Below are 116605 nucleotides of genomic sequence, written 5' to 3' on the forward strand. Positions count from 1 at the left end.
ATAAAGTTTGTGTACAGGTAGGAGGACAACATGTTCTTCTGTATGTAGCATGAATCTGTTTTCTTACAGTAAATATATTTCAGCTTTGTCATGTTACAGGTAGTCTCATAGGTTTGTCTAAGGCCTACTGCCAAGCGTGTGTAGAGCTATTCCAGTGGAAATCTAGAGGACTTGTAAAGCCAGAAAGGTCTGAGCAATTTGAAGGTGTCTTACCCCATGATGGAATGAAGCTATATTTCTGATGTTGCAGCAAGTCTCCAGGTTTATATTGCACTGGACATACAACATTTTATTCATGTATTAGTTCATTTCTTTACTTGGTCATTAATGTTGCCTGCATTTGCTTTTGCTGATGCTTTGTGGTGACTGTAAATTCTCTGCACTTCAGAAAATGTTGCCTGTAATAAATCCAAAAATGTGTTTACAATAGGTAGAATGTACAACATTACATTCTGCAGTATTTTAAATCAGTGATAGACAAGAAGACCTGGAATAATGAGGACTCCACTTCCAAAAGAATGATTCCTTCAGATCTTTTGCAGATTGCATGTGGACTTCAATATCTTCCATGTATCCAGAAGGCAAATGAGTTTTCCAGCAAGTGGATGGAAAATGGTGCAAAGATAAAATAAATTATTTATTTTTTCTTTTTACATTTGCTTATGTTTCTTTTACTTTACCCTGAGATTTAATTTTTAGAACTGGGAAGGAAAAGTAATTTCCTGTAAGATGTATGGAAAATCTTTTGCTACTGGAAATGAAGCAGTTTTGGAAAGCCATGTATTCTTGAGTATACATTTACACATACATTTATTCAGTATAGTTCCCCATTCTTCACTTTGAGGCTTTCTTTCCCATTTTGAGATGCCCACTTGAGGTGTGCCATGTTAGTAACACATCGTAGATTTTAAATTCAAGTATCAGAGACAAACCCTTTATTTTTAGGTCCAGAATTTCTGGGTTTGGTTTTATAATAACTGACAACACACTAAGAGGTGTTATACAACAGCAACACCATACAGATATGTTTCAATTGATTCCTCTTACTCCATTATTTTCATTATGTGAATGCTTGGCTTGTTCTTGAACTTGTGCATTGTCCTTCTTGAAAGATGGAGACTTACTGAGTAAATCAATAAGCCTTTGTTGAAATATGCTGCGTACCTACGAAGTTCTATTGCCCCAACTATTGGAAAAATATAACAAGAGGCTTCGTTTTATCACCATTCCAGAAATAACATAAAATGATAGTTTCATAACTATCTTCCCATGCAGATAATTAATTGTTCCCACTAAATGGAACTGCCATCTTCTAAAATGGTAGATGATATTTTTACTTCCTTCAGCTTTAAGAAGATTTAACCTAACCTTTGAAACTCCTTTCTAATTCTGGTATGACTCACTGTGTGAAAAGTATTCAGCAAACACAGATAAGACATAAGTTTATGTACTGAAAAACTTGCCCAGGATGAGTGCAATGCTGCACTGGGATGGCAGGCTCTTGTGTCCATATGCTTCTGCTGATTTCAGGTGAATGACAGAGAAGAAGAGTTTTACTTGGACTGCTAGATCAGGATTTGTTATTTCTGTGCAGTTTTTTCTTTTCCCCATTATTTCTGAATATATGTGACAGATGATTGTTGATCTTTCATCACTGATCTTACCAAATTCTCTCATATATCAATGGGAAGAGAAAACCAGCTGAATCTTTTACATTATTCCATGACATAATGTGGTTGACATGCATCAACAGATGTCTCATGTGGTCCTTACCACATTTGTTGGTATCTTAGTCCTTTTTTTCACTTGCGTTGCATGCAATGGGAATTATAACTGAGTTGAAAAGTGTGTCAGATTGGGCAAAATCATGAATTTTTGCAGAATCATGGCCATTCACTGTGTAATTTCAGGATATAAATTCATCTGTGAAATACTAATGTACATTTATGTCATGACATGCATATTAATAACAAGACTATTTTAAAACTAGAACATCAATGACATTTGAGAATGCACAAATTTCCCCTATATTACAATTATATAATCACTGCAGAAGATTTAGTCCCTTACGTTTAACATTTTTGCACTGTTTTTCAGCAGTCAAAAACACTATTGCAACTCCAAATGAAAATTTCCTTTTTTTTTCTTTTCTGCTAAGTAACATTGCCTCTGATGTCCTTGAAGTGTGTACTCAGCTGCTGGCTGGAGTTTTCTTTTGAATTCATATAAATTGTCCATATCTGTTGCTGAACAGAGAAAGACCTACTCAGCTCTGGCAAACAGCAAAGATGATACTGAATTAACAAGGTAGGAATTTTTCCATATGAATTGTTACTTAATTTGTCTCTTTAACTACATGACATGCTCTTTTGTGTGAATACAACCTGACTACTGAGCATGAAATGAAAAATTCTGAAACCTTGAATATTTATAAAAGATAATATCTGCTTTTTCTCCTTAGGTGAATTCTTCATTTAAAAAAAAAAAAAAAAAAAAGAGAGAGAGAGAGAGAGAAAAAAAAGAAAGAAAAAAAGAAAGTGTCTTGAATTTACTTGTACTTTTACTACCAGATTTACAGCATGATAATATGAAAATTTAGGTATTAGGAGGCTGTGAATAAGTTTGATAAATGTGCCCATCAGCAAATCATTCTGTTACAGGGAAATAAATTTGATGTAAGACTATGGGAAAACAGTATACCACCGATATACTTTATACCAGTACATGTGTTTCCACACATGAATTGACAGTTTCAACCTTTCCTGCTTCTTATAGTGTGTTTTGGTGCTCTACCTTGCTGGAACTTCAAATGGAAAGAAAACACTTAGGAATTTTTGGAACTTCAAATGGAAGGAAAACACTTAAGATTCAAGACATGCCTCCAGTTATCCATTCAGTCAGCACAGATCCAGCTGGACAATTCCTTGAATGTTGTGCTGAGCTGCTATTGTCCTCCCCACCCTCATTTTGCATCGTCCTGTATATTATATTGTGATCTTATGTCAGTTCTGCCAATAAAAAGTTTGGAAAATAATCCTATCTCTGTCTCTGTTTTGTTTTTTTTTTTTTTTCTTTTGTGAAGCTTGAGAAGTGAGACAGTCTCAACTGGCAGACTGGCAGCATGCGATCCTAGAATCATAAACTAGCAGTGAAACTACCACTTACAAAATTCCAATTATTCTGATGTTGTCTTTAGAGCCTAGTCTGTCCTGCTTTGCTTGTGAGGTGACAGATAGATACCAATGAAACAATAGATTATAGTGGTCATACTGTAAATTCTTCATACCATAAACCAACTTATATTGATTCTTTGCAATAAATACTACTATTGTTAGTCACAAGAGAAAGTTATGATGAAAATTCTATCCAAGTGGCAAAGTAAAAATGTAAATATTGCAATGGAAATTTCTTTGAGAAGACAAAGTTGAAATGAAATTCCTGGTATAGGCTATCGACTGGTTACTTTACTTTCCATTTGGTTTGTCTTTCTTCTCTACTTTAGAACACAATTTAAATTTTCAGAATTTCTCCTCACTGTTTGCAGGCTTCTTTCCAAAAATTTTTACCATCTACAACAATTTCAGGCAACTTTGATAGGCTTGAACTCTCCTTCCTTTTAGGTTATGTTGTACTCTTTTTCCTAGTCACATAAGAATGAGCTTACAGAAGTCCAGCTTCAAAGTGAATTACTCTAATATGAAGAAATGCAATCCCCTGTTATTTGCCCATTCTGAGAATTCCTGCAAGCTAGTAGATTGATTCCATGCTTCACATACGAAAAACTAAGCGATGGCAACAAGTCAAAAGAACCATTGTTTGTTTGTAGATGACATAGACCGTGAAGTAAGTTCCTCAAATCAACATAGACTGCCACCCCTTTCAAGGTGGGGGAAAAGGGAAAGGGGCGTAAGATTGCCTCTGAAACAGTAAAAGGCTGATAATTTTAAAATGAAGCATGGTGGGATAAAAAATTCCCTCAAGGATCTAGAGAACCATTGTCCCATTATGGGTCACACGGATTATGATGAGATCAGATGCTGTATCTAATGGATGCTCTATTAAAAGCCCAAATCCTGGGTGGCAGTGAGGGAGTGGTGTGGGCACCCTGCTGGGAAGAGGCAATCTAGGGAAATATGAACAGTGTAGGGATAGTCAGCTGCTGGAAGGAACTGTTGTGCTCTGCTTCTACCTGAATTTAATTAAGTCATCAAATCAAGGACATAAAGCTGATCAAAAGGTATTTCAATGCATTGGAAGTTTCTACATAAATAGTCTGTATCTTTTCAGTGAGTATCTTTCATCAGAGAGCTGAAAACTCTTAGATATTTTCAGCACTAAGTGCCAACAGATTTTTTTTTTCTGTAAAATTTTTTTGAAGATACCAAATTCATCATTTGTTGTAAAACAGTATCACATTGTACAAGAGCAGAATCAGAAAAAAAAAAAAAAAAAGCATTTGGAACCTGTTTCATATTACTTTATTTATTTATTTATTTATTTATTTTTAATGCAGTTAAAGTTTGGCTATGTCAGACAGTGCTGCTGTTGGACACCATATTCTTTCTCTTGGCCTGGTCTTGACTGAGATAAAGTTAATTTTCTTCATGGTAGCTGTCATGGTGCTGCGCTTTGGATTTGAGGCCACAACAGTGCTGATAACACACTGAGGTTTAGCTGTTGCAGAGCAGTGCTCCCGCAGAGCCTGAGGTTCTCCAGCTCCTGATGCTGCCCTGCAGTGGGAGCTGGGAGGGGACACAGCCAGGACAGGTGGCCTAGACTGGCCAGAGGGATGTCCCATGCCATGTGGGGTCACGGTCAGCAATAGCAGCTGGGATAGAGAAGGAGGAAGGGGGGACATTTGGGGTGACGGTGTTTGTCTTCCCAACAAACCATTGTATGTGACGAGCCCTGCCTTGCTGGGAGCGGCTGACACCCACCTGCCGATGGGAAGCAGAGAATGGGTTCCTTGTTCTGCTTTGCTTGTGTGTGTGGCTTTTGGCTTACTAGTGAGCTGTCCTTATCTCAGCTTTTCTCACTTTCACCTCTCAGATTCTCTCCCCCATACCACCTGCGCAGAGAGAACGAGCAGCTGTCTGGGGCTCAGCTGCCTGCCAGGGTGAAACCACAGCAGTACCTCGGTGCTCACTGTGGAGCCTGAAGGGTTGGAGTTGATGAGAAATTTGATTGGAGTGTTGGAGCTTACTAGACAAAATGTATAGACATTATCACTGTTTAGCTGCTAATTGGCAGGCTCCCACGCTTGCCGCAGGGCTTGCTTGCTGCCTAGTGCATGCTTTCAGTGTCTTAAGGCTTTTGCCAGCTTTGTTCCAGCATTACCTGAAATCTATACTGAATGATCAGCTTTGGTCCCTCTAGCAAGTGGCATACAGCAGAGAATTCTGCCCACTGGAATTATTATTCTGTTCTAAATTCTAAATTCATGAAAACCTTCGGGGAAAAACTTTTGAAAAAAAAGGCCGGTACTACATGGTCCATAACATCAAGAAGAGACATTTTGACCTTACATCAGTCTGCCTGCTATACCTAAAATAGCTGAGTATCTTGCAGAAAACAATAGGATTTCAACTGTTCTTAATATTTCGGTCTGTACCTCATTCAAACTGTTAGATTGGATGCCTCATTTCCTCACATTTGTTCTGACCCTAACACTTAGAATTAGACTATTAATTTTAATTTAATGTATCTGTACTATAAATCTTTAATGTTAACATATTGTTCTCTCTTTGAACCTTTCATACTTCAGAGTGCATTAGAGTTCATCTTTTCACACAAAGTAGAAACTTTATTTAATGTAAGACTGAGGTTTTCACATAAGCACACTTTTAAGTATTTACTAGATTTGAGTTAACTGATGTTAATTCCTTAATCCTATACTTTATTCCCAAGCCTTATTTCCTTCACTTTCTTTGACAGCCTAGAAGGGTCAAGGATTCTGTGGAAGACTTATTCACTTGTTTCACTTTAAAGGTCTAAAGTAAGAATAAAAGTTGTAAAATTATATATTTTTAAAGTTTAAAACATAGTTTTGACAGCTCTTTTTTTTTCTTTTTACAAACTTATGTAGAATTTCATCTTTTTCTCTGTCAATGAGAACATTGAGTCCAAATTTGACTTTTAAGCAGAAAAATTATACTGAAATAAAATAAATGAAGGACTGATCTTAATCATAATTCCTATAAGCATGGGACCTGAAATTACAATAGATAGAGCTTAGAATGAGCTTTGCCCTACATCCTTTTCAAATGTGGAGACAAAATTTTACTGTGCAGCAAAGCTCAAAGAGAGTGCAAGAGGCAGCACAGAGATTGAGCAGACCCTAAGAACAGGGACAGGCTTTATTCAGTTTTTTACTTGGAATAATGTCAGATGAAGTGCTTCATTCCAATGGCCCCTTTTAATGCACAAGCCAGATATGGAGCCAGCCTGCAAATGGGATCATAAATATTAAAACTGATGATGCATGGCACTAGCTTGATGAGAAATAAATCTTCTACCCCTGGCAAATTATATTTCTTCCACAGAAGATACCTTTCCTATAATGTTTGAATTTCATTTCATTTTTGGAATCCTCAAAACATCTGAAAAAAAAATGTTTATTCTATGTTTTATAAGTAAATCACTCAAATTCATGCAAAATGAGATGTCATGTTAAAAACTTTCTGTGTTACATTTTCCAAAGCTGCTTCTCAGTATATTCATAGGGCTGAGAGTGAAAGACTAACCAGATTTCTCTGAAGGTGAGGATTGTCACGGAATAAAGTTAAAGAGGTGAGAAGAGGAATATAATTTGATTTTATTGTGGTATGTACCTTCTTTTAGGATGATGTACCATAATGTTGTTAGGACTAAACCATTAGAATCATGGACATGTAGAACAATTCAGGTTGGAATAGACTTCAGGGGGTCACAAATCTTGTTTGAAGCTCTGTTCAAAGCATTGCTCAGGCTGCTCACGACTTCAGCCATTCTGGCCTTGAAACTCACCAGTGTTGAATATTTGTCAGAGTCCAATACTCTGACCAAGTTATTTTCCATATTTCATGCATATGGTGTGTAATGTTTAATACCAATTTTATTTATTTGATGACAGTTGATGTTCTACAGGATTCTTAATTTAGCAGTGATACAAAATACACTGAAACCATAATACAAATGTAAGTACACTTAGCAAAATACAGTGATTGCAATGCACAGTTCAGTCACAATACGAATGTGCACGTTACTGTTGCCCATCTTTGCTGAGCCTTCTTCCATTTTAAGGGTTTATTGATCAGTCAGAAGACAGTACAGCCCCTCTGGACAAGCTGCAATTGACTGTCTTAATAGTGAAAAAGGTTTTCCTTATTAGTATATTAGTATTGATATTATTTATATAAACCTAAGGAAAAGGACCAACATGCTTTTGTTGTTTTGGATTAAAACTGAATACTTCAGAAACCGTAAAAAAGTGAGAGCAAATCCTTCTATCAATTTCAGATATCTGATAGTAACTAATAGTTATTTATATTTGAGTTATCAAGCACCTCCTTTTCTATTAAAAAATTACATAACAGTTCTTTCAGTTCATCTAAACTGGGACAAGAGATGTAGTTAACTGAGGTCATTATTTCCTTTCAACGTTGACATAGTTTTCAAGACAACTGGATCCTTTCTTATCAATACCTGACAACCATTGAATGTTGCTAGATTACTGAAGTATATTTGTGTGAGAAAATATTGCATTTATTACCATCTTTAAAATCTGTGTTAGCAATCTTACCAATATGCGTGGCTGTTGGCACAAAAATTATTAATTAGTAGCTACAAAATATTCTTGCATTCTCAAATGAAGCTTCCCACATGCAAAGTTTTAGTGTCAATTATTTTTGTAGTGCTGTCTTAACTGTATAGCATTCATCACAGTACAATTCCAAAGAAATATGAAAGAAGTAATTTTAGTGCTCTGTGTTATGAATGACTGTACTTTTGGGTAAAATAATAAGCAGCTTGTAACAAAGGCATTGAGAATGATAGTACTAAATTATTACTTTTAATACCTTGAGCTGTATATACTCGTTTTTCATATGTACTGTAAAGCACAAAATTATATCATAGAACTGTAGCATATAGTAGTAATTTCTATCTGTTTGCAAAGTTCTGGAACAGCTTCACATAATGTAGCATTATGTAGTAGTAATGTAAAATGTAATTAAATTTAGAAATAATTATTGCAACTTTTTTTTTTTTTCCAGAATTAAATATGCAGCTAAATAATGCCAGTTACCTATGTTTTAGTCTACCAGGTCTAAATTCCAGAAAAGCTCTGCAAAGCCCAACAAAATTGAGAGTAATTATGCCTCAAACACCCTTTTCTTCTGCAAAATATTAAAAAAATATATATTATTTTTCAATCTATGTGTATGCTTTTGTGCTTAAGGCTTTTCATATAATTCTGACTAGCTGAACAACACATACATTTGATGTGCAATTTAAATTAATTTACTTGATTATTTCATGCTTTTCTGTTTTAGGAAGCTTGTAATTTGAAAATGCTCCAGAATTTCCTGTGAAAGGAGGTAGAAAACATTACACAGCAGAACTTTTCACTACCTGAGGAAGTTCAGCTACAGAAATGCAGTGATGACTTCTGAAACAGCCTAGCCAAGACAGACTTGTTTGTTGAAACAAACCAGGAATAAGATTTTCCTCTTTGCTTTCATTTCCTTTTATTAATTAATAAGCATTCTTGTTCTGTTACATGATTTCTCTGTATCAAGTTTTTCTTTAACTTACTGTTTTATTTTAGTGCTGAGCTTGCTGCATTGAACAAACTGAAACTCTAAGCTAATGTGATTTTGGATTGATAAATTTCTGTGGAGTATATTTATATTATCAAAAATCAAACTACAGATTAACTGCTATGAAAAGCAGAAGATGTACAACATGAGCTGAACTGTTACATCTAGGAGTCAAATTCTTCTCACAGTTTTACTCTGAGATGTATCATGAATCTACTGGTGAGACACTGGAATGTTACAGTGGCAGTTGTCCAAGTTATACCAGATGTGCCATTTATGTAAGTGCTGACAATGTGGATTCTTCTGTATCCTTCTAGAATGTTAGAATAAATATGCAGTTACTTTCCTCTTTCAGTCTCCAGCAAATGTTAAGCTGCAGATGTGTATTTTAATTGGTACATGCATCTGCATCCAAACATATCCAGTAATTATGTTCAGATGACAGGTTTTAGAGAAGGTTATTGAGAATCTGTAGTCAATTTGTTCCTAGTAAGCAGATTTTTCATGCTCAGATATATCAACTGGTTTGATTTGCTTATCCCTCTATCTAATTTTAATTGATCTCTTAAGAAATTACATCGAGTATATTGGAATTCACTTTCCTGTTGTATTTTATAGACTCTGACTTCCCACTTGCTTGTGTTTGCTATGTAGCTTCCAGGCCTGCAAGCAGTGCAGTAAGTTACATTATTAGAAGACAAAACACAGCCCTGTGGAGATAATGATACAAGAGGTTGTTCCAATTTTGGCTATGGGAACTGAGCTTGGAAAGCAGATCTTGTATTCCAGACTTTCAGACTGCCAGCCACTTGGCTTGTCCTTCAGTGGATGCTCGCAGGCTCCAGGGAAAGTGCAGATACTCTGTGCTTAGAAGTTGTACATCCTGAACCCAACTGTTGTGGTTTACCCCACCAGGCAGCTGACCACCACACTGCCCTGCAGTGGGATGGGGGAGAGAGACAGAAAGAAGGTAAAACTCATGCGTTGAGATAAAGACAGTTTAATAGGACACAAAAAGAAGAGAGATTAATACTAATAATAATGTTAAAAGAATATATAAAGTGAGTGATGCACAATGCAGTTGCTCAGCACCTGCTGACCGATGCCCAGCCAGACCATTAGCAGGGGCAACCTCCCCATATGAATCCCACATTTTATTGCTGACCATGACACCACATGGCATGGGACATCCCTCTGGCCAGCCTGGGCCAGCTGTCCTGGGCCTGTCCCCTTCCAGCTCCTGGTGCACCCCCAGCCTCCTCACTGGCAGGGCAGCAACAGGAGCTGAATAGTCCTGGGCTCTGTGCAAGCACTGCTCTGCAACAACTGAAACATTGGTGTGTAATCAGCGTTATTCTCATCCTAAATCCAAACCACAGCACCACACCAGCTACTAGGGAGAAAATTAACTCTATCTCAGCTGAAACCAGAACTCTAATGTATGGAACACCAGAACCAGTTGTTTGTTTGTTTGTTTGTTTCACTGGAGGTAAGTTTAACCTGACAAAGAGAGAAAAATAACAATCTGCATTTAAGGGAAACAGTGTACCTTCAAGAGTAAAGAAAACCCACCATACATTGCATACTGACCTCATCAATGAAGTGAATCCCTTTTCAGAGAACCACAACAGCCATGATGTATTTCTGATACAGAAATACAGTAATGTATCAGTGCACACTGGCCACAGTCAGTGCCATATTATACAAATATCTCTGAAAACTGAGCTTTATTGTCTTTAAAAATTGTGTCTTTTGGTCATGACCCTCCTTCAGCCAATGGTTTCTAGTCTTTGCCCACTCACAAGAGATATCTGTGACATAGGTATGAGCATCAGAGAAGACATTTTTCAGAATAGGATAGGATAGGATAGGATAGGATAGGATAGGATAGGATAGAACAGAACAGAACAGAACAGAACAGAACAGAACAGAACAGAATAGTTCAGTTGGAAGGGACCTCCAAGTATCACCAAGTCCAGTCGCCTGACCTTTTCAGAGCTAGCAAAAAGTTAAAGCATGGTGGCACCAAGCACCTCAATAGAAAGCCTGTTCCAGTGTTTGCCCACCCCCACAGTACATAATTTCTTCCTACTGCCCAGTCTGAACCTCCCTTGGACAATTTTGTGCCGTTCCTTCGTGTCCTGACATCAGTGACCAGGCAGCAGAGACTGGCTCCTGCCTCTGTGCTTCTCCTCCTCAGAATCACAGAGAGCCATGAGGTTGCCTTTTGGCCTCTTGTGCAGACAGGACAGACCAGGTGTCCTCAGCCTCTCCTCACAGGACATGTCTGCCAGCCCTTTTACCAGCTTTGTTCCTCTCCTCTGGACACATTCAAGTATCTTAATGTTCTTTTTATATAACGTGGAGCCCAAAATTTCTCAATGTATATGAATCTTCACATAAACACTCTTACAGAAATAACTGCATCCCTTGGGTAAAAGTAGGGTCATTTCAGTAGGATGGCTAACCAAATTGTTTGTCTGAAAAGCTCCTGTCTTCCTTAGGAGAAGATTACTGTTTCTCCTGAGGCACACTCTTGATGATCACTAAGTCACAGTTTGCTCCTAGACCAAAACACTGTCTGAGAGCCTAACTGGTGCTGAGATTCTGGTCAGGCCAGATGAAAACACTGCCTTCCTCTTCATGTTGTGGTGAGGTCTCAGACTGTGTTTTGTCTATGTTTTTTTTCAGTGCAGTCTTGCAAGTTCAGCTGTGGAGATCAAAGGGATGACAAATATGGACACACTTCAGACAGGAATTCCTCTGCTTCTTGTTAGAAGTGAAGGGAAAACTTTAACATTGCAGGAGGTACATTTTTAAAATAATATTTTTGAAGGACATAGGTATTTTTGGCTTGTCTTACTGATCTGTGGCAGAGCTCCAATACTCTACTGAAAACTAAAACAAGTATTGAAAGTATTGATTGGTGTCATGCAAGTGAGCTGGTGGTTCTCAGGACATACCGAACTGTTGCTTATTAGGCAAAAAATTAATAAGATTATTATTAATAGTAATAGAGATAAAAGTAATAATAGTAATAAGGCAAGCTTTTTGAGTGTTTTGTGTGCGTGTTGTCCCTTATCCTCAGGTTATTCCTTTCTTAAAATTTTTGTTACCCTCTTGGAGGTCAGAAACTGAAGATAGATAGATGCAAATCTGGCCAGAGAAACTTTTAAGTCTTTTTCATTACATATAACTCTAAAAGTCAATGTAAGAAAGAGAATATCATGCTGAACTTCCTGCTTGCAGTATAAAGTAATAAATATGGATATGCCCAATGTGATCCATTTACAGATAAAATAAATTTATTTATTTTTAAAAAGAAATGCAGAAATATTTGATTTCACTGGCAAAATCAGGTAATAATTCCAGGCCTGGAAACACAACAGCATCCTGGCTTGTATCAGGAATAGTGTAGCCAGAAGGACCAGGGAGGTGATCATTGCCCTGTACTCTGCTCTGGTGAGGCTGCACCCCGAGTACTGTGTTCAGTTTTGGGCCACTCACTACAAGAAGGACATCGAGGCCCTGGAGCGTGCCCAGAGCAGGGCTACGAAGCTGGTGAAGGGCCTGGAGCACAAGTCCTGTGAGGAGCGGCTGAGGGACCTGGGGGTGTTTAGTCTGGAGAAGAGGAGGCTCAGGGGAGACCTCATTGCTCTCTACAGCTACCTGAAAGGAAGGTGTGGGGAGCTGGGGGTCAGCCTCTTCTCGCAGGTAACTAGTGATAGGACTAGAGGGAATGGCCTCACGCTGCGCCAGGGGAGGTTCAGGTTGGAAATGAGGGGACATTTCTTCTCAGAAAGAGCAGTCAGGCACTGGGACGGGTTGCCCAGGGAGGTGGTGGAGTCACCGTCCCTGGGGGTGTTCAAGGAAAGGTTGGACGTGGTGCTTAGGGACATGGTTTAGTGTGTGACATTGGTGGTAGGGGGACGGTTGGACCAGATGATCTTGGAGGGCTTTTCCAACCTTAATGATCCTTTTTCTTGGCATTTCTAAGCAGGTGGTTTGAAATGTATATATAACAGGCAAAGGTAGTTGACCTTCTTGGCCTCATGAGCTGGACCGTGGAAACTTCATGCAGCCAAGAATTCCCCAAAAGGTACCACGAACCTTTCAGAATGAAAGGCAGAAGTTCTGGGAGTGGTTCCCAGCAGCTTCCCAGAGATCCTGATGCTACACTGCAGATAGAGCTTAGTAAACAGCTAAGTCCTGGCATAACCTCTCATTTATGAGCATGATTACCCTGTTGGCTCCATTTCTCACACAGTTAGAGGTTTGCATGTCTAGTTGCCTCCCACCAACACAAGTCCATCACTACGCATGTTACGAGAATCAGATATGACTGATTAGGGCCCCTCATGCAGCTAATCACCTAACATTTGGGCTTTTCATGCCTATCATCCTGGTAGGCTGGGTACACTGGAGGGTTTGGGATGGGATGGGACGAGATGGGACGGGACGGGACAGGACGGGACGGGACGGGATGGGATGGGACTGGGTGGGATGGTGTGAAGCAGTTGGTGGCAGGGTTACCTGGTTACCCATTCAAAGAAGACAAGATTTTGTAAATATCAGGAATGAGCAGACCAGGAACGAGAAAGTCTTCTTCCAGCAGAATACTTTCTTCTGAACTCTTAATACTCACCTGTGACTTGCAATACACTCTTGTGTCCAGCATGAAAGTAGCCTTTTCAGCAATTGGATTGGACGTGGTAGGAAATTAAAGTAAGTGGCTTAGATACTTGCCTTCATTTAAGACCCATTGACTAGATGGTTAACTTCTCAAGAAAAGCCTTGAAGTTTTGTAAATAGGAAATTAATTAACAGATTTTTTGGTGTGTGTATGTGTCAAGTGCAGTTAGGTCAAAACATTAGTTGCTATTATTAAATGCTTTTTAACACTTTTCTTCTTTGCGTTCATAATGTCTTTTCTCGTGCTTTTCCAGTGTGCTGGAATTTTCCAGATGATTTATGGAATGTAACTCAAAAGAGACTATATATGGAGAATTTACAAGTGACTCTTTGGGACTAAACCATGATCTGCTACCTGAGCCTTACATCCGTAAATTGGAGATACATCTTAGGAGTCATGTGGCCTTGTATTTTTCCTTCTAAGTAGTCTTGTGCTTTTTATTTTTTTTTCTTTTCCATTAAAAAACAAGGTAAAGTACATGATTTTAATCTTAGTATTACTCTGCTAGTGAATACATTGCTAATGGTGTAATAAATGCCTGACAAGATTATCATGAAATTTCCAATGCAAAGCAAGTAGAAAAATACTTTCCTGCCTCTCTCTATCCTATGCTAGGAAGAAATGAAACAGAGAGCTATTCCAAATTGTGCTCAGCTACCCAAAGAAATGACTGTCCCTGTGCTACGGGGTAAACAGAAGTTTGCTGGAGTGGTTACAGCATGATGAACTGATATTTTGGTTAATATTTAATGTCAGCATGTTCTTGGGGATAGTCTTGTCCCAGCTGCTGTTCATCAGCTGTAATAATGTCACGTAAGGCCAATTTTGATGTAACACTACTCTCTGATTTGCAGTTCTTCCACTTGCCATGCAATAAGGAACCCAGTGCCTTCGCTGACCTTTTTTATTCCCTGGTTCTGTCAGTTGGTACACGCAGAACAGCACAGAAGTTCTGCTCCTTGTTGAAATGATCAGTGTTTCTCAGATGTTTATTTCTGTTCTCCACTCTGTTTATGGTCTGGAATACTGTTCCTTCCCTCTGTGATCTAATGTGCCTGAGTTTTAATACAAGCTACTCCAGCTCAGATGTGAGTGCCATAGCTGGCTATGAATTAGTTTTCCCAGGAAGGAGAGATTGCCAAAAGTCAGAGTGATAAGTAGCTGGTGCTATTATGCTGTATTACTTGTTGTGCTACTTACTGAAATCTTCACTGACTTTCAAATATTGGGCAGATTGCCAGATCCTTGATAAAATGCAGCATGCATATAGACTTAGCTAATCACTTGAGCTGTGCCCATTAGCTTCTAAAACAAAAACTGGACTGTCCTGTGTCTTGATTGGATGTAAATTCAGAGGATTAAAAGTGAGTGAAAATATGATTTTCACCCATATATGGGTGAAAAATTTACATTACAGATTTAAAATTCTGCCTGTTTCTTTAGCTTTTTATAAAACCCATATTATTCTCATTTTCATGAAAAAAAACTGCAAATTCATAGAAAGTATCTAATTCCAAGATATTTTCAGAATGGAGACATGAAGTTTTATGATGTTTTACCCCTAAGTCAATATGAGAGAGAAGTGTCAACCATATTAAATGAGTCAAGCAAAATTGCAGGAAATATTATGTAAGTTAGGCATTGATCTTGTCATGTTCTTTAATGTAGCCTTTAAGTGAAGAGAAGATCAAATAAACAAACAAAAAAACACAAACAGAAAATGTCTCATATAGATGTGACTTGTATCATACTTTTGTGCTGACATCAGGCAGAAAAATCTGCGGCCTATGAAGTCTACGTAAAAACAGTTAGAACCTGACCTCTTATCTTGTTCCAGTGTATAAAAGAATAAAAACCTCTATGCTTTGACAAGCAGCAGCCATCTCGAAAAGGAAGGAACCTTCTTTGTTGAATTATATATACATAAAAGATAGTACTATGATATTTTAGCAGGAAAGCATAATGATCTCCATAGCAGTTCTGCAGAACATGAAAAATGTAGATGCATATTTTACTTTATGTAATCACTTTCCTGCACAGTTTGTTAAGAACAGTTTTCAAAGCAAGATTTCTTGTGTAGTCTTTTCAGGTTTGGCAACTACCGCACTGTAGAAACATTTACATCACTACATTAAAGAAAACTCTAGACACTGAAATCAGTTTAAAACCTACAATCCAGATAACATAGGGAAGATTCAGATAATACAGATAACACAGGAAAATTAAACTGCATACTTGAAAACAAAAAAAAAGTCCCTTTATTTTAAATAGATTCTAAAGCCTTTAAAACACATTCTAATAAATAACTATTTAAGACTTAATTTTACTTGTCAGACTCATCATGTTTGATTCTAACAATACATCTTGATGAATGAGCAGTCTTAACTGCACAAGCTGATCACAAATTGGATAAAAGCTGTAATGAACTACTTACATTTCATTTCTCTAGGCTAATGAAGATGGATGTGGAAGGTGATACAATCAAGACCCATGATCTGTCAGCTCTTCTTCATGCTATAGACTGGAACCCAAGGTGTCAAGATATTACTTGGACAATTGAACTGAACTTAAAATGTTGGTATTTGCCTGCCTGCAAAATATTGCTATTAGCCATGGTTGGCAGGACATACTGAAAAATAAGATAAAGGTTAATTATGTGATTATTTGTGATTATTAAAAATACTTATAAAAGTAAGGAGGTTTCTGGAGAGCATGGAAGATAGCTTCCTGATGCAGCTGGTTAGAGAGCCTACCAGGGGAGGTGCCCCGCTAGACCTTCTGTTCACAAACAGTGATGGACTGGTGGGAGATGTGGTGGTCGAGAGCTGTCTCGGGCAGAGTGACCACAAAATGTTTCAGTTCTCTATTCTTGGCGAAGTCAGGAAGGGGACCAGTAAAACCGCTGTCTTGGACTTCCAGAGGGCTGACTTTGAGCTGTTCAGGACACTGGTTGGCAGAGTCCCTTGGGAGGAGGTTCTGAAGGGCAAAGGAGTCCAGGAAGGCTGGGCACTCCTCAAGAAGGAAATCTTAATGGCTCAGGAGCAGTCTGTCCCCACGTGTCCAAAGACGAGCCGACGCGGAACTAGACCGGCCTGACTGAGCAGAGAGTTGTGGCTCGAGCTTAGAAGAAAAAGGAGGGTTTATAATCTTTGGAAAAGAGGGTGGGCTACTCAGGAGGACTATAAGGATATTGCGAGGCTGTGCAGGGACAAAATTAGAAAGGCCAAAACTCATCCGGAGCTCAATCTGGCTACTGCCGTTAAAGATAACAAAAAACGTTTTTACAAATACATCAACGCAAAAAGGAGGACTAAGGAGAATCTCCATCCTTTACTGGATGCGGGGGGAAACTTAGTTACAAAAGATGAGGAAAAGGCTGAGGTGCTCAATGCTTTCTTTGCCTCAGTCTTTAGCGGCAAGACCGGTTGTTCTCTGGATACCTGGTACCCTGAGCTGGTGGAAGGGGATGGGGAGCAGGATGTGGCCCTTGCTATCCATGAGGAAATAGTTGGCGACCTGCTATGACACTTGGATGTACGCAAGTCGATGGGGCCGGATGGGATCCACCCGAGGGTACTGAGCGAACTGGCGGAGGAGCTGGCCAAGCCGCTTTCAATAATTTATCGGCAGTCCTGGCTATCAGGGGAGGTTCCAGTCGACTGGCAGCTAGCAAACATGGCGCCCATCTACAAGAGGGGCCGGAGGGTAGACCCGGGGAACTATAGGCCTGTTAGTTTGACCTCAGTGCCAGGGAAGCTCATGGAGCAGATTATCTTGAGTGTCATCACGCGGCACTTGTAGGGCAACCAGGCGATCAGGCCCAGTCAGCATGGGTTTATGAAAGGTAGGTCCTGCTTGACGAACCTGATCTCCTTCTATGACCAAGTGACGTGCTTGGTGGATGAGGGGAAGGCTGTGGATGTGGTCTACCTTGACTTCAGTAAGGCTTTTGACACCGTTTCCCACAACATTCTCCTCAAGAAACTGGCTGCTCGTGGCTTGGACTGGTGTACGCTTTGTTGGGTTAAAAACTGGCTGGATGGCTGGGCCCAAAGAGTTGTGGTGAATGGAGCCAAATCCAGTTGGAGGCCGGTCACTAGTGGAGTCCCCCAGGGCTCAGTGCTGGGGCCAGTCATCTTTAATATCTTTATCGATGACCTGGATGAGGGGATCGAGTGCACCCTCAGTAAGTTTGCAGATGACACCAAGTTAGGTGCGTGTGTCGATCTGCTCGAGGGAAGGAAGGCTCTGCAGGAGGATCTGGATAGGCTGGACCGATGGGCTGAGGTCAACTGCATGAAGTTCAACAAGGCCAAGTGCCGGGTCCTGCATCTGGGGTGTAACAACCCCAAGCAGCGCTACAGGCTGGGAGATGAGTGGCTGGAAAACTGCCTGGCCGAGAAGGACCTGGGAGTACTGGTTGATAGTCGGCTGAATATGAGCCAGCAGTGTGCTCAGGTGGCCAAGAAGGCCAACAGCATCCTGGCTTGCACAAGAAGCAGTGTGGCCAGCAGGTCTAGGGAAGTGATTGTCCCCCTGTACTCGGCTCTGGTGAGGCCGCACCTCAAGTACTGTGTTCAGTTTTGGGCCCCTCGCTACAAGAAGGACATGGAGGTGCTCGAGAGAGACCAGAGAAGGGCAACGAAGCTGGTGAGGGGTCTGGAGAACAAGTCTTATGAGGAGCGGCTGAGGGAGCTGGGATTGTTCAGCCTGGAGAAGAGGAGGCTCAGGGGCGACCTCATCGCTCTCTATAGGTACCTTAAAGGAGGCTGTAGCGAGGTGGGGGTTGGTCTATTCTCCCACGTACCTGGTGACAGGACGAGGGGGAATGGGCTAAAGTTGCGCCAGGGGAGGTTTAGGTTGGATGTTAGGAAGAACTTCTTTACTGAAAGGGTTGTTAGGCATTGGAATGGGCTGCCCAGGGAGGTGGTTGAGTCGCCATCCCTGGAGGTCTTTAAAAACGTTTAGATGTAGCCCTTAGTGATATGGTTTAGTGGAGGACTTGTTAGTGTTAGGGCAGAGGTTGGACTAGATGATCTTGGAGGTCTCTTCCAACCTAGACGATTCTGTGATTCTGTGATTCTGTGATTCTGTAATCAACTTCCTTTCATTAGATCAGATATTTTTTAAAAAGAGATTAAAAAAACCCTAACATATGAGCCATGATTTGGAGAATTAAGCTCCAGGAGCTCTGGGGTAGTGTTTTAATGTGATGTGAATTCCAACCAAAGTCTTAATAATAATTAGGAAATAGAAGTTATTCAATTTGTGTAAACAAGTTTGCAGATTATATTTTTCAGAATTGAAAATCTGAATTTATTCACTGCAGAATAATACAAGTCTTGCCAGGGTAGACTTCTACTGTTTCAAAGGTAAATAACAGAACAGCAGTCTACTGAGGTATATTTCTGGCTAGTAAAAACAATTTAAATTTATTGACTTTTTGACTTGTCATATGTCACTGACAATAACATTTCAGAAGAATATTTGCACTGCCAAAAATTTAACTGAAGTAGTCTGAATTATAGCTAGTCTGAACGGTGATCAGAGTAAGAAAGTGCTTTTATTTTGCTTATTTTATATTTGCTTTTATTTTAGTGAAAGAAAACATTTTTTGCTTCCTGACAGATGTTCCCCTGTAGTACTGTATACTTTTTGTTCCTTTTGTTCATGAGAGATTAAAGTGCTGGAACTGACTAGTACCAACAAGTAGTCTGTATCCTGAACTGTTCAGTGAATTGTCTTTAGTGACATATATTCTCTTCTGATTTAAGTGATTTGCAGCTCCTAAAGTATGCCATGAACCTTCAAAATGAAAATGTAAATACTTATAGGTGTCTAAATTGATGTCAAATCTCTAAAATCCTATTAACATGAAAATGGTCTGATTATCACAGGTGGTATTCATCTCCCCCACTAACTTCAAGGAAGCTGTAGGTGGTTGTCTTCTCTTTAGATGACTTCTGATAGGCAACTCAGTGTTATTTGAGGTATATCTTTTCCTCTGAGTATGAGTAAGATGTTTGTGACTTCCTATTAATACTTTTTGATAGTTTATATGCTTTTAGACATACTAACAAACAACCAGAAAGATAAAATATTTCAAATACTCTCACTAAAATTTTATCTTTCAGTACTGGGCCGTGACTATCTATACTGCATGATATAAGCTAGTATCCTCACAAAGTACTGCTGTAGACAATGGTTCTTACAGTAGTATGTGTATCCCCTTTTTATTTATACAGAGGGATATCTAATATTCCTAACTGTCTTTATTTTTTTGTCTTTGCTTTGAAAAATATCTGCAGTTCACAACATAGACATTCAATTGGCTAACGGGCAGGGCCCAAAGGGTTATGGTAAATGGGGCTGCGTCAGGCTGGCGGGCGGTCACCAGTGGGGTCCCTCAAGGCTCCATTTTAGGGCCGGTACTTTTCAATATTTTTATAAACGATCTGGATGTAGGAATAGAAGGTATTTTGAGCAAGTTTGCTGATGACACCAAACTTGGAGGAGTTGTGGACTCGAATGAGGGTGGAAAGGCCTTGCAGAGGGATCTGGATAGGTTGGAGAGCTGGGCGATCACCAACCGCATGAAGTTCAATAAGAGCAAGTGCCAGGTCCTGCACCTGGGACGGGGAAACCCTGGCTGCACGTACAGACTGGGCGATGAGACGCTGGAGAGCAGCCTAGAAGAGAGGGATCTGGGGGTCGTGGTAGACAGCAAGTTGAATATGAGCCAGCAGTGTGCCCTGGCGGCCAGGAGGGCCAACCGTGTCCTGGGGTGCATCAAGCACGGCATCGCTAGTAGGTCAAGGGAGGTGATTGTCCCGCTCTACTCTGCGCTGGTGCGGCCTCACCTCGAGTACTGTGTGCAGTTCTGGGCACCACAGTATAAAAAGGACATGAAACTGTTGGAGAGTGTACAGAGGAGGGCTACGAAGATGGTGAAAGGCCTGGAGGGGAAGACGTACGAGGAACGGCTGAGGTCACTGGGCCTGTTCAGCCTGGAGAAGAGGAGGCTGAGGGGAGACCTCATCACAGTCTACAACTTCCTCGTGAGGGGGTGTCGAGAGGCAGGAGACCTTTTCTCCATTAACACCAGTGACAGGACCCGCGGGAACGGGGTTAAGCTGAGGCAGGGGAGATTTAGGCTTGACATCAGGAGGGGGTTCTTCACAGAGAGGGTGGTTGCACACTGGAACAGGCTCCCCAGGGAAGTGGTCACTGCACCGAGCCTGTCTGAATTTAAGAAGAGATTGGACTGTGCACTTAGTCACATGGTCTGAACTTTTGGGTAGACCTGTGCGGTGTCAAGAGTTGGACTTGATGATCCTTAAGGGTCCCTTCCAACTCAGGATATTCTATGATTCTATGATTCTATGCATCTGACAAATAATTACTGTGTCACACAGAAGTTTTCTGGAAGCTGAAAATGTATGTTTCTTATCTGTATCTATTGCTCCTGTTTCTTAAACGTATTCATTAAGCATTGGCAACAGGTACTGTCATAGATCATATATTGGGACAGAGAATTTTATACGAAATGTAGTTCTTACACTATTAAATTCTAATTAAAATCAATGTGAATTTCTTACTAAGAAAACTGCCAAAATCACGTTTATTTCAATCATGATTAAAGTCATGTGCAAAATTTAGTGGGTGCTGAAAACTGTCAAGTATATCTGTAAGGAGGATCTGCTGAAAAAAAAAATGCTGTGAACTGCTTCAGAAGTCTTGTCAAAACATAATGCTGTAACTACCTGCCTGGGGATATACTTTGTTAACTACTTAGCTGGAGGAAATTGAGTACATATATTTTTTCCTATTTCCTTTTGCTCTATTGTTAAATGTTATTTTATTTATTTATTTATTTTGGTGTGTTTTATGGTGTTGTTAAGAGAATGTATTGAGTTTATATGGCAAGGTTTTGGTAGCAGGGGGACTGCAGGGGTGGCCTCTGTGAACGGAGACTAGGAGCTGCCCCATGTTAGAGCACAACCAGCTCCAGAAAGCTCCAAAAGGGACCTGCTGCTGGCCAGAGCTGAGCCAGGGAGAGACGCTGGTTGGGCTTCTGGGAGAGCAGAGTTACAGAAGGGGAAAAAAAACTGCTGTGCAACAGTAGCTGGGAGAGCAAGGAGTGAGAACAGCCCTGCAGCCCCCCAGGTGAGTGCAGCAGGAGGGCAGGAGGTGCTCCAGGCAGGCAGCAGCAGTTCCCCTGTGGCCTGTGCAGGGAGAGGCCCCTGGTGGAGCAGGCTGTCCCCCTGCAGCCCATGGGTCCCACACGGAGCAGATCTCCACGCTGCAGCCCGTGGAGGAGCCCCCGGTGGAGCAGGTGGATGTGGCCTGGAGGAGGCTGCGGCCCATGGAGAGCCCCCGCAGGAGCAGGCCCCGGGCCGGAGCTGCAGCCCGTGGACAGGAGCCCACGCAGGAGCAGGGGGTCTGGGGGGAGCTGCCGCCCACCCGTGGGGGACCCGTGCTGGAGCAGTTTGCTCCTGGGGGATGGATGGACCGCGTGGTACGAAACCATGGAGCTCAGCTGCCCAGCAGGGTAAAACCACCACAGACAAGGAAGTGAATGTGACATTGCTAAAAGTTTTTGGATGCAGACTGAAAGGGTGAGGAACTGTTATAAATGACTGGGTCCCAAATAGGATTACAATCAAAGTTTACAATTTATTAAATGAATAGAGGCAAGCAAACAGCGCTGGGTGCGCCGGGAGTCTCTGCTCCACCAGGACGCACACCTGTTACGTAAGGCGGCTGGTTTTTATGCTCCTAGGCTAATACATATTCATTACTACTTCTAGAAGAGGCAGGGTTATTATAATTGGTTTCCCGAATCCGAAGTCCTCCCAGGTGCGCCTGCTTATCAGTCTCTGTTAGTTTCTCGGGGGCCGCTCGGACAGGGAGACAGGGAGGCTCATATTCTTCCTCCTTATCTAGTGGTCTCTTGGCCGGCTGCCAGAAGTTACTGCATGTCCGTGCAAAGTCAGCAGTTTTTCTCTGAAGAAATCCCTTTGTTCTCTTCTCGCCTAAACCCAGGCCTCAATGTTAACCCTTCACACCCCTTAGTGGCACGAATTGCTGGACTATTCCTTACAGGAACATAGAGACTTTATTAAAAAAAAGTGTTCCCATAAAGAAATGATTTGCTAAAGAGAAGCAGTCCTACAGAAAACACATGACCATCTGTCGCTGTCCTGCTATATGAATTTAGGTCATATCATTTCTGCATTTTGCTATCCCCAAATCCTCCCTTCCCCTTCTGTTCAGACTTCACAGTCTATTTAAACTTCCCCTTGAAATTTTTCTCTACAACAGTGCTCTGAAGTGGACTCTTCTCACTGAGTTAGCCTGCTAATCTCACTTGAACTAATAATGTCAGAAACTGGGGAAGACGAGCATACTGTTTTTCCTCTTTTGCTACGCAGCAGGTTCTCAGTTTGGCTCTTTCCTCTAGACAGAAGTACATAGTGTTTTTTTGTTTTTTTTTTCTTTTTAATTTTAAAAAGGTGAATTTCAAAATAGGTGACATAGGTAGTATGCAATATTACACCATGCTTCCTCCCACTCTTTTGCCCCCCAGATCAGTGAGTAATTGGTAAAAGCTCAGAAGGATAGCTGACTTATTCAAAAACCCATAGCACAGCATTTTAGAGAGCTTCCATTGGTATGTTGCTTTAAAGATGTTTAGCCAACAAAGTATCCTGTATACTCTATTCAATTTAGTTAGGAATTAGAGTGTCCTTTGAGTCTTACTTTTAAGATTGCTAAAAATTAATATGTTGAGGCTTTCAATGGAAATAAATTGATTTATTCCTGTGAAATGCTCATGAGGTATACAGCTGCCTCACACAATGAAATGCTGAGATCTTGCAGCTAGTTTTTCAAACATGTCTAAGGATTTTACATGCTTCAATATGGATGCCCAACTTGAAAGATCCTTTTGGCCCTACACGTACAACTCACTCTGGAAGGTGTGAGATGCTCTGCCTATCACTTGACCACACAGTTGTCTCCAGCTGCTTTTCACATTGCTGTGTATGGCTGATCTTCCACATAAGGTTTGGCTGAAATGCTTTCATTAATGATCTTGTTTTTCATGCTTTCAACATAGAAACAGTGTTGCTTAAATCTTTTTGGACATGGTGCTTAGGGACATGGTTTTGCAAGTGCATCTGCTTTTAGCTCATTTATCATTGAGCAGTATATAGGCTGCAAAGAGGTGAGAATCAGCTATAGTTCATTGTCTGCATGTCACTGCTGGAGAAGAGCTCTGCCACTAGCAAGTAAAGGTAGATAGCTAGTGCAGAAACTTACAGCCATTCATTATAGCCAGTTCTCATTTATACACCCTGGAGAAAGAAAACTGCTAACAAATAAGGAGAATGGAGGAGCTGCTCCTTGGTAGTCCCCAATATGCTGCATTCCCAAAGTAGTTTAGGGTCCCAGAGTTTGACAAATACTACCATATATAGCAATATTTTACTTCAGATTTAAGCAAAGATGAAAAATTTACAGCCAATTACACCTCCTAATAACCCTGCAGTACAAGGTAGGCAGGATTTAAAAATGTGTTACTCACTGTCAGTAAAAGTCTGCTTGTTGACAGTTGTTCCTTCCCCTTAGCCATTATCAATTTCTTTGATGTTCACTTACAACCAGAGGGTTTGCTACTGGCAAGAGCCAGTTATTGCTCAGTTAGTATTTCTCCATTTCTGTAGCTGATTTGTTCCATGGTACAGTCGATGTTTTCCCTATATCATTTTGCAGGAAATTACTGTAGAGTGATGTATTTAGTGGTGGTAAACTACTATCAAGGCTTTGACAAGAAATATTTTTTTTTTGAGAAATGTGTAGTTTACTGTAAAAACTCAAAACCAATTCTAGTAAGTGCATTAGTTTTCCTGTAAGTTTTTACTATTTATCAGTATCAGCCTTTCCACACTTGAATGTACAAGGCATATGTCAAGGTGGCTCCAATTTCCTAACAGGTGAAGCTTATACGTGTGCTGTAACTCAACTATATTGTTCTTAAGATGATGAAATTTACCAAACAGTGAGCGGATCTCTAAGATAGTTAGGCAAGTTAAAATATTTCAATATTGCCAGAACAAGACAGGTTAAGATTCTGTAGATACTGTGTTTCTGCCCCACAACTCACTGGTAGATTTCTAAGGGAAAGACTTAAAATAAAGCTCCTATGATGTCATCTCACCTTGCTGGTGTAAATAGAGTTTTTAGAGCTTTTTTTTTTTTTTTTCCTGCCATAAGTTACTGAATGGAAAAAAAGCTCTTCTATTCAGCCTGGCAACTATTTTTGGATGGTATTTTCTGATGCTTATGGAAACAGCAATTGATGAAAAGATAAAGTTAAGTGCATTCAAATCTCAAACCAATCTACGTTTTCTAAAACCATCACAACATACGTAGAGAGCTCAGAAGCTCCTTCGTGCCTAAATATTTTTCATCTTTTTCCCAGATTTCTCTTTTACACTCGGATCTGTAAGCAGCTAAACAATAGAGTTCGTGAGCCTTTTTAGAAGGGGAATTCCTTTGCAGAAACCTCTGTGCAATTTAGCCCACATTTCCGATGTGGCTCAGGTGCCCACTATAATGCCATTGAGCTGACTGTCTAGAGGAGGCAGCATGCTCCCACCGCTTCCCATACCCAGTCTGACTTGCTTATAGTCAGCTCATATTTCTGTGGGTGCAACTGCTGCTCCTCTCTGCTCTGCTCTGCGAGGGCATGCTCAGAAGCCTCTGGCACAGAAGGAGCTTGTGTGTGCCAATGCTGTTATTTAAATAGCAGTGTCCCTCTGGCACATGCTCATCTCACACAATTTTTTGTTAAAATATGGAAGTGACGTCTCGTCTGCTGGTATGGTGATTTTATTTTTCTTTTATTATCTTTCCCAAAGAAATGTGACACTATTGTAGTTTGTAGTTTGTCTTATATGGCAATATCTCTGCTTGAAACATACTGCTGTGTATCGGTGCTAAGCGATCCCAGGCAGTTGTTGCACAAGCAGCGGGCCACCCCTCACCTTGTTAAATGGTGATTACATTACATGTTCCTAGTGTTGTATCACCTCACAGCACACTGGTATTTCAAAGTACGTATTCTGCATTCCAGCTGGACACCCCACCAAGCGTTGCACTGTTCCAATACTATGAGCATCTGGTGGTATTCACTCAGTGTTTTGCAGTATTTCCTCCAGACATGAAAAGTGCTTTAGAAGTTTTAGTCACAGCATAGTCCTATCTGTCTTCTTTTATCACATTGTCCATTCTTTTGCTCCAAAGACATTTTTCAGTGCCCAGCCAAGGTAGCACCTGATGAGTGCTAAGGTTTCCATAACAGTGAGCACAAATAGGCTGCTGCACACACAGCTCAAGTCCTGTGAATTCCTCAGAAATAGGATGGTAAGACTCTTAGATGTTACTCTTGGATGTCACCCTCAACTTTGTATTTAATTTTTGGTAGATAAGAGACTGCCAGGGTAACCATAACATTCCTGGCAGTATGCCACTTACTGTTTGTTGCTGCTGATATGTCACTGAAGGCTAGAAACTACTGTGGCAAGTTCAAAGCTGGATGCTCTAGGAGAGCATTTTCTATTCACTGTTCCCAGAAGCTTGGTCCAGGGTTCCTGAACCATCACTTAGATTCTCTCCTATGTTTCTCACACTGGTAATGAGGGTGGAGGAAGCAGGATAGAAAGCATGGCCTTTTAATTATGGTGGGGACACAGTGCCAGATATGCTGCGGGTATTGCGGGAAGCTAGCTAGGATGTTGCAAGAGCAGACTAGTAATTGCATATGTGTACTTGCAGTTGGCCATTCCAAGGAATGTAAATCATGATTATTTATTTATCTATTTATTTTGCAGAAGACGGTGTTGGAAATGCAATGTTGCAGTGAGGTATCCCAGTTCACCAAACTGTGACAATTAAAATTACTGTGAAATGCAGAGCTCTTTTTCTCCTCTACCTAGATGGCAGCTGGCAGCTGTAGTGGCGAGATTTTATTGAATCATAAAGGTGATGATTTTACACTTGGACAGAAATCACCACTGTTGGAATGAGCATAGTCTTGCCATTAATGTGCAGGTATGTGTGTATGAATTCCATGGTTTCAGTTGCAGGGAAGATAGCAACCTGTTGATTTCTCCATAACAGGCTGTGGAAAAACTAGTCTTCAGCCTGAAAAGTATGGAGTTAGTTGCTGAGGTTTTGTAAATCACCGTAAAACTGCTAAAATCAAATAAAACTACACCAGTCTAGCCTTTTGTATCAGTAGTGTGGCCCCTTAACACAATCTAAAATATGCACAAAATCTTGAAAACTAGAGTCTAGCTAAAAAGTTTTCAAAAACTCATGCATTTAAAAACATTGCAGTGAAGGAATAAAAGCAGGCAGAACTTGTCTTAACTCCGAGAGACTGACATTTTACATTATTTGATTCTTGTATAAGTTATGCTTTCTTTGTCTTTGAGTCCCATGACAATATCTTGTTTCACTGTATGACTCAGTCTCAAAGGAACCACTAACATGAAAGGTGCCAAGTTAAAAAATGGAGCACCAGCCATTTTATATGAGCATGTGATCTTTGGATATATCTCCTGAGTAAAGCTGAACCACAACATGGCTTGTTTCTTAGTGCAAGGGCTTGTCAATACTTGAAAGCTGTTCCAGGTTAACTTATTCAGTACTAGAGTGTCTTAAGTCCACAAAAATATTTTATGCATTATTGGTCCTTTGCCAACTGGTAGTTATTCTCTGCCTTCAAAGACGGATGTGGAGGGATCATGCATTGTGAACCCATATAAAATTTTGGATACCTGACAGAACTATCCCTCTGGAAAACCATATGGATTCTTTAGCTATTTGGGTCAGTTTCTATCTATACTATCCACTGCTCTGAGCTTATCCTGACCAAGTGGCGTGCTGATTTTTAAAACAACATTATTTTGTACACTACGCATAATTATCTTTTCCAATTGTCACTACAAGGAGAGTTCACATACCTCTATGTGAAGGTATAGCTTATCTGTGACTATTTACTATTTGTAATTTAGATTGCATTGAATTTCTCTGTAGAAATCTTGTAATTATACTACTACTCTAATAACCAGAATCTCATAAAATCAGTGTTTTTTATGGATGTGGCTGTGAAACAAATGTATGGAGAGACTTCCCAATGAATGGGATGTGAAGTATAATGTTAAAGCAGTAACAGTTGTCTAATAAGTTTCTCGTGAAATGATAACTACCATCACAGTAGCACACAAGCCCCAACAGGCTTCTTGTGTAAATGGACTAAGTCCAATCTATTGCTTAGAGTGACTGTTAAGAATGAAAAAAAAAAAAAAAAAAAAAAAAAAGAGAGAGAGAGAGAAAAGCATTAAGTATTGCCTAAGATAGAGAAAATGAAAGGGGTTGTATTAACTCCTGAAATTGTTTTCACCTTTTATTGAAAAACCTAACAGAATACTTACACTCTAATTAGAAGTAATGTTATCTCTTTTCAACTTGGTGTTATCATATTACTTGTTATCTGCCTTCTTCAATGATTTGTTTGTAAAGGAACTTTGCCAACATATATATGGATTTCAGTGGAAGAAATAAAACACCAGCAAAACTCACCACAGGAAAGTGGAAGGAACTTTAGCTGCTGAATATATACTTAAATCAGAGCTGAAAAATACTGGTGTCACTTCATGCCTCCTTGTTCTCTTGAGCTGCTGCAACTTAGATTAGCATGGGTTAAAATGTACCACTGGCCTGTGCATCTTTTTTACAGTATTCTGTGATCTCTGTCCTTCAACCTATGTTGTCTGACTGAAAGCTACATTTGCAGTGCAAGTAAAAGCTCTACAGCTTACTACATAATTTAAGACTATGAGAGAGAACCACTAGGCAAAATTATTTTGCTACTGAAGTTTTATTCTCATTGTTTTCTTACAATTTTCTCTATTCTAAGAGATTCATTCTTCATCAGATTTTGCAACAGTTGCAACGTTTTTTACACTCATGAAAGCTTTGCACAACTACAAACAAAATAGTGATGTCAACATTGAACCTTCCAGAAAAGTATGTACCACAATATGCATGTGTTCTGTAGCAATACCCTGACTATCCTACTATCCTCTGTGCTTGTTCCTGCTGTATGGAAGATAAATAAAACATCAGCCAGATGCCACAGCCTTCTGTGCTCTATGGACATATCCATCATAAGACAAGTTTTCTATTTTGGGTGATGCAGCAGTCTCATATTTCCTATTTCAACACTTCCATGATTTACACCACTTTGTTTTGTGATACCAGCACAAATACAAATAAACATGTGACATCAAGAGCTACAGTGCTAGCTTTACTCTGCTTCTTATAAGTGGGTGATAATTTCACTTTCATTTCATCTTTCTTTTGCAGTTTCCCAGTTTGCAGAAGCAGAAAATAATACTAATCATTGCCCAATGGAGTGCTTCAAAGATGAGCTCTGAACATGGATCACTTTTTAATTCTGCAGTATTATTACGGCTATGAAAAACAGGATACTTAAGCATCCTTTTTATAATTTACTCTTTAAGCACCATAGTTAAAGTTCTCAAAATTCTTGACTGTTGCTGTGACTTGATTGCTGTACATGTCAGTCCGTGTTGACTTCAATAGGAAAAAAGTCTTGCCAATGTCGAGTGTTTTCAAAATTAGCATGGATTTATTCTGGCTACATTTCCTACTTTATAAAGCTTCTTTCTCGGGTTTATTATGGTTTCCCCCACTATTCAAAAACAGCTATTTTCAATACTATAAAATTTCAGTTAGTGATAGATAAGAGGAACTGACAGCCTCCTGAACTGAGCTGAGAAGTGAATTACTGGAAAGGAAGGGCTAAGGCCATACCTGTAGAAAGCTGCAAAACCGAGCTCCAAGGTGGGGATTGGCATAGAAAGCTGTGCAGGTTTGTCAGCTTACCCCCAGGAGAGGTGGAGAATCTCCCTTCTCTTCTTTGCCTTTCACTCTGAGCTGAGGTTGCTCATCTGCACGTTCCTAAGCCCTCCTTTTTACTAATGCTATCCAGATTCCTTGCAGGTTCCAATAAAAATCTGTAACTCAGAATTAAACTATCCACTGATTTGCTGAATTAGTTTTATGCCAAGTTATGGAGTTGGAAGAGCTGAAACAGCCTGCCAAGGGAAATGGCATGCATCAGAGCTGGTGCAAAGTAAGCAGGGAGAGCATCAGACAGGTATAGGCAGAGGGGAAGAGCTGAGCAGGGAGAAGGAGGACATTGCCATTTGGGTAAGTGGCAAGCTGTTAGATCGGCCTAAATTATCATGCATAACTGTATTCTAATATCATCTAAGAAGAGTCAGCTTTTCAATCATGCTATGTAGTATTTTGATCACAAAAGTTGGCAAGTCATTTCTGTGTTACTTGGTGTATGTATTAATAATACATGATAATTTCTTGTTAGAACACTTTTTAAAATCAAAAATAAGATGTGAGTCTTTACAGTCTAGAGGTAAGATACAAATGTTCTAGAAATATTTCATATGGAAGAGAAAAAACAATAGATTTAATTTTATGGCCTGGAAGTTTTTATAGTGTTTTGTTTCTTTTTATGACTTAACAAAAACAGCGAAGCATATAGACCATTTACAGGCAACCTGTCTGTACTACAATAAAATGGTCTAATGTGCTAACCCATGACTCTTCCTCCTGAGAACACACCTAAGATTGGCTCTTGGTCTGTTTTGTAGCACTGTAATCCATCAAGGGTCTTATGTGCCACTGTCATTTCTATGCGGCTGTCAAGAATGGAACTGCAAATGTCACTTTGACAAATCCTTCTTCTCGGCCACAGAAAATACAATATTTTCTAGGCTCTAAGAAAATATACACTTATGCAATTAAAGTAAATTTTTTTTGAGCAATGGAATTAATAAGATGTGGTTGTCTTTATATCTCTTGATTCATTTCAAGTTCTTGATTGAAGATGTTCTTGCAACTGGTTACTGAAATGCTCCCTGTCTCTTACGTACTTCTATATACAAAATTATAATTGTTCCTGTGCAAGGATTCTCTGGTGTTTAGTTCACGGTGGAATATTTTTTCTCACCAAGGCACTTACAGTAGTTTCCTCTCTTAGATTTATTTTCATGTAACTGTTAGAAATATCATTGCCTTTGAGATGTTTTCCCTATCATAAATGTGTTGTAGTCAATCAATGGTCTCAAAACTTCTGAAAGCGACACAGAAAGAGGCCAAACTATTCAAAAAGGTAGATCGAGGAAATATTGCCGATAAAACACAGCAGTGACGACTCTGTGGAAGGACCTGCTTATCTCATGTATGAAAACACCCACAGAAATAAATAAATGGATGGATGGATGGATAGATAGATAGATAGATAAAGCTATTGTCTATTTTGAAAACATAATGCTGTGAATTACTTGGGATAATACTCTGAGTAAACGCTGGCTACCAACAGCTGTACTGGCTGGAGGTGTGGGAGAGGGTGTCAGAGCTATGCAGTTGTGAGTACAGCAGTGAAACAATTTCAGCTTTAAACACAAAGCCTCACATTAGGGAGAAAATTAACACATTAACCTGTGATATCAACCACAAAAGTCAAGGAATAGAGAGAACTGCCCCCTTTCTGCTCAGGCTTTAGGCACAAAGATCTGTTGGGGCAATCTTTGCATTTCCTCCTAAGGTTGTTGGCCAGATGCTTCACCAGTCCCACATCTGAGTGTGAGCTACCTCTGACATATTTTAGCAAGGCTGGTGAAGTAACTTGCTTGCCTTTGAACCTCTGCAGTCCTGGTAACTTCTCAACTACAAACCTCTATGTCCCATTACAGCGTACAGATCTAGCTGTACACAACTGGAGACTTTCCACTGTATCAAAGGCACCCAACTGTCTACCTGATGCTTGTGCTGTTCATAGGGTCAGGTCTCTGTTTCTCTGACCAGAAAAATAAACCAGAACAAAGAAGGTCTGAGTCATGTTTCCTGGTGTTTAAAAGCTGAAATATCTCAAACATTGTTTAGGGAAAGCAGGTCTTCAAAGATGAGAAAAAGGCAGGCTTGCTAGCAATCCCATGGAAAAGACTCAGCTAAGATATTGCTGAATGCAGGCTGCCAAACAAGGGTGAAACATAAGCTGTTGCAGACATTTTAAGAGTGCGCTCAGGGCTTCAAGCATTTAAATAAATGTTTTGTTCTGTATTTTAGGAAAAGAAAGGAAAAAAGAGACAGCATGGTAATTGTTGGTTTAAAGACAGAAAAAAGAATTTAACATTCTTCACTTTTATAAATCACTTGTACCATTAGAACCATGACTAAAAACTGAATTTTACAGTGAAAAGGATCTCTAACTTTTGGACATAGATTTTTATCATACTTTTTGATTTTAACAGCTCCAGCAAAACTGGAGCTTCAGTTCTAATTCTGCTCTAAATGTGATTATATAAATTATATTGAAACTTATTCATCTAATACTGGATGGATATGAATAAGAACTATGAAATTACCTCTATACCTAACTTTATCTGTATGAATAGTTTTCACTGTATTCTTTTGAAAATTGATTTTAATAGGAACATCCAGATACGGAAATTTCTACTCAAGACCATGACCTTATTTTGGCTCTTCTACTTCACAGAGATGTATCGTGCTAATTAAGGATTTTGGATTGAGAAAATGAAGAATGGTGAAAGGAAGTGATTGAGAGCTCAGAAAAGTCACCCAGGCCTCTCTGCAGTCTCTGTGTGACACCGTGTAGGATACCAGTGCTGCAGAGTCAGCTGTGGTCTTATTAATGCTTTGTTAATGTATTTAAATACAGGTCAGGCAGGGTTAGTGCTTAGAAAAGCAGCCTCTCAGGACATTTAAAGCTGTTAAAAGAAATGCTTTGCTGTTTTAATAAGTTGGTAATGTAAAGTCTTTCTTACAAGGATGGGCTGTTGTGCTGTCTTATTAAAAGGAGTGTCATGCTGCAGCTGTGAGAAGATCGCAGCGAGCGGTCATTGAAATCATACAGCAGCCTGCCTAACGTTGGGGCTAGTATTTAATTTTAAATGTGAAACATAACCAACACCTAGTTTATGGTCAATGCAGGTAAGTCACTGTGGTGTGGAAAAGTGCCTGTTAAGGTTTATGAAGCAGTGACCACAGGAGTGGTAACAGGGGTCTAGCTCTTGTGTGCCTCAAGCCCTCTCAGAAAGCTGAGGAAGAAACATAGGGCCAGACTTTGTTTTCTTCTCTTTTTTTTTTTTTGGCAGAACAAACACGGGGCCTTTAAATCCCGAGCCATCTCGCCTGAGCCACCGGCCGAAATTCCCCGCCTTGAAGTGCACAAAATGGCACCTTACGCCGAAAACAGGAGCTGGGGGCAGGCAGGCACCCCCCACCCCCGAGGCCTCCCCACGGCCTGCGCCCCGCAACCCCGGCCTCCACAGACCGCCCAGCCGGCAGGAGGCGGCGGGGCCCCGGGGGAGCCGCTCGGCGGGGGGCCGCGGCCTGGGCCTGCCTTGCCCGCGGCCGGCGGAGGGGCGGTGCCGGGCGGGGACTGCAGCCGGCCCGGCCCGATCCGCGGCAGGGCAGCGCCCGGGGAGCGAGCATGCGGCGGCGGGGGGAGGACGGATGAAGAGCGGCGGCTGCGTCTCCTCCTCCTCCTCCCCCCTTGTTCTCCTCCTCCGCTCGTCTCGCCAGGGTTTCGCCGTCGGGGCTGCGGGAGGAGCCCGGCAGGAAGATGGAGCCGTTCCCCAGCGGTGAGTACGGCGGCCCCCTGCCCGCGGCTTGGGACGTGTCCTCGGGTCTTGGTGTTGCCAGGGTTAAGGAGCCGCCTCCTTCTCCTCCTCTTCCTCCTCCTGCTCCGTGCCCGCCGCTCCCCGCCGTGGTCGCAGCTTTCCTGGTGCAGCTCCGGCGCCCTCGGCCCGGAGCGAGGCCGGATCGTGCTCGGTCGGAGCCGAGGCAGCGGCAGCCAAACATGGAGCCGGGGCACGGCGCTGGGCACACAGCAAAGATCCGTCCCGGGCTGCTGCTGCTGCACGGCTTGGGCTGGCACACTGCGGGCATGCCGGCTGGCCCTACCTCCAGCGTGAGGCAGAGTTTGCTGCAGTGCATTTTAATTTCTCAGTGACCGGACAGAACTTATGACAGATTTAGGGGGGAAAAAAAAAAAAGCATGCAGCAAAAAGTAACTTTTCTGTGTTACTTGAGAAATGTGTCATTATTACTTTATGCTTCCACCTTCTCAAATACACTAAAACTACAACTTGTACACCTCATAGTTTAAAATCAGAAGGTTAGCAGCCAGAACTCTGGGGTTGTTGGTTTAACTACCGATATTGACTCTTTTTCTTTCTTTTTTTTTTTTTTTAACGATACTTCTGTGGAGGGGATGTTTTGCTATGTTGTTATTGCAGCTTGTACAAGCAGTTGGTATTTTGTTTTTCTACTTAATCCTGGCTTTAGATCTTTCAGCTAATTGCAGTCACAGAGTTGTAATCTACGCTCCTGTACTCACGGTGAAGAGACTTCATCTTTAATGCAGTTCGAGAGGGAGTCGTCTCACGAAGTCTTTTTCCCTCCTCTTAAGAGAGGCAGCCATCGTGTTGCTGTCACTTTAAGATCTGTTTGTCATAACCCTGTTCCTGCATTGTGCAACAAAACACCAAAAAGGTCTGCTCTTCATCAGTGGAGATGGAAGTGGTGTCGTGGCCTGAACACACAGCTCGAGGGTGCTTTCTGCAGAGCTTCCTGACTCGGTTCCCTGAAGTGAAAGCTGTGGCCCAGAGGTGGTGGTGAGGCTGTTGGGAAGAAAACCTGGAGCTGGCTGGCATTAGTCAATACGTTTCCTCCAGAAAGCTGCCTCTGCTGGAAGGGAGTCTAAAGAGAATGTGCAAAGATTAGAGCAGAGATGTTGCTTGTTATTTTGATGATCTTTGTGTGTGTTTGGTGCTCAACAGCAACTGCTGAAATCTGAAGTGAAGAGGAGGCTTACACTGTTAGTTTTTGAATGGAGTATTTGTTTCTGTGCTGGTGGTCTGGAAGGCAGATTTGTAGGCATCAAATCTTACAAGCAAACTGTGTTGCACAGTAACTGAAAGGTTTTTGGTTTGGTCTTACATGGTAGTAATGAGTTCTCTTTGTCGATCTATATGTTGACTTCCTGTGTGAAATGTTGTGTAAACTCAAAAGGAAAGATGACTATCACAGGAAGCTGAAAATGTTGTTTATAGCTCTTGAGCTCTATGGGGTTCTTACCATTCTAAAACAGAGGGAACAAGTTGAATCTTAAGGTTTTCAGGAAGCAGTTTAGTTTCCCTTGCAGAAATTAACAGCATTTAGCCCCCCTTGTAGAAATTACAAATAGCATTTAGTCTCCCTCCTTTTCTTCTTTGACATCATGTTGTCCCACCTCTTCACTAGAAGCCTAGGTCCAGTCCTGGCTGGAGAGATCTCTGCTACTCTTTCCCGGGAGTGTAGGTGGAGGTATGTTTGAGGTCTTTAGCTCTGGAGATCTCACAGATCTATTCTTAGGGCCTGGAATAGCTGAATTAGTGAATGTTTCAGGAACATTTATGCTACCAATAGCATTTTATTTTTAACCCAAATTCTTCTATTTTAGGTAACCGTTCCTAATTTGAGACTTTTCCAAAAATGTGAGTAGTTAGCGTAATTAGAAGTGCATGCAAGACTTTGTTTTTGTTGCACATGATTTTTTTCTATGTTGTGTGATCTCAAATCCCTCTAAACTGGGAACTGCAAAGTAGTGAACAGAATTCATTAATTCTGACTAGTAATTTGTTACCTAAACTGTTTCAGGAAAAAAAAAAAAAGTGAAATGTTTCCAGTGATAACAAACGAAATTCTGACTAACAGGGATATGTTATGTAATTTGGGGCATGTCTCTTTTGGACAATATTGCAAATTATTTTGCAAGTCTTCTGTTTTTACTTTTAGATTGTATATATTTCTGAAAAACTATTTCACAATTTCCTGTTTAATACCTTAAGCTTTAATTTTTTTTCCCATTTGACATGCAAGGAAAATAAATGTAGAAACACTGCAACAGCATGTTTCTCACTTAAGATAGGTGATGTACAAAATGAAGGAGGTACACAAAGAGTAATTTGTGATAATATGCTGAAATGCAAACAACAATCACTTTCATTAACTTTTTTGAATCATTTTAATCTTTTTCACAGCAAATGGAAGCTTTAAATGAAAGCTCATTACGTAGCTAAACTGATGAACAAAATAAAAAGGTTCTCATGGGAATAAGTGCAGAATCCTTTTGCAGAAGGAAACAAAAATAAGGCAAGCAAGGTAGCGAAATAATTTGTGGAAGAAGATAATTTGCGAAATTTATTTCAGCTTGTTCCTGCCAATGCTGAAATGTTTTCTGACATTGTATCACTAGTGCTAGGAGGAACATGTAGGAGATTGCAGGAGCATGCTCTGTGTGCGTAGTCGAAGTATTGGGATAAGCCTAAGTATATGCTTACCCTTAACTGTCAGTATTATATGTTGTTGTGTCATGGACCAGAAGGCATCCTGTTTGTTTAGGACCTAATAGTACAGATTAAAGCAATACTGAACAATCTGTTTTAGCAGGATGATAGATAAAAAGTCTAAGATGTCTGTGCTAAGTGCCTTTTTTCTCCCTTGTTTTACATATCCCAGCGTTTTGCTCTAATCAAATATTACCAACAACAATTTTCTGCTTCCATTTATATGTTTCTAAATGCATCTTAAATTGTTCAAATCCATGTTGCTAGATGGTGTCTTTTCACAAAGCCATGTTTTAACATCTGTAGCTTGTGTTCCTGTGTCAGCTAAGCTAAACTAGAACCCCTTTTCTCAATGAGCTGGGTATTTGTTTGCTTTTACTGCACTCCTATGAGGTCTCTGTCTAGCAGCGAATGCTTAGAAATAAATGAAGTAATTCAGATACAGTCTGTGTAGCTGCGAGAGGTCATCCCTCTCTTAGCTGCATTACTGTATATACACAGACAAAGAATTAAGTGCCCTGTTCTGCTAGTACTTTACTCTGCAAGCTTGGATCTGGATGCATTGTGTTAGCAACATAACTGGGACAGAGTACTCCAGCGTCTGTTGTAGAAAGAAAAGTAATGAACATATGAAGAGAATAATAGAGTTGAAAGAACTTATAAATCTGTCTAAAGTGTTTTCTCTTGGCAAGAGCAAACACTGAGTTGGAAAGAGACTGAAAATGTCTTGCCCTGCTAAAACTACATCTGAAGTTCAGAGCATGAATGTTCAGCATGGGTTGCCTGTTAGTACATTTCTGCTGAGGAGATGGTATTCCACTTGCAAGATATCTAATGAGTCAAAAATGTTGAAACCTTTTGTTGAGCTCACTGCCTGTTGTCTGGAAAAGTATTCCAGGACTCTTTTTCTGACAACATGGTGCACGCATAGTCCAGCTTGATACTTAGGTTTGGTATCCAGTTTGATACTTAGGAGGCCACAGGCACATGTATGAGATAAAGCCCTATAATGACAGCTATAGAAAACGTTAAACTAATAAAAGCTAGAATAAAAGCCTGTTGATCAACTAAACAAGCAGCTAATCAGAATATTTTTTCATATCCATTGTGTATGATAATTACCTACTAAAGAAGCCAGAATTACGTCTATTTAGTGCACGTCTCTTTTTTTTTTTAATGATGAATTCAGCTTAAGCTTTCCTTGTCCTCCATCACACAGTGATTTAAATAAAGTCCAGTGAATTTCCAGCTTAGCTGGACAGTGAAGTACATTTTTGTTCATGATGTACAATAGCAGAGATCATGTAGAAGAACAAAAATACTAGGTTTTCTTTGAGCGAAAGCAATACTAATCCTTTGGCTATGAGACAAATTTGTTTGCAGGTACTGCTTGGACTTGTGCCCAGCAGTACCTTAAAATGAGATCCAATGAACTTTTGAAACACTCCAGCATCTTTATGAGCTGGTGTTTATGTATCTAAATATTTTAGAGTCATAAGTACATGCTAATAGCTGCATTTTCACTATTTTTGGTACTGCTTTAAATAGTGGAGGTATGTTGAACTTAAATTGTAAGAACCACAAAAATATTTTGTACCCTGTAGCCAGGAAGAAAGGAAGTGAACAGATGGAGGCTCTTGAAGGGAATGTGGAGAGAGGGAAGAGCCCTAGAAAACTCATTGAGCTGATCACAGAGGTAGGGATTTCACGGTCATAGGATGTGCTCTGCTCTGCTTGCCTCCTTGAGGCACAGATGATGTTTTAGCCTGTGGTGAGCATTGTCTCGTGAAAGAGGCTCAAACAGTATCTCAGTGCCCAGGTCTTTGGTTGGTTTGTTTGGGGTAACATACGGATGCCCTGGTCTTCACTACAACTAGAGACAGGAGTCCTAGTCCCACGGAAATTTGAGATGTTTTGATGTTTTCTTGTTACTGTGGAAATAGTGTTTTAGTTTTTTTTAAGTTTTTCTTTCCTCATGAAGTTTCACTGTTTGGAAGATCCTGTTTCAGACCTCCTTGTTGAGCGTGGCTGAGTGCAGAGAGCTGTTTTTGGTCTGTAATCACTCTTTGACAAGGAAGGAATCGATTCTGCAAGCACTCAAGTTCTTGTCGAACTGTACATCCGTGTCACAGTGTCCCTGACTTTTAAGGGGAACCACTTGTGGTTAAAGCTAAGAATGTGCCTCATTTGCTTACTGCTCTGGGGCCAAGCACTGCTGTAGTTTTAAGCTTTCCTTTTGTGTAAAATCTGACACTTGAAAACAACTTCTGCTGCTGTAATAATGAATTGTTAATACATCGATAGTCATTTGTGATTGTTTTTCATGCACGTAAACCAATCTTTCTGGAACAGCCAGGCTTGTATTTGTGGGAGCCCAGAAAGCTCCAGAATACTTTAAAACCCTCATTGCTTCTAAGCTGAAGCTTCTGCAGGTAAAAGAAAAAGACAAAGAATAGGTGTGTTTTTTTTGTTTGTTTTTTTCAGAAAATGGAACTGTGAATGCAGGCTGTATGAGCTGTCAGTTTTACTATCCAAACTTGTCGCTGACAGGCATATTAATGAGGTCTTGGCACAAGTGAGTCTCTTAAGTATGAAGATGTGCATGAGTAAAGTGCTATTCTACAAACAACTGGAAAGTGGTTAAAGGGACCATCACAGAATATCCACTGCAGCAAATAAAATGTAAATGAGAGGAAGATAAGAGCTAAATAATGTTGTTTAAAGTGTGCAAACTTGTTAAACTTTGGAAAAAAATAAAAACAATTCAAGGAAACAGTTTAAATTTTCCTTCATGTCTGTCTTCTGTGGTCATGATGCTGTGATGCTACTATGACAGTGGTCTGCATTGCAGTGGTGGGAGCGCTGTTTTTGTTCTGCATTATGTACTCTGATTGAGCTAGCAGGCTCCATCACAGCAACTGACTTGTTGGCAACTCTGTTGATTGATTTGGCAAAAGTTCAGGCTGCTGCTGTGCTGGAGGGATTGTGCCTAGAATAGAAGAGGCTACGCTAAATGTCAATATCCTTTATGTTCCTTGTGATATTTTTTTTTCCCTCCTTTGTGTATGAAAAGCAGTGACAGCTATTAATGGGCAGTATCTGAATGCAGGGAGTTACAACTTTTCATCTGCAGAAGTAGTGGTTGTGGGATTAAGATCAATGAAAGGAAAAAAACACTTGTGGAGCAGAACTGAAGCATTAGTTTAAGTGGATGTGTCATTGACAGGTCTAAGATTTACAAAAATTCTTCTAAATAAAAAATGGTGGTTAGAAATATGCTTTGTCTAGAGAGGGAGAGTTGTGTCCCTCTCCCCCTGTTGTGTCTCTTCCTCTCACCTTGTTATTTTCTTCCTCTTCTTGGCAGCAGTTTGTGTTTTGAAATATGTGTAAATCTAGTAACAGTGATGAAGCCAGGGTTACTTACGGTTCTGGTCAGAGCAACCCAGAGTACTCACAAGACTGAAATACCTGCAGGTGGGCATGGATTGTCGATTGGAGCTCTGGCAGGGCTGGCTCTAGAGTGACCCTGCTGGTATTTCTGCAGAAACCTTCCACAAACCCTGCAGGGCATGTTTATCTGATGCACAGATTGGTCTGGCACTTTGCGTAGTCAGCAGCTCTCCCACCTGCTTTTCCTGTGGTGACACTGAGTGAAAGAGATGATCCCCCGGGTACCTTCTGAAAAGTGGCTGATATTTGGGCTGTCTCCTTTCCGGCGAGGCGGTGGCTGTAATGAAGCTGATTTCAAGCTGACAGTGAGTATGTGACAGCTCTTGGAGCAACTTAGATCTCCGTATTTCTTGAGCTACCATGCAGGCATACTGCCTTTTTTCTTGGTTGGAGTGCTTTGTCTTGTCGTAAAGTAAGTCTGACAGATACTCGTTTGCTGCTGACTTACAGGTGTTTTTATGCATCGTAGTGTATCGTAGGAGTTATCAAATGTGTATCAAGTAAGAATAGCAATCCAAAAGGCACATCAGGCTTTCTCGTTTGTTGTCGATGGGTTTTCTTGCTTGTTTTAGAACCTGCTCAAGATGAGAGGGTTTGATAGTTGGAATTTATTCCTTAAGAAAACAAACAAACAAAGCCAACTAGGTAAGCACTGGGTTGTATGCAGTCTTACAATATGTCTAACAATCCACTAGCTGCAGAGTTCTGTATTTTATTTCTACAGAACAACTGATAACTGGCTGAGAAATCTTTTCTAACTTAGCTGTGAACAGCCTGGCATTCATCAGCCATGGCTATATGTAGTCAAGAAGATAGTCTACAGCCCCGAATACGGGAGCTTCAGAAGCTCAAGAAATTTAAGACAGCTCCCAGTGAGTCCCCAAGGCTGGATGCTTTTTCATTAGATCCCTGTGGTCAAAGATTTTCTATCATTTTAATTGCAAAACATAACCTTGATCAGGTTGGAAACAGGAAACTAAAAGGCTATCTAATAACATTAATTTTCAGTGCCCTCTTTCCCTTATGTCCTTGCATTTTGCCCAATCAGTGATTGAGGATAGAGTGCTGCCTTAATGCTGCTGGGGCTCGTGTAAGGTTTCCTCTCCCAGCAGCTAAAGAGGAGTGTCACTTAAAACAACCTTCTGCTCTTCCCTTCCCTCCACCTCCCCCTTACTTTTCACTGTGGAAGCCGAAGTCCTGCAGATTGAAAACTGACAACATTTGGCAAAGTGTGAATGGACATGATGTGCCTACGTTGGATGTCAAAATCTGGACGAAGCTTGAATTGGGTAGCTTTAAATTCTCCGGTAATCTCTACATACCTCCAGGGAAAGTTATATACTTATATTTTTGCCAATTGAATGGCTAAAGGATTCAGTAAATGATAGTCACTCTTTTTTATCTTCTGAAACATTTTATTTTTATTGACAGCAAAAACTGTAGTGATTTGAAATGACATATCAATAATTGTGTGCCAGTCTACTTAAAACTTTATTGCTAGATGTTGAAATGTAATTGATTCATGTGGTTCTTCAGCCTGAGGTCTTGCCAAAGAAAATGTGTTTGTGCTTTCCTTAAAAATCAGGAAAAGGCTTTAAGGAAGTCTTTCAGAAGCACCCAAGGCAAATAAACAGAGGCTTAAATGAGATTACACTCTCAGCTCATGTTTCTTATGGCAATTTAAGATAAGAGAGGGTTTGAAAACACATAACCATGTATTGTTTTAATTTCTATCATACAGCCTTGTTGGTGGAATTTTGCTCTAAGCTACATGCAAGAGCTTGCTATTGAAATATTTGATCTCGCATTTGTAAGTGGAATAAAAATAATTACAAAACAAAAAGGCAAAAGTAGGCCTTCCACTACAGGCAGGTGGAAGGGAAGTTGAATAGAGAGAGACCTTGTATGGCTTGGATCCTAGGTTGCCTTGTTTATTTTGGTTTGGAAAGTGGCATTTATCCACCTTTACAATTCAGGAAAAACAGTTCAAGTTAGGATCATACAAAAAATTGTGTTTTTTTTTTCTTTTTAAACTAGCATCTGCTTTGTGCATTTTTTGTTTGTCCTTCCCTTGTGACCCAATTAAAGAAGCAGTGATACATACTTAACGGCACAGATTCCTGTGAACCTCTACCAGTTTGGTTGCTCCTGTAGACTTGCTTGTCTCCTGAAATCAGTCTCCTGCAAAGTGGTGTTTGTCACTAGGATGCTGCCAGTACTTTGTGTCTTGGATGGATTTCCTGTAGTGCCTGCCTTTTGGTGAAAGCTTGCAGTAAAATTGTACAGAGGGTGGTCAGCACGTATGTTTGCACTTCAGTAATAACACCACAAAAAGCAACAGAGCCTGTCCTGTTTTTTATGACTGCCAAATGGAAACGTCTTTGTCTGTGTGGGTGAAGGGTGCAGACCTCTTAGCTATAACTGAAAAACACCCACTTTACTTCAGTGAGATAGTGGTTTATGTAAGGCTTTTAGAATTTATTCCGCCTGTGTCAGTGTTCTGTTCTGTTTTCTGTACTTAAGTAATACTAAGAGGACTAGTAAATGCTGCTTTATGCTCAAAGCACAAGTGGCTTTGATGTTTCTCTTTCTTCCTAAATGATTATGTTGATTATATAAAAGTACATATGCTTATATGTTCAGATGTGTGTTTTTGGTCTATTAAAAATGTGTAAATGTGATCTTGTAACATCATGGGAGGTAAGGGTATGCTCTTAGCCCACCTATTGCTTCTGTTCAGCAAGGCACATGTATGATACAAGGATTTCTGTAGGAATACGTCGTATTTCCTAATATTTCTTGATTGTGTTTTCTTCTATTGGATTATTCCCTTCTGAGTTCATTAAACCAAGAGAGAAAGTGGTGACACTAGTCCTGGAGCAGCCTAACTTGATTTTGTTTTTCAGAAATGTTTTTCGTATGAAAAGGTTCTAAAAATAAGATTTAACACATTTAAAATAACTGCAAGCATGAAATCTTTTATTTCTGAACTGAAATATACGTGGCTTCCCTCCTATGGAAATGTGGGGCTTGTGCCCCCGTACACTGCTTGTACCAGTAAATAAAAGTTCTGCTTAAGCTTTCTTCTTCTTGTGGTTTAACCCTGGCAGGTAGCTGAGCCCCACACAGCCTCTTGCTTACTGCCTGCAGTGGGATGGGGAGAGGGCCGTAAGTTACAGTGAGTAACCTCGCAGGTTAAGATAAGGACAGTTTACTAGGTAAGCCAAAAGCCCCATGCACAAGGAAAGCAGAACAAGGAACCCATTCTCTGCTTCCCATCGGCAGGCAGGTGTCAGCTGCTCCCAGCAAGGCAGGGCTCGTCACATACAACGGTTTGTTGGGTAGACAAACGCCGTCACTCCAAATGTCCCCCCTTCCTCCTGCTTTACCCCAGCTGTTATTGCTGACCATGACCCCACATGGCATGGGACATCCCTCTGGCCAGTGCCTTATCAGCACTGTTGTGGCCTCAAATCCAAAGCGCAGCACCATGACAGCTCTCATGAAGAAAACTAATTCTATCATAACCAAAACCATCGCAATTTCAAAGGGTGCAACTTGCTTCAAAGCAGAGCAATCAGAAACCTTGGACTGTAGATAGTTAAAATTTTGCATTGAACAGCAGTTGCCTTTCTGGTTTAAGAGTAACGATTGTTTGGAGGCATATGCGCTTTATACACCATAGCAGTCATCTGTGTACTTACTGACATGGAGCTCTGAATGTGTGGCCTCTCTGTAGGTACATAGTAACATATGTAAAAGCTATCTTAGAGAGTAAAGTATGTTCTGGATATTGATTAAATCCTCCCTTTGTGGGTCTTGCCAGCTGTGCATATTTAAGAGAAAATTACATTATGAGCTTCGTAGTGTGCGCATGTAGCTCTCTATTAGATTGTCCCTATTCGTTGCCAGTTGCCTTTGAGCCATGCCTGCTGAAAACTAAGAACTTGTAATGCTATTTATGAAGGTTACATTAGTGGCATGTTAAATCTGAGACAGGATTTCAAATGTCATGAAATTTAGATATGATCTGGTAGGAATAGTAATGTCATCACTTCCAACCTTGTTGGTTTGTGTTCTCTCTCTCCCCACTTCCTCTCTTTCTCTCGAGAATTAAGACATTTGTTATGTTTGCATGATTCTCAGATTTAACACCAAAGTGCTTTATGTTGCTGCTGTACGTGCTTGCATCGTTCCTCACTGCTCCTTCATTTATGTATTTTTTTTAATGTACTGTGTTGTTATGCTGAAAAAACAGTTACAAAACAGGCATAAAAAATGCAGTATTGGCTTTTCTGTGAGAGCTGGCTCTATCAGTTGTGTTTGATGCAGTTGAAATGCTGTCCCTGAGACTGTACTAATCTGTCCTTTTGCAAGTTGTTTACAGTGTCAAGGGGGAAATAGCCATAACGGTGGGAGGTTTTGCATGAAGTCTAAAGCTAGATAATGCCAGTAAGGCTGGGGGAAGGAAGTGTGTGCTGTGCTCTCATGGTTACGTCCTTGGGGAGGGTGGAGGTGGGAAATCATTCTCTGTTGCAGACTTACTGCTATACTGTCTGTAACGTGTGCTGTTGTTTTTTGATGCTGAAAGCCTCATGAAGGAAATCTGAGTTTCCCACGTGCTGTTGCAGAGTGTTGCTATTAGGCCACTAGGAAACATGGTAAGTAGTGCATAAATTTCACAGACAGGTGGGATTTTACCTGCACAGCTCTTACTGATCATCAGAAGTGGACCCAGGTCTGTACATGGCTCTGGAAAGGTCTAAAACTTGGCAATTCTTTTCCTTCTTTCAAATAGAAACACTTCAAATCCCAAATGGTAAGTGGAATAATTTTCATTGGGATTTTGGTAGAGAGAGAGCAAAGTTGTGTTTCAGTTTCTGTTGTTGTTTATGGTTTTTAAACTTTCAGGGCTTTTTATCAAATTGTCTTGGCACTGGGTGATAGTCATATGAAACTTTCTTTCAAGAGACTTTATTATATACGTACAGACCAAGAAAGACATTTGCGGGCCCAGTCTGCTCTCCTGGTAGTGGATTCCTGTGGGTTTGTCTTGTATCACTGTTTTCAGAAGGTACTTGAATATCCTCTTTGTTTTTTGAACATTAACTTTGTACCTTAACTGAACCAGTCATTTTGTGTTGGTTCCACAGCCCTCGATTGTAGGTATTAATTGCTGTCGAACCAACTGAGGTACTTGTGAGGGAGTATGGAAAATCATGTAAGCCCTTTTTGTTTGTGAGTAAAATCCATAAGCGGTTTGAGCTCACTCTCTAATGCCCAGTTCTGAAGGATTCCTGTCTCTTGCCTCTGTGTAGTGACTAAACACAGCTCAGAGCTTGAAAATTCAGAGTAGGGCCTGTAATGTTTCCATAGATGTTTCCATCCAAAGCAAATATTTACAGTCATGCCTTGGTCCTATTTATAATGAAGAAGTTGGCACGAACCTTTAATGAGCACGTACTCGTGCACAGCTCTGGTTTTGATCATGTCTGTCTGAGGAAAACCTGTCATTCTGGAGGTACTGTCAGCTCAGGGTGTTCCTCCCACAAATGGAAGATGAGGGTATATGCCTGCATCTACATGAAGAAGCCACAGAGCTGGGATATCCGTCAGGCTTTTGCATGCCCTTTGTCAAGGAGTTGTGGGTGTGTTCGTTGGATCCTGCTCGTCTGGAGAAGGGTGCTTCAGCTGAACTCGAGCCGTCTCCAGAAGTGCCATAGGAACTGGGGCCTTGTCGCATGTGGGTGCATTTGGGACCTCTGGGTGCTTCTTTTTGCATGATCAACTGGGAACTGCAATTTTTTGACAGGCTAGATTCTCTATTATGACCTGTAACTTTTGGAGCGGTCGATTCTACATTTGCAAGGTTCTTTTCAAGTGTCTTTTTTTTTTTTTCTTAGAGAGAGTTCCCTTTGCCATTCTTTTGTCCTGTCTCCAAGATGGTAGGTTAAAGGAGGGCAAAATGATTTCAAGTAGGACTTCTGATTCCCTGAAATTCCACCAGCTATTTGTATCCGTGTTTTTAAGCTGACTGAAGGATATATAAATACGTTTTCTCACTGTGAAGAGGTGTTGATTTTTAAATTACGTGAATGGCATTGCGTGCTTTCGTATTTTAGCAACAGCAAATAATTGCTCTGTATAGCATTAAATTATAATCTTTTTCCTCAGAAGGAATTTGAAATGCATGGAACAGTTAGGGTGACTTGGGAAGGAAAACTGTAGTCAGAATCTTAGCATGACTAACATGCTTGTTGGTATTAGCTTTCTTTGCTGAACACACTACTTTGAAAAGATGAAATGAGCTTTTCTCTCTTTTTTTAAATAAATAATGGACTTTTTTTATAGACTAGTTGGAGACAGCCCAACGCACAACAGTGCGAGGAGGTACTTTACATTTTAGAACGAGCAACTAAACTGATGTGACAAGAAGTAATGATCATAAACCAAGAAGTACTTGGTTTAGAGCAGGCTGAAAAGATTTTTACTTCCTGAGAGAGATGGATGAAGCTCTGTGTTACAAGTTTATGTGATTATGTTGTTATTGCTTGTGATAAGTAATCTGAAATTCATTCCTTGTTGACAAGGGAAAGTTCTCTTCAAAACTGGAATGATAAAGAAATGGCAAATATGATGTCCAGATTGTGATCGAGTAATACTATGTATACTATTTCATTTTCTTTTAATATATAAAAGTACTATATGACAATCTTCTACTGTGTATAATGTAAAATTGGATATTTATGATTTTCATTTAAAGAGTAAAATGAAAAATCTTCCTCCCTTAAAAGTACTGCTTTGTTAAATTGTTTCACTCTAAATACCTGGTGGATGTTTACCCACTAGAAGAAATAATGTAATGCAGTCTTCAAGTGGTGATGAAGCACTGTTCCCACAAAATACAGCTTTGCAGCCAAAGGAGGGAAAACATGTAGATTTTTTTTCTTGTTCACTGCTCCAGTAATGAATAGTTGTATCTTTTGAAGAGCAGACTTCATAACTAAGGGATTTTTTACACACATTTCTTGGGTGTGTAAATCTGATAGTGTATGCACACAGAGATCTGAATGTCTTAATCTAAGAGTTTACATTTGTCATCTGTGGGATCCATGCTCTGTGTCCCTGCATAGAACTTCTGTGCAAGCTTCAGAGCTAGAAATCTCATAACGTGAGGAATTCACTTATATATGGACTATGAACAAATAGAATTTTTTCCACCACCCCGTTTCCTCTGTGGATTGGGGGAGAATCCAGAAATATTACTGCTTGTCTGGTGCACTGAAGCACAAGGTTTTGGTTAGGATTTTGCATAGGTTTCCCAGTATGTGCAGGGTTATTACATGAGAACTTCAAGAGTCTTGTGCCCGTCCCTTCCTACTCTTTCTAAAAGTGACTTCCTGTGTCCCAGGGAGCTGTGTCTGTGTACTGCACGTGAAAATAGCAACAGGGATTATTTACTGGCTGTGCTGTAAATCAGTTGTCCGTGGGCAAAATCTAGAAATCATGTAGTGCTTCTGTTAGGTGGTATTACAGAAACACAACAGAGCAGTTTTTAAAATTAATCTTTGATATTTAAGTACTTTTTTCCACTTAAAGGTTTTTTTATTACTTCCTCCAAAGCCTTGAGGCATTTATTTGCTCTGCGCTTCTCTGAGAAGTGTTTACATATGTTCTTTCAGTGCCGTCCTGAAAAAGCATTCCTTTCTTGATAATGTCTTTTCCCTGCTTAACTGCTTAAATATTCAGATACATGCATTTGGCAGTACAGCATTTTCAGGCATTGCCGTAGGCACCTCAGTGTTGATTGGTCACAAAACAAGGCAGCAGCAAGGAAGAATTTTTAATTGGTCTAAATAAAAAGATTGTCAAGTTTTGCTTCTTCTGTAAATACAGATGCATTACTCATGTTAATGCTACTGAATTTTTTTGCTTCCCACCGTGAGTAGGTATGTTTGATTGATCAGGACTGTAACTATTAAGTATTATGTGTCATGGCATTGTGCAAAGAAATTGAATGTGTTTCTGGGAAATTCGTGATGCATTGCATTTAAGGTAGTATTTTTTGACAGCTGTGGTAAACCTGGAGCTCAGTTGTCAGGCACTTGTAACAACCAGTACAGTAGCAGGCAGTAATTGCTGCAGAGCTTCAGTGTGCAAACAAAGGCTCAACCATACCCATACTATAGGCTCAAAAGAGAGGGTTAGGGCAAAAGTGGGGGATAGAGGAAAGAAATTATGTTCCAAACCATCGTATCTGGACAGGCGATCAGAGTTCTCGGTTTGTATCCTTTCAGCTGGGCCTCACTGTCTTGTGTTAACTGTTGTTGTATTTGGATACTGTACCATATACAGGGGCAAGTATTGCTTCTTGTGACGGGGAGAAGGAAGAAAAGTGTCTGATTAGTATTTAGTTATTATTAGTAGTAATTAGTATTCTGATTAGTATTTAGTAATGTAATAACTATTTGTTTTTTTGTGATTAGTGTCAGTTTTTATACTTGCTGAAACCTTTGCAATTACAAGTATTTTAACTATTAAAAAGATTTCTGCAGTGGGTGTTTGGTTGTGTGTATGTGTCAAATATATTACTAACAATGGAATCGAAGACCTACAGAAGTCTTTTAAAGTCTACACGCAATCTAAGGACTCAGTTATTTCTGAAGCGGCATCAAGTCCTCAGCCTCTGTGCAGGCAAGCTGAGATGCTGTGTCAGAGGGGCAGAGCTGAAGTTAGTTAGAAAGCAGAGGGTTTAGAAGTGGAGGGAGTCTCTGCTTCGAAACTAAAGTAAGGCAAGAGTTTGTTCAGAGTTCTTGACCAACCCAGGCTCTTAAATAAGGAAACACAAGTTAACTCCTCTGGTTACTGCTGCAGAAAATAGGCATACGGTGCTTCTAGTGAATCTGTCCACTTCAGTGCTCAGAGGAGTAGGATGAGCCTCGAGCAGGATCACATCTTCAATCATTCATCTTCTGCTGGGTTAGCAGTAAGAGGAAGCCCAAGACCTGCTTCCTCAAGAAGAAGACGAACAAAGAGGGGAACACAAAGCTTACAACTCTGGGACATCTTGGACACAGGTGCTGGGGAAGGATGGAGGATGAAGGATGGAGAATTTGGGGGATGTGGTGAGAGGTCAATATATCTTTCTGCTAAGAGGTGGAAGTGGTGATCCAGGAAAGGGAATAGACACAATGATGTTCATTATGTGCTGTTCCACCGGGTTTTGATAGCTGGGAACACAGTATGCTGTAGGCAAAGAAACTGAGAAAGGCTGTGAAAGTTCAGCAGTCTACTTGATTAGGTCTGATAAGACTCACCTTGAAGTGGTGAGTAATCAGTGAAATAGACCAGAAGGTGCTAATGGTAAGGTAAAGAAAATGTAGGCTCGGTTTCAGGTTTCTGCACATTTTGTGGAGAATAGGGACTACATGCAAAGTCTGGATTGACCATCAGTTGAGTTGGCCGTTTGTGACGGAGAGGACCGGACTACATAGCTCCACTGGCTCTGGGCAGTGCTAAATTCCTCCTGTCAAGTCTTCAGATTCAGCAGGGATGGCTGGGAATTCACCTTGACAAGTAAGAGAGGTGGTCTCCTTTCTAGTGCCTCAACAGGTGATGAAGTTACTGTGTGCTCAGTGTTTGGGTGGACTGAAAGGCTCCATCCCAATCCTCCTGTCCCGGCTGTGGACTTTAGGGTGATGGGGTCTGTTTATTTGTGCTGTTTGCACTAGCTAGCTGTTTAAAATCCATATTCTGCTTCATTGATACACTCCATGCTCGGAAAGCATGCTTTTCTTTCACAGCCCCTGATGCAGCATCAACAGAGAATTAAAGCATAAATCAAAGTATGGATTAATTCTAAGTCCATTTGGTTTTGACTAATTGACTTGTATCTTTTGTATAATTCTTTCTTCAGATCATGACGTGAAAATGGTTCACCTAAGCAAGCAACCAGTCCTAAGGCTAGAGATAATGTGGAGTGCTACCAGTACTACATGGCCGAGGGGACTTTTCTTGTCCATAATTCATGAGATTATTAACTATTTCTAAAGCATTATGCCCCAGGTTTCTTACAAAACTGAGGTTAATTCTGATTTGATCAGTAGGTTTTGAAATTGAGAAGACAGAAGGCAACTCTGATGCTGCATCCAAACACTGAGCGCCTAAAGAAGGCTGTAGGTGGGAGGAGCTTTAGGTACATGTAGGCTGGGTGGTTATTGGCCCATGCAGCCAGGAAATCATCACTTATACTTGTATTCGTTGAGAGCTTTGGGGGGGGGCGGGGGGGAACAGATCTCATCTAATGGTTGAGATAATGTCAGCCACGCATTCAAATCCTGTGCAAAAGATCTTAACATACAGCATAGAAATAAGACATAATAGACAGGTATCACCCAAATGCATATCCAAATAAAAAGGGAAGGGGGAATTAGAAGCAGCAACATTGCCTCAGTATTCATCACTTTTAAGGATTTTATTCGTACAGTCTTAATTTCTCTTTCATTAGTCTATTGATATAAAATACTGTAAAAGTATTAAGTTTTTAACTTTTGTATCTTGATCTTTTTTGTCTTATCTCATTTGCTGAAGTGGTGAAGTGGGGTGGAGTGTTTGAAACACTTCCTTCCCAGCTTGATTCATGAAACTCCTTTCTAACTTACCTGATTATGCGGTTCATAAGTAGCATTAACTAGGGGAGTTGACCTTATTTTTGTCTTTATATTTTGAAAACAAAAATCAAGCTGCTTTCTTTGAAAATGTTAACTATGAAAGTTTAAGTGTGCATTTTCAAAGGCTACCAATTCCAGTGTTTAATTGGAGATTTACCAGCTAAGTCCCTGCTTCTCTGTGAGCCGAGGCTATTTTATGGCTTTAAACTGTTGAAAAGATAAGATACTGGATAAGTTGTACCTGTTGTCTTAAGCTCAAACATTGGTTTACGGTAATGAAAATTCTAATCAGTGCTGTTTGGAACTAGTGATTTTTCTTTAATTGGCTGAAGAAAGCAGTCTCCACTGAGAAAATGATTGCACTTTCTGAAATATTTCTCACCTTTTGCATTTATATAGAATTTCCAGTGCAGTATGTAGGATCTCAGTTTTCTGCAAAGTGCTTTTGTATATCAGTGTTAGCACCTGTGAAGTTGAACCTATGTTTTGGAATGGTGTTTTGGGCTGCCAATCTCCATTCCTTCCCCTCACCTATGGCAGGAACAATAACTGCAACAATAGTTTTGGCTGATAATAAAATCAGGATTTGGAAGAAGATGTACAAGGAGTCCAGTATGGGGTGTACGAGTGAGTGTTCCCCTCTTCCATGAAAGATTTAATGCTTTGCAGTTCAGGTTTTTAGAGATTGATTGATTGATTTTCCTGCTAAGCTGTATTGTTAGTAAACTAACATTAAGAGGAGCAAACCTGGCCATATAGGTTTTATTTTTACAATTCAATGATATATGTAGTAAGTAACTCAATGTAAGTTAAGGTTTATGGCTTTGATTAGGTAAATGTGAAAGATGGGTCTATGCCAAAATGAGTCAACAAAAACTTTAAACAGTATATTGTGTTGCTGTTCTAGAGTAGCATTCCTGAAATTTTAATCAGGACATTTCAGAGATATGTGAAACATTAACAGAACATTTTCCTCTCCTTGTCCTCCTTTTATTTGAGGTTGTCAATGCAGGTTTGGGGATAGGCAATTCAGGAGACAGTGTGTAACCTTTTAATAGTTTTGCCAAATTCTCATTGTCCCAAATGTCTGGAGTCACATTTTAGACAACTCTTCAATGTGAAAAAATACATTTTTGTTCCTAAAGTCAAGTTGAGCCTTTTTTCTCCTGCCAGGCATTATGAATAATTTTTTTCTAATCACATGCTTAACGATTTGTACACTTAAAACGTACATTTGTTTTAAAATTGAAATCAAATTTAAACATTGGTTTAATTTCAACAAGTCCATATAATCCTTGAAAGCTTGCTGGGTATCATCTCTGCTGTTTTCCCCTACCTTGTTTTCCTCCGCCCTGTTTTCAAACTACGTAATGCAAGTTCCTCTTTTTTTATCTTTCACACATAGGATGTGTGAAAAATTTCACTATGTAAATCTAAAGTAGGTATATTTTCGTTTTTGCTTCTCATAAGTACAGATGAATACTGTACTGTAACATGTTTATCCTTTACTTAAAGAACAGATTCTGCAGCAAATATGCATTATTTACAAATGAATCTTACTTACAAGTTTTGTAGTGCTAGGTATACGTAGATGTTTGCACAGAGAATATTAAAGACACTAGCTCAGAAAATTGTACGGCTTTATCTTGTCTATAATAGTGTGGGTTTTTCTGGTAGTGTAATGCTTCCAAAACTTGCTTTTCAGATACGATAAAATGAGACTTAATTCACTAAGTAAAATATGAATATAGGTTTTACATCAAACATTCTTCTGATATCTAATTTTCAAGCTTTTTTTCTTTCCTTGACAACAGTTATATGAACAGTTATATTTCAGTTTATGTTGAAAATACTGCTTTTGATATAAAAGAGTGCAGTGACTTCACATACGTTATTTCCGCAGTTTCTTCATTGGCTCTTCCTTGTGCCATGATGTTAGTTACTGAGAGGGATTAAATCATTTCAGAAACAATAACATTTGTACAGTCTTTGTGTACATTATTACATATTTATATACATCATATTTGTCCTGTATACATATACCTTTATGCCGTTTGCCTGAGCTGAAGAGTGTAAAGCGAATTTTCTGAATGCCAAAGGAATGGTGGAGCCTTTGCTGTGTGGAGCAGTATTTGTTCTGGCTGGCACCTTTTCCTCAGCCTCACTTTACCACCATGGTAGCAGGTTCATTGCTTGCTATCTATGCTGATACCTTGCAACTGTTTCACCACTGATTCTAGCAAACATGACCATTAAATAAACAACAAATATAAAACAGATCTTTAAAAGGAAAATAATACCTTGAAGTTACTTTTTGTCCTGTTGTATGGTCTTAAGAAATGCCACATCTTTCCTGGAGAGAAAACTGATGTGGTTTGTTTGTGGGATTTGATGTTTGGTGAGCAGCTGATGCTGTTAAAGAAAAGCTCAGCAGTGTAAAAGATGGGTGTAAAAATTAGGTATCTAAAAAGTACTGTGGACCTGGATAAATGTATCCCCATTGATAAACATCATTAGCTCTTCCTGAAATCATTCATTGCACAGAGTTATTTGACATAATATCAGTGAGTTGCTTGTTTGAGGACTGTAACTTTAGTGCAGCTAGCTCTTAGTACATAATTTGAGTTGCAATGTTCAAGCTGTTAGAATGAGAGCTCTGCTCTTCTCTGCTTCCATTGAATCTTGGGGGTTGACTGAGTTTGTGTGGGTTATGTTGTTTTAATCAATAATAGACTAACTAGTTCCCTGTTGTACATTTCTTGAGTTTTCTTGGTACTGGCACAGCTGAAATAGCAGGTACTCCTGTTTTCACTGTCAAAACATCAAGGCAAGGGAAAGACATTGACTATTAAATGCATAATATGCCAAATTTATAAATTTATCCATCCAGTTTTGCTGAGTCACTGGACATTTCCCTGGAACATGCGTGGCTTTGTTAGTGTCTGCTTATCTGAGGATGGTGTTCTCTTCCTTCCATACAAAGTGCCTCACTTTCAGCCTCAGGTAGCAAAACAAGTCATTTGTTCATAGTTTCTCTGTGTTCCCTGGTGGGCCCTTTTCGGACACACTGGCAGATTAGTAAGTTCATGTTCCTACACAACACTAACTCTGTACCTCTCTCCTATTACTTAAAATGCATAGAAGTGGTTTTACCTGCAGTGGGAATCAAATTTTACTCCAGCTTAGTAGGCATGCTTTACAGAGAGAAAACCTTTTGGTCTGGCCATGAGTTTTACTACGTCTGCTCGTCTGTGACAACATGCTGCCCAGTTGCTTTTTGGCTTCCTGGTTGTTCTGGGGTAATGGACAGTTTCCTGTGCTTATCTCTGTGATAGGGGCTCAGTTGCTGCAAAATGATAGGTGCTACTGTAATTATTTTATTTCTTTTAGTAAAAACACTGCATGACACCTGCACATTAATTGAAGATGATATTGTGATGAACTTACAGTCTCAAAAAGTGATGATGGTCTGCCTAACTGTACCAGCGGGATTGATTGGATTTATTTTTTAATATTTTAACCTCTTAACTGGGATATGCAAGGCTGAAAAAAAAAAACAAATGTCACAGCATTTTCTACGTACATTTTAAAAGGGAATAAATCTGGGGAATAGACCAATTAAATTAATGTAAAAAATTAGAGTGAGTTTTCAGTTTCAAATCAGACACAAGACCTGATAATATATATCACCATCACTCATAATGAGATTTGTTACATGTTGTTGTCTGAAGCTTTTATACATCGTCTGAGAAACAAGATAAGGGACCTTCTTCAGTGTAGTTTGTTCTGATTAATTACACGTATTTCCAGAGGTTGCTTGATTCAAGCAGCACTTACAAAACAGAATACTTGCAAGGGACCTACACAGATCATCAAGTCCAACTGCCTGACCACTTCAGGGCTAACCAAAAGTTAAAGCATATTATTAATGGCATTATCCAAATGCCTCTTGCCTCTTATGGTCATTTCCAACCCTTCAGTCTGGAAAAAGAGAGGTCGTGATGCTTTGTGTCCTTAAGTCATGCCACTTTTTAACACCTAGATACGACTACACTGATCACATTTATATAGTAAGTTATGCATTATGTAGTACATACAGCAAGCTTATTTTATTATTGGCCTGTCGTGTTGTAACTACGTGTGAATTTCATTTGTAAGCATTCTTCTCTCTTTAAAAAAAAGAACAGACTGGGCTTGTTATGGTCCTCTGAATATTGCAGTGTAGAGATCTGTCCCAACAGATTTTCAGGCACCTGTGTTCCAGGACTAAAAAAACCTTTTCATGAACAGCTGTTTTGAGAAAATGTCTGTTCTCTTTCATCTTGAAGTATAATAGGATTGCTTTTCTGGATTAGTCTATCACATTTAAGTTTTAACCTCGCATCTGCTCTCTGGATTGCTTCTAAACCACAAGTATTCCTATTTTTTTCTCCTATATGTGATACAGATCACATTGAGGAAGATATTAAAAAACACTACATATAATGAATTTCTGGAAAAATAACGTAAACTCCTTTTTACTTTGGTGTGTTTAAGTTTTTAGTTGCGGCAAGGGGAGCCTTAAGAAACCAGGTCGAGTGTCATTTCATTAGTGCTAACTAGGGAGCAATGTTAGGCCCAGCCCCATGACTTTTGTTTAACCTCCTTGTTCACTGTAAGACCGAGATTATGTTTAGTAAGGGTTTAGATTTTAAGTCACCATGCTGGGATGACAGAACTTTTGTAGTGCATTTCAGCAGCTTGGGTCCATGTTTCTTTAGCTGTGAATTAGTGTGAGCACAGTGCATCTGGTGTACCTACAGCTGATAGGGCAGTGGTTCACTGGAACCATGCTGCTCCTGTATAGGTTAAACTTCCCCAGTCTTGCAATTATTCTTTTTTTTTTTCTGCATTGTAATTAGAAACTGAATTAATCAGCATGAGTCACTGAATTTATGTTTGCCCCTTGACTATACTTGTGTTTGTGTGTAAGACAGCAGGGAAATGTGATGGTTGCAATATTGTTCTTTGGGCTGCTGCGTACTCCTTATGGCTTGTTGCAGTTTAAGAGTACCTTTTTAGTCCTTCTTGTGGGCCTTTTAGCTGACTGTAGTAGCTCATGGGTTTAAATGGAAAGGTCATAACAGTTCAGTCCCCATGATGGATGACTCACACTCTTGTCTTCCTACACTAATCCCTGTGAACCATCAGGAAGCAAACACTCTACAGTTTATCTGAGCATAAATGATTTAAACATATTTGCCATGGTTCCTCTTTGAAAAAGTAGCCTGACTTCTATGCTTCTGTGAACACGTACGTCAGCATTAGTAACAGTCAACATTCTGATATTTTGTCTGCATGCTTTTAAGTGGAGAATAGAAGTCTGGTGATGCCATTGATCTTCATTGCAGTTCTGATCTCATAGCCTGAAATCAAACTGGTAATCTACTGTGACATTTTGCAGCATGGCAGAACAACTGAGGCCTTGGTTGCTTCTAGTGTTTGCCAAAGAAATCCACGGAAATTGGTTTTAACTGTTGTTTCCCTAGAAACTATTCTTAGGTGTTAAAACTATGAATTGCCTTGAAACTAGATTCTATTTTAGTTTTTCTTATTTTCTGATCGGATTTTTCATATAATTATTTTGACCTGATGAATTACTAGTGCTTGCATGCAGGTTTGAAAATTAAGGTAGTTGGCTTTAGAAGAAACTTAACTTGAGAATAATTTCTTCAAAAAGCAAACTGTTCTATGAGCAGCGGAGCTGATGAAGCCTACTTTCTGCCAGATTTATGTTCTTTATCTGTCTCCTCCTTCCTTCTGCAGTGCCTCCCCTGTCTTCTACCTCTTTTGCTGGCCATGCAGCTGCAGCACTTGCCATGGCTGGGGTTGGAGCTGTGTACTGACTGGCTGCTGCCTTTGCAAGTGGTTAAGATGTGAGTCTTAATACCTGCCCTTCCTGTATAGCAGATGTAAATTTGGATGTCTTCTGTGAGCAGTTCTGGGGTGGGGTCGGGTTGGGACTTGAAGGAATTTGGTTATCCTTCAGTCTCCTTTCAAATGGGATTGAAGCTAGCCAATGGATTTGAAGAGCAACAAGGAACTGCTAGAAAAGCCCTTCTTGTGTAGAATTATAAAAGATCTTCCGTTGCACAATACTTTCTTTCCACTTTTTTTTTCTTTCACTAGTTTGTCTGTATGTTTTCATTTGTAACTTAGCTTTCTGTCCTCTGTGCTCTGCGGGGTCTCCAATTTTCTATACAGAATCACTGAATGGTTTGGGTTGGAAGGGATCTTAAAGACCATCCAGTTCCAACCCCCTGCCACGGGCACGGACACCTCCCACCAGACCAGGTTGTTCAAAACCCCATCCAGCCTGGCCTCGAACACTTCCAGGGATGGGGCATCCACAGCTTCTCTGGGCAATCTGTGCCAGTGCCTTGCCACCCTCAGAGTGAAGAATTTCTTCCTAATATCTCATCTAAACCCATCCTCTTTAAAACTGTTACCCCTTCTCCTGTCACTACACTTGCTGAGTTTGTTTCTTCCTATCTTTCCTGTAGGCCTCCTTTAGGTACTGGAAGGCCTCAATGAGGTCTCCATGGAGCCTTCTCTTCTCCAGGCTGAAGAGCCCCAATTCCCTCAGCCTGTCCTCACAGGAGAGGTGCTCCAGCCCTCTGAGCATCCTTCTGGCCCTCCTTTTGATTCATTCCAGCAGGTCCATGTCCTTCTTGTGCTGGGGGCCCCAGAGCTGAACACAGCACTCTCGGTGGGGTCTCATGAGAGCAGAGCAGAGCCGGGGGGAATCACCTCCCTCGCCCTGCTGGTCAAGCTTGTGAGTAAACATGCTCCAGCTCCGAAACAATAATGTTGGACCACTGAACTGAAATCACACCCTAAAGGCTTGCTTGAACAAGAGCACTATAATGAGAAGTTTCTGTCCTCAAGCCCTTTTAGAGGTTGCTTTTACCTAGAGGTTGGAGAAGGTGATCTTTTGAAATCACTTCTAACCTCAGTTGTCCTGTGCCCTTATGATCCTATTCATGGTCACAAAAGTACATTTATGCTGGGACAAGGAGTGAGCAGGTACATCATAATGCCAGCAAATGCCTTGCTTTCATCCATTTCCATGTTGCTTGTTCAATTCACCAGTGCACCTTCCTTCCTCTTACTGTTTTGTATGGGTACGATTTTTGCCCCATTCACACACACACTTTTTTAAGCCTTTAGAGCCCATTTCTGAAGCTATCTGAATACCCTGTCAGTTTGATCTGAAAGAACTGGCAGAAAAGTATCAAGATTGATAAAAAATTATCAGAGGGCTGAAACACCTCTCCTGTGAAGACAGGTTGAGGGAGTTGGGGTTTTTCAGCCTGGAGAAGAGAAGGCTCCGGTGAGACCTTATAGCGGCCTTCCAGTGCCCGAAGGGGGGTCTTACGAGAAAGATGGAGAGTGACTTTTTACCAGGGTCTGTGGTGACAGGACAAGGGGTAATAGCTTTAAACTGAAAGAGGGTAGATTTGAATTGGATATAAGGAAGGAATTTTTCATGATGAGGGTGAGGCACTGTCACAGGCTGCCCAGAGAAGCTGTGGATGCCCCATCCCTGGAGGTGTTCAAGACCAGACTGGATGGGGCTTTGAGCAACCTGGTCTGGTGGGAGGTGTCCCTGCCCATGGCAGGGGGGTTAACGCCAGGTGATCTTTAAGGTACTTTCCAACCCAAACCATTCTGTGATTCTATGATTAACCTCAAATGTTGAAGGGGACCTTAGCTATATATATATATATATATATATGTATAAAAAAAAAATCTTTATTATAGGTGCACTGATGTCCCTCTATATATAGATTGGCAGTAAGTACATTCTTGCCAGAAATTAGTAAAAGCCTTCTAAAACCTTTTCAATAGGTTCTAGATTGAAAGAAAACTTTCTTTCTCATTCTGAAAATGATGTACAGTATTGAGATGTGGTATGATTATTGTTTGGCTAACAATAGACCCCCATGTCTGAAAGACCTTAGCTTCATATCCAAAGCCGTGCAGTTTGACAAAAGTTTTGCCTACTCCTTTTGAAGCTGTGAAGAGGCACTATTCTAATTAACTAATTTGCAAGAGCCTAAAAAGTTGGTAATGGGATTTCTTGCACTCTTTGGTTGAGAAATCTCTTCCATATAGATAGCTTTTCCATTTGGGTTGTTTTGTTTTCCAGACAGCTCTGTGGTGTCCAGAGAAAAAAGCTATCAACAACAAAACCTATCAACAACCTTTCTGTGTTGTTTACAGTGCTCTGGATGAAATACAGTATGAGGGAAAAAAAAACAACAAAACTCCTAGTTTCTAAGGTTGCAACTTCTGTCTCCACGTCCAATAACCTGTATACAGTTCTTCTCAACAGTGATTTTTCTACTTTTCACTGAGTGGGTTAAGTGAAAGGTAACGTTTTACATAAACAGTTGCAGATGTGCGGAAGTTTGATCAAAATATATCTGCACGTGAAGAATGAAGGTACCTGATGCTGGTAGAATGAAGTCATCAATTTTAACTATAATATTTATATTGCCTTGGGAGATGCATCATTTTTTTGGGTGCTTATTAAAAACAGTAGCCTAAAAAATGTAAAGTGGATATTTTATTTGTATAGCTGCCAGCTCCTTGGCAAATATTCTCCTCTAACAATGACTTAGTAACTAGCATATTTAGAAGCACCTTAAGAACAGTATTGGCTGCCTGTTCTTTACCCTGCAACGTAAAAAATATTTCATTGTACCTAATTTAGTTGAATACAAGTAGAGTTATTTGGGGTAGGAGATGTGTAGCCAAGGCAGTGACATTAGTGAACTGGGAATGAAATGTGGTGATCCCAAACTATGGTGCAAGATGTGACTGAGTATGTGCAACGGAAGCATCTTGAAGCCCAGAAGGGAGCAAGATACTGAACCAAAAGGCAGAAAAACTTGGCAAGGTTTATTGAAAACAAGCCCAAGGAAGAAAATTGAAGAGCTCCTGATGATAGTATGTGTGGTAACAGTGTTTCCTGTTCTTTACCTTAATAAACTGTCTTTGAGATATTATAGTAATGCCTTTTGTTTATGACGTAACATACGCTCTTCTCTTTTTTCAGATCAAATTCAGTTACCCAGAAATATGATTGAAAACAGTATGTTTGAGGAAGAGCCCGATGTGGTTGACTTGGCAAAAGAGCCTTGTTTACATCCCCTGGAGCCAGATGAAGTTGAATATGAACCAAGAAGCTCACGGCTCTTGGTGCGTGGCCTTGGGGAGCATGAAATGGATGATGATGAAGAGGATTATGAGTCATCAGCAAAATTGCTGGGAATGTCCTTCATTAACAGAAGCTCAGGCCTCCGGAATAACATGGCTGGCTATAGACAAAGTCCAGACGGATCATGCTCGGTGCCCTCTACAAGGACCATGGTGGTTTGCACTGTTGTTCTTGTGATTGCGATTTCAGTAATAATGGTGATTTATCTTCTTCCCAAATGTACCTTTACCAAAGAAGGCTGCCATAAAAAAAATCGTACAATGGAACTAATATACCCTTTGGCAACCAATGGAAAACTGTTTCCATGGGCAAAAATGAGACTTCCTTCTGATGTTGTACCACTGCATTATGATCTTGAGTTGCAGCCAAACCTTACTACTCTGAAATTTTCAGGATCTGTAAAGATAGTGGTTAATGTTCTCCAGGTAACTAGGAAGATTGTGCTTCACAGCTCAGGACTTAATATCACCAAGGCATCCCTTACTTCAACAGGAGGAAGTCAAGCAAAGCCAGTTGAATTGCTGGAATATCCATTGCATGACCAAATTGCAGTCATGGCTCCTGAGGCTCTCCTTGTAGGACAGAATTATACTGTCAACATAGAATATTCGTCTAATTTATCAGACACCTACTATGGCTTCTACAAAATTTCTTACAAGGATGAGAATTCTAAACAAAGGTATGCACGCAAATATTGCTTCTCTCTTCTGTCATTTCTAGATTATGCTTTAGTAGAAATAACAAGGGTAGCTTTTTCTATTGAATGTTTTGTACAACTGGTTCCTAATGGACAAAGTGAATCTTTAACCTCCTGATGTTTTAAATCTAGAGATTAAAAAAAAAAAACACTTTATTCTTATGTTGCTGACACTTTAAGCAAAGCTCCTAGGGAGATGGAAGTTATCAGCGATTAAAATCAGCAATGCCTGGGAACTGTCCTTCATGGATGAGTTCATTAAGTCAGGGCAGCTTCTTCCTCAGTTTAATGTAATGCTGTATGCTGCTTATAGGTAGTTATAGCATGGCTTTTTTGTGTTGTTGTTGTTTAATTGTTAGTTTCTTTAGTGAGAAATGTCCTTAGCTAGTTGATAGTACCACCAATGTGGAGAGTGAGGGCTTTTTACAAAGAAGATTAACGAAAATAGCTACCCACCACCAGCTACTTCAAATGGTCCTTAGCATGATTGTGTACTTAAGATTTTTCGTGCCTTCGTTAACATATAATAGTCCATGCAGATTTTCTAGAAACAGTGGTGCAAAAGAAAGATGAAAAGAGCACTATGGGTAAGTTCACTTGCTGACAGGAAAGTAGATGTGAAGGGCCTACAAAATGGCTGTTAAATGGAATAAACACTTACCAGCTTGTTCTAAGAAATGCTGAGACCTAAACAAAAAAAAAAAGTGAAATGGTACATAAAGGGAAAAGCATGGAAAAGAGAAAAAAAATGTCATCAGCGTTACAAATTCTTTTAACAGCAGAGAATTTGTATGGAAATGCCCCAAATACTTATGAGTAGATTTTGTTTCCTGAAAGGAGAAGGCAAACTTTATAATTAATACCACTGAAGTTGTCCTCTGGAGAAGGGATCACACTGATATTTTACTTATTTTCACTGACTTAAAACAAGACTCTTAGAGTTATTGCTCTGTTTTTATACTTCAAGGAGTCTCACTAAAAAAACATGTGGCAAACTGGTTATAATTTTTTCTTTTTCCAGTGAGATACAATAACTACACTGCTCATGTTTGAATTATTCAAGTCCCTCAAGGGTAGCCATCTTTTAAAATAAAAACTGCTCAGTGTAAAGATGATTTCATAGACTGTTAGGAAGCTGCACAACATGTGAAAGATATATTTCTTATTATTCTGTAAATAAAAAATAGTATATTTCATTTCAGATTCAGCAGGCCTCTCTAGGCACTGACAAGATATTTAAACTAAAACTGATTTATTTTTCAGAAGTTTACTTACCATTTGCTGTTAAAACTCCCCATAGCTAGGTCCTAGTGGATCTGTAACATACTGCTGAAATGTACAAGAAAACAGGTTGTCTGCAGCAGCTGTCTTCAAATATATGCAAGAACTGGTGGAGTATAATTGGGTTCTTGAAGTGATCAGCAGCTGTGGAGTAATGCAGAAACTTTCTCCCCTTCACTCCCATGCGTTTCTGCTGGTCCTTATGTGAGGTTGTCTGGGGGAGTTTCTGTAAGAGATCAAGATTTTGAAGACAGAATTTTGGTTTAAAGCATTTCTGATCTGTTTCAATTTGCACAGGTCTGATGAAGATGCTTTACTGAGGTACAGAGGTTCAGATATCTAAGGTGGCACACTGTCAATAAGTCTCTTACGCTCAGGAGGAGCCCTTTCATATACTAATACATGATATTGTATGTGTGATGATTAGTGAGAACCTGCTGCTTCCTGGGAAGCTGCTGCTATGGCTCAATCTTCTGACAATATAACAAAAATGCCAAAAGTCTGTGTTGGAATTCTTTAAGTAATAAAAAAAAATCACAAAGGCTGTACATTGCATCAGAAGAACGTAATTACAAGATGAAATGAAGTAGATATAAGTAGCTTATCACAAGCCCTGAAAGACATACAGTTTCATTTCACTCCATATTTCATGGTGATAAGAGTAGAGTCTTGCAGTAAGATTGCAGAAGGCAAAAATAACATCAAGTGTTGTAAATAGCTACTTCTTGAGATTTCATACTTTTTTGTAGTCTGATGTAGTTGAAGCTTTGTCATCTTGCAGTTGCAGTAGTAGAAAGAGCTTGTATGTGGAGAGGAAAAAGAGAATCTTAGTAAGTTTGGAGGATTTTGTCCACCTTTAGTCTAGTGCTACCTGCTTCTGTTCAAAGACAGGATGCTTTAACTTACATATTTTTCAATGAATAGTTTCCAGTAAATTTTACCGATTATCATCATTTCCATTGCCCTACATGCCTCTGTTTCCCAGGGTGTTTGTTGTCTTTGTATGCTTACAGTCAGTGTTTTTAGGAATACAGGCTATTTTGACAACATGATTTTTTAAAAAAATATTAAACAGATTGTATCCTATTTATATTTTTATGCAAAATGGATCGTTGCGAACTTCAGGATTGTGGTTGATGGGAAAGAGAGGACTAAAGTTGAAAGCAGACCAGGAGAATAAATCTTATGAATTGACAGTGACATGCCTCCTCAGAAAAGCTGTAGGTCCAAAATGTTGGAGTCAGAGTAAAATAAAAGACAACCCCCAAAAGCTCCTGGGGAGCTTGGCAGTAGGTTTAAAATAGAAACTGTTTCTTTGGTAAATGGAAGACAAATTGGCGAACTTCATGTTTAGGTTCCAGGGTTGTCCTGGGGGAGCAGAACACAAGTCAGAGATACTCTCTAGAAAAAGCTGTAATTTCTGGAGCTAGTTAATATCAAAACACTTGAGGAGGTCCACAGATGTTTGAGAGGTTCTCTTGTGATATGACTAGTTGTTGTGTTAGAGGCAAGACAGTGCATGAATTTACATCCGCTAGCTAGCAAAGCAAGCAGGAAGACAGCTGAACTGCAAGAGCATCCTCAGCTGAAGGCACAACATTTAGATGGAAAAGCTTCCCTGTTGTTATGTCTGCTGCTGAGGTTTCAAACGTTTTATATGGTTGGCATGTCCACTGATTAAATTTGTCTCCTTTAAGCTTTGTTCCCTCTTTCTGGAAAGATCACTGGTCTGGTGACTGTTCTTTAATTGCATTAATTCAGGTATAGGATAAGAAAACAAGAAACAGCCAAGGAGATTAGTTCTCCAATAGATAAGTTTGTTTGGTTTCAAAAATACTTCTTTATAATCCTAATGAAACATTTATTCTAAATGGACCGACCATATTATCTGCCATTTGGAAAGCTTCTTCCATAGCAAGCAGTTACAAGGTTTGCGGGGAAAGATGACTGTGTACAATCAAACATAAACTGTCATTTATCCTTTTCATAACTCTTAATTTGCCCTTCTCTACTCTCTTCATTAGGTGGTTTGCAGCAACTCAGTTTGAACCTCTGGCAGCAAGGTCTGCTTTTCCATGCTTTGATGAACCAGCATTGAAAGCTACTTTTTTAATCAAGATCAAGAGAGATGAGAAACTTACTGCTCTGTCAAATATGCCAAAGGTACTTACTTTTATACAGGAATTTTAGTAGAGCTATCTCCTAGGTAATCTCTGTAAGTTCTCTGCATTGTGTTTGCTGCATTAATGTTCGGGGGGTAAATTAGAATCATAGGATCATCTAGTTTGGACCTTGAGAAGATAAACTGTACACTCTGACTTTCTTATAAAACAAATGTCTGTTCCTCAAGGACTTGAGCTAAGTAACTCTGGGGGAGGGGAACGACTGATTAACACACTATATAATATAGGGATGTTACTGTAGTGACAGTTGAATGGCTATAGGAGGGATTCCTGCTCAGGGTAAATGAGTTGTAATCTTGTAGGATTTTGTTGTTGGCTACAACAATCACAAAAGCACTTAAGGTTTTCTTTGGAGGTTTCTGTGTTTGCTGATATTGCACATTTGCAGAAGACTGGAATGTCTTTATCAACAGTTTCTGTATCATTAGTAACTAGGAGCAGTCTCTGTTATGTCTGGTATAGAAGGATGGACTTTTGAGCACGAATGAGGCTCAAAAGTAGGGTGTAAACAGTCTGAACCCCAGAATTCAAATAAGGATCTGAAATTCCTTCAGGTAGATCCTTTCAGTTAAAATCTTCTACAAGCATATCTGAATTTTATGGTGATGCTTGATGCCATTAAGTGTTTGGAGAAACCTTAATAGAAACCTAATTCATTTAGACAGACCATCAAGACCAACTTACTTCCTAGTCTGTATCTGAACTAGGTCCTCTCTCATCAAAAGCATAACCACCTTTTATCACCCAATAGAAACTCATGAATATTGATATTAATCTAACTAATAGTGAAGAAAATTATGCCCTCAGTGTTGGTGAAACATATATGTATACTGTGCCAGTATACATGGATTTCAGGAGGCTGTCAAAGGCTCAGATGCTGGTGTAGCTGCCCCATTTTTTGAAAAGCAAACTGATAATTGTACCTATGTGAAACAGTGTCTTCCTCATACAAAATGAATGTTAATGGATTTGTGGTGATTCTCAACAATTACTTCAATAGGATTCCAGCACCTTGGTTTATATCCAGGTCTAAGAGGACATTATCGGCTGCTCTCTTCACTGAAAGAATCACTATACAAACTGCTTGACAACTCTCCTTTTTTTTTCTGTTTTTGTAAACAAGAAAGGGCGGTTACTTGCTTTCCTCTGCCAGAAGTTGGACAAGTGGTTAAAGTAATTTTCATAAAACAGCTTCTATCATTTTTTATATACAAACTATTGTTTGTCATTGCTGCTTGTGTTTAGATATTGCTGAGCAAATTGCAAATAGTTGCTTGAAATTTATTCTGTTCTTAAGCATACCTTCCACAGATCATGAGTACTGACCAAGAATGTTTGTGTTTGCAACTCTTCTACTGCACCACAGTATCCAAAGTTGGAAGGGACCCACAAGGATCGTCGTGTCCAACTCCTGGCTGCACACAGGACTACCTAAAAATAAGCCCATGTGTCTGAGAGCACTGTCCAAATGCTGCTTGTGCTCCAGCAGAGTTGGTGAAGTGATCACTGCCCTGGGGAGCCTGTCCCAGTGCCCGACCACCCTCTGGGTGCAGAACCTTTCCGTAACACCCAGCCTGACCCTTCCCTGTCCCAGCTCCATGCCGTGCCTCAGGTCCTGTCACTGTCCCCAGAGAGCAGAGCTCAGCGCCTGCCCCTCCGCTCCCCTTGTGAGGGAGCTGCAGGCTGCCATGAGGCCTCCCCTCAGCCTGCTCTGCTCTGGGCTGAACAAACCCAGTCACCTCAGCCACTCCTCATGCATCCCGTCCTCTAGACCTTTCATCATCTTTGCAGCTCTCCTTTGGACGCCCTCTAATAGGTTTATGTTCTCTTTATATTGTGGCACCCAAAACTGCACAGTGTTTGACGTAAGGCTGCACACGCGCAAAGCAGGAAGTATCACTTCTTTTGACCAGCCAGCAATGCCGGGCCTGATGCCCCCCAGGATATGGCTGGCCCTTTTGACTGCCAGGACACACTGCTGACTAACATTCAACTTGCTGTTGACCAAAACCACCAGGTTCCTTTCTGTGGGGCTGCTCTTCAGCCTCTTATCCCTATTCTGTGCCTATATCCAGGGTTTCCCTTGTCCCAGGTGCAGCATCCAGCACTTGCTCTTGTTAAATTTCATATTGTTGGTGACTGCCCAGCTTTCTAATTTGTGAAGATCTCTCAGTTAGGCCTCTCAACCCTGGAGGGAGTCAACTGCTCCTCCTGGTTTATTTTCACCTTTGAACTTACTTAAACTTACTTACCTTCAAGTTCTGCATCCAAGTCATTAAGGAAAACATTGAAGAGAACCATCCCCAAAATGGAGTCCTGAGGACCCCACTAGTAACTGGCCTCCATCCAGATGTAAACCCTATTTACTTTAATTCTTTGAGCCTAACCAGTCAGCCAATTGTTTATCTATCATATCATGTATTTATCTAGTTGTATGCTGGACATTCTGTCCAGAAGGATACTGTGTGAGACAGCATAGAAGGCCTTGCTAAAATCCCCCCCAAGTCACATCTACTGTCTTCCTCTGGTCAACTAGATGGGTAACTTCACGGTAAAAGGAAATTAAGTTTGTTAAGCAGGACTCTCATGAACAAATGCTGGCTATGACCAATGACTGCATTGTCTTTAAAGTGTTTTTCAGTAACTCCCAGAATGATCATCTCTATAACGCGATAGTTTTCATCTCTGTTAGAATTATCTGGTATACCTATGGCATCAATGAGAGGGCTTAGTTGCCCTCTTGACTGGTAATGACTGGCAGATGAAATGGGGGAAAAACGATGATTAACTCTGCTTCACTGTCATATGTGGTTAGGTATCTAAGGAAAATGGTTGGGGATAATTCAAGATCAAGGATGGTATTTTGGGGGGTTGCTGGGTGCTACTATTTTAGTTTATCTGTCTTTAAGTTCTGTGTTCTCCTTTAACATTTACTTATTTGCTTGACTTTTTGCTTCATTTTGGAAATTTCCCCAATTCAGGAATCTTTAATTCCTCTTTGAAAGTTTGAAAGGAATTACTGGTCTGCTGTCATTTAGTATGTCTGCTAATGCCAGTTGTGGTTGATAATAGATTTCTCCAGAAGGGAAAGCAAGGGCCCTCACTGTAACAGAAGGCATGTTTACTTCCCTTGTTTTTCTCTCACAATGTGTCTGTGCAGCACCTCCATTCTGCTTTCTTCAGTAAATGCTTTGTTCTGTCATTTAATCTAGCCGCTCCATTGACTTCCCTTTCTCTTCTGACTTCACTTAGATTTCATGTCTTTTGTGCAAGGTGTTTGTGCAATATTGTTTGTGCAGGAAGAAGTCACCTGGGAAACTACTGCATTTGTTTGTGGTATTGGGCAAGGCTTCGAAAGTTCAAACTATCTTCTTGTAGATTATGCAAATGGGTCACTTGATGCAGTCAACAGTAAGCATCAGTATGTATAAGCAGGCTTTTCTACCTTCCTGAGAGAATCAGCAGCTGAGCTGCTTGTAGCTGAGGCTCTGTGTTGCTAAGACTTGTGACTTTTGAGCTCAACTGATCCAACCAATATGCCTGAAAATGCAACTCTGTATTTCCTGTTTAGTGAGTTACTGCTTCTTGTCAGAGGATCTTCCTCTAATTAGTCAGACTCCCAGACCTTAAGACATACAATTTAAATCTGGAAAGAATGACAGTTATTTGCCTTCACCTTGCATCTTTCCATAATGCCGGCCTTGCATTGCCAGTCCTGCAAGGTATGTGCCTGTGGCATTTTGCACTGGGGAGGGAGCCGTTCCCCATCTCATTTGTTTCTGCTCAGCTCCAAGCGCTGTTAAGCAGTTGGTAGCTCTTTCTGTGTGTGTGTGCCACAAGTCATCATCCACATGGAGAAAACATACTGATAAGGTGCTTTTACAGTTAGATCATTAATGCATCTTTTTTCTTCCACCTCACTTCAGGACACATTTACATGTAAGTTCCTAGCCTTTCTTACCGCAGTGTCGTATTCATTGCATTGCTCATTTTTCAAGGAGGTAGGAAGCAATTTGAAAAAATGGAGATTTGGGAAATGTGTCCTTTTACTCCTACTTGCAGTGAAAAATGGGTTGGTATTGCACATTTGTATCATCTTAAACGTGGATATTATGGATTTTCCCTATTTATTGCTTTAACTACATACTTAGCGGTTCCTGTACTGCATTGAAAATGTGCGTGCCTTTCCTTGTTCCCAGCATTGTGATCTACATAGAGTCATTCCTCAAGTGATTTTTATGGCACTCCTGCATCTTAAATTCCCTTCTGAATATGTCTCTTGCATCTTTTTGGCATTTTGACTACTGCTCATGTTTGTCATACCACTTGAGTTACCTTCAAATCTGCTGCTGCTGCTTCTGCCTTGAGTACTACATCTCTTCAACTACCTGTGAGTGCCATAGGCAGAAGATTCTGTCCTTTCAAGCTAAGAATTCTCCTCCTCTCCCATCTTGTCAGGCTTTTTCCATCATCTGGTTCTCTGCTTTTTAGTCCACTTCTGTCTTGCTGCATTTGTTCCTGGTATCTGATACTTTTCACTGCACTTCTAGTTTGCCCGCTATTTTTTTCTCTGTACCAATTACTGAGCTTGTTAGAGTGAGAATGTTTTAAGAGCACAGCAGACAAAACATTTCAAAAACTTATCATTTGCATTTTTTCTTGTTTCCATCTCTGTTTTAAAATACGGTTATTACGTTGTTTTTGTGATAAAGATTTGAGAAGGCGTCCTTACGTGAAACAAAGAGAATATCAGAGAAAGACATAAACAGCAGTGAAGTTGTATGTTTAGTGTTGAGAACCAAAGGCAAGTTCTCATGTCTGTTAAGTCAGATTTAATTTGATTTTTATCAAGAAGTTATAAGAACACACAGAGCAAGTGAATTGATAGTTTTGCTAATGGACAGTATCTCTAGAACAATTACTCATTTGTGTTTATACTGCAAACAATATTTTTTCCTCTCTCCTCAACTCGATACCCTGATAACTTGATCCTGTATATTTCCTCATTTGTTGTTATGATATCTAAACTTGCAGTTAGTGGGTTTAGAAGTGGTCCCTTTGGGTTTTGTAACTTGTCAGGAAAGCTTGCTCTCCCATGCTTGTGAATTACAGTAAAATCTTTATTTTTTGTGACTGTACAAAACAAAGAAATTAGACAAGCGTTTCTGTGGAAAAGTATGTTACCTCAAGAACATTCCTGGCATCAATGAGTTCTCTTGTAGCAGTACCAACTTTTATACGCAAACCTTCTTTTTATTGGCATGTTTTTTGTCCCTGATCTTCCAAGTGCTCTAGCACATGCTGAACTCCTACCTATCAGGCTTAGCCTGGATTAGATATTCTGTTAGGTAGCATGGGATCCCAATGCAACACTTCAGGCTAGTGAGCTGATCTGTGTATGCATAAAGAAAGAAATACCAAATGTGGATAAGGTTATCTTGTTGCATAAAGCATATTCCATTGGTGAGATCATTACTAGGATAGGCCCTCTTCTGAAAATAAACACTTAAACTTCTGTTAGGAAAAATAAATAACTGAAATTTCTCCTGTAATAACTGCACGTCTTGGGAACAGGCTGTACTGGATGGAGACAATTAAGATCAGATTCTTAACTCTATCCAGGAGAATATTAAAGGGTGAGCTTCATCGATTTCTATAAATACTTACATTAGCAGGAGATCTCAGGAGCAGGATTTCTCAACTAGTGTGTGCACAGCTAATATGGCAATATTTAATGGCTGACACACATTCAAGCTAGAAGTAAACTGTATGAGTTTTGGGCTTGTGTTTTGTGATTTTTTTTATTTTTATTTTTTAATGAGGATAACTGACTTGAAACAGTTTATTTGCAGCCACAGCAGACACTTTGTCCCCTTAAGTACAGTATCACTTTTTATGATAATGAAGTTGTAGTATATATAAATTTATGAATGTTTTGAAGAAATTCAAGAAAGAAATTCTGTTCGTACATGATGGCCAGACAGGATGATTGTATTGCTCTGCTCAGGATTAAACATATATTCCTCTTTCAGGCTGCCAGTTTATTTTTTGTGACAGTTAAATGTTAGGTCGTTGTTTGGTTTGAGACAGTCTTGTCCAAAGCTAGAGTTATTGTTTCTTTTAAATGCTCATGGTTTCTGGAAACAAACATATTTATGAAGTTTCAGAAGACACATGTACTACTGTCACTGTCTCCAAACCTTTACTATTCTGCATTAGTGATTTTTATACATTTAGCTGTTGTCTTTATGTAATTTCTTTGTGAAGGACTATACAAAGAATTACTTCTAGGTGTAGAGCTTGGATTTCCAGGATTAATATTAAAGAAAAACGTCTGCATTCTTAAGAAGTATTCTTAAGATACACAATGGTATCATACTTCAGAAGGTTGAGTGGGCAGTTACATTTGACAGCGTGTGTTTAAACTGGACATGTTTGTGCTTTGAAGTGAATGAGACCTTAGGTTTTCTTAACTTTTTAAAATGAAATTTCTTCCAATTGGTAGGGGTTAGGCAGAGGAGGAGTCATGCTGTGTGTTTTTTCTTTGTTTATTTAGTATGCTTAGTTCCTGTTCTTGAAGAGATGTCTGGGAAGAGACAAATATTTAATCTGTGCAGTGCCTGTATTCTCAGACTTTGCTGAACTGTGCCTGCTGTGCCTACTATGCTGAACTGTACCTACAGCCTGTGCTGAACTGTGCATACAGTGGATTAATGCTAATCTTGCTGTTGATTTTGGATTATACTAGGGGTTTTAAGTATGAATTAAATGAGATAGAGGACGTCTCCAACAATGCGGTTGTCTGCTAATACTGCATATTAAAAGCTTGATAAGTAATTTTGAGTTATATAGGCTTACATGTTCCATGTCTCCTCAAGCTGTGTTACACCATGGGTAGATTTTGGGTCTTACCTGTCCTACTGAAACATAACCAAAATATAAATTTATTCTTCAGGTTTGCTTATAAACTGTTCCTAGCCACTTGTGAAATAATTCTTCAATTTAACACTGATTTCTTGCATGCTTTAGTGTTCTTTTGTCTACATTAGTAATACTTTTCTTTTATCTGCAGAAAGCCACTACTCCTGTGACAAATGGAATTGTCCAAGATGAATTTTTTGTGAGTTTGAAGATGAGCACCTACCTGGTAGCCTTTGTTGTTGCAGACTTGAAAAACATCAGTAAAGAAACTAATGGGAGTCTGGTACGTTTATTCCTCTTGTAAGTTCCCCCCCCTCCCCTTTCCCAGTGCAGCCAAAGAAAACAAAACCATTAAAAAAAATCCACAAACCAACGAGCAAACACAAACTTTCTACAAGACCTAGTGACTCCCTCCATGAACCCCCACCCCATTTATTTATTTTCTTGTTTTTTTTTTTTTTTTTGATACTTATCGTAGGTACAGTATTATGCTTATTTTGGACAATGACCATATGCTTTAGGCTGGATTGATGTCAGGGCTTATACCAGACTGAGAAGACTTCTGCAGCGTGGGACTCAACATCAGGGCTTATTAGTAGTAGGAATTCACAAAATCTAAAACTCCTAAGAGCTTTCATAACTGGAAGCTTTTAAAACATTTGGTTTTAATACTTGATCTGTGAAGGATTAATGTCACGGAACCAAGAATGGTTCAAAAGATGTACAGAAACAGTATGGTTCCCAAGGGAAGCAAACATACTATTTACATCACAATACACTTTGTCATATGTGTTCAGATAGAGCAGCAAATATGTTATATAAAAAAAAATACCTAAAAAAAACCAAAACCCTCTACCTTTCAATAAGTCAGGTTTTTATTTATTTATTTATTTTTATGGATATGGACTGCAGAGTAAGTGAGCAGTTTCTGCAATGTGTGCCGTTTAAGTAACTAAATATGAAAACATGATAATACTAGGAGTTGTTCCTTAATCTTATTTTAAGAAATGCAGGAGTTTCAGGTAGGCAGTGATTTTAATGACTGTAGCTGGAACTGTGTGGAGAAATGTTGGAAGTGTCAGTAGGTACTTAGAAAGAGCCAAGAGTTGTGTGGTGTTGTAGAGGGAATAGTAGCACTACAGAAGGAGAAGCCCTTTCCAAAACTACTAAAAATTGCTGTCTTCCAGGCTAGTGAAGCAATGTCATGATCTATATCTCTTTAATCTAGTATACAGAAGTAAGGATGCTGGTCAATACAATTTAATTTTGTTTTGGAGAAGTATTTCTAATTATAGTTGAATAGGATGGACTGCATATAATGTAACTTGAAAAGGTGAATTTTTTGTGCTTTTTTTTCTTTTTCCCTTGTGGCTGCTATTCAGCTCTATAGCCTTTTTCCTGGGAGGAAATTGATTGCTCTACAAAATGTTTCATGTTTGCAGAGAGAAACAACTGTCTGTGTGGTGTGCTTTCCTTTCTCCATAACAGAATTATTTGCATGGGTTATTGGTATCATAGAACTATGTAGGAGAAGAGAAAAAGAAGAAATGATGTATTCTGTCTGAGGGAGGGTGGTTCTTCACTGTCCTTCTCCTTTATTCTTACCAAGCAAGGTTTAGCAAAACTAAGGAAGTCTAGCAGAGCTTTAGAAGGCACCAGACAGAAACAGGCTAGCAATGTATAGTATTTACTAGCTTAATGACAGGAAGTCTGAAAACGATCATACCAGCTCAGGGTAGAGTCTAGCTAGTGAGTTCTTTGCTTGCCAAGAGTGTCTAATAGTCCAAGAGAGACTGTAAGAACACTTCCAGACTGTAAGACTGTCTTTTGTGTTTGTGTATGCATCTAAATGTGGATGAACCTGTAACCTAATCAAAGCTATTTTCATGATAGAGCCACTTCTAAAGCTTTTGTAGCTGTAAGTTTCAAAGTCTGTTCTCTTCTCTGTTTTGACTAGGTATCTGTCTATGCCATACCACAGCATATAAACCAAGTAGAGTATGCTCTAAACACGGCAGTGAAACTTCTGGAATTTTATCAAAAGTACTTTTTAATAAATTACCCTCTTGAAAAATTAGGTAAGTTCTTTTGAACTTTTTTTTAAGCACAAAAAGAAACCCTAATAAATTCTGAGAAATGCAGGGGAACTTTAATTCTTCTCAGGTGTCTTTTAAATAAATAAATACATAAGATGGAATAAAACATCTCTGAAATAAGGTTGCCCAAACATTATTTTCAAAATCCACTACATGTTTCATTAAGTGTACATGCCAAGTGATCCACAAGCCAGAAAATTGTGAACTTTTGAGAATGGGTTATTTATACTTGTATGTAACATCAAAGAAACAATTCAATGTACATTTAATGTGATGCCCTTTGATAGGGAGATAGAGAATTCTCAGACAGAACAGTGTTCACCAGTGTGAAATCTGTAACCTGACTTCTCTGCATGTATTACTGTGATTGGAAAGGTTATTAAATGCAGTCATCTAACATGCCACTTTCAGTAGTGGCAGCTGCATTTCCTGGTTACTCATGTGCATGCAAGATCTAAAGGCAGTGTGTAGTGCTTTAAGTTGTTTGTGTAAGAATACTGCTAAAGAAACACGGCTATAAATCCATGAGGCTTTCATGCTTGAAATGTGACTGCATGCCCACACCACAGGATTTAAATAATGATTTTTTTTTCATGGATTATGTAATAGAATAGATAGACTTGAAATATGCTTTTAACTAGCTGTTTTCAATAGCTTCTTTCAAATCTTTTCCAGATCTGGTAGCAATTCCTGATTTTCAGTCTGGTGCAATGGAAAACTGGGGCTTGGTCACCTTCCGAGAAACAACACTGTTGTATGACAGTAAAACTTCTTCAGCAAGGGATAAAAAGCTAATAACTGCAGTGATAGCTCATGAGCTTGCCCATCAGGTATTACTAGATTGGGGAGGTCATTATTTGTTTTTGTTTGTTTTTTTGTTTGTTTTTGAATGCAATCGTGTTTATTAAATTCACATCTGCTTCCACTGCTACTAGGTTGTGCATTTTATCTTTTCCGAATACCTGCAAGAGTATTTTCTCCAGTGCAACAGGCAGAGTGCAATTCTGTCACTGTCTAATTACCGAGTTATTCATGCAAAAGCATGCTGTGGTTTTGAATAAATTTGTTTTTGTCACAAAATAAAGCTGAGGATGGATGGAGTGTCACTGTACTCCTTTGATTTTATTTCAGAAAAATAATTGGTTTTGGTCTTTTGTAGTGGTTTGGCAATCTAGTAACTATGGAATGGTGGAATGATCTCTGGCTGAATGAGGGATTTGCCACTTTCATGGAGTACTTTGCCATGGAGGAGATTTTTCCAGAATTACATTCAGTAAGTGTTTTCTATAACTAGACTTGTTGTACCTTCATTAAGATCTGCTTTTTAATGTTGACCACGAAGGATTGATATTTATAAACTCATATTAGAAGTCCACTTTGAGTAGCATTCATATCTCTTTATTTTGTATTATACCTCTCCTTCATAGGGCCTTTCATTATATTGGAAGTAGGTTTTCATTTGTTTGTTTGAGTGGGTTTTGTTTTTTTTAAACTTTGGTGGTAGTGTAAATACAGTCTTTGTGTTATAGATAGGTTAAAACTGAAAGTTTACAAGGAAAGCCCAGGTATGTCATTGACCAAGGTTTTTTTTCTCCACTTTTTCCAGTAGCCTTAGGCATCACCAGAGCTTTAGGTTACTAAATATGCCTGGAGTCACTTTTGTCTTTCCATCATTATGGTAATCATGTCTGAATCAGTTTGGGATTCGCGAGTCAGGGACTGGATTTAAAAGTATGTTACGGTCCGACCCAGTGGATGCTGATAGCGTGGAATTACACCACATACATTGTACAAAGCACTGCTCCCAACGGGCACTTCTCTTTACAGACGTGTCTGAAGGAGAGAGAAGGAAGCTTTTTGGTATAACCTAGTGTTGGTTTAAAAACTCACTCAGCTTGTATGGCTTCTGAAAAGCTCTGGAAAACGTAAGCGATTTAAACTTGATCATTCCCCTCTTGTTGTAAAGCATTCCTGTCACCGAATTCAGGCCAAGAAGGGAAGACTGGTGGAACTACATGGAGGGGGCAGTGGAGAGACTACCTCCTCATCCTAGGTAAAGGGTATCTCCTAGGAAGGGAGATAGCAGGGCTACAGGTTCCACTTCAAGAAGTGCTTATGCAATTTGCGTTAGTCATGGGATTAAAAGCCTGACTGGTACTGACTGTTTCCTACTTGCTGGATTGTGTCCCCAGCATCCTAGCTGGGTGTGAATTCTGAGTATTTAATTCACCCTTCTTTTACTACATTAAGAAACTTGGGTTGCAAACTTGGTTCAGTAGAGTTTTTTCTTGGAACTAGGTGTTAAGTTTTTTCATTTGGTTTTTGAGTTTGGTGCTCACCGAAAGTATGCTTCCAAAGTTGTCCTGCTTTTGAGCATGTGTGGTGAGAGGACGACAAAAAGCTACCCTGGTATTCTAACAAGAACATACCTCCTTTTCAGTACTTCGTTCTGAAAGGTGCCTGACAAGGTACCTTCACCTACATCTTGTTTCACCACTTGGTGGTGCCAAAAAGTGTTTTGTTGAACACAAAAAAATCAGTCCAAACAACTGCATTCAAAATGAATAGCTTTAAATTTTCAACTTCAAAGGATTTCTTGATTGTCTCATAAAACAGGCCTTTCCTTCATTTTCTGTAACCCATTAAGATTCACTCCTGCTGTATGGAAACTTTAAAGAGAGTTGCTTCGTTAAATCTCAGTGAAATGAAATAAATAGGAATGCAATCAGCTTCTTTAAAAATAGTTTAAATGTTTAATTGTCGAGGGTTGTTGCATTATGGTAACAATGTATTAAATACCCATATCCTTCATCAAGAAGGAAGAGGCTTTGGTACTGGGATCGCTAGATAAGATGCTGTTTACATGCGCATGAGCATCATTGTAGTCAATAATTTTGTTAGACTTCGGGCATTAACATTGTAGCACTCTACAGAAATAACGCCTTTGCATTCCCTCCAAAGTGAACTAAAAACATAGAGACAAATTGAGCACATACTTATTTATTAAGTACGTTTATTATCCCTAGTGTTGAAGATATATTACTGGAACAAGAGCTTAAGGGTCTGAATGATAATGTAAACACCAGCGTGAGATTCCGCTACTGAAATCTGGAAGGAAAATATTAGGTGTCATGAATACTACCCTGACAATTCTTCTGCTGCCTCCATTGGCAAGAAGGCAAGCAATGGTGTTTCAGACTAATGGAAGAGCAAGGCAAAGACGAGTTTTACTGTTCTGCTTGCCATGTATGTTCCAGCTTCTCAAACACTTGTATGTTCTACCTTCTCAGACACAGATGTTTGTCTTGTAGGATGAAGATTTCCTAAATCTAATATTCAAGGCTATGATGAAGGATTCAATGAATTCTTCACATCCAGTCTCTTCTGCTGTTCAGTCGTCAGAGCAAATTGAAGAAATGTTTGATGCACTTTCTTATATCAAGGTAACTTCAAAAATATTTCAAAATAATCAGAAAGTGATGTATTAACTACCGTAAAAATGAATGTGGGATCAAGAGTAAGTAGGCATGTACTGGCAGTTGTTTGGGAATACCTAGGATCTTTCAGAAGTGTTTCTGAGCATCTACATAATTTTAAATTCATATTTAAAAAATAAATAAATAAAACTATGTACCTGCATTTGTGTCTTTACTTAATGTACTTCTGTTTGGTGCATGGTTCGGCACAAAGTAAAATATTCATGAAGATGTAAGAAGGGACCCAATGGGTGAAACAAATGTCCAGCTGTTTATATATTCTGTTTGTGATAGCAGATTGTAACAATATCACAGGATCCTAAGAAAAGAGTAAGAAAAAGGCACTTATTGACCCTCTTCCATCTTTATTTATTTATTACTCTGCTTTTTGAAAACGATATTTTAGAGACCTTCTGAGTGGAGACTTGCATTCTGGAATGTAAGGTGATTCTACAGCATATCCTGGTTGTCTACAACTATATTATATCTGTTTCTAATCAGTAGTGAGGGATATGTATGAGTTTGTTTTTTTTTTTAAACTTCACAGTGCCTCACTTAGAAATGCATGGGAAAGCAAATAGTTGCATTTGCCAAAGTTTTACTTACTATGTCTCAGGTTTAGATGTCGTGTACCCTGAGTTTGGTAGTATGGGAGGAAAGCCCTTTATCTCTTTTGGATTAGCTGTCATTTTTTCAACACCATGGTTGTAGTCTCATCTAATATGAAACTAGCTCTAATGAGCTAGTGCTCATTAGAAAACTGCGTCTTTAGAAATGCTGCATCTTTCTCTGCTCAGTGATGAAAAGCACCTCCTAAAGCTGTCTTGGTTTGTTTTCTCTTTCTTAGCTGGTCAACCTGTTGTCTGGCATCCCTGAGCATTCTGAGATGCCAGATGGTCTTAACCACAGTGATGTGCATCTGTTTCTTTTGGTCTGTGTTCACTGAATTACAAGAACAGAGATGTGATTTTTCAGCTTCCCATGGTTGTGAAGTAAATTTGGTTTCTGTCCCTAAGTTGTATGTCAGAAGGCATGGCTGTTATTTCAGGCTTCAGGGTTTCTCTCTCAATTAGTTGCCTTCATGGTGAGCTTCTGGAAGCTACACAACATTCATGATCGTGCCTGTAGCTGCGTAACTTCTGCGATTAGAATGCTGTCAATCTTTGATCAAAACTGTGTGATTTTAATGGAAATATTCTCAAAGTGATTAGGTTGGAGTTTCAGTCCATTAGTAAAACGTTATATTCAGACAATTACTTTATTAGTTTACTGGTACTAGCAAGTATGTGCGCCTTCTCCATGGAGATGTAGCAACCTACATCTTGGAGTTTAGGAGTTAAATGAGAAGTTTAGCCCTTGCATTGCCAGAAACGGGTTTTTCATGGCTGTCTTCTTTGTTTCAGAGGCGTTCGTTGCTTAGTTCTTGCTACATTCACATTGTGTTTGTATTCCACTACTCTTGGCCTTGTATCTTAGCTAATGCCCTTGGCAATTTGAGTGGGAAGGCATTTATAACATGGTTCCTAATCAGCCAATAGGGTGACTGTTACTGAATTATACAACTTTATTTTGCTGTACTACAAACTGATACAGGTGAATAGGTGGCCTCTGCATTTTATTATCTGAAATAGAAATTGTTGTATGAAATTATTTTAGCCTGCTAGTTTTACAGGCTGTCAATAACCCATCATGGTGGGTGAACAATCCACCTACAACAACAGTGTGTTTGGTTATCTTTGACAGAAAGAAAAACAGACGTAGAGCTATAGATTAAGTATGGATTCATGCAAGAGAGGAAATAATGACCATGTTCTGGAAGTCTATAGTAAGGGGTATTCCTACAGTTTAGTGAATAATTAAATCAACAGAGTTCAGGCAACTTTCAGTTTCAGGCAACATATTACTTTACAAACCAGAATTCAAGAGTGTATGAGAACCGTACATGCTCCCATGAAAATCTACCTTGTAATGTTTTCTTGATCCTTTCTTTAAAATATTATGAAAAACTTAGTGTACCTTTATCTTTTTGTGATATGCCTGCTCATCTGCATTTAGGTGTACAGTATGCAAATCCTTAGGTAACTTATTTACTCGTGGCTATGATGTAAGACCATTTCTGTGGAAATAGAAATGCAGCTGTTCAGCTATCTCAGTCATGTCTACAACAACAAAAACACCTTTCTGTCTATGCATTCCTGTCCACTTTGAAACTGGAACTACTCTTAGCTGAGTTGTTCAGTATAGATGCAAGTCATATAACTGTTGAAGGCTGTCTCATAAGTGCAGTTCTGTATCATAAAGAAGAGTATTGCTAATGAAATAAATCAGCCAGCAGAGACTTACCAATTAGAATGCAATATTTGTTAGATGATAATAACTGGGAGGGGGTGGGAATTCAAGCATTACTAGCCTGTTTTATATCTGTATTTGGAGTCTCTGAGATATTCAAAATCTTTTTTCCAAAGCAACTGGGGAAAAAAAATTCAAATGGTATTAGTTCTTTTTGTAACCATATTTGAAGTTGATGAAATATTCAAAAATACTTTTCCAAAGCAACTGGGTGTTAAAGGTAATTATTCTGATAAAATAAAATTTGGGATAAAAAAAAATTGGTATAAAATCTGCCACCTTTTTATACCTTTATTGTAGTGTGAAAGAGGTACAATATGTATATGCTCAACAAGTTCTGTACCTTTTAATTTACCAATGTTTTCTTTTTTCTTCCCTGTAGGGGGCTTCACTTCTGTTGATGCTGAAGCACTATCTCACAAAGGATGTTTTCCAAGCTGGCATTGAGGTATATTTGCATAATCACGACTATAGATCTGCCCAGAGTGATGACTTGTGGGACAGCATGAATGAGGTATTCATCTTTAATATTCTGCTCGTGTTTTTTTACTTCTCAAAATGTGTTGTGCATTTTGGTTTGTTTATTAATTTATGAAGAAAATGGGATAATATACTCCAGATAAATGTTATGAAGTTCATGCTTATTGTATTTCCATCATATAAATATGGAGATTGTTGTAGCTTCTAGGACTCCATTCAGTATCATCCCAAAAAAGTGCTGGAAGTGGGTAAACACTACCATATCTACCATGTGTGGACATGTCATCATCTATATATATATATATATACATATACATATATATGCTCCCTTGAGGTGCATTGTTGGTGTGTTAAGGCCAGAATAAAACTGGTCATCTTAAATGCAGGACAAAAGTTTCCTTTCATAATGGAGCTGAATCCAAAGTCTGTCGATAAATATTTGCATCCTGAGACAATCTTCACATACCTTTGTTTCAGTGGAAGCTTCTGTTTCAACAAGTAGAGCTGGGGTTATATGGAAACAGATTTTCAGATGGCCTAGTTCAGCCACTCTCAGATGGGAAGGCAGGCAAGATGGGTACACAAGAGTGAGGGCGAGGGTGTGAAAGCAAGGCTGCGAGAGGATGTGTAATGGAGAGTGAGTAGTGGGAGGGTGAGCAGGGGAGGGCCGGGGGGGGAGGGCACAAGGAGGCAGGGAGAGGGCAGGGGGCTTTGGGTAGGGGATAATGTGCATGCAAGGGGGTAGAGTGCAAGGGTGAAAGAAGTGGGGGAAGAGTGAGAGGGAGGGAGTGCAAAGAACAGAGCACTTGATGGGGAGAGTGTGAAGGAGAGCATGAGGAAGAAGAGAGAGAGAAGGAGAGATCAAGGCCAGGTTGGATGGGGCTCGGAGCAACCTGGTCTAGTGGAAGATGTCCCTGCCCATGGCAGGGGGTTAGAACCAGGTGATCTTCAAAGTCCCTTCCAATCCAAACCATTCTGTGATGCCAACAAGAGTGAGCTGCTAGGTATCCCTGATCTTAAGCTGTTTGGATGAAGGAAGGGAACACATCTCCCTGTCTCTGTTCTGTGTGGTATGTATTAAATTCTCTGAAATACACATGAGGTTTCCTCATAGAGACTGAGTGGTAGGCAAGATATTAATGTTTAGTTCTGGTTGTTGGCATCCATCATATGATATCTAAACTTTTGCAGAACTGGAGCCATTGTTAGTTCTTGTCGGGGTGGCTCTAAATTTGTTTATGTAGTTATCCACAGTCACTAGTTTGCCAGCTAGTGATGGATTATTTTTGGTATCAGACTGACTCTCTTATGGTAAAGAACTCTTGTTTTAAGTGTTGGGGTTTTTTTGTTTGTGTTTTTTTACAATGAAAAGTAGATACGCCTCTCCTAAATGAAACCTCTGACCAACCCTCCAGCCCTTCACACATACTGCAGGGGCAGCTTCATCTGCTGAAAGTTGCCTTTCTGTGATGTGCTTACACTGTTCCCCTTTTCCCGTGTGTCCATAGCTGGTTGTACCTCGTTTTGTGCCTGAGTCTTTGGGGTTTGGGATTTTTGTGTTTGTATATGTGTTTTTGTTGATTGTTGTTTTTTGTTGTTGTGTTGTTTTTTTATGTAAGTGTAAATACTGTTAATTCTGTTTTGATTAACCTGCACCTCATGTACACTCCTATGTCACTTTTTGCAAGGCTCGTGGGTTAGCTGGACTGGTCTGGTATTGCATCACATTAATTTACATTGAGACCTTTAATAAAAGTCCTTCCCTGAGAAGGTACCAGATTTCTTGCACTTCCTTTCCATTGGTTTTCATCTGTTGCCTCCTTGAATTCACTGAAATGTACTGTCCCTGTATCCATTTTCATTTGTTTTGGTGTTCTGTCCGCTTATTTGTATTTTTCTACTTCGAATTCTTAGTTTCTTTTGCTTTTGTAGGTAGTCTTTCACATTCAGACTCTCAACCGGTCATACTCAGGCAGTTGGTTAACAGTCATACCTACCCAGGCTGTACGTCTCATTGCTTTTACAGAAAGGTTAAGGCTGACAGGGACGTCTAGAGGCCATCACGGTCCAGCCCAGGTACAAACCATCTCCAGATGGCTTTTGAATATCTCCACGGAGGGAGACCCGATAGCCTCTCTGGGCAGCGTGTGCCCACGTTCAGTCACCAGTACAGTACAGTAGTGCTTCCTGATGCTCAGGAACCTCCTGTGCTTTAGTTTGTGCCCATTGCCTCTGATCTCGCCACTGGGCACCAGTCAAAAGACCTTGGCTCTGTCCTCTTTGCACCCTTCCTTAAGGTCTTTATAGCCACTGATGAGATGGACCTGAGCATTCTCTTTAAGCTATAACTAAAAAGCTGAATGTGACTTGAACTGAAGACTTGAATCTGTACAGTGAGTAATAAGATGCTGACAAGGGTAACTAGAGAAAGACAGCATGGGTTGGTAAAAGGTATATGCAACTTAAATAATAATGTATTAATTTCCTTATGTTCCTGTTAGCTCCACCTAAAATGTATTTTTGTAAGTTAGAGATAGCATTGTCTTTCTCAGGTTGGACGATTATCTCTGCTAGTAGAGAGGCAGTGATATGTAGACAGTATAAAGTACTTGACCCTCAGTGGTGATGTTGTAGTGCAGACAGTTCTTGAAAGATTAGAAGAGGTAGGAGGTTAAGCTATACAAATGGTGGTAGGTGGGATGCCAAAAAAAAAATCATACAAAAAAAGCCCTGAATGTAAAGAATTGCTTTACTGTTTTATTATACAAACACCATCACTTTAATTCAATTTCTAATAATGATTTCAGAATTTAAAAAAGATCTTTAACATGCATGTAGGACATGCAGGATCTGAAACATGCATAAAATACCAGAATACCAACAGTGAAAGTGAAAGTGAGGAAGGTGGGTTAGGTCTGGGGAGCTTACCATAACTTCCTTTTCCAGAGCATTCTTGTCTCTATTTTCTCAACATACCAGTTTCACCTATCGAATGTTTCTAATTTCTCTTTCCACTGCTTGACAAGGAGTGTCTCTGCTTGAGAAAATAAAAAAATTTGTTCCCCTAATTTATTGCTCATGAAATTTATAGTCTCAGTGTCAAAGTGACTCTTCACTAATACAGAATGTTGCTACTACTTATGTGGTAAGTTAAGGAGGGAGATTTTTAAAATGTTTGTATTTTTGTAAAAATTTTAAAATTTGCCATTTTCCTGTTATACTATGATTGTTTTTTATAGATCACCAATGGAACACTAGATGTAAAAAAGTTAATGAAAACGTGGATTCTGAATAAAGGATTTCCTTTGGTGACTGTCGTCCGAACAGGAAAGAATATCTCTATACAGCAGGAAAAATTTTTATATCGTGTGGAACCAGAAAATTGGACATCAGATGCAAGGTAATCACCTTCTTACTACTTTCCATACATTAATATATATCGGCAGATAACTTTTTTGTATCATGTACCTTTCTTATTTGTGTTCAGGGGTTCTGGTATTTTGTCTGAATGCTGGTAGTAATAAAGACAATTTGCCATAAAAGTGTATGCACTTAGCATCTGCCTTGAAAAATAACTGATTATCCATGCCTATTTTCACCCTAGCAACTGCTAAAACTCTGTGAGCTTCCTTTGTAAGCTCAGTTTTTTCATTTACATGTTTTTCTGAAGCTTTTAAATTTAAATTAAAACGGTACATTGCAGAAGTTGCTGATGCACTTATTTCAGAGCTTATACTCCTTTCTGTCAATATTCAGTGTGCGTCTTGCACATTGTTAGAGCGAAGTATAAAAGCTAGAATCAAAACTTTCTTGGTGTAAAAATTTTAAGAGGGTACTAATGCGTGACAGCAGATGGCTGTCTCATTGAGTTTCCATTGTATCAAAAAATAAAACGTACATGTATAAACACTGAAGAAGCAAAAGTGAAGAAATTGTTAATTGTGAAAATAAATCTGTTACAAATACATGATGGTTGGACGAGATGATCTTGAAGGTCTTTTCCAACTTTAATGATTCTGTGTTAATGATTCTATGGTATCTTATATTAAGAACCTTAACTGTATTTCATAGCAAACCAAAGTATGTAAGCTTGAATCCTTTTGAGATTTTGGGGGTTTTATTCAGTTGTTTGAGGTCTTAACAATAATTGAGTCCTTAGCATCATCTTGCAGAATCAGCCCTGTGAAAGGGCCTGTCTTTTGAAATGCTGTAAGTTATGGGGCTATGTTTTATTTTTGTTGTGGGGAAAAAGGAAAACAATGTGTGATTGAAAGGGAAGGGAAGAAGGAAAGGATTATTAGGCTTAATTATTCTCTGTCTAGTGGATGTCAATTGGGGAAGTGCATGAAAAGTTTTTGAAGAAGAGTACTCTGAGTCATTCACAGTAATGGTCCCTGTCAAAATTGGAACACATGTACAGTTTGTTTTGCCCCACTTTAAAGCTGTATTTTCCTCTAAATACACACGTCATTATCATCATTGTGAGACAAGTTAGCATTTATTCTTCCAGTTTGCAGTTCACTTGGGTCAGTCTTGGTGGTGTGCAGTCAGCTATGGTTTCTATTACCATGATTTGGAATTTGAGTCTTGTATTTGAATCGACCTAAATTTTTTTTGAAAAATAATGATACTTGTAAAACTTAAGGAAGACTGAACACTGGACTGAAATAAAAATAGTACTGGCCAAATTTTTGAGATGTTCTGTCCACATGACTTTGGACAAGGTACTTAGCAGGCTGGAACTGAGGAAGAAGTACTAGGAAATTCATCCACTTCTCAACATGGTGGGAATAAAAAAAGAAATTGCTGTATGTGTTGCACATGTTTTCTTTGATCACATTCTGATGCCATGCGTGTGGGGTTTACACTTTGTTACACAGCATTATATGGTTCTGGTACTTTTATTATATTAAAATGTTTTAAATTAAAAACTCAGCAAACCTTCAAAACAAATAATGAACTGTAAATAATATGTCAGTAAATATTTGCTTTCCTTTGCAGTTATCTGTGGCATATTCCTCTCACCTACATGACTAATAGGTGCAACTTTACCCATTGCATTAACGCATACTTACTGGACCAGAAGTCAGGTATGTGACTTAACTTTGGAAGCAAGTTACTTATGCGTTGCAGATTGCAGGTCTTTCTGAGCACACACTTGCATAAGATGTGAAGATGAAGACACATAGTATAAAGTAATTGCAGAGATCTGGAGCCAGGTACTACTATTAGTGTCATCAAACAGTGTCATTAGAGAGATGAGTTCCCATAGCTTTTTATGTACAAGTAAAAGGCAGCAACTGAGACAGAAGCAGATTTGCAGTTTGTTAAAGCCTGTACTTTTCTCATCACGGTGCATGCACAAAACATTTTGAACTGCATGTCCTCTGGAGAGTGAGTACTGTGACAGTTGCTCTGCCAATATACTGAAATGTAAGGAGGTCATTTTCCACTCAAATATTACTTACTTTGTTTAAAGTTACAAGAAAGTATTCCACCTGGAATAGATTAAGTTCTTCAGAAAGCTTTTGTACAACTTGAAATTCTTAGATCATTTCACATAAACCCTGCTTTTGCTGCAGCAGTGAGTTTGAATCCTAAATTGCTAGTCCATATAGCTTTTGTTTGTTTTTAATTCAGTCCTGTTTTTCTCCATGCCAAGTGAATAGCTTCTATACAGTTTTACGTAGTACTATGTAAAAATCATTTTGGCCGTCTCCCCGTTGGTTCCATTGACTGAATAGCTTTTCTCTTATTTAGGCTGGTCTGGCTCACTGTTTTACATCTGCTTATGTATTTCCTTCATTGAATTTACAATTCAGCGTATTTAACTTGCAATTATATTTAATGCATAAACCTATCTCCCACCTCTGCTGTTCAAAATAATACCATAGAAAATTAAAATAAAATGCTTAGAGCTGCTCCTGACATTTTTGCCGTTTACTGATTTTTACAAATTACCAGCCCTCCAACATGACTCTAGAAATACTATAATTAAAGAAAAAATGTATATTATTTTTTATTATTCTGACATGCTTTTACAAAACACTCATTTATTCCTGGCCTTTGTAATTTGAGCTGGAGGTTTACAAGCAGTTCTTATGAATTATCAGAATGGAAAAATAAAGCTGTTTAACGGAATGTGTTTTTGATCTTATTAGAATGAATAGGTAAGCAGACTGATTACATCTTTTTGACCTTAAATGTCCCTGTTGGCGCTCTCATGTTCACCTTACTAATTCCTCATTGGCTGCAGATACTTGGATGTATAGGATATGAGAGTAGGAGAACAGTACAAAAGAGTTTATGGTAGAATTTCACTAAATTTCAAAGGCATCACAAATGCTATGTACACTGACATTTTTGGCAGGAATTATAGAATCAACTGAAATAAAGAATTTTGTTTCCTATATCCCAAAAGTCCCTTTTTTTTTTTGTATCTAGCTGACTCTGAATCTAGAGCGTGTCCTTTCATCCAACTTAATGTCACCAGTATTTGTCTATTTATTTTTCTGATGTGTGTCACTGTTTATATGTATGTGTTAGTGGGCAGAGAGGAAACCGGGGTGTTTAAAAGGAGAACTGTACAGCAAATCTCGTACTTAGTGAGGCCTGCAAAGGCCTATGAGTTATTAACTGGTTTGCTTGTGCAATGTTAATAGACACGAGAGTGGATATGGATTCAGTATGAAAGCACCTCATAAATTTACTTATGATCGAGTCAAAATTCTTAAAACTTAACTTGTTCCTATCCTGTGCTATCTACCTTTTTAATTTGAAAGCATGCTTTCATTTGAGATAGTATAGCTTAGTCTCTCTCCTATCATCTACTGCTGTGTTACTATACTGCTGTGTTACTATGAGATCCCTCTTTCACTTTGCTGTGAATAGTTTGGATGTATTGAATGTTTGGATGTATTGAATAAACCATAACATCCAAACACTTCGTGTGACTAAGGTGCTAGCTTGTTCACTTCCTGAATGGTCTTCTCTGATTGTTGCCTTGTTTTAAATACGAAAACCTAAGCGGGACAGATTTCTCCTGAAACAGTGCCAGTGAATGGGAAACAGTACTCTCATTCCCTTGGATAAGTTAGTTAACTGTCATGACAGAAAATTTGTTAAGTAGATCCCCAGCAGTGTCATTGACATAGTGCAAGCTGCTTTCCAGTTAAAATGAAAAATAAACAAAAAATAATGACAAAACCTGTGTGCCCTGGGCATTTTGTCGCTTTTTGTTTTTATTTTTCTTTCCACATCTAAAACTACCAAAATTACCATTTACCAAATTAAGCTACTTAGTGTACATACTGGAGCTTCCACAACAGTATTCAGTAAGCTACGTTTGGCTTTTAATTCTTTTTGGTGGTAGGATCATTGGTAGAATACAAAATTACTCGCAAGCCCTGACTGTAAATGTGCTCCCTTTTTTCACTGTCTTCTTGAGCCTGAGGTTTGATCTGGCATGTTGAAATAATTATCCTGATCTCAAGAGCAGTAAGATGTGTCCAAGCTATCCTGTACAGTCCTCATCAGTGACAAATGTTCCAATTTCTGTTTCTGGGTAGGACAGGTTTACCTATTAAAATTCTTCACTGTGCTGTGACCACAAGGCATTATGTGCCCTGTTGTTTTTCCTGTGTTGTTTTTCCTTTGTTGTATTCTAGAGTGCATAGATGCAACTGGGGTCAGACTATGATATTATCCAGTCAGTCAGATGTAGCACTGAAGGAAGATGTACAGTCTAGTATTATAAAGCTTTCACTCTGAACATTTTTGCTAGCTATTCCCTCTCATAGTAGGGGGAACTAGTGAGCCAGAAAAGATTTGTTAACTCTCTAGAACCAGTCTACTTCAAAGATCTGGATTTGAAAGAACAGGTGCTACACCTTTGTCTGCTATTAACTGGTTGTCTGTTTGTTAGCCGTCATTGAACTTCCAGAAGAGGTGGAATGGATAAAATTCAACGTGGACATGAATGGTTATTACATAGTACACTATGCGGAAGACTGGAAAACACTGATTGATCTGCTGAAAAAAAACCACACTGCTCTGAGTGCTAAAGACAGAGCTAATCTGATCAACAATATCTTCAACCTTGCAAGGTAAGGTTTTTATACTGGAAAATGTATTTTATATGTGTTTAAGTTTTCTCCAAGTCAAACAAGAATCAGATCTGGGTTCAGATGAAGACTGCTTCAGAGGAGTTTTAATTCAGACTTCATTAGCCTATTGAAACCATTCACCAACTTAAAAAAAAAAAAAAAAAAAAGTTATTTCACTGATGAATCCGTATTGGTGTTACATGTTATCTCCCTGATTTTTTTATCAGCATCCTCTTATTTAAATCACATAAACATATGATTGCTTCCATTGCTGGAAGATGTTGTTTCCTTTGGTGTCTTATAGTCTGCATAGAAGGCTATTTTTCTGCCCTCTGTTAATTAATATTTCACCTTAGAGAAGCAAGCTGTTTGCTGCTCATTTTTTTTACTGGCTCCTATATTGTCTTTCTCCATTAGCACTACAGCTGAATGTTCTGGATGGCCTTTTAGACAGCTGTTTCCTGCATCCAAATACCCTCTTTATGATAAATATTTTCTGAAATCAGTTTTACCTCTTCTTATCTATTTTCATTTTTGTTAATTGAAGGCATGTTAGCGTCACTATCTTCTTGCTGATATTATATGATAAAAACCTTGACATCGAAACCATTTCTTATTACTTTATTTATCAATTCTTCTGCTAGTGTAATGAAGATTATTGTGACTTGGGTAAAGCAGGCAGCATCACTTAAACCATTTTAATGTTTGTGTTCATTGACCTACAGTCTAGGAAAAGAGCCTTTGGAAAAGGCCTTTGAGCTGATCGATTACCTTACAGAAGAGAGCAGTACCGCACCACTCACTCAAGCTTTGTTTCAGCTGAGTCTTATCTACAACCTTTTAGAGAAAAAGGGTGAGCAACAACTGGCAGCACGTGTGATGGTATGTACTATTTTCTTGGAAAATATGGTTTAAAATAATTTGTCATAAAGTTGTTTACAGTTTAATTAGTGTTGACTGTTGAATGTATTATTCAGTAATTCCATGAAGATAGACTGGATTCTAGACAGTTCTTAGTCTTACATGCTTTTGTTAAATAGAAAAGATCTACTGCAATGCTACATTTTGTGGACTGACTTTAGTTTTTTTCAATGTTTTTTTAGGGATTGTAATGCAGTGCTAACCCAGTGTTGTGTGGGGATTTACAGCAATAGGTATAAAGATCAATTCAATACAGAGTCTATGACACTTTCTAGTACGGAAATGTTATTTCCAAAAATCACTAAAGTGGATGGAGATCATTGATCCAATTGCTTTACATAGGTACAGTGAGGGGAGGAAAAAAAAGCAAAGTTATTGTCTGTAAAAATAAAAATACATTAATGGACACATTGTGTCATGTGACAATACACATTGTCCCATTCCAGATATGTGTTAGACTAACATGATACAGTGCTACAGGCATAACAGTGTAGTCTCAGTTCTTGCTGTGGAAATGTGTTTCATTTGTCTGTTCTGCCTTGATATTTAGAAGCCTCCTTTCTGTATTTATCCACAGGTTTAAAACGAACCTTGGAAACTTGAAAGAAACAAAAAAGCAACTGCTATATTTTTTTTTCTTATCTAGTATTTATTCAAGGATTTTACCAACCATTATCTACTGTAAAAAGCAGCCCAAGCTATGGTTGCCGACATTTTCTATTAAATTATAATAGTTTATATTGGAATGTCTCAGCTGAGATGTGCTAGTTGGTGGGGCGCCTTGTTTTTTCCAAGCTACAAAACTAGAAAGGCATAAAGCTTTGTCTATGCTAAACTAAGGAATGTTAACTGTCACTTGATGGTGTTAAAAGCAGTTAAACAGACAGAACTTGTAGTTAGTTGAGATCATGAGCTGACTATGATTTTGAATTCCAGTAGCTGGAAAAATGGTCTTCAGTTTGACTGTGTAACATAAATGTAGACCTGGCCTGTCTTTCAGATCCGTGTGGTATCTGTTATTTATTCATATAGATAATGGGGCAAAACTACTATGTTTAACTTACACAGTTATAAAACTTAACTTATAACTTTGTATGTGGAAAATTCTCTTGGGAAGAATTAGTTATTGCTAATAATTTTTCCTCCTTTAGTATAGAATAGAATACCTGCTTGGAAATAAAATTGACCAACAGCATTGGACAGATAATGGGACTTTGTCTGAACGAGAGCTCCGGTCAATACTACTAGCTTTTGCCTGCACCCATGGTATAAGACAATGTAGAACAGCTGCCACTGAGATGTTTGAGAAGTGGATGAAGTCTAATGGAACAATGAGGTACCACAAAAATGGGCTTCCACTATTCTACCTACCTACATATTATCCTGTTACTCTGCTATCTGAATATTGATAAAGCTCCTCATTCACTTACTGTTGCTTGTCTAAAAGTAGTTGCAGTTTTAAGATGAGAGGGAAAACTGTGCCAGATTTTAAAATTTTGTTCTGCAGTCTCCAATGTGACTGCAAAACCATCTACAAATTGTTTTCATCTGTGTTTCTTAAGCTGCATACTCAAGGATAATTACTTAGTAGCAGCATCATAGTATACCTTTGTCTCTTGCAGAACTCATTCTTCTCTGGTTTCCTGTGTGTTTTGTGCCATAGAAAATGATACTGATTTTTGTACCATTTGCAGTGCTTTCATATGACTAATATAATTTGCTTTTTCCCAGTGAGTTAAAATATTAGAAAGGCATGAATTCATGTGTCCAGCAAACTTAAAATTGCTACAGAAATAAATTGCAAAAATGAGAGGCATCTCTTTCAAGCTAATCTTTTCATTTTGTAACTTTTCTTCCTTCTTTTCTCAGATGAACTTTTTTGTCCCCCCTTTTTTGTTTTGTTTTTGTTTTTTTGATTTTTTTTTCCCTGTAGTCTGCCTAGTGATCTTATGAAAGCCATATTTATAACTGGAGCCAAAACTAATGAAGGCTGGGAATTCCTCCTAAAGATGTACTCCTCTTCAGTTTCTGAAGCAGAGAAAAGCAAAATGATCGAAGCCTTGGCCAGCACAGAAGATGTCAGAAAGCTGATCTGGTATGAAAGACACAAAGTTCTATGTTGTGTAAATTAAATGTTGTGTTTTTCTTTTTAATTGTTGAAAAGGAAAAAAAAATCTGAATACTAAAGAAAATCTAGCCAGACATTTTGTACGGGCTTCCATAAACATGACAAACCTGTTATTTTTCACTTCAAAATAATGTATATAATAGAGTAGGTTAAAAAGATGAACTGTGGCAAGGTGGAATATACACAAAGAAAAAAATGGACTTAAAAGCTTTGTGCTATTGGTGAAGAAAATTGCAGATTTTGTGATAATGGTAAAACAGATTGCTCACTGAGTCTTCAGAGATTGTTACATCTTCATATCCAAGACAATAACTGTTTGTGTGTGTGCGCGCTGTTTTTTAATATTTGTCTTTCTTTGACCTTACATTATGCTCTTACACATTTTTATAGACTAAATCTTAGTATTACATGGAGGACACTAAGTGTGTCCTGGTAGGTGATTACTGTTACTCCTGCTTTTCTCTCTTAACTTACCTGTGAATTGTTTTATCTTACAAGTTGTGAAAATTTACTCCATCTTTTCCAACAGCAATGAAAATTCAGGTACTTGGTTTAGAGCTAAGATCACTCTGTTCTTGGAAACTTAAACTAAATGAATACAGTGGTTATAAAATGTAGCATCCGTGTGCTTTAGATGCCAGAAGATGATTGCTGTTTGATCTTTTACATAATCTTTTCCATTGAATTCAGGGCTACTAGTAGAACCACATGAAAATATGAATAAATAGGATTTTTTTTTCCTGTCCTTTTTCATATGCTTTGTCTTTTAGGTTAATGCAGAACAGCCTTGAGGGAGAAGTCATCAGGGCACAGGAGCTTTCACATATCGTAGCAACTGTTAGCCAGAGTTTGCCTGGATATTTGTTGGCCTGGGACTTTGTTAAAGAGAACTGGGAAAAACTTACAAGAAAGTAAGGCTTTTGATATAGCTTTTCACACCCACATTGCCAAAAGGACCACTATTATGAAGTGCAAGTGAATAAATAGTTTGCTTCATATAAGATGACGTTTATTATAACTTTAAAGCCTGTTTTAAAATTAGACTTTGCAAAAGTAAAATGGACAATAAATTTTAATCTCACTTAACAGTTGATGGAACATTGAGGCCTCTTAGAACCTCACAGTTATTCTAGAAAATCTTGGTTTGAATTTCTGTTAAGAGTGATGTCTCAGACTAAGATGGCTGCTGGAGCTGTGGGATGTTTTGTGAATCAAATGCGTTCACAAGTAAACCCAGGCAGTTCATTCAGCATCTATTTATTCTACCTTTCTATATAATCCAAAAAACAAATAAGCAAAAAAATATCCACTTGCTTTAGAAATATGTTCCTCTTAACTGTTCTTGAAATTGCAGAGCTGGCCTACGAATCTTCAAAAAGCTGACAGTACTTAGAAAATGATATTTCTAAATCCTAGTTGTGATTTGGAACAGTTTCACATTGTTAAAAATGCTTCTCCTGGATGAAAATTCCTGCTTGCTAAAGCAGGAGTAATTAATAATCAATATTACAAAATTACTTGGCTTGAAATGATTTCTGGAGACAAATTTGATTGCTTATTCAACAATTTGATTGTTGAATACATACCACAAAAGTAGACATTTTTCTTCGATGTGTGGTGTCCTCAGTTCTTTAGTGTTTTGAGCTGGAATAGAAGTTTGAAAATTTTCCTTGTTGTTGGCTCTGAAGTTGAATTTTTATAGGGGTTAGGTATCTTGAGGCTTGGACTGCTAACACTCTTAGCATCTCTTCAAAAAAAAAAAAGAGATGTAAACTTGAATTTAGATGCTTCGAATGATTTCCAAATACTGAAACAGAAGAGGAGTTGGAAATAAGAACGCGTGCATATACTGAACCTGCATGTTAAAATGGCTTCTAAGTTTTTTCTTCTTTGTATTTCAGGTTTCATCTAGGCTCATATACTATCCAGAACATCATTAGTTCATCAACTTCTCAGTTTGCAACAAGGGCGCATCTACTTGAGGTCGGTGGCTTAATCAATCAGAAAATCATACTTTCTAGTGCCAGTGCTGTCCTCAGATATTTTGGGGTAGAGGAAAACAGTTATTTACAGTCACTAAAGCCCTCTTTCAAGGATATACAGCTATTTCTATCCCAGTGTCAGACATGGGAAGTATGTACATAAGCATGTTGAAGATTACATTCTGAATCAGCAGTAGAGCTGAATATACACAGTCAAGCACAGCTATCTGTTCATATTGCTCTGGTTTCCTGTTCACTGGAACGCTCTGTCTCCCAAAATAGTCATAACAAAATTCTGGTTTAGACCGCGTCAATAATCTATGCTTTCTGCATCTGTGGAATGGCATAGGGAGCCATTAAGATTTGTTCTAGATTAGTTTGGCTGTCAACAATCCCAGAGAGCTGTTGTGCAGGTTGAGTATAAGCTAAGATCCAGGTACTAGTTGTTAGAAATTTGAGTCTTAGCTCACAAGGCCCTGAATGTATGGTGTCAAGAGTGGTTTGTGATTTAGTCTAATGTTTCATTCAGAAAATGGGGTAGAGATGGCTTCTTATTGTATGAGCAATAGGATTTTAAGTGTAAGCATTGACAGTTAAAATGTTGGGTGGAAGTGGGGGTCATTCCAGAGGACTGCATGGGGTCACTAGCAACAATCAGTTCTTTTTCACACACAAAAAAAACTCTCTTTCTAGAACTTTGAGTGCTCTGTGATTCCTCTGTAATTAATGTGATGAGTTGAGTATCTATTTATTGGTAAACTAATTTATTGAAACCAAATGGGTTGTTGCTGCTGTTCCCATGAAAGATGTTCTTGCATTTTGAGAAGCCAACTCTGAGAATTTTGCTTGCTGCGTGTGTATGATTCTCTATTTCCAGCACATGTGTAGCCTTTGCTTCTGTACCTATTTCTGAGGTCTGTGTTGATTTTTATTAACATTTGCTTTTTCTTTATTTTTCCTTGTTATACAGGTGAAGACGTTTTTTGAATCAAAGTCAGAAGAGAGTTCTAAACTGCGTTGTGTAAAAGAGGCACTTGACACGATTCAGCTCAATATCCAGTGGATGGAGAGGAACTTAGCAAAGCTACAAAAATGGCTGTAGTGCACGTAACACTATGGAGTGTCAGCCATTTAGGAAATCTGTGGACAGTTGCTCTGTTTCTTTTGCAAAAGCCAGGGTGAAACCAAGCATTGCTGCAACATTGTTTGCACTATTAGAGAGTCTAGATAGCTCAGGGCATGTCTCACATAAATTTTGATTTCCCTTGAAGCATTTATGAGCAGGATGTATTTATTCTGAAACTGTTTTCATCTATAGACCAAACATCTCCATAAATTATATTATATTATATGAAATTTAGTACCCTTTCATTTGGTTGTCATGTTCTAATTTTTCAGCAGCGCGTTGATATTGACAGATAAGAGCAGAAAGAAAGAAAGTTACCATGAACTGTTAGCTTTTTGCAGACTGCTGGGTAATTAGTAGGGCTTTGTTAATGCAAAAATACAGGTAGTTTCCACATTTGTAGATAGAGAAGCTGTTGTGAAACAAAGTCATGCGTAGGATACATAAGTATTAGAGGATCTCTTAAAGTACAGCAGTTTGAGGAGAGGTAAATAAGGTCTGGATTTGAATTCAGTTTGGACTTTTGATTTTTCACTGTGTTTAGGAATTACATGAAAAATAAGAATAATACGTCATGCTAATCATACACACTTTGATGTTTAAAGTGGCTGGGCACTAATAGTCTGCATGGAAGGGAGAAAGCCAGACAGCAAAAACAAATGTTTTAGAGATGGAATTTCCAAAAACATTGATGGGGCCTTGGAACTTTTACTCTGAATTTATTAGACATTTTTGAGAACTGTGTTGTTAAACATTGGAGTGTAACTGATGTTGCTGCATAGATCTGTGAGCAACTGCACAAAACTGCCATGAGAAGTTGTTAACAGGCTGGTTTATCTGTTAGACTGACTACTGATTTGTGTGCTTCTGACTACTGATTTTTAATTTCACCACTTGTTCCAGATGTCCTGCAATAAGTCAGTGTATCAGCCACTTCATTTGGTTAAGTTTATGCTTTTTTTCCCTTGCCTGTTACCTTTGATATCACAGTATAATTTGTGTACATTGCTTACTCAGTATAGCTTTAGAAAGCTTCTCATTTAGATTTTAATGGTTTGTTCTACTGTTGTGAAAAACCTTGTGTGACAAATCTTCATACTCTTTAAAAGAAGGGGATCTAAATCTTCGTACTTCAAAGGAAGGGGATCTAAATCATCATACTCTTTAAAAAAAAAAAAAAAAGGGGGGGATCTAAAAGCAGAGACGTGCCACATTAGAAAGCCAAAATACCAATTGTACAATCTTGTCTTTCAAAAGTAGTGAGAGGCCATTTTTGAGGTATAGCATGTACATAAAACATATACAAGAGTAATCATACTTGTTTATGTGGAGTTCTGATGTTTTCAAATGTTCATTTCATTACTGTTGCACCTTTTGTGGATTCATGCAAGCAGATTCAGACCCGTTGTCTTATCAGCATCCAATATGTGATCCAATATGAAAACATTAATGGTTAAAAGTTGAAAATTTTGAACACCACAAAGTTTGAATTTCAGTCACAGCATATTCTGAAGAAGATAGTAATTTGAATGAGAGTTAAATTAGTGGACGTGAAAATTTGTCACAGGCAATTCAAACTGAAGGCTTTAATTGATGAAATTGCAGCACTGGCTGCTTATTTAATTAGAAGAAATTGTAAGCTGTGATTGCTTAAGCCATGCCATACTTTTCCCATCCTTCCAGAATGGGAGATTCTTTCTTGGAAAAGAAATTCCTTATGTTTTCACCAGTTCACATTAAAAACTACGTCTGCAGTTCTAATCTTGAAATTATTAGAAAGTGTGTTAGATTCTCAGAGTGCACAAACGTTTGTTTGCCCCAGAGGCCCAGAAAAGAGCAATTTTCACAAGTACTGAAGAAAGAATGTAAGCACTGAAAATAGGTCATACTATCCTAATTCCATAAATTATGCAATTAGAATGGTAATTAGCTATGCTCTCTGATTATTTTTTTTACAAACTTCCATGTCTTGTGGTATTATTTGTTTATTTTAAACCTTTATGCTCTCTGCAGAAATACGAATTCCATATTTGTATATGTGTGTATATATGTAGTTGTCATCTATTTTCCTTTACAGTCACTTGTTAATATTAAATGAGAAAACAGTAGTATGCTTTCACTTTTCTATCCCCCTACGCTTCTTTTTATTTCAGCCCTGACTGTGGTACTGAGGCATATAAAATTTCAAATGGAAACTCCAGAGGAAGATCCCATCTTCCTCCTGATTTCTGCTGTAGGATTATAGCAGTGTAAGGTTTTATTCAGATGCTTTACTGATAATTAGTTCTTTGCAAGGAAATAGCATGCAGCTGAGTTTTAGATTGCAAACTGTACCAAGAACGTCTGGAAAGTCAGGGGAGGGGGGGGATGGTTTTTGAATAATTTTTCATTTCACTTTTTGCTGCATTTGATGGCTTTTTTTTCTAATAGGTAATAATTTCAGTGTATCCGTTGTAGAGGTTTTTAAGTTATTTTTCTGTCATGGAGTCTATAACCTTAATAAAAACTGTGCTGGAGTCCTTCTTCCAAGGGAAATGCTTAAATATACTCCTCTGTTATTGAGATTATTGGGAACTGATGAAGGGTGGAATGGCTAAGGCATGAGCAATGAATTGCCCTTTAGAGCCACATCTGTCATGCCTTACTGCAAAGGAATGAAATCTTGCTAGTTCCTTGAGTTTTCTTTGGCTTCTGGTCAAATGAAAAACATATTGTAGCCAATAGGACCTCTTTACTTAATTTCCATAGTATTTTCTAGCTAAAACTTACCGAGCTAATGTTTTTTATATATCTTACGCCATTCTTATTTTACAGCAGAAGAGCTTTGCAGTGAAAAGCTGCGAGTTCAAATGCTACTAGCTTTGTATCATCTCCTGCAATGTAAAATTACGGGGTTTAATAAATTGGAACTACAGTATATGTTCAGATGGGCTACATCAATTACTGTCTTCAAAGCCATTATGTACTGATTGTCTTGTTACTTTCCAGTATCCTCTGTTTATAATGAATGCACTTCTTATTTTAAGAGCTAATTGCGGTGAAAAGCAAATATGCATGTATATATTTTTTTACTTCTATAAATAAATACTTTTCCTATGTAAAATTAGCCTACCAGGAAAAGTATAAGCAAGCAGTTGAGCTCTTAACTTTGTCTCTGGAAAAAGGATTGCTCCCTCTGCCAGCTCAGCTTTTATTTTTATTTAGAGATGGAAAAAGTGCAAGCAGTATAGGAAAAGCATGAGACTTCTTCTAATATGTGAAAAGACGGTAACATGGAATGAAGGAGTTTAAAATAGGTCTAGTTTTTCTGTGTAACTGGTCATAGAGGCAAATAGTCATTGTGCCTTGTGGCTTATAATTGAAGTGATACACTAGACAGTATGTTAGAATAAACATCCTGTTTTCCTGCAGGAGCCAACTGAGGTCTTGTTCTTAGAGGTTGAGAATTGTTTCTCTGAGCACTATTCAGCGTTGCTAACGGGAAAGCAGACTACAATTGCTGAGGGTTCGTCCTTATTATACAGATTGTTTCACAGGTAACTGAAGTTTGTCAGAGGGAGTACACTGAGCAGTGTTGGCTTTTGTTGCATCCTATAAATACGATATAAAACTGTACTTCAGCATATAAATTTTCCAGTTATGGAACTACTACATACATGAACTTTCATAAAATAATGTTGCATCTCCTCCTAAGTATTGTATTGATGTCAAGCTCATTCTGTTGTAAACTAATCCTTCTAGAAGAAACTAAAACTTTCTTCTTGTCCACTCCTATATGGAAATCACTCATTTGCTAGAGAGACAGCTTGTTTGGACTGGAATTTCTGCATTAATTATCAGACTTGGCACTCAGAATGTGTAGAAAGTTACTGTCTACCATAGAAAGGAGAACTGTTCAGATCTTGTAGTATTTGAGACACTTAATTCTGAACATACATTGTAGGAATGATCTATGAAAAAACTAATCATGGGAGTAATAATTTTCTTTTGTTGGCTAACATATGTAGGAAGTGTAACTTGAATCTGTATCTTTTACCTGTTCTCCCTTTGGTGGAACATTCCATTTTCTGACAGGTTGTACCATCCTTCCTTTGCTTTGCTGGAAGATATTCTTCTTTGCACTCTGAAATTTAAATTAATGCTCAGTAACCATTCTTATTTGTATGCACTTGTTGCATTCAGTCATGTATATTTTAGCTTTTCCACATATTCCTGATTCATGCGTCATGTAGTACATTCAGTTCTCAACATGCTGAACATTTATTGTTTGACATTTTGACAAGTGCATACATAAACTTATTTTTAATAGTTATATTTATACCTATCACTTTCATCAAGATGCTACTAAATGTTCAAAGATTTCTGTTACTTTTTTATGTCATGGAGTCACATGATTTCTAGAGGGGAAAAAAGTACATTTACCATAGTAAACTCTCAGGTCATATTGCTAAAGAATTTCAATCTCTAATTTTGCTGTGTTGTTTAAACCTGCTGTTGTAGTAGATATATTGACTTTTATATGTGACAATTTAACTTTGTTTCATGCAGAATAGGAGGCAGGCATCTTTTTTTTGAATTAGTAATGGTGGCATTAAACAAATCACAATACTATCTTAAGTATATAGTTTTATAAAAAAATAGAGTGGCTCAAATGGATTGAAACACAGTAATTCGAATTGAACTTGTAAAAATGAAGTACAGATTTTCCATTCCAAGAATTGGAGACTGGAGGAGTTTGAATATATAGTGTAAAACAAATTTTTGCAGTGAGAACTGAGCCCTGTCTTCATTAAGGCAAGGTTAAGTTATGTATCCCTGAAAAATACCTTAAAAGTTAATTTGGAAATGCTGTATACTGTAGGTACTTGTAATGGGTTAGTCTTTGTATTTTAAACACTGTAAAAATATATAAGACAATGTAAATTCACAGGTGTCTGAACTGTGAGTGGTAACATTTCAGGTTGTAAAATACCTGCTTTCAGATGGGGATTTGAATATTGTTTGTGTGTGTGTGTGCGTGTGTATGTATAGATAGATATAAAATATGCAAAGTTGTCTGTTTCATTTGTAAAGGGAAGAGAAGCTTATTTTCTTTATATTTCAGAGAAATGTTTTTGCATATTACCAGCACTTATTTGAAAGGCATGTGTACTGCAAACACTATTGCTTTTTGTGAGATGGAAATAAAGTATTTCAATATAAGCTTTTCTTTGTGATAGTTTTAAAAATGTCATAAACAAGTTTTGTTTGAAAGTTCGTAACACCTTAAAAAAAAAATCAAACTCTGCACCTCACTATTTTATCTGCAGCAGAACTTTATGGATAAATTCCATCCATCAAAATCTCACCAGTATCTAATTACAATTAAAAGGTAAAAGCCATTTTTGGATTTCTTTCTTATCTTAACCAAAAGACAATAACACTAAAAGATTGTCATATGAACTTGAATTGCTTGAACAGTAGAGTACTTTGACAGTTCACAGATTCTCAGCGTTAGAGCTCGCAGTCCTTAATCTCAAGACAGGTCTTGGCACTTGTGTTTAAAATTGTTTAAGCAAAGGTTGGGATAAGTGGAATCCTAGGAGAGCAGCAGAAAGAAATTGGAAAAAGTGAAAAAATGCTGACATCTCCAAACTGAGGGAGGAGGCCAGGTGGAGCAGCTGGGACTGGAAGTATGCACTGTCAAATTTTCCCAGGAGGCAGCAGTAAGGAGCAGAGAAAGCTCTTTGTCAGGTATAGGACAGAGGAAAGTTCATGCAATTCCATGTGCTCAAGAGGGTGTGAAAAATTTCATGGGCCTCTGATCAGGAAAAAAAAAAAGTGTAGTGAACTGAGAAAAGCATGGGAGAGATTGAACTGAAGCCTGTGGCAGGCTAAAAGTATAATTAAGGTTTGAGAAACATATTTTGGGTAGGATGGTATAATCTCTGCATATTGATGTATTTATTTATGATGCTGGGTAGGAGATTGAATAACACACAAAAATATAATGTAACCTGAGAAAGTACATAAAAGATATAACAAAAGTGAGAAGTTGTTTTAGCTGTTTGCATTTTCATGTGAATAGAGAATTCTTTGAAGCATAATATACTTTGGATGAAGATTTGCACCCAATGCAATTGATAGAAAGGGACACAATTTCATCCCCCTGTGCTGATGGCTGGGAGATTCTTGGTTCAGGCACTGACTGACGCAGGAACCTGAGACCTCCTCCTCCTCATGCAGTAACACAAACTGCCTTTCTAGTTCTATTCTGACTCGTAGGGACTCTTAGTGTGAACTCCATACATTAACTTCTTGCTTTTCACATTCAAACATACTGTTCATACAGGAAAAGAGCTCTATTTAAAAGAAGGATTTCTGACCTAGAAGGCAGTAGGTTTTCAAGTTCCTGTCATAAACAAGGAGTGATCGGTACCCTAGCAAAAGCAATTTACACTCTGGCTGCAGAGGTCTGTACTCTGATGTTCTTTAAATCAGCTGTTGGCAATAACCTGGGTGTGGTGGATTGGCCTTGGCTGGCCACCAGGTGCCCACCCAGCTGCTCTCACTCCCCCTCCTCACCAGGACACAGGGAGAAGGTAAGACAGAAATCTTTCTGGAGCAAGATAAGAGGCAGGGAGATTGCCCATGACAGTATTTGGTAAGCAAAAGAGACCCAGATTAGGGAGAGTAATTTAATTTATTGCCAATGAAAAACTGAGTATGATGGTAAGAAACAAAATTAACATCCGCTTCCCCCACAACTCATCCTTCCAGGCCCAGCTTCACTTCTAATGTTTCTGCCTCCTCTGCCACCTAGTGTTAAGTTGATGGAGGATGGTGGTTGGGTCCCTATCACTTCATCTCTGCTGTTCCTTCCTCCACTTATACTCTTCTTTTACTCCAGCATGGGTTTATCCCATGGGATGCCATTCTTTGTGTTCTAGTGTGGGTCCTTCCAATGGGCTGCAGTCCATCAGGAACAGAGTGCTCCTGTGTTGCTGCAGGGGCTCTCCATGGGCCGCAGCCTCCTCCAGGCCACATCCACCTGCTCCACCGGGGGCTCCTCCACGGGGGGGCTGCAGCGTGGAGATCTGCTCCGTGTGGGACCCATGGGCTGCAGGGGGACAGCCTGCTCCACCAGGGGCCTCTCCCTGCACAGGCCGCAGGGGAACTGCTGCTGCCTGCCTGGAGCACCTCCTGCCCTCCTGCTGCACTCACCTGGGGGGCTGCAGGCCTGCTTCTCCCACACCTTCTCAATCCTCACTCTCCAAGCAGCTGTTGCCTGGCAATTTTTTTCCCCTTTATTAAATTTTCTCTCATAGAGGTGCAAACAACCTCACTTATTGGCTTGACTCTGGCCAGCAGCAGGTCCCTTTTGGAGGTCCTGTCTGGAGCTGTCTGTGCTCTGACATGGGGCAGCTGCTGGGCGCTGCTCACAGAGGCCACCCCTGCAGCTTTTCCACTACCAAACCCTTGCTATGTAAGCCCCATATGCTGGTTTTGTGTCAATTTGTAATGTTTTTGAATGTACTGTACAGCATGTAAATAAAAACCCGTAGACTTATTAATTAATTAATTGATTATTTTGTAATGTGCTACAAAGCCTTAGTATGCTTATCTGGGTAAGGCTTTGTAGCACAGTAACAAGAGATGCAAGCTCACTCCCACTGGTGGAAAGGTGAAGAACATGCACTGTAACGTGCTATCATCCCTCAACCCCTTTCCATCACTGCTGAGGTTTAACCACCCAAAAAAAAAGGAACTGAGCTGGTAAAGATGCATAGGCTGCATTTTTAACCCACAGAGAGGGAAGTTCAGGCACATTCAAGATACTATACCATACTAGTGAAAATTACTTCTCTGGAGTAACAAGGTAAGGAGAAATCTTTCAAGCAGTTTCTAAGAGGCAGGAACTGTTGTAGCCAGACACGTTTTGGCTAAGCACGCTTCCTATTTTATATGTCAGGTGAATCTGTTTCTGAATGGTTAAGTGATTTTACTGTAGCTGCCAGATTTTCTGCCTCACCGTATGTGTATCTCTTGCTACTCTGTATCTGTGTACTGTGTAAATATGCCTTGCATGGCTTTGTGCTGAACTGATAACACCAAGTTAAATTGTCATAATGAAAACCAACTCTTAATTATTCCAGTAAAATCCTTGTGTGGCTACTGATATTTCCATCTTAAATAAGTAGTATAGTGAGACACTTGAATGGCTTAAATCTCTGGCTAGATCTACAGTTCAGAAAGCTGATCAACATGAAACTGCCAGAGATCATACATCTAATATGAAAACAGTGGCTTCTTAGCCACTGCAGGTCAAAAGTAAATTGAGAACAAAACAGTCAGAGTAAAGCTGCTTGTGTTAAAACATAGCAGGTGTCATTTCCTTAGTACTATGCTGGGATAAAATGCCACAAGTAGCTCCACAGCATCCAGTAGGTTGCGTTGCAGTGAAAATCTCAACATGCAGCTCATTAAGGAGATGAGAAAATTTGAAGTCCCGCCACAGGCCCAGACACGTATTGGCACAATGTAAATAAGCTGGAAGCTTCCAAGGGCAGAGACCTGTTCTCTGCGGCAGAGGAAAATCTCTGTGACTGAGTGGTTAGAGGCCTAGAGGCCTGCCTGGCTTGTATTATCACAAAGGCATGTGTGCTCTTGAGAGGTCAGAGAAAAATCAGTGGCAGGTGTTTTAATTTCCAGACTTTGTGACAATGTTGGAGGGCAAATGCTTTGAGTTACAATGAAGCACAGTATCTTTAACTCTCAAAAATGGTTGTTGCCTTTTTGGGGAAACTTACAAAACCCTCCCAGCCGCTAGAAGAAAAACACTTCTTAATGCATGTTAAAAATATTTCCGCTCTTAGCTCTTCCCATGTATTATTACGCAGAATGCCAGTTTGCATTCAGTGAGGTGTAAAGTGTTCTCAGTTTCTGTCTTGGCTTTCAGAGGAGTCATTAACACTTAGGTTCAGTATGAATACATATGAGACCTATATATCAAAATGCAAAATAAGTAGAGGCATCACAGGGAGAAGAGAATGCTTCGGTTTTCCTCAGAGTAGAAGGTAGGGGGAGGAGGCAGAAGGAGTTCCGTTAGCTAATATTCTTAAACATCTTAGTCTCTTTCTAGACACTTTTTTAAAAACCCAGTGGTTAGATATTCATACAAAAGGATATGTATAAATAAAATACTTTTTTTGCTCTGCAGTCCAGCTGGCAACCTTTATTTAACTATCTCCCCCACTTTATGCCCCCTCAGGAAAACAGAAAAGAGACATGATTTTTAAATGCATGAAGATAAGTTGTCTCTTGTTATCATTGTGTCTCAATTGTATATTAACATAATTTTAGTGAAATTCTGCACATCTCTTGATTTGTATGTGCATTTAATTTCACTTCTGTAGTTCAGGTCATTCATGTGCCTGCCAATGGTTTGCAGGATCAGGTGCTCTATCACCTTTCCGGGGATCGAGGTGATGCTGACTGCCCTGTGGTTCCCCACATCTTTCTTCCTACCCTTCTGGAAGAGAGGAGTGACAATTTTTTTCCTCCAGTCTCTGGACACTTCTCCCACTCACTGTGATCAAGCAAGGATTATTGAGAGTAGCCTCGCAACAACATCTGCCAGCCCCCTCAACACCCATGGATACATCCCATCAGGGGCATGAACTTATCTGTTCTGAGTTTGCTTATGTACCTGACCTGACCCTCTTCCATCAGGAGTACATCTTCCTTGCTCCATCCTTTCTCCCTGGTCTCTGGAAGCTGTGATTCCTGAGGGGTATTCTTGCAGGTAAAGGCTGTGGAAAGGAAGGCATTCACTCCCTCAGCCTTTTCCATGTCCTGAGTAAGAAGGTCTTCCATTTCTTTCAGTAGAGGGCCCACACTTGACCTAATCTTATGATGCTAATGTACTTATAGAAGCTCTTCTTGTTATCTTTGACATCCCTGGCCTGATTCAATTCCACTTGGGCTTTAGCTTTCCTAGCTTTATCCCTGGATGCTGAGACAATGTCTTTGTATTCCTCCCGTGTTATCTGTCCATGCTTCCACCCTCTGTGTTTTTGAGTTTGTCTAGGAGCTCACTGTTCGTCTACTCAGGCCTCCCAGCATTTTTGACTGGCCTCCTGTTCAATGGGGTAGATGTCTCCTGAGCTTGGAGCAGGTGATCCTTGAACGTTAAACAGCTTTCATGAGCCCCTCTTCAGCCTTATCCCACGGGACTCTTCCAAGCAGAACTGTGAAGAGGCCAGGGTCTGCTCTCCTGAAGTCCGGGGCTGTGAGATTGTTTTTCACTGTTCTCCCTGTCTAAAAGATCCTGAACTCCACCACCTCATGGTTGCTGCAGCCAGGGCTGCCTTCGACCTTCACGTTCCCAACAAGCTCCTCATTGTTGGTGAATATGAGGTTTAGCACGGAACCTCTCCTCATTGGCTCCTCTATCGCTGTGAGGAAGAGGTTATCAATGAACTCCAGGAACCTTCTGGATTACTTTTGTCCTGGAGTGTTGTCTCTCCAAGGGACATCAGTGTGGCTGAAGTAATTTATTGCAGTTTGTGTCAAGAAGGGAAGCAGTAATGGAGTGATCCTTGACAACAGAGCTCAGTGCAGCAGCAGCATGGGGGCTGTAGGGAACGGGGCTGGGGAAATGGGGACATATTCTCTTGGAAGATGCTGAAGACTACGCATGATGTATTTTTATATTTTGTAAACAAGGAGGTTTATTTTGAACGTAGATGACTCAGATTGCTGATTCACCACTCACTTTTAATTCCGTCCTGTACCACTGTGTATTCTGGTGTGCTCACTGGATGAAAGGGCCACAGTTACACAGGCAAACCTATTGTGGTCCTTCACATAGACCTGACCCTCACAGAAAACACCATAACTCATAGCTGTAACTGTTTTTTGTCACGTATTTCGAACTCCAATTTTGTTCTAATGGATTTATTCCTCTGATTCCTGTCATCTTGCACCACTTGCAACCTGTTTTGTATTTGTGAGTAGCTAACAGGGATGGTGCCAGTGAATAGTGCTCAGGGCTGTTTGGCATCATTCCTAGATCAGTGGGACCAATTATGTCTGTCATGCACATCAAAAACATTCTTTTTTCTTTTGGCATTCTTTTTTGCTTTCTTGATCTTTTTTAAAATTGTGTGATAATTTGTATAAATATTTACACTTCCGCTCAGATTCTGTCAATATATATAGAAATGAAAGACTTGCTGTTCACTAAGCAGCTTAAAAAATAAATTAGGATTCCATCCTTAGCTGCAAGTTTGGCAAGATAATACACTCATTTGCTCATTCTTTAGCTTGGGCTATAATGAAATTACAGGAAGAAATGAGGGAATCATTGAATACCAAAGGTTGTTCTTTAAGCAAAATTTCCACACCTCTTTAGTAACTTGTAGTTTGCCCTGAATAGCATAGAATAATAAATTGGCATGAGTGTGAGAGGCCTATTCTTTCCTCACTGTGTTTGTAGGTTGTTTTCTTCTGTTTAATGTAGATGAATTTTGGCACAGCAGGTTCTGGTCTCCAGGAAGGGGTGTATATGGGTTATATGGTTCTGAATTGCAGAGCTAAAAAGTGTGTCGTTTTTATCTTAACCAGACCAAGCTATTGCAGAGAGAAACTGGTGGATTCCTACTTTAGAGCAGTGGTGTTACGTTTATGAGCAAATCCCTTTATGGCTGAGACAGGAACAGGTGCTGGAATAAAGGAAATAACTTTGACCAAATATGAAAAATCTGTTGTGGAAAACAGAAAAATGTATTTGGGTACTTGCACCTATAGGGAATGTTGAGCTCCTTATATAAACTGACATGCAACCTATTGTCTACAGACACCTAATTACTATTTCAACAGAACAACAGAGTGCACTGATGCTCTCCTGTTCTCAAATAATCACTAAGCTACTAAATTATATCGGAATATTAAACAAAAACTCTTCTTTCTCCAAACACTAGCATCTCATTCTCATCCTAGAGCCTTTGTCTGCAGAACTTACTGTACATCCAGTGATGATCTATTTTTTGTCATTGCATTTTCAAATATTCCTAGCAGACTGAAATACCTTGCAGTGTCTGAGGTAGATAAAATTGACCATGCATTATAAAACCAAAATTGCATGAAACATGATGGTGGCATTAATTATTTTTGCTTACCACATAGGGGCTGCAGGAAGTTTGATCCATAAAGTGAGTTCTTCTTGATGTCTCCCTATTTTCACCTGTTCTCTATTAGATGGAACGTTCCTTCCTCTGATGAACTGGATTTTTTCAATGCTGGAAGATGTTATCTTTCATTGCAGTCTGAAATTTCAAACAATGCTGTCTCACTGTTACATTTTTGTATGAGTTTCATGCATCCGGACTTGTGTGCTGGACTTCAGAGTTCCTGTATCATGTTTCACACAGTTGCTTCATTCCACCACATGGTAAATGTTACTGTTCCACATCTGGGTATATTGTACAGAAAGATATGTATGCTTGTAATTACTCTTACATTACACTGTTGTTTGTACTTACTGATTTTTACGGAGATGCTACTTCGAAGTTTAAACAAGGAAGGGGTGGTAAACACAATTTGCAGGACTCCTGGGGAGATCTAGAACATCTGTCACGAGGGCCATAATGGTGAGGGAAGAATTTAAATGTCTGAATTTTTAGTGTTGCTTCAATCTACAGATGGAGTGGAAACACAAACAGTTGTATGCCGGCTAAGTTCTGTGAGCAAAATATGGTAATTTATTCAGCTTATGGTGGTGGTCATTAAATTGCTTCACAACAATGAATAAGTTTGCCAGTATGATGCTGTACAGAATTTCTCATTATACAAAAACTTCTAAATATTTAATTCTGTTTTTACCTTCTAATAATTCTCTTAATGGTAACATTAGTGTATTACCCAGTTAATTAAGACATTGAGGTGGCTGCAGGAAGGGAGTAAAGTAAGTGCAGTTGCTGTCCCAGACTCTCTTTGGTCACCTGCTGTGAAGAGTTGTTCCACTGCTGCTCAGTTTTGTGTGACCTGTGTGATTTCACCAGCTCCTCCTTGTATCACAGCTACATCTGCTCCAGGGAAGTGCCTTCCCTGTAGCCCTGTCATAAATCTGTGTATAGAACATCCTGAAAAAAGCAGCCCAGTCATCAGCTCCTCCATGCTTATTAGGGCCTTAAAGGTGTTGATTATTGCCCTATTTCTTCTTCATTACAAGCTGGTAACAAATTGCATAATTAATCCAGTCTTGATGATCATGTGAGGTCTGACTTTTAATATATGTTCTATGCAATATGTAAGATTCAGCATCTGAGGAGGGACTGTATACAGTTCAAACATTGCCAGAGCAGAAGAAAACACTGAAATCTTGCAACAGTTTGACAGCTTGCCCATAGACTAAACGTGGGCAGGAAAACAGACCAATGGGAAAATCATCACCACCTCCCAGTTAAAATGTCAAATCTATAAAGGTCTCAAAAGCTCTACTACTCATTCTTTGTTCACATTAAGGCAGACCCACTGCTATTGAGCGAAGAAGTGTTTTCTTCTGAAAGCACTAGCACACAGTGCTACTGAGAAACATCGCCTGTGCTGGCCTGCAGGACTCCATGCTCAGACCAGCTCTCTTGGTCCTTACTTTTCCGTACATTTTGATGCGTGAGGTAGCTTAAAGTTTAGCTCTAGATGTTGGAATCCACTTTTCACCCACCAGTCTGCTGATATTGCCAAAAACTGTAGTAGGTCTACCTAGGTATACTCTCTAAGTGTGGCTGCTAAGACTGAAAACTGCCCATGTAGGTTGTGTGAGATAAAGGAAGAGGGGAATAATATAAACTTGGACGGATGGTGGAGTGTGTTGGGTAGATGAGAGAGCAGCAGGATTTCTTTCCTGTGATGTATTATGTTCCTGAGGAGGAAAAAAAATATTTTTCAGAATCCGGAAACAGTTGGCAGTTCCAACAGTGACCCTCACTAGCAGCTGGGGACAGGCCTTTCTCATGGGTCAGCTGTGAAAAACAGCCCAGAGAGGAGGCTGGAGCGCATGGAGTGGTGTCCTTGCCATGCTCACATCCCTGACAGATGGGCATGGAGGCAGGTATATCCAGCACCTGGTGCATGAAGATCTTTTGGCTGAGATCACTGGGAAGCCAAGGCCACCTGCAGAGATAGGAACTGCTCACAAACATCTAAGAGAGAATATTTAGAATGAGTCACTAGGTATAAAAATGAGAGTGAGCAAGCGTGGGCGCAGGCTTGCACCGGGAAGTGCTCATCAGTCACAGCTGCACTGTCTTTTCAGCCTGGTGCAGGGCTTACAAGCAGTAAGTGAGCCCTTCCCTGAGTTTTGGGTCCTCTATTTTCTGTTTTCCTGAAGTGACGATAATGGCTTCCAAGAGCTGTTCAGAGGCTGGTGTGTCAGCCAAACCAGCTGCCAGCAATGCCAGCAGAGAACTGCATTAGTGCTAGCAGCAGACCTGATCAAATAACAGCTGCTCCCGATTATAAGGTATTTAATTTTTCTGGGAAGGGGACAAGATACTAAATTTCCTTTTTTCTTCTTTTTCTCCCTCCCCCTGTATTAAACTGGATTTTTGTGAGGTGTGTTTATTTGTAGTCAATGACACAGTGGGCTGTAAAAAAGGAATTTTTCCCTACTTGTGACTTGGATTTCTGGTGAATTCAGAATTTTGGAGATTCCTAGGGAAGAGCCAAAAGAAAAAACAAACAAACAACAACGACAAAAAAAAACTGACTCCTATGTAGAAGGCTTCTTGTGATGAGAAAAACATACAACCCCCCTAATTTTGGCTATCGGCCAGTGGAAAACTTGTCAGTATGGTGCATAGTCTAATAGTCACCTCTCTGCAGATTTTAGAAGAACTCTTAGGCCATCACAGAGTAATCGTAATCTACTCCCATCCTATTGGCCTGGATGTTACAGATCCCTCTGTTTTCTGTGTTAGGAGCGATGTACCAGAAATATTTTGTTATCCCGAGCGTAACTGGGAAATTAAGGAATACATACTGTGATATGGTAATTTAGACTTTCCTTTTGACCAAGGCAAAAAGAGTAATTTCTAAATTTGTGGGTAAAAGTTAAGGACCAGACCAATAAAGGGCACCTTGTGGACGAGGTCTACTGCAGGCCACTTGATCAAGGGGAGCCCGCTGATGAGGCCTTCTTTCTTCAACTACAAGAAGTGTCACACTCGCACTCTCTCATCCTGATAGGGTACTTCAACCACCCAGATGTCTGCTGGGAATGCCCCACGGCAGGCTGTGAGTAGTCCAGGAGACTCCTGGAGTGCATTGAGGACAACTTCCTTGTCCAGGTATTAGACAAACCAACCATTGTTACTGGACCTGTTGCTCACCAGTGCAGATGAACACATTAAAGAGTTTAAGATCAGAGGTAGTCTGGGCTGCAGTGACCATGCCTGGCTGAGTTTGTGGTCTTGAGGAATATGGCCCTGGCAAAGAGCAAAGTCAGGACTCTGAACTTCTGAAGAGTGAAATTCTAGCTGTTTAAAGACCTATTGGAGGAGATCCCCTGGAACACTGTCCTCAAGGACAAAGGAGCTGAACAGAACTGACAGCTCTTTAAGGATGTTTTTCTCAGAACACCAGAGCTCTCCCTCCCGCTGTGTAAGAAAGCAAGCATGGAGGGTGGGAAATTGGGATGGCTGATCCTGTTGGTCAGACTGAGGCACAAGAAGGAAATGCACAGGCAGTGGCAGCAGGGACATGTGGCCTAGGAAGAGGACTGGGATGCTGTCCAGATGTGCAGGAGTGGGATGAGGAAAGCCAAGGCACAGACGGAACTGAGCCTGGCAAGGGATGCAAAGAATAACGAGGAGGGATTCTACATGTACATTGGCCGGAAACGAAAGGCCAAGGAGAGTGTGCCCCCTCTGGTGGATGAGAAGGGGTAATGACAGACACGGAGAAGGCTGGGATGACCTCATTGCAGCTTTTCAATATTTAATGGACCTTATAAATAAGATGTCCTATCATAAAAGTGATAGGACAAGGGAGGAAGGTGTTAAATTAAAAGAAGGTAGGTTTAGTCTAGATGTTGGAAAGAAATTCTTTACTTTAAGGGAGGTGAGGCACTGGCACAGGTTGCCCAGAGAAGTTTTTGATGCCCCATCCCCGGAAGTGTTCAAGACCAGGTTGGATGGGGCTTTGGGCAACGAGGTCTGGTGGGAGGTGTCCCTGCCCATGGCAGGGGGACTGGAACCAGGTCTTTAAGGTTCCTTCCTATCCGAGCCAATCTATGATTCTATAATTCTATGACTCTATGATACTGATTATTTAGAGCTGTATCACCAAACAACTTTTAAAATAACTCTGAAAGAGATAGCATCAACTTGTCAAATACATGTAGACTTAAAATTGTTCTTAATAGGATTTATAATGTTGTCCTATGTCCTCTGGGGAGGAGTCTACCTTCTGATTTTTAAAAATTATTTTAATTTTATTTATTATTTTTAATTATTATTGTTATTATTTTAAAGAATGTGTCTTCTTAAATTATAAGTGGTGTGGAACAGCTTTTGTCAAAAGTTGCAGCTCTGAGGCGTCATTACTGAATTAAGTATCACGCAAAATTTCACTGTGGAAAATATAGTACAGAAGTAGCTACTGTATGTGATGGGGCCTGCTTTCCTAGAAATGGCTGAACACCTGCTCACCAGTGGGAAGTAGCAAATGAATTCCTTATTTTGTATTGTTTGCACATGCATCTTCAGCTTTACCTAGTTAACTGTCTTTATAACAGCCCACATTTTTTCTCACTTTTACTCCTCCTATTCTCCTCCCCATCTCACTGACAGGGAATGAGCGAGCAGCTGTGTGGTGCTAAGCATCCTTCTAGGGTCAAACCACAACAAGCTTTAATTATTCTGTTGTTTCAATGTGTACTGCAGGTGATGCCCAGCAAACAAGAGTTCTGTACCAAATCTTTGGAGGCCAGGTTATACAAAAAGATCTGATTGCTATGCCTTTCATGGAAAACATTATCTACAATTCCTATACTCTGTAACCATCTCAAGCAGTTATATTTGAGGAGTTTTTGAGTATCTTTTCTTTTTTTTTTTTTTTTGAAAATTTTCTTATTCTAAATGAAAAAAGCTACTAAGAATGAAGTCCACAAGAAAATTATTCCTCCTGAGTTCAGTTGTTGACAGAACTTTGCATTACTACACATGAGCTAAACCTGTGACTTGGTACACTGCTTGATAACATTGCTGTGTTATAAAGCATTGCTTTGGTCATGGATATAAAACACAGCACCGTATGAGCTGCCGTGAAAAGAATTAGCTCCATCCCAGTACAGTACTCCACTCCCAGCACAGTGACAAAAATGTGTCCTTCCCAGCACAGTACTCTACTCCCAGCACAGAAATAATTTACAAAAGACAGCATATTGGGGGTGGGGGGGGGGGATGACAGCTTTGTAACGGAATGATTTATTTCCTCATTTTTCTCCCCCATCAGCCTGCAGGAGATTTAAAATTAGGTGTTTATAGCCACTGTATGCTATTTAGAGGTACCTACAATGCAGCCAGTGGACACCCAGAACACCCAAGAATGTCATCAAGCTGCAAACTCCTGCCCACTGAGCTTCAAGTTGATCTGTACGCAGGAGTTTTCTAGATTAGACATAGAAAATAACTGTTCTGCTTTATATTGGTAAGGTTTTGACAAAACCACTCTATACAGCTTCTGATGCTACACTAAATTAGCATGTGTCTTTCCTGGAAAAAGTCTAAAGGATGAATAACAAGGGTCATCAGAGATTTAAAAGGGAAATACTGAAGGACATGGGTTTGTATCATCTCATGAGGGCTAAATTCGGATATATGCTAACAGTTGGTAACAGTTTTGAAATACGTTAGAAGAATCACAGAATCACAGAATCGTCTAGGTTGGAAGAGACCTCCAAGATCATCTAGTCCAACCTCTGCCCTAACACTAACAAGTCCTACACTAAACTATATCACTAAGGGCTACATCTAAACGTCTTTTAAAGACTTCCAGGGATGGCAACTCAACCACCTCCCTGGGCAGCCCATTCCAATGCCTAACAACCCTTTCAGTAAAGAAGTTCTTCCTAACATCCAACCTAAACCTCCCCTGGCACAACTTTAGCCCATTCCCCCTCGTCCTGTCACCAGGCACGTGGGAGAATAGACCAACCCCCACCTCGCTACAGCCTCCTTTAAGGTACCTATAGAGAGCGATGAGGTCTCCCCTGAGCCTCCTCTTCTCCAGGCTAAACAACCCCAGCTCCCTCAGCCTCTCCTCGTAAGACTTGTTCTCCAGACCTCTCACCAGCTTCGTTGCCCTCCTCTGGACTCTCTCGAGCACCTCCATGTCCTTCTTGTAGCGAGGGGCCCAAAACTGAACACAGTACTCGAGGTGCAGCCTTACCAAAGCCGAGTACAGGGGGACAATCACTTCCCTAGCCCTGCTGGCCACACTGCTTCTTATGGAAGCCAGGATGCTGTTGGCCTTCTTGGCCACCTGAGCACACTGCTGGCTCATATTCAGCCGACTATCAACCAATACTCCCAGGTCCTTCTCTGCCAGGCAGCTTTCTAACCACTCATCTCCCAGCCTGTAGCACTGCTTGGGGTTGTTACACCCCAGATGCAGGGCCCAATTTATACCCGGCATATAAGAAGGCAATAACTGATGGATAGATCTGATGTTAAGAAAAGGATGTAAGCATAGTTATATCTAAATGCATATTGTCTTGAAAGCTGTGGGATTTGTCAGTATGGTTTATCTATAATTGAAATTGTCTGGGGCTGTGATTTGAATTCAGATATATTTTCTAGTTCTCTTAGAGCCTGTATTCAGTGAGTGCTGAAGGATTCTTTTTGTTTTGTTTTTCCTACTCTTCCACGTGAAGTTGCAAAGCAAATATCAATCTGGACTCAATTTATCTTGGAATATGAATTTGTTACAGATATAAAATGTTGGTTTCGAGTTCTTTTTCTCTGTCTAGTCACAAATAGTAACCCAAAAATACTAGACAATCCACCTCTGAAATGAGAGATTGAAGCTTAGCTGTATGCTGAAATTTTCAGTTTCCACAGCCAAGCAAATCCTAAACACTGAAATCTTTTGACAAGCACTTGTCATAACTCATCTTTATGAAAAGTTCAGCTTTGTAGAAGAAGTTAGTGATTCACCTGTGCATAAACTGAGGTCTCATTTTTATCCTTTTCTGGACTGAGTAACCTCATTTTTGGCTGACACCATGGGGTCTTCTTGTTGTCTGTTAGAAGTGACTTGCAACACTATATAGGGTGAAGCAGCCAGGTTTTGTGGCTTTTCATCTCCTTTTAGAACTAAGAAACATTTTCTAAGGGGGGGGGGGGGGGGGGTGGGGGAGTGGGGAGTGGAGGAATAAAAGGCACTGCAAGATTCCCAGCCAGTTCCATTTGTAGGTTCTGGTAGCTGGAGAAGTTACACTGGAGAATGTTTGGAATTTTATTTTCCATATCATATTTTGCATACCTCTAATTGCTCATGTTTTTGTCTTGAAAAAGGGCTTCATATCACCTTCCAAAGAGATGTAGGAGGCAAGGGGTGAGGGCAAAACTTAATACATTCTACAGTGGCACTTGATCAGATCAGATCAAATCATGACTGATAGTCAGCCTGCAGTATGAGATTCGCTGACAAGTGCCTGTTTTGCAGTCTGCTACAGACTCTTATTTCTCTGTTGCAGAGAGTAAAATAACAGCAGTATTGTTTCAGTTTAACATTAAGGGATGACTGGAGTAATGCTTACAATAGATCAGCATGAAAGAAAGAAGCTAACATTTTCCTGCTACTTACTGGTTATTTTTACTTGCACGTTGTTTGTAAGAATTCCCTGTGCTCCCTTTGTATTAAGCTAAGTCAATATGCTATGTATTTAGATTTCACAGGCTTCCTTCTTCATATTCCATGGAGCTCAGACCAGTCTGCATCTGACAGCTGTCTGAGAAGTCCATATTTTGAGATGTGTTCTGGGAATGAGAGCTGTTTTGATATTTCTACATATTCCAAAACAGGCATAATATGGCACAGACACTACTGATTCAACTGTATTACATTTAAAGTGATTCAGAAGCAAATCAGGTAACAGTAAGACAATTTATACTGTTAATTACATTTATAGTAAGGGAATAGATTCACAGTGGATTTACAATTTCTCCATCCTTCAAGTCTTGAGGTAAAATACCTGTATAATATAAAGAAGGAAAATAGGAAACTAAATTCTAATTCACAGATTAACTAAATTCCTTTATTTTTTATTTTTTTTTTAATTTTTTATTTTTTAAATGGACAGGATGTTCCCTCCAAAATTTGTGATAAAAGACATTTTTGGAGGGCATCTGCATACTGATGTTTGGTTTTAAGGTAAGTTTCATATTAGTGCATTTAGGACCATGCTTTATTTATTTATTTATTACAAGTGTTCTGCAATTGGTCAGTTGATGAGCAGGTCAATGAAATATGATAAAACTTTCTACCTGCCTTATCAATCAGTGCAAAAGAAAAAAAAAAAATAAAAAGGAGATTTCCAGAAGGCACAGATGGGTAGCTAAGTGTTTTAAAGTTTGCATAGGGGAATATCATTCATCTGTGACTGCCTTAGTAGAAAAGTTGCATCCTTCAGGAGATCTGTAGGGGAGGAGAGCACAAGATACTGCAAAGCCTTGCAGGCAACTTATATATTTTACATGTAACAATTCAGATCAGAATCAAAAATCTATGAAACGTTTTTTATATGTTCCTAACTATAAATATTTCATAAACAAAAGCAGATAGGTATGTAGATATATTATATTCATATATGGATAGATATAGATAAATGTGTAATACATTTATACATTATACCCTGCCTTCCACAGGGACTTCTTGGTCCTTGACTGATGGTTTCTGCCACTTTATGAATAATGGTTACAATTGCTGTCTTGGGCTAATTCACTTATTGTGTGTTTAAAACCCTTTTCTTTACTGTTTGCACTGTTGTACAGAATCTCTATTTTTTTATGTCTGTAATGGCCACAATGATTACTTGTATTTCTTGACTTTTTAATACATGGATTTTTTTTATCTGAGTTGTGTTTTACAGTAATATTGTCAATATTAATCCAATGTACATGCTTTTTAAATCAGTACCACAACTTTTTATAGCTGTCATAACCAAGTAGGCTGTGAATCTAACTGGCCTCCAGATCACGGGAAATAATTCCTGGTTTTATATCTATATTTCCTACCAAACAGTTAGAGTTTACTATGTACTTCTCCATACATGATTTGCAGGAAGTGTCATACAGGAACTCAAAGCTGTGGAGAAGCTGTGAATAGAAGTGATGCATATAAAAGGCAGAGCTAAAATTACATGTGCGGAAGAGTGAAAAAGCCAATGTCTTATATCTTACAACCAGGGCACTTTAACATGAGGAGGAAGAATCTGGCTAAATATGTAATTTTAAAGCTCAGCTATAATTAAAAGATTAATACAATAAGTACACACAAAGAGAGTACAAATAATTGTGATTTACATACCTTTACATACCTTTTCCCCTACTTACTTGTTCCTTTAAATTAGGAAATACCTTGACCAACAGAAAACAAAGAATAAACTTCAAGAAAAAGAAAAAGGGGAGGGGGGGGAGTGGGGAGGGAGATAAGGCTAATGAATCTAAGACCAGGAGGAACAGGCTCAGGTGCTCCAAGTTTAGTGACAGTGACTTGGTACATTATCAAATACGCCCAGAGTTTTGGTTTCATTGAGATGAGATCATCAGTCAGTCTTACGCAGTGTTTTCCTTTGAAAAGGGTTGAGGTTGTAGATGACAGTAGTGAACATCCATCTGAATAGAGGCATAGAGGCAGCAAAAGACTGGTGTCTGCTTTTGGCAACCTCTGTTGTCAAATGTCTGACAGATTGTTAAATCCAATGTGTTCAAAGTGTTAGGCTTTTTTTTTTTTTTTTTCTACAGTTGTTCTTTGTTGTTAATATTGCACTAACTGGGATATACCAAAAATAAAGCTAAGTTTTAAGGCACAGTAAACTGCTGCATCTTACCATGAGCAACAACATTTACACTGATTTTCTTTTTGTCCTCTTTCAGGCCTCTTGTTTTGGTCCTGAAAATCCAGCTTTTAATGTGTGTGAGAACAACAATACCTAGGATAAATGTGGCAAAGCAGAGCTTCCATATACCTCTCTTTAATAGGGTGAAGGCAAAAATACTCTGGATATTTTCACAAGCAGATGGTGAAATAGCCTGGTGGGAGAGCTTTCTCTGCCAATTTTAATCCAAAGTAAATGATACAAGCTTCCTGACAGGAGTGTGCATCAGGGGTCAAAGGATTCTGGTTTTCCCTGTCTGCTGGTTTATTTAGCAAACTTTTGTCATCACTTCTGAATTTTCTGGACGCATTCCACTCTGTTCATGGCATTACATCTCCTGATACAACTTCATCTCTTTGTGATGTAAACAGATGAAATACGCATGTACCATTCTCTTCTCAAGTAGCGAAGAGTTTAAGATAAAGAGCAAGAGGGGCAACACTTCAGAGGGCTCGTATTAGAAACTACAATAACCTTTGCTTCTCAGCTGCCCTGAACAGGAATTTTTTCTACGAAACTTCAAAGCATCCTTTACCTGACTGTCCCTCTGAAGGAATGATGTGGTTGCACAGTAAGATGGCTATACATCTTCCCAACAACTGGCAAATGGGTGTATTTTGTTACAGAAAAGTTGGGATTGAGTCTGGTTCCCTCAACACATAGTTACTTCCAGAAATTGCAGGTGTCTATGTATCTATTGAGGGTAATGCCAGAGTAACCCATGTAATCCATGCTACATGTACATTTTGTAATCCAAAGGGACATTTCACTTATCTTCTGCTAGGTACCTGAGCATAGTTTGTGCTGACGACAACTGGGCTTATCTCGTGCTAAGGCTTATATTAAGATAAAAATATGGTGAGGAGAGACAGGAGTGAGGTGAGGATGGTGCAAATGGGAAAGTAGGCAGTACTTGTTAAATGCAACCTGGCAAAGGCAGCCTCTAGTTTGTGTCTTCGCATTAGCTCAGACTGCACAGAGAGCTGGGACGTGGCTTCTGACTTATTTGTCTGTGTGTTGATGCGTTGATTTATGTAGAAATCCTTAGAGCTGAAGTAGCTAATAGGAAAAATAAAGCTTGAATGGTGAAGTATCAGTCAGTCCATTGTAGTGTAATTGTTTATTTCTTCATCTGATCAACAAACAGAAATCCTTTTTTTTTTCTCAGTACTTTGTGTATAATCTGCTGTTTTAAATAATTTAGATACTGCATTGATGGGAGACAAACCATTACATAAATTACTCAACCTAAATGCACAAGGTAGTATGTATAATCTGTTGATGCAATGTGAAAATTGTTTTCACTTT

General features: G+C 39.3%; 1 protein-coding gene and 1 long non-coding RNA gene across 5 annotated transcripts; both read left to right on the forward strand.

Annotated features, from left to right (window-relative positions):
- The first annotated feature begins 25159 nt into the window (after positions 1-25159).
- LOC308185702 lies at positions 25160-31379 on the forward strand. The gene is made up of 3 exons (XR_013943643.1): positions 25160-25375; positions 26388-26607; positions 28930-31379. It is a non-coding gene; the product is annotated as an uncharacterized lncRNA (long non-coding RNA).
- A 1047-nt stretch (positions 31380-32426) lies between these two features.
- LNPEP (leucyl and cystinyl aminopeptidase) lies at positions 32427-98355 on the forward strand. 4 transcript variants are annotated; one of them, XM_080574165.1, is made up of 19 exons: positions 32540-33275; positions 55949-56058; positions 59247-60087; positions 63411-63549; positions 70642-70773; positions 72448-72568; positions 73262-73416; positions 73746-73859; positions 75898-76029; positions 78794-78925; positions 82131-82291; positions 83893-83981; positions 86816-86996; positions 87722-87878; positions 89069-89253; positions 89851-90012; positions 90816-90956; positions 91947-92028; positions 92998-98355. In XM_080574165.1, exons 1-19 carry the CDS (start codon positions 33148-33150, stop codon positions 93127-93129), a joined length of 3294 nt encoding a protein of 1097 aa, XP_080430291.1. In that variant the 5' UTR covers positions 32540-33147; the 3' UTR covers positions 93130-98355. The 4 variants fall into 4 exon arrangements, with proteins under 4 accessions (XP_080430294.1, XP_080430291.1, XP_080430292.1 ...); XM_080574166.1 differs by lacking the exon at positions 55949-56058 and having other exon boundaries at positions 33097-33275; XM_080574167.1 differs by lacking the exons at positions 32540-33275; positions 55949-56058 and adding an exon at positions 43992-44134.
- The last annotated feature ends 18250 nt before the right edge of the window (positions 98356-116605 follow it).

This window comes from Anser brachyrhynchus, assembly GCF_964034855.1.
Source record: "Anser brachyrhynchus genome assembly, chromosome: Z".
In the NCBI taxonomy this organism is placed as follows: Eukaryota; Metazoa; Chordata; class Aves; order Anseriformes; family Anatidae; genus Anser; species Anser brachyrhynchus.

What these genes read in the sequence shown, in the direction of transcription:
- LNPEP (XM_080574165.1), top strand. Translation starts at nt 33,148, where the DNA reads ATGAAGAGCGGCGGCTGCGTCTCCTCCTCCTCCTCCCCCCTTGTTCTC. An exon ending in TGTGGGACAGCATGAATGAG is followed by an intron (nt 78,926 to 82,130) that starts GTATTCATCTTT and finishes TGTTTTTTATAG; the next exon opens with ATCACCAATGGAACACTAGA. An exon ending in TGGGAAAAACTTACAAGAAA is followed by an intron (nt 90,957 to 91,946) that starts GTAAGGCTTTTG and finishes TTTGTATTTCAG; the next exon opens with GTTTCATCTAGGCTCATATA.